The sequence below is a fragment of the Oncorhynchus kisutch genome, linkage group LG4, assembly GCF_002021735.2.
Source record: "Oncorhynchus kisutch isolate 150728-3 linkage group LG4, Okis_V2, whole genome shotgun sequence".
Taxonomy (NCBI): Eukaryota; Metazoa; Chordata; class Actinopteri; order Salmoniformes; family Salmonidae; genus Oncorhynchus; species Oncorhynchus kisutch.
In genome coordinates this window covers 52454907-52599085 of record NC_034177.2, presented here as the reverse complement: position 1 = coordinate 52599085, position 144179 = coordinate 52454907, and the positions used below count along the sequence as shown (strand labels likewise).

At 42.1% G+C, this 144179-nt stretch overlaps 4 protein-coding genes across 6 annotated transcripts; 2 read left to right on the top strand and 2 right to left on the bottom strand.

Moving 5' to 3' along the window:
* Positions 1–410: 410 nt before the first annotated feature.
* On the bottom strand, positions 411–36120 carry LOC109888732 (cAMP-dependent protein kinase type II-beta regulatory subunit-like). Its single transcript, XM_020479904.2, has 11 exons — positions 35647–36120; positions 17836–17871; positions 10255–10307; positions 9907–9999; positions 9390–9496; positions 8987–9140; positions 4522–4623; positions 4230–4304; positions 4023–4091; positions 3301–3436; positions 411–3001 (listed from the first exon to the last, which is right to left on the bottom strand). Exons 1-11 carry the CDS (start codon positions 35909–35911, stop codon positions 2865–2867), a joined length of 1227 nt encoding a protein of 408 aa, XP_020335493.1. The 5' UTR covers positions 35912–36120; the 3' UTR covers positions 411–2864.
* A 22601-nt stretch (positions 36121–58721) lies between these two features.
* LOC109889688 (endoplasmin-like) lies at positions 58722–77226 on the bottom strand. The gene is made up of 16 exons (XM_020481300.2): positions 77022–77226; positions 76274–76376; positions 75442–75583; positions 68295–68411; positions 67693–68024; positions 67359–67470; positions 66998–67108; positions 66737–66853; positions 66322–66537; positions 66079–66144; positions 65621–65890; positions 64921–65166; positions 62211–62347; positions 61944–62022; positions 59246–59479; positions 58722–59157 (listed from the first exon to the last, which is right to left on the bottom strand). Exons 1-16 carry the CDS (start codon positions 77068–77070, stop codon positions 59134–59136), a joined length of 2355 nt encoding a protein of 784 aa, XP_020336889.1. The 5' UTR covers positions 77071–77226; the 3' UTR covers positions 58722–59133.
* Positions 77227–79847: 2621 nt separating this feature from the next.
* LOC109889687 (5'-nucleotidase domain-containing protein 3) lies at positions 79848–112119 on the top strand. The gene is made up of 14 exons (XM_020481299.2): positions 79848–80399; positions 81234–81418; positions 84100–84174; positions 84880–84935; positions 85821–85911; positions 86274–86411; positions 102632–102692; positions 103087–103189; positions 103693–103794; positions 104008–104089; positions 104192–104278; positions 104418–104558; positions 109820–109884; positions 110194–112119. The coding sequence occupies exons 1-14, from the start codon at positions 80087–80089 to the stop codon at positions 110456–110458; spliced, it is 1764 nt and encodes a 587-aa protein (XP_020336888.1). The 5' UTR covers positions 79848–80086; the 3' UTR covers positions 110459–112119.
* Positions 112120–121615: 9496 nt separating this feature from the next.
* On the top strand, positions 121616–125587 carry LOC109889686 (uncharacterized). 3 transcript variants are annotated; one of them, XR_002255315.2, is made up of 4 exons: positions 121616–122539; positions 122708–122825; positions 123110–123243; positions 125156–125587. XR_002255315.2 is itself a non-coding variant. In XM_020481297.2 (3 exons), exons 1-2 carry the CDS (start codon positions 121885–121887, stop codon positions 122821–122823), a joined length of 771 nt encoding a protein of 256 aa, XP_020336886.1. In that variant the 5' UTR covers positions 121616–121884; the 3' UTR covers positions 122824–122825; positions 123110–123534. The 3 variants fall into 3 exon arrangements, 1 of the variants encoding a protein (XP_020336886.1); XR_002255314.2 differs by having other exon boundaries at positions 125142–125587; XM_020481297.2 differs by lacking the exon at positions 125156–125587 and having other exon boundaries at positions 123110–123534.
* The last annotated feature ends 18592 nt before the right edge of the window (positions 125588–144179 follow it).

The window sequence follows — 144179 nt, the reverse complement described above, 5'->3', positions numbered from 1 at the left end:
ACTGGCAGCTCCAGCCAATAATAATGGATTTCCTCAGATATATCCAGTTCCCAGTCTGTAGTGGACCGTCTTCACAAAATCAGCAGCACTGCCAGCACAAAGCGAGAGGGTAATTATACCATTAAAAATACTATTAGTAAAATACCTTCCGTATAAGCCAAGTTAGACCTAACCGAATCATGAGAAAATAAAAAGATCATTACTTGACAAATTGGAAAGAAATAATACAAAAACTGAGCAAACTGGAATGCTATTTGGCCCTAAACAGAGAGTACACAGTGGCCACTGTGACTGGCCCAAAATTAAGAAAAGCTTTGACTATGTACAGACTCAGTGGGAACAGCCTTGCTATTGAGAGAGGCTGCCATATTAGAAACACATATTTCCTTCAGTTTACACAGACCCACAAAGAATTGGAAAACAAATCACATTTTTATTAGGTGAAATACCACAGTGATCCATCACAGCAGCAATATTTGTGACCTGTTGCCACAAGAAAAGGGCAACCTGTGAATCACAAACACCATTGTAAATACAACCCATATTTATCCGTTTATTTATTTTCAGTTTTGTACTTCAACTATTTGCACATTGTTACAACACTGTACATAGCCATAATATAACATTTTAAATGTCTCTATTCCTTTGAAACTTTTGTAAATGTAATGTTACTGCTAATTTCTGATTGTTTATTTCATTTTTGTTTATTATCTGTTTCACTTGCTTTGGCAATGTAAACATATGTTTCTCATGCCAATAAAGCCCTTTGAATTGAGTTGAATTGAGAGACAGAGAGCGAGAGAGGCTGCTAATTGAGAAAGCATGGGACCATTGTGCACGTTTTCCAAAAGTTACAGGTTGTTTGCCATTTATGTAGAGGTAGACAGCAATAAATACAATATAACTATGGCTGTGTACCAAATGGAACCCTATTCCTTATATAGTGCACTACTTTGGACCAGGGCCCATAGGGCTTTGGTCAAAAGCAGTGCATTATGTAGGAAATAGGGTGTCATTTGGACACATCTTATCAATGTCCTTGAAGTCATGGCTTAAAACTGCATATTATTATGTTTCACTGGCACACGAGAACAGTTGCATTTAATAATTAATGTTGTACATTGAAAATGAGAAACACAAGGAAATAAACTAGCTCATTAAAAACAATAATGGTTCAAATACCAAATTACCGGTATGGTAACTAGTGTCTAGTGCTGCAGCTTAGAGGATTCAAGAGCTCAAAGTTGGTCAGCCAACTGTATTTATATTCTTACAAAACTATGATTATTTTGTTGTGCAAATGTATGGCATTATTAACTGTTTCTTAAAGCACACAGTGAATAATGTATTACAGTTTGTTCACAGACATGTTCAGGGAGTTGAATCACATGTTTGAGGAGACACATTTGCTATGAAAAAAGGACTATGCTTCCATAAGTAAATTTACATTCTCTGATGTAGAAAGAAGATCTCTTTTTCCCTTATTTTCTGATGACAAGATTGTTTGTTTCTTCCACCATGTTGAAACAAAGGGACCTAGTTCTGTATCCTATTAAATGCATGATCCCCCTTGCTAAAAGATACATCAACATGAGAATATCAAATTATTAACAAAAAACTCTTAACTGTGAAATGCGATAATTACTGTGATGTTATGATGACACCATCATAATCTACCAAGGATTTGAATGGCCTTTGGCACATGATGAAATATGATATCAGAATATTTGAAAGGACAATTTATATATCATCTATAACGTTATAGTGATCATTATACAAACAGTGTCAAAATGTGATAAATTCAATAAAATGCACACTTGTAGAAAATCTAAGAGGAAAAAGTTGAGGACAGAACAAATTAACATTTACATTTTGGATTTAACACGGATCTTTCTTTCAATAAAAATATTACTCCCAGACAAAATCCTTTAAAACATACCATTGTGTCGTCTAGAATCAAACGTACACATTTTGTCTTACCCTATCTAAATCACTAATGGTAACATACTGTGTTTCACATTTTCTGAACGGAAAACAATACTACTCACTGGTTTCGGCAACTTTATTTGACACCCAGCGTCATTATGTCATAACAGCTGTAACACTGTCATGACACATATTTAGACTTGTTGTGACATATATTGCATTATTTTATGGCTGGTTATGACACCTACATAAGAGTGTTAAAACCCACAAAACCTACCACACAAGGCAAAACATTCCATTACTACACCAAAGCTTACTTGTCAACAGTATGTTTATGTTATATAACATTTTATGAAATTGACCATATTAAATTATCATTGTAACTGTCCACACATTGATGTCAGACATCCCTACCCAATGCTCTGTGCTGATGACTGAGATGAATACAGGAGCAGGACAAGACACCCTTTTGACTGATGACTGACATAAGGGCATGTATGTACGTGATAGGCCTTTCTGGCGTATATGATTATGATAGTCATAATGCTTCTTCACAGGGTCATAAAGAGTATTTTCTTAGTCCGATTAAAGTGACACAGGATGGGCATAATGCTTCATTACAGTGTCATAAAGTGCACTTTCTGCAATTTTTTAAAAATATGACAGAGACAAAAAAAAAAGGAAGCTTCTTGGCAGGGAAAAAACAAAAACATTCTGATGTAGGTGTCATAACCAGCCATAAAATAACGCAATATATGTCACAACAGGTGTAACTATATGGGTCATGACAGTATTATGACCATGTTATTATGACATATGACATGTTTATGACCATGTCATAACGTGTTATGATGCTGGGTGTCAAGTAAAGTGTTATCCTGGTTTTTCACATCTTCTTCATAGTGCATCTCCCTTAGTCTTTTTTCCCTTTCTGGATTTCATAGGTTTTTTCCCTCAATGTCAGTGGTGCTATTTCCAAACAACGTGACCAGCTGATCTTCGTAATTTGCAATGTTTCTCTTCATGATGTCCATGCAGGGGCCCAGCAACCTCTCAAATGCCTGGACATCCATAACTGGTAAACACAAGAGGAGAGATGTCAGACACAGGAAGGGATAACTCTAAACAGATTACTTATATCCATTGTAGGTCCTGATCTGACAAAGATCCCCATTGACAAAGAATAACAACAGCCCATGATTGTGTTTGGAAACGTTATTAGCCCTTAAATCCTTATGTCTTCCGTCCTTGTTTCTCCAATTCCTCTCAAACCGAATTGGAGGAGACTCTAATGAGCTTTGAGAAAAATGTAGGACAAGGACGGAGGAGTATATAAGGATTTGAGACACAGCCCACAGAGTAAAGGCAGTATACCTAAACATTTAACACTTCCCACAGCAAAAGCTGAAGCAGCTCTGGGTTTGTTCGTGACCAAAGCCAGTTCTCCAAAGTACTGCCCCCTTGAGCACGTGGCTATATCGACCTCCTCATCCTCTTGGTCTTTTTTCGTCTAGAGAGAATACATAAGAGAGTAACATAAACAACATAAAATCCCACAAATGGCCTCCTGAGTGGCGCAGTGGTCTAAGGCACTGCATCGCAGTGCTAGAAGCGTCACTACAGACCCGGGTTCGATCCTGGGCTGTATCACAACCGGCCGTGATCGGGAGTCCCATAGGGCGGCGCACAATTGGCCCAGCATTGTCCGGGTTAGGGGAGGGTTTGGCCGGGGGGGGGTTTACTTGGCTTATCTCACTCTAGCGACTACTTGTGCGGGCCGGGCGCCTGCAGGTTGACCTCGGTCATCAGTTGAACGGTGTTTCCCCGACACATTGGTGCGGCTGGCTTCAGGGTTAAGTGGGCAGGTGTTAAGAAGCGCGGTTTGGTGGGTCATGTTTCGGAGGATGCATGACTCGACCTTCACCTCACGAGCCTGTTGGGGAGCTGCAGCGATGAGACACGGTCGAAATTGGGGAGAAAAAGGGGGTAAAATCCCCCACAAAAAAAAGGATTTAAAAAATATCACACAAATCCATCTGAACTAAATTTCTATGTATGACACATTCAAATCTGTAATATCTTAGACACAAACTTACCCTGCTTCTTTTCATGGTGATTCTAACTTGACCAGATTCAACTATATAAAAACAATCTGCTAGATCACCCTGCAACAGAACATACATTACAGTATTTCAAATAGCAAATAAACAATACATTAGAATGAAATAAATAATTGCAAGAAGTACAATTACCTGGCATGATCATATAGAATAGAATAGAAGAGAAGATGGAGAAAACAATACCTGAGAGATGATCTGTTCTTCATCGCTGAATGGTTTAGAAGACAGCACATCCACTACTTTCATTCTCTCTGAAAGCTGGGGATAACAGGGAAGGCAAACTTGGTTAAGACTGGTTTGCAGGGATGAGTTTGTTCTATACTTTAAAATACACATCATCTGAAAGCTGGGGATAACAGGGCACACACTAATTGGATTGCAGGGACGTGTTTGTACTAATGTGAGAAAGAAAATGCACTTTGCGTTTACAAAAACATATTCTACTGATAAAGACAGAAACACAATATATCTATACCTCTAGTGATGTAAGGAATGGAAGTGATTCAATGAACTCCTCATAAAGTCTCCTCTTCAACGCGTTGTTCTTTACAATGATCCTCCTGAATGTCAGACGATCCTGAAAATAGACACAGTTGTCAGTATATCTCTAATCATTTATAATGGTAGGATGAAAAACAACAAGTCATGTCGATGTCTGGCAATGGTGAATGATATAGTCAAGACAAACAGTCCACAATTTGGGATTGTTTTGTTCAGTGCAGTACTATTTCCACTCCTATGATTCATTTTTCCTTTTAGTCACTGTGTCCAACATAACATTTTCCAGCAGAGGGAGCTGCATCTCTAACCAATGTCAAGATTTTCCCCAAAAAGCTGTAGAAGTGTCCTATTATTATATCAAGCTATTATCATTGGTTGGTTTATCCGGATCCCCATTAGCTTTTACCGAAGCAGCAGCTATTCTTCCTGGGGTCCACACAAAAACATAAAACACGACAAATAACAAAACACCGATACACTCATAGACAAGAACGGTCTATGAGGGCGGCAGGGTAGCCTAGTGGTTAGAGTGTTGGACTAGTAACCGAAAGGTTGCAAGTTCAAATCCCCGAGCTGACAAGGTACAAGTCTGTCGTTCTGCCCCTGAACAGGCAGTTAACCCACTGTTCCTAGGCCGTCATTGAAAATAAGAATTTGTTCTTAACTGACTTGCCTGGTTAAATAAAGGTAAACATAAAGCTATAATACAACAATATACAAACAATACAGCTAAATAATAATGTATTGTGTAGATTGTGTAGATTGTGTAGATTGTGTAGATTGTGTAGATTGTGTGTTAGGGTGTGATAATGTGTGGGTGGCAGGTAGCCTAGCAGTTAAGAGCGTTGTGCCAGTAACTGATAGATTGCTGACTCGAATTCCTGAGCCAACTAGGTGAAAAATCTGTCAATGTGCACTTGAGCAAGGCCCAAGTCGCTCTGGATAAGAGAGTAAGCTAAATGACTAGAATGTTTGTTTGTGTGTGTGTCATTTCACAGTCCCTATTATGCCATGATGTTGTTTTAAACATTTTTTATGGTAATTTTGCTGTTTGGTTGAGTAATTGGAGATAGCACTGTATAATACTGTGGTGGGTGATTCTTAAATTCTTAAACCAGTTTTAATCATGGCGGTAACAAAGTGATTTAGAAAGCCATGATGCATCTGCAACAATCAGCTATCATTCTGAAGACTAAGATGCTTAGTTAATGGCACAGTGTTTCAATTTAAATATATTTAACATTTGTGTCTGAATTTTGTACATTTTCACCCCAAATTCTCATTAACGAAATGCGTCCGGATTAAATTGTCTGGTCCTTTGATACAATTTTACTTTAGAAAAACCTAACTTATTTGAATAAAACACAAAATGTTGCTATAGTTTGTCCATAAATCATAAATGTTTTATACTAGTTGAAGTTTACATTAAACTATAATATTTATTACGTAAAAACATAATATCTTTCTCATTACCGTAACATGTTTTTTGATTTGCTGTAAAAACACGAATACATTTTTTTATAGAGTTGTATTCACCCATGATGGATCATCTAGAAGAGTTGTCCTTAGATGAGCACGTTCATTTAATTTCTTCACTTATATGCGGGAATGAGGATCTTATTCTCAAACACCCTCTTTACGACGCTTGACCTTCTCATTACCGAAATGATTAAAGAGCTCAAATTGGGAAAAACTTAAGAGAACCATTACCATACCAAAATGGAGGCATGAATGGGCCTCAGTGACGTGTTCAATTGTTCGCTGACTCGTGATGGCTGTTTCCGATTACTTGCAGATTGAGCTAAATCCCTTCTCATTGCCATATCATTTTTTGTCTGTTTCGGTAATGAGAACCTTAATTTCGGTTACGATAATAAGCTAATTCTAATGTATAGTCAATGGTTGTACTGTGCTGATAACTTAGATTTTTTTACCAGGACCACTGCTTACACCTATTGTATAGATTTTTTTGTAAAACATCAGTTATTTGATTAAGTAGAAGTTGTCAAAAAATATGCGTGTATAAACCCCATTTAAATGACTTAAAGCCACAATCTGGAGTTTGTGTTTCAGCAAAGAGCAACACCCCCACTTAAAGGAGGATATCCCCTATTTTTTACATGTGTACCTGTTTGTTTTAGCATTTACCTGTACTGTTGTTTGATATCCCACATATTTTGAATATTTATAAGCATATCGTGTTATTCTATTTGCATATTGGATGCCATTAAATTTATAAATATATCTAAAATACCTTAGAACAACACATATCCATGTCTTAATATACCAATGTTACCTGTAAAGACCTTGGAGAAATGTAAAAAATCTATTTAAAAAGTAGCCTTTTAACTTTTGAAAATACATACACGTAATTACAGTATTTATACTTATGCTAAAATAAGGGGTATTTTAGTCAATTGCATTAAGATCAGTGATTTTAGTATTATACAAGTCATTTGAGATGAACAAATAATTATTATTATTTATAATAACAGATTCTTGGAAGCTCTTTGTACAAAACATGGCTTTTCCCTCACTGAGCTTTCTCAGATGTTTATCGATAGCTTAATACATACAGTGCATTCGGTAAGTATTCAGACCCCTTGACTTTTTCCACATTTTGTTACATTACAACCTTATTCTAAAATTGATCAAATAATTTTTTCCCTAATCAATCTACACAGAATACCCCATAATGACAAAGCAAAAACAGGTTTTTAGACATTTGTGCAACTGTATAAACAAATATGTATGTTATGTATCTTATTTACATAAGTATTCAGACCCTTTGCTGTGAGACTCGAAATTGAGCTCAGGTGCATCCTGTATCCATTGATCATCGTTGAGATGTTTCTAGAACTTGATTGGAGTCCACATGTGGTAACTAAATTGATTGGACATGATTTGGAAAGGCACACACCTACAGTATCTATATAAGGTCTTACTGTTGACAGTGCATGTCAGAGCAAAAACCAAGCCGTGAGTTCGAAGGAATTGTCTGTAGAGTTCCGAAACAGGTTTATGTCGAGGCACAGATCTGGGGAAGGATACCAAAAAATGTCTGCAGCATTGAAGGTCCCCAAGAACACAGTGGCCTCCATCACTCTTAAATGGAAGAAGTTAGGTACCACCAATACTCTTCCTAGAGCTGGCTGGCCACCCGGCCATACTGAGCAATCGGGGGAGAAGGGCATTGGTCCGCGAGGTGACCAAGATCCCAATTGTCACTCTGACAGAGCTTCAGAGTTCCTCTGTGGAGATGGGAGAACCTTCCAGTAGGGCAATCATCTCTGCAGCACTCTACTAATCAGGTCTTTCACTGAGGAAAGGGGAAAGGGGATACCTAGTCAGTTGTAGAACTCAAAGCCTTCAGCTGAAATGTGTATTCCGCATATGCCTTAATCGACATCCACGTCTTCGGCACCCGGGGAACAGTGGGTTAACTGCCTTGTTCAGGAGTGGCCAGACTCTTCAGTGAAAGGCAGATTACAGCCCACTTGGAGTCAAAAGTCACCTAAAGACTCAGACCATGCAAAACAAGATTCTCTGGTCTGATGAAACCAAGATTGAATTCTGGTCTGAATGCCAAGCGTCACGTCTGGAGGAAACCTGGCACCATCCCTATGGAGAAGCATGGTGGAGGCAACATCATGCTGTTTGGATGTTTTTCAACGGCAGGGACTGGGAGACTAGTCAGGGTTGAAAGAAAAATGAACAGAGAAAAGTACAGAGAGATCCTTGATGAAAACCTGCTCCAGAGCGCTCAGGACCTCAGACTGGGGTGAAGGTTCACCTTCCAACAGGACAATGACCCTAAGCACGCCGCCAAGACAACGCAGGAGTGGCCCAGCCAGATCCCGGACATGAACCCAATCAAACATCTCTGGAGAGACCTGAAAATAGCCATGCAGCGACACTCCCCATCCAACCTGACAGAGCTTGAGAGGATTTGCAGAGAAGAATGGAAGTTCGAACATTTACAGGAGTGCCAAGCTTGTAACGTAACAACCAAGAAGATTTGAGGCTGTAATCACTGCCAAAGGTGCTTCAACAAAGTACTGAGTAAAGGCTCTGAATACATATGTAAATGGATTATTTCAGTTGTTTATTTTTATTTCTAAAAACAAGTTTTTGCTTTGTCATTATGGGTATTGTGTGTAGATTGATGAGGGAAACAAATATTTAATCCATTTTAGAATAAGGCGTAACGTAACAAAATGTGGAAAAAGTCAAGGGGTCTGAATACTTTGCACCACCTTACAGGCATTTTGTCCATGTGATTGATGCAAAATTGACGACTGAGCCATGCTGACAATGACCGTTTCCCAGAAAACTGCCAGACAACTGCTACCGTATCATACAATATGTACTGTACAGTACTGTCGGTTACTGCATGTACTATGAGGAACAGTTTAGGGGGCAGAAAATAATTCACTCACCAGGCACCAGAGAGCTCCGGGCGAGGTGGCTATGATGGTAGCAGCCCTGGGGGTGTTGTACATCAGGGCCAGCTCTCCAAAGCTCCCCCGGTTATCATAGGCTCCCACAGTCTTCTCAATGCCATCAACCCTCATGCAGATATCAAATATCCCTCTGAGAGAGGGGGGAGAGAGGACGAGATTTAGAGAGAACAATTTGGATCATATAATAGTCCTTTCAAGACAAATACAGTGATTAACTGAAATTAAACTATTGCCAAATATACTATGATGTATGGGAGGAACATATGGGGAGTAACCCCGAAAGGTTGTCAGTCCAACAGTTTAACCATTACGCCAAGAAGTCCAAACGTCTTGATGAGGTTGTTAGGTGTTAAGGTTACTATAGTATGTCAGGGTTTACCTTTCTATGACATAGAAGTTATCCCCATCGTCATCTTGATCTATGATGTGCTCTCCTACCTCAAAGAACTTCTCAAACATGGCATCAAGTACTTGGGAAAATTGTTCCTGTGGTGTGAGATAACAAACAATAAATAAAAATACAGACTGAAACAGACCCGAGGAGTATATCAAACTAGCAGTCTATTCAAATAGAAAACATTGTAGGCCCTAGGCTACACATTACTCATTACACATTGCACAGCATCATACATACAGTACGTAGGATACATGAATATTTCAACTTGATTCCTCGCTACATGTTGTTACAGTACTTAAACATAATTGGCAAAACAATCCCACAGTGCATCGGGCCATGGTACAAAGCTACTGGCCCCAGGCTACACTCTGTTCTCTTTTCTGTGTATAGCGTGTGTACGTGTGCGTGTGTAATGAACCATAGCAGATAGTGAATGGAGGGAAAGGGAGACCCACTACAGTACGATGAGGGACAAAAAATATAACATTCTTCATCTTACCGGGTCCAGGTTTTTAAACAGGAGGATATCTCTGCAGGCCTCCTGTAGTCTTTGCCTCTGCTCGTCTGTTTTAGGGTGGGTCACCTGGGAAAGCTATTGTTATATGGAAAGTTATTGACGAAGATATTTTGAAACAACACGTCTTTTGTCCTTCACATCCAATTATCTGTATACTCCACACACTAATACCAATACTCATCTAGTACAACATCCTTTAGAAAACATAGCTGACATTTAGCTTGTCATCATTTTTTATCTCCAGAGAGTTCATTTCTTCAACAGTTCCTCTGTAGTCTCTGTAATAGTTTCATGTACAGTACCAATTTTTGAAATGCAGGGCCATCTTACCCTCTGCTCTTTGTCCTCCTCGTCTTCATCAGGGTTGAATGCCTCGGCACACACTGTATGATAGAAGAGGTTATTGAAAGTTAGTGTAAGACATTCACATTCACTGAAAATACAATATGCTGACCAGAAACACACATTCTGTTGAAGACATATGTTGCTTGTCAGAAAAGGTTAACAAAAAAATCTTAGAAAAGTAGAAATACAAGATTGTGCACAGAAAGGTGTCACTGTATTTAATCCATTACTGATCCTATAAGCAACTGTCTTATTCATGGTGGATTTAGAGGCTTTGTGTAAAATGATTTGATTAAACGCAACCTTGTTTTAAAGTATTGGGCCTATAACGAACTTCATCAAGATGTACGTTGTCTGTGTAAGAGATTCATTAAAGATAATACGAGGTCCATGTTCCAACAAAGGAATATATTGTAAAAATACGTGGATATCCATCTCTGAGAGATTTAGTAATCCTAATAAAGTATCACTTTTTAAACAGATCAGAGAGATAAAAAGTGAGTTAACACAACCAGAATTGAGCCAGAGTTCAGACCCTACTTGTGACTAACATAAAGCACATACTGTATTTATTATGGGGTGATAATACCTTCATTTTACACTTGAAGTTGACACAATAAAGACTTTTTGATTGAAGATGCCATAGACCTTTTTCAGAGTTTTTCACAGTTCAGCTTCTCTAATACCACACAAAAACAAAGGTACTGAGCCCAAACCTCCCCTTAAGACTTTAAAGATGGGTGGCCAGGGGGCCTCACTTTTCACCTTTCTTCTGGCATGAGTGCCCAACAGCTAGCCTGGTCAACCAGACTGAGTGCTACGATCATTGGTGAGCTTAGTGGTCAGTATCGTTGACCGGCCTAGCCAATCAGCTCCTAGATGCCTCCAGCCAACCATCCTCTTACTAACTATCCAGATAACAGCACAGTCACTCCTCTGTCTGTCCGTCTTCATCAATAACCTCAACTTCCCACACAACAGACTAGGATGGATCCTCATATCAACACGGTCCTGCTGCCGCAAGTTTCAACTCACATCATTTTGTGATTGACTTCCTTCCTGGGGTTTGTTAAAGGAAGATCGAGATGACGGTGATAATTCATCTCTATTGTAAACGAGGCTGGGTAAAATGAAACACAGTGGAGGAAGAGATCGGATTAATGGCCTCTGTGAGTGTTAATACCTACCAGTTACATTATCCAGGGGATTTTCATATCCACAACGACCAGAGACTTTACCTGTCCTACATACTCATTCTTACTCTAATGTTAAACAAAATCAAAAGAATATGATTGAATAGAACTAAAAACATTCTGTGATCTTTACTACAGAGTGGACCTAAAAAAGTCTGGAGCCTGACTACCTGTGTAACTTCAGAAAGTATCCTTGAGTAAGAGACATCTCTGTTTTGTAAGTAGACTGCTGACTAAACGAACAGTCCAGACAGAGAAGTACCGTACTGTAGAAAATTGAAGATTCCTGGTAAAGCAAGTCAATTATTGAAATGGTGGTGTGTTATAAGAACATACACTACAGTGCTGCTGACTAAATTACTGCTGATTTCAGGCTCTCTGGGACTGGGTATTTCACGGTTGAAAAGTTCAAATAGACTACAGCAGAAGCATATCCCTACAGTGGTTTGTCCTTTAAAAGTTGCAGCGTACTGCGCCACAGCTTACTTGGTGCCACAGAATTCTATGGCACGTTATTTAAGTGCCAGACACTAGTACCATTAATGCTAGTTAGTGCTAGTTTGACCACCAGAGTGCATCTTTGAGAAGCATTTGATAGCCTTCAATAAAGGCTGTACTAGAGAATTTAAAACATTTTTTTGTAAGAACATAGTATATGGGAATGATTTTAAGACATTTTTCTTAATTAATTTGATTAACATTATGGTGTTTCTATTCCAAGAAGAAGAAAAAAAATGCTCTGGAATGGAAAATATGACGCTGTACAACGTGACGGTCGGGAGTAGGCTACAGTACTTGGCTATTTTTTTAAAGAATCTTTGTGTTGTGTAGGCACGTGGGAGACCGGGGTTCAATTCCCCGACTGTCCTTGTAAATATGTATTTTTTTCTTAACTGACTTGCCTACTTAAATAAAGGTTACACTAAGAGCATACCATTTCTACACCCTAATTGTTTAATTGTATTCTACCCAATACCCAAATGGAGATTCAGTGAAAATAAAAATCACATTGATTTATCAAGACCAGTCCCCATGCTTGTCTCAGAGCAGCGCGAAATGGTGCTAAAATAGTTGTAGGCTATTGCTTTAAATCCTATTGCTTCTATCTTCAATATGCTCTTTAAATAAATAAGGCATACATCACTTTTAACAGCACATTACTCAACACTAGTGAGACTCATGTTGCCTACGGTTGGCCTACAGTATATTGAAAAATATGACGTGACTCTCCGCCGATAATTACATATAGAGGATTGGAGGATTCCAAATTAAAACCAAAAGCCACCTCATGGGTCTCCCGGTGGCGGCCGGCACTTGTATCGAACCTGCATCTGTAGCAATGCATTTTGCACTGTGGGTGCCCCCATCCACTCTGGAGACCCCATCGACAAAGTATCAAAATACAGAGAGGTGTTGGTAAAGGTCTATCATCCTGCTAATAGCCCATAATGGGCTATTATACAGTGGGGCAAAAAAGTAAGTTCAGCCGCAAGTTCTCCCACTTAAAAAGATGAGAGAGGCCTGTAATTTTCATCATAGGTACACTTCAACTATGACAGACAAAATGAGAGAAAAAATCCTGAAAATCACATTGTAGGATTTTTTTATTAATTTATTTGCAAATTATGGTGGAAAATAAGTATTTGGTCAATAACAAAAGTTTATCTCAATACTTTGTCATATACCCTTTGGATGCAACTCAGCATTCTTTGTCCTCCAAACTTGACAAGTTGAGTTTTTAACAAAAAGTTATATTTTGGTTTCATCTGACCATATGACATTCTCCCAATCTTCTTCTGGATCATCCAAATGCTCTCTAGCAAACTTCAGACGGGCCTGGACATGTACCTGCTTAAGCAGGGGGACACGTCTGGCACTGCAGGATTTATGTCCCTGGCGGCGTAGTGTGTTACTGATGGTAGGCTTTGTTACTTTGGTCCCAGCTCTCTGCAGGTCATTCACTAGGTCCCCCCGTGTTGTTCTGGGATTTTTGCTCACCGTTCTTGCGATCATTTTGACCCCACGGGGTGAGATCTTGCGTGGAGCCCCAGATCGAGGGAGATTATCAGTGGTCTTGTATGTCTTCCATTTCCTAATACAGTGCCTTGCGAAAGTATTCGGCCCCCTTGAACTTTGCGACCTTTTGCCACATTTCAGGCTTCAAACATAAAGATATAAAACTGTATTTTTTTGTGAAGAATCAACAACAAGTGGGACACAATCATGAAGTGGAACGACATTTACTGGATATTTCAAACTTTTTTAACAAATCAAAAACTGAAAAATTGGGCGTGCAAAATTATTCAGCCCCTTTACTTTCAGTGCAGCAAACTCTCTCCAGAAGTTCAGTGAGGATCTCTGAATGATCCAATGTTGACCTAAATGACTAATGATGATAAATAAAATCCACCTGTGTGTAATCAAGTCTCCGTATAAATGCACCTGCACTGTGATAGTCTCAGAGGTCCGTTAAAAGCGCAGAGAGCATCATGAAGAACAAGGAACACACCAGGCAGGTCCGAGATACTGTTGTGAAGAAGTTTAAAGCCGGAAGAGAGCAACTGTAATCTGAATAAAGGCCAAAACATTTATTTCTGTTTTTAGATGTAATAGATAATACTTTTCACTGTATTATTTGTTTTGACTTTTCTGGTGGATTAAACTGAAAGTGCAACCAATCACGGCCGGTTGTGATACAGCCAAACTAACATAGAAATACATTTGAAGATATAATTATCCCGCTACCCTCCTTCTAGGCAAGTCTATTGTCCATCTACCTGCTAATAGCCATAATGGCGGTGTACAACGTGACCGTGTGTGTTTCAAAGAGTATTATCCAGTAAGCAACAATTTGTTTACCTTCATTAGACAACTTTGTTCCAATATTTCTGTAATTCAATGATATTTACTCCCATAGTAATTCGTTATGGATCCATAACTAAATAAATATCTGCATTTTGAAAGAGTATTTTTATCATCATTTCATTAACAAAAGCATAAAGGTGTTGATGAAGAAATACTGTACTTCTGTTTTGAGTTAGAAATTAAATACTTCAGAGTACTTGTGCATCGAATACATTGCAGGTAGGGGGATGTTCACACCTACACACCTTGAAGCTTACAGAGCTAAGTGCCACAAACAAAGTTAACTACCCACACTGAAAGGATGGAAAAAGGGCTACCTAAGTATGATTCCTAATCAGAGACAACGATAGACAGCTGTCCCTGATTGAGAACCATACCCGGCCAAATCATAGAAATAAAGAAACCTAGAAAACAAAAAATAGAATGCCCACCCCACATCACACCCTGACCTAACCAAATAGAGAAATAAAACGGCTTTCTAAGGTCAGGGCGTGATATATCCCCTGTGTATTTATACCTGTGTTCTCTGTTTGTCTGTTGCCAGTTCGTCTTCTTTTTTCAAGTCAACCAGCGTTTTGTGTCTCAGCTCTGCTTTTTTCTGTCTCTCTTTTCTCGCCCTCCTGCTTTTGACCCTTGCCTGCCCTGACTCCGAGCATGCCTGCCTGACCAATCTGCCTGCCCAACCCTAAGCCTGCCTGCCAACCGGTACCGTTGCCCCACCTCTGGTTTACTGCCTGCCTTGAACTGTCTATTGCCTGCCCCTGTTGGAATATTAAACTATTGTTTATTCGACGTGGTCTGCACCTGGGTCTTACCTTCACACCTGACAGTTTACCTTCATTAGACAACTTTGTTCCAATATTTCTGTAACTCAGTGATATTTATTCCCATAGTATTGCTTTATTGAGCCAGAACTAAATAAACATCGGATTTTGAAAGAGTATTTTCATAATTATTTTATTAACGAAAGCATTAAGATGCCATTATTAGTGACATTGTTTTAGTTTGAAAGTGCAGACTGGCTCCATTATTAGTGCAACGCCCCTTAAAGTGTTGCTCTGTGCCACCCAGTGTGGTGGGGTGGCGGTCCACCCCCCCTCCCTCCCCCTTCCTCCTCCTCCCTTCCCCATGGGCTAGGTCTGTCTTCTGTGTGCAGCTCTTCGGCCCATCCAGTGCCCCCTGCCCTCGTGTCTTGAACCTTGTGTGCTTTCAGTGGATACGGGTGCCATGACCAATATGACCCATATACACTGCTCAAAAAAATAAAGGGAACACTAAAATAACACATCCTAGATCTGAATGAATGAAATATTCTTATTAAATACTTTTTTCTTTACATAGTTGAATGTGCTGACAACAAAACCACACAAAAGTTATCAATGGAAATCAAATTTATCAACCCATGGAGGTCTGGATTTGGAGTCACACTCAAAATTAAAGTGGAAAACCACACTACAGGCTGATCCAACTTTGATGTAATGTCCTTAAAACAAGTCAAAATGAGGCTCAATAGTGTGTGTGGCCTCCACGTGCCTGCATGACCTCCCTACAACGGCTGGGCATGCTCCTGACCTGGACTAAAGCATCCGCCAACTCCTGGACAGTCTGTGGTGCAACGTGGCGTTGGTGGATGGAGCGAGACATGATGTCCCAGATGTGCTCAATTGGATTCAGGTCTGGGGAACGGGCGGGCCAGTCCATAGCATCAATGCCTTCCTCTTGCAGGAACTGCTGACACACTCCAGCCACATGAGGTCTAGCATTGTCTTGCATTAGGAGGAACCCAGGGCCAACCGCATTTGGTCTCACAAGGGGTCTGAGGATCTCATCTCGGTACCTAATGGCAGTCAGGCTACCTCTGGCGAGCACATGGAGGGCTGTGCGGCCCCCCAAAGAAATGCCACCCCACACCATGACTGACCCACCGCCAAACCGGTCATGCTGGAGGATGTTGCAGGCAGCAGAACGTTCTCCACCGCGTCTCCAGACTCTGTCACCTCTGTCACATGTGCTCAGTGTGAACCTGCTTTCAGAGCACAGGGCGCAGTGGCGAATGCCAAACGTCCTGCATGGTGTTAGGCTGTAAGCACTACCCCCAGCTGTGGACGTCGGGCCCTCATACCACCCTCATGGAGTCTGTTTCGGACCGTTTGAGCAGACACATGCACATTTGTGGCTTGCTGGAGGTCATTTTGAAGGGCTCTGGCAGTGCTCCTCCTGGTCCTCCTTGCACAAAGGCGGAGGAAGCGGTCCTGCTGCTGGGTTGTTGCCCTCCTACGGCCTCCTCCACGTCTCCTGATGTACTGGCCTGTCTCCTGGTAGCGCCTCCATGCTCTGGACACTACGCTGACAGAAACAGCAAACCTTCTTGCCACAGCTCGCATTGATGTGCCATCCTGGATGAGCTGCACAACCTGAGCCACTTGTGTGGGTTGGAGACTCCGTCTCATGCTACCACTAGAGTGAAAGCACCGCCAGCATTCTAAAGTGACCAAAACATCAGCCAGGAAGCATAGGAACTGAGTCTGTGGTTATCACCTGCAGAACCACTCCTTTATTGGGGGTGTCTTGCTAATTGCCTATAATTTCCACCTGTTGTCTATTCCATTTGCACAACAGCATGTGAAATTTATTGTCAATCAGTGTTGCTTCCTAAGTGGACAGTTTTATTTCACAGAAGTGTGATTGACTTGGAGTTACATTGTGTTGTTTAAGTGTTCCCTTTATTTTTTTGAGCAGTGTATATTGTCCTGCTAATAACTGTGTTAATAATATATCTGTGAGAATATCCAAGGGGATTTTATATCATTCTAAATTAATAACAACAATAATCGCTTTGTTAAAATATATATATTTTGGAGATTATTTTGTTTTCAAATAATGTAAAATGAGTGAGAAAAAGGCCAATCTTGAACATGGGGTGAGACATTGTTACTAATTTGTAAATAAAGCCTGTTTGTTATTTATTTATGTTTTTAGAGGGAGAGAACCAAATACCTACAGTCATCTCATGGGTCTCCCAGTCGAGGCCAGCACGGGTATTGAACCAGCATCTGTTGCAACACAGCTTGCACTGCTACGCAGTGTCTTAGACCTTTGCGCCACTCAGGCACTGTACAATGTGACTGGTCGGGAAAGGGCTACAATACTACAGTAAGAGCAAAATAATCCTAACAAAATAAAATAATAAAAACCTTAGTGTAACAACAGTTTTAGTAAGTAATACTGAAGTCGTGCACAATTATCAGTTTCTATTTAGGTTTATGTCACCCATTCATTGTCAGTTAGAGACACAGTAGGACCCAAAAGCATAATCAGTGCTCCAACTCCCCCTTGCGCTGGTCTGGAGCAATGAAGTGGTGACGCAGGGTACCGTACTAAACCACAATATTACCTCTAAGTCCCGCAGCATAATAACAAACCTTTAGTGGAGCCACCACTGTACTAATAATGTTCAGGCTTTTGTTCCACCCTAACACACCAGAAACAACAAAAATAACACACTCACCTGATGCTCTTCTAATAAATCGACTCATCACAGGAGCTGAAAAAAAGTGGAAAAGCGAGGTGATCATATAGGATTATATTGGAATCGGTTGTGGTGAAACTGCCATGTCAGTTTGCGATAGTACAACAACAAATATCACTTCAAACAACGAACACTGTTTATTCCCTCAGACATCATTGCATATCATTGCACACGCGATAGAACAGCAGTGTTTCCTACGATTTTTTGAAATTACTTTTCTGGAAGCTCATCTTCTCCTTTTCCAAAACAAAACAAAAACAATAACAAATGCGCCTGGGGCGACCAGTGGCACTGTTTCACCTTTTGCAGATCTCAGCTATAAGGCCAAATCAAGAAATATTGCAGTGATACCATACATGTTCTAATTTTTTAAATCAAAGCTGGCAACTAAATGACAGGTGAAAAGGACTGGATTGTTATAACAATGTTGAACACATATGTTACCTAATGCTGAATGCATATCCCCTCTTTTTGATAACTTCATCAATATTGCCCATGTGGAGCTAACATGGCAGCCATGGAATCAGTCATAATACCTTTGGTCGAAGCCTCAATGTCCAAACTCTCTATTATAAGCACCCTTTGCTAACCGAAAACTCCCAATAAGGAAGTGATGCTGAGTCCTTTGAAGTGTGTTTTGCTTCTCTGATCAAGAATCTGTCCAATGAAAATCTAACTGTTAAAAGTTCATATTCAATCAAATGTATCTATAAAACCTTTTTACATCAGCCGATGTACAGAAACCTAGCATTTTACCCCAATATTCTGTTAACTCATACACAAATAACTCATCCTATACTTTTATTTGCAGCCAAAGCATGAATTGGAGAAAAAAAAACACTTCAAAAAGCCCACCTCAAACTTGTATCTTAATAAAACAGACTGTTTTAAAAATGCTTGATATTGCCTCATAGAGGATGGTGAGCTGGCCAATCAGCGGTCTACTCGCATTAATATTTTTAATCACCGGTATACGCCCACCATTCTATTGTTGGGGTACGCCTACATCATTCTAACACAGAAAAGCTGCATTTTAATAACACACTTAATTCACATTTTATGGAAGAAAAACCATTTCCCTCATATTGTAATTCATTATAGGTCAAATTTCATAGAAATCTGGAAACACTGGACAGTTACTTTAAATGAGAACAAAATGTAATCTTAGTGAACCACACCTACACATGAAAAATACCAGCCTTGTCTCATAGACTAGACGTAACATAGTAAATGTAAATCCGGGACACTCAAATTAGTATGACGTTTGGTATGGTTCCTAAGACAGAAGGTTACTTTTGGAAAAAACGAAAGGAAAACGAAAGGAGGGTGGTCGGTCGCAGTGGATGGGAGATGTATAATGCGAATGTCTAGCAACCCAAAGGTTGCATGTTTGAATCTCATCATGGACCATTTTAGCTAATTTAGCAACAGTCCAACGACTGACAAATTTTTTGCTACTTAGTATGTTAGCTAACCCTTCCCCTAACCCTTTAACCTTTTCACAAGTGAGTTCCACCCAGAGTGAGTTTTTTATGCGCGTCATGTCAGAATGCACACACTGTTCCAAAATGTGACAGTTCTATTTTTGTTTAATCAGACCAGAGGACATTTCTCCAAAAAGTATGCTCTTTGTCCCTATGTGCAGTTGCAAACCGTAGTCTGGCTTTTTTATGGTGTTTTTGGAGCAGTGGCTTCTTCCTTGCTGAGAGGCCTTTCAGGTTATGTCGATATAGGACTCATTTATCTGTGGGTATAGATACTTTTGTATCTGTATCCTCCAGCATCTTCACAAGGTCCTTTGCTGTTGTTCTGGGATTGATTTGCACTTTTCGCACCAAAGTACTTAATCTCTAGGAGACAGAACGCATCTCCTTCCTGAGCAGTATGACAGCTGCGTCATCCAATGGTGTTTATGCTTGCAAACTAATGTTTGTACAGATGAATGTGGTACCTTCAGGCGTTTGGAAATTCCTTGCAAGGATGAACCAGACTTGTAGAGGTCTACAATTTTTTTCCTGAGTTCTTGACTGATTTCTTTTGATTTTCCCATGATGTCAAGCAAAGAGGCAATGAGTTTGAAGGTAGGCCTTGAAATACATCCACAGGTACACCTCCAATTGATTCAAATGGTGTCAGTTAGCCTATCAGAAGCTTCTAAAGCCATGACATAATTTTCTGGAATTTTACAAGCTGTTTAAAGGCACAGTCAACTTAGTGTATGTCAACTTCTGACCCACTGGAATTGTGATACGGTGAATTATAAGTGAAATAATCTGTCTGTAAACAATTTTTGGAAAAATTACTTGTGTCATGCACAAAGTAGATGTCCTAACCGACTTGCCAAAACTATAGTTTGTTATTAAGAAATCTGTGGAGTGGTTGAAAAACGAGTTTTAATGACTCCAACCTAGGTGTATATAAACTTCGGACTTCAATTGTATAGGCCTAAGGCCAAGACATAAGAAGACTCAGTGGCAGAAACATAACAATCGGAAATCGGTTTTTGGACACCGGTTTGAACCATTTTTTATTTTTTACACCTTTATTTAACTAGGCAAGTCAGTTAAGAACACATTCTTATTTTCAATGGCGGCCTAGAAACGGTGGGTTAACTGCCTTGTTCAGGGGCAGAACGACAGATTTTTACCATGTCAGCTCGGGGATTCAATCTTGCAACCTTACAGTTAACTAGTCCAACGATCTAACCACCTGCCTCTCATTGCACTCCACGAGGAGCCTGCTTGTTACGCGAATGCAGTAAGCCAAGGTAAGTTGCTAGCTAGCATTAAACTTATCTTATAAAAAACAATCAATCAATTATAATCACTAGTTAACTACACATCGTTGATGATATTACTAGTTTATCTAGCGTGTCCTGCGTTGCATATAATCGATGCGGTGCGCATTCGTGAAAAAGTACTGTCGTTGCTCCAACTTGTACCCTAACCATAAACATCAATGCCTTTCATAAAATCAATACACAAGTATATATTTTTAAACCTGCATATTTAGTTAATATTTCCTGCTAACATGAATTTCTTTTAATTAGGTAAATTGTGTCACTTCTCTTGCAACAGAGTCAGGGTATATGCAGCAGTTTGGGATGCCTGGGTCGTTGTGAACTGTGTGAAGACTATTTCTTCCTAACAAAGACAGCCAACTTCGCCAAACGGGGGATGATTTAACAAAAGCGCATTTGCGAAAAAAGCACAGTCGTTGCACGATTGTACCTAACCATAAACACCAATGCCTTTCTTAAAATCAATACAAAGAAGTATATATTTTTAAACCTGCATATTTAGCTAAAAGAAATCCAGGTTAGCAGGCAATATTAAACAGGTGAAATTGTGTCACTTCTCTTGTGTTCATTGCACACAGAGTCAGGGTATATGCAACAGTTTGGGCCGCCTGGCTCGCTGCGAACTAGTTTGCCAGAATTTTACGTAATTATGACATAACATTGAAGGTTTGTGGTAGCAGAATCAGAATTAGTTAGTTAACATTGATAAATAACATGTTTTATTTACATAATAATGCTTATGTGAGATATTTCTCATTAGGATGTTTTCTTTTGGATAATACTGTTGGCAGTTGCATTTTCCTCTCTTCTCCCAGGGCTTAGTCCAGAGAGGAGAGGTCAGGCTTGTCTTCATATGTCAATATATCTGTTAATCCATGTGATGCTATGAAGAATATCAGAAGGGGATAGGACAGAATGGAGGCTTGTCTTCTTATGGGAATGTGTCTGTAACTATTGTATGTCCTCTCTGAGGTTGCCCTTACCTTGATCTAGTATATAACCTAAGAGGCTCACTGTCTCGGTGAGCTTGTCCAGGAGGGGGTGTATTTGAGATGGGCGTATCTAAAATTGACAATTGATATATGCCATTGGATAAGGTAATGGTTTGGTACTATGTTGTACCAAGAATGAGATAAGAACTTTGTTTAGGAGACCAAACTGAACGATAATTTATAGCTAAAGCTATCTGGCTATGGGATACTCCTCTTTCAAGTAAAAGGTTATTTGTGAACTGTTCCTGAGATCTGTGTTTCGTCATGTGAGTTGAGATGGGTGTGTCTTGGCTATAAATGATACTAAGAATTGTTTTGTAAGCACTCTCAGAGAATTCATTTCTAGACACTGAATTGATCTGAGAGTCACAGGGCTATAGTGAAGCTCATACATAATTAAAAGATGGACTTTATAATATAACTCTGACTTGTGTGTGGTTTGCTCTCTCAATGTTTAGTAATACAGGAAATTACCAAGACAGGTTGTACAGTGTAACAGCAATATTTAGACTTAGGGATGCCACCCGTTAGATAAAATACGGAACGGTTCCGTATTTCACTGAAATAATAAACGTTTTGTTTTTGAAATTATAGTTTCTGGATTCGACCATATTAATGACCAAAGGCTCGTATTTCTGTGTGTTATTATGTTATAATAAAGTCTATGATTTGATATTTGATAGAGCAGTCTGACTGAGCGGTGGTAGGCGGCAGCAGGCTCGTAAGCATTCATTCAAACAGCATTTTTGTGCGTTTTGCCAGCAGCTCTTCGCTGTGCTTCAAGCATTGAGCAGTTTATGACTTCAAGCCTATCAACTCCTGAGATTAGGCTGGTGTAACCCGGGTGCGCGCTAATAGCGTTTCAAATGTCACTCGCTCTGAGACTTGGAGTAGTTGTTCAGATTTTGCTTCAAGGGTGGCTGTTGTCGATGTGTTCCTGGTTCGAGCCCAGGTAGGGGCGAGGAGAGGGACAGAAGCTATACTGTTACACTGGCAATACTAAAGTGCCTATAAGAACATCCAATAGTCAAAGGTATATGAAATACAAATGGTATAGAGAGAAAAAGTCCTATAAATACTATATTAACTACAACCTAAAACTTCTTACCTTGGAAAATTCAAGTCTCATGTTAAAAGGAACCACCAGCTTTCATATGTTCTCATGTTCTGAGCAAGGAACTTAAACGTTAGCTTTTTTAGATGGCACTTATTGCACTTTTACTTCTTCAACACTTTGTTTTTGCATTATTTAAACCAAATTGAACATGTTTCATTATTTATTTGAGGCTAAATAGATTTTTATTGATGCATTGTATTAAGTTAAAATAAGTGTTAATTCAGTATTGTTGTAATTGACATTATTACAAATAAATACATGTAAAAAATCGGCAGATTAATCGGTATCAGGTTTTTTGGGTCCTCCAATAATCGGTATCGGTATCAGCGTTGAAAAATCATAATCGGTCAACCTCTACCACAGACAGTTGGTTCTAAAGAAAACAGGAGCTGCCTCCACTATTCAAGCACCATTTCAACATAATCTAATCACATATGCTTAGTCTGAAACACTGACTAACTAAATAAATACCAAAAACTAGTTAGTCCAATCAAAGTAATCTAATTACAGTATGATGTGGCTCTCCATGGTATTGAGTTCTGTGTGTTTGTGTGTGTGTGTACATGCGTGCAAGTAGAAAAAACATGTTGACACCCTATTTGTAGAGAAATGCCAATACCATCCTCCTCTTTCACGTTGCCTAAATGGTTTGTGACTGATACAGTACACACTTTTAGTTTTTGTTGTCCTAGGCAACCTGGCATAAAATACTTGCTCGCTAGCCTAACTTCCTTTCATGGGCAACGATACACCAGGCCAGCTAGTTAGAATCACCTTTGGAACTGATTACAGCCGTGAGTCTGAAAGAGCTTTGCACTCCGGGATTGTACCATACAGTATGTGACTCACCACCTGGATTCGGGCTTATGTAGCAAAATGTGAAATTGTGTTTTTTACATTGGATAAAAGTAGAAACTCAGAGCTACAAAATGGTATATCGTACACTGCATTTGAAGAACAATCGGAAAGTAATTCTGCTTTGAAAATTGATCAACTTGTAAACTCACTTTTGAGAAAATCGCCTTTGAATGTTTTGGTATCTAGTGAAGAACTCTTCTTTGTCTACACCCATTCAGCATCGTTCACACCCTCTTAAGCTTTAGCAACACCCATCTCTTTTCGCTCTCGGAGCGAACACTTGACGCTCTGGCCAATCATTTGTTTACCTCTGGATAACATGAAAACAGCCTAACCAGCTCCGCTGGCAACAATTTCATTACACTTTTTTGTAGACATATACAACAGGTGTTGTACACACGTCACGTAACATTAGCTAATGAGCCAACCAGCTAACATTAGCTAGTTAAACAACAATGAACAAAGAGGCCATGTTGGCAAACATTAGGCTCTAACTAGAAAAGCAAACAGCTCTGGGAAACGAATAATAATGTCCGCTAGGGAGCCAGCCAGCTAACATTAGCTAGCTGGCTAACTGTACACTTTAGCTTAAGACATATAGCTAGATGAACAATGACCCTAGCTAGGTAAACAACTATGGTTATATATGTAACCATAGTATATGTTATATACCAGCTCCAGGCTGCACATCCTCTGCATCTCCACCCCACATAAGAAAAAGGAGCAACAGCGCCGCCTCAATAATGCCCTGAGGCACTGTGCGGTCACTCGCAGTTGACGGTGCCACTTCGGGTGCAGCCGGTGGGAGTTGAACCACCGTTGAAGAGGCCGGAGATGGAGCAGGGGAATCAGCAATGAGGCTGCCGTCAGCAAGCACAACAGGCGTTGGCAGGTTAGAGCGGATACGACCCGCACCTCCCGAAAGTTATCGAGGCAAGATAGGATCGCCTGAACCCTTCTGGTGGGCAGGCATGCTCTCATGAGGACTGAGTCTAGTTCCAAGTCAATGAAGGCCACCCTCTAGGTGGGCGTCAGACGACTCTTCTTATCGTTTACAGTAATACCCAGCCTGCTGATGTGGGTAAGGAGCATGTCTCTGTCTGACAGGACCTCAGTCCTGGTCGGGGCACAAATCAGCCAATTGTCCAGGTAATTGAGGATCAACAATCCTCGGGACGTGAGAGGTGCCAGGACAGAGTCCATGCACTTTGTGAAAGTGTGGGGTGCCAAGGAGAGGCCGAATAGAAGAACCATGAATTCGTAAGCCGTCCCTTCGAAGCTAATCGGAAGTACTGCCAATGAGCTGGGTGAACAGGAACATGGAAGTATGCATCCCTCAGGTCCAGGTTCACAAACCACTGGTCCCTGGACACGGCCTTCAACACACGGGCTGGGGACAGCATGTGGAACCTCAGTACCTTCAAGTACCCATTGAGGTTGTGGAGGTCCAGAATCAGTCAAAACCCTCTGTCTCTTTTTGGGACAACAAAATAAGTGTGGTAGAACACACCTAGCCATTCTGATGTCTCGATCCTGCCAATGGCACCCTTGTCCAGGAGTGAGGAGATGTCCAGCCGCAGGGTTTGCTTCAGGGGGTTGGCCAGCGTGGTGACACGAAGACCCCTAAAGGATGGGGGCCGGCACCGGAATTGGAGTCGGTACCCCTCGAGCATTGTGGACAACACCCAGGGGGACTCCATACCCTCCTCCCACTTTGCCATTTTGAGAACGGGAGAAGTGGCCGAGGCCAGGGAAGGGTGTCTCAGGGTTTCTGCCAGGGCCCGCCTCTCCTCTGGCGCCCCGAGCACCTGGGTCCCTCAGGCACCTCAGGCGGTGACGGTTGACAGGTTGTTGTTCCACCGCACGCTGTGCCCCTCCCCGCTTTCGTCCCTTAGCATGACACGATGGGACAGGAGAGGGACCCCACCGTCATTTGGGTGCAGGTGGGTGGTGACGGTCCGTCTGCCTTGGACCCAAGCCTTGAGGAGGCGTCATGAACCGTCTCAGGGTCTCCCGGTCCCTACGAACCTTGTTGGTCTGCCTCAGAACCTCTGGGCCAAACGTCAGCACTGGGGTGATGGGGAGAGTGGCAAATGTGCTCTGGAGAGCAGCTGGCAGACGGGATTGGGCCAGCCAGAGATGGTGCCGCGAGGTAACCACCTGTGCCATGGCCCATCCATTGGCGCGAACCACATCCCTCTGGATCAGGGAAAGCTGGTGAGACACTGTTAGAATTATTATGAATAAATGAATAAACAATATCCCCATTTTAAATAGAATTGTAACTAAGTAAACGTATACTTTGTTTTATTATATCTGATTAACAATATGAGTTCATAAGGTGGGATTGTGAGACACGGACAAGGAGTAATTAAAGTTAATGAACACCATTTCAACTAGGAAGAAACTAATGGGTTGTGGACTGTGAAAACAGATAATGTCGTTAACCTATGGTTGAACCTACAGAAACTTAGCTCTGAGGTTTTTAGATAAGACAGTGAGTGCATTCCTAGGTTTTCTGTTAATTAGAACTGTCAGCTCAGTGGTGATCGATAATATTGAGGGGTCAAAAGTTACCTGGGAGTGTGTTAGAATGAACTTTTCACCTCACTTTGTCCCGGTCGAGAGGAGGGGATTCTGTTAAAGCAATGAAATGACGTCATGATCTGTATATAAACTGTTGCTCGTGGTTAGGTGGGAGCGCGCTCCGAGAATAAATTCTGTTACCTATTATTAAAAAGACTGGTCTCCATCTATTTTATGCAAACAAGAATCTTACAAATTCTCATAAAATAGATTAAGGGTTTTCAATTAATGAAAGCACATTGGCATAATTAAATTACAGTAACAGACACCTCTATCGCTTCCCGGAGGAACTCCTCTGTGCCCTCCTGCAGCCAGGGCAAGAGAGTCTGCAGGTAGGCCTGCAGCAGCATGGCCACGCTGGTAAGGTGGCCAAGAGAGCAGAGGGACCCATATGTGGCTTTCAAGTCCGGATCAAAGACTCTGGAGGGCTTCAGTCGTGGGTTCCGCCCTATAATCTCCTGGTCCGGGAGGACCAGGGCAGCTATCATGGTGTCCATGGTCGGGTACTCCCGGAGGCCGAGTGACTCTGCGTCCGCAACATAACTCCATGGTCCAGTCTCTGTTGTGAGTCGGAAGCTCCCCCTGGCAGAGGCCCAACTCTCCTGCAAGGCCTCGCAGAACTTAGCAGTGATGGGGACAGATGGAGAGTCCTTACTGTCCACCAGTTTTGATGTCCAGTGCAGTGGCTACCCGAGTGAGTAGGCTCATAATAGCCTCTGATGGCCTGTCAGCAAGGTAGCCCCACTCACGGTGGTGAACAGTGCCAGCAGCGTCCCCCAGGAACAGCCTATCCCTGGCCAACAGGGAACAGCTGTTGTCGCCATTGAAGCTATCAACCTCCTGCCGCAGGGCATGCGCCCTCCGTTCAAGGTGGTCCCAGCGGCTGACTCCTGCCCCCGTCCAAACTGGCAGCAGATGAGCTCTGCCTGCGTTGGCTCGGGCCACGCTTCCTGGGAGGGGTACTGGGCCCAGGAGAAGGACTAACAGCTCGCTGGCGCACCACTCCTGAGGGGGGAAGCTCGTCCCCAGCCTGAGCCCGAGCCTTGCCGATCCACTCGCACATGGCCTCCAATTGCGCCAGACGATGGTGTTTTGAGAACACCACACAAAACATGCATCCAGTAGGGCGCTCCAACGCACTCTCCACGTGGCTCAAACCTAGGCAGTGCATACACAAGGTATGCAGATTCTCAGGGGGGATGCCACCATCACACCTGTCACAAAGGGAAGCCATAAGCTCAGCCAAGCTAACAAGGCCACGGAGCATGGGTCCGATGCCCTGGAAGAGCTTATGTCGTGACCTGCTTGGAGGAATAGGAACCTGGTGAAGGAAAAATTACCCAGTACCTCTGCAAAAAACGGGGAAGACCCGTGTGTGAAAAGGCCACTCAATGTTGTCTTGGTAAGCAACTCCAGTGTATATTTGGCTTTGTGTTTTAGGATAATGTCCTGCTGAAAGGTGAATTTGTCTCCCAGTGTCTGTTGGAAAGCATACTAAACCAGGTTTTCCTGTTACGTCCATCATTAGTGGTAGAATGACCGGACCAAGGCGCAGCGTGGTAAGCATACTGGTAAGCATCTTTCTTTATTTGGGATGAACACCAAAAAAAAAAAAAAGACAAAACGAACGTAAAGTTCTGCAGGCTATACAGCAACTAACAAAAACAAGATCCCACAAGCTAAATGTGGGAAAAAGGGCTGCCGAAGTATGATCCCCAATCAGAGACAACGAGACAGTGCCTCTGATTGGGAACAACACTCGGCCAAAAACAAAGAAACAGAAAACATAGAATGCCCACCCAAATCACACCCTGACCTAACCAAATAGAGAAATAAAAAGTCTCTCCAAGGATTTTGCCTGTGCTTTGCTCAATTCCGTTTATTTTTATCAACCAAAAAAACTCCTTAGTACTTGCCGATGACAAGCATAACCATAACATGATGCAGCCATCATCATGCTTGAAAATATGAAGAGTGGTACTCGGTGATGTGATGTGTTGGATTTTTCCCTTTGTATTCAGGAAATTATTTTCTTTGCCACATTTTTTGCAGTTTTACTATAGTGCCTTATTGCAAAGAGGACGCAAGTTTTGGAATATTTTTTAATTCTGTACAGGCTTCCTTCTTTTCACTCTGTCATTTAGGTTAGTATTGTGGAGTAACTACAATGTTGTTGAACCATCCTCAGCTTTCTCCTATTACAGCCACTCTGTAACTGTTTTAAAGTCACCATTGGCCTCATGGTGAAATTCCTGAGTGGTTTCCTTCCTCTCTGGCAACTGAGTTAGGACGCCTGTATCTGTAGTGACTGGGTGTATTGATACATCATGCAAAGTGTAATTAATAACCTCACCACGCTCACTGTCTTATCCGGTGTCCTGAGTGAATTTATGTATGCTCTCTCTAATTCTCTCTTTCTTTCTCTCTCTCGGAGGACCTGCGCCCTAGGACCATGCCTCAGGACTACCTGGCATGATGACTTCTTGCTGTCCCCACCTGGCCGTGCTGCTGCTCCAGTTTCAACTGTACTGCCTGCGGCTATGGAATCCTGACCTGTTCACCGGATGTGCTACCTGTCCAAACCTGCTGTTTTCAACTCTCTAGAGAGAGCAGGAGCGATGGAGATACTCTTAATGATCGGCTATGAAAAGCCAACTGACATTTACTCCTGAGGTGCTGACTTGGTGCACCCTCGACAACTACTGTGATTATTATTATTTGACCATGCTGGTCATTTATGAACATTTGAACATCTTGGCCATGTTCTGTTATAATCTCCACCCGGCACAGCCAGAAGAGGACTGGCCACCCCTCATAGCCTGGTTCCTCTCTAGGTTTCCTCCTAGGTTTTGGCCTTTCTAGGGAGTTTTTCCTAGCCACCGTGCTTCTACACCTGCATTGCTTACTGTTTGGGGTTTTAGGCTGGGTTTCTGTACAGCACTTTGATATATCAGCTGATGTAAGAAGGGCTATATAAATACATTTGATTTGATTCAATGTCTGCTTTTTTTACCCATCTACCAATACTTCTTTGCGAGGCATTGGAAAAACTCCCTGGTCTTTGTGGTTGAATCTGTGTTTGAAATAAACTGCTCGACGGCGGGTCCTTACATATAGTTGTATGTATGGGGTACAGAGATGAGGTAGTCATTCAAAAATCATGTTAAACACTATTATTGCACACAGAGTTTACTCCTGAACTTATTTAGGCTGGCCATAACAAAGGTGTTGAATACTTATTGACTCAAGACATTTCAGCTTTTCATTTGTAATTCATTTGTACACAATTCTAAAAACATAATTCCACTTTGACATTATGGGGTATAGTGTTTAGGCCAGTGACACCTTTCTCTGTCCAGTTTCAATTGAAATTGTCCAACATGAACTGCACTAGCTAGCTAACTAGCTTTTATTTCACCTTTATTTAACCAGGTAGGCCAGTTGAGAACAAGTTCTCATCTACAACTGCAACCTGGCCAAGATAAAGCAAAGCAGTGCGACAAAAACAACACAAAGTTACACATAAACAAATGTACAGTCAATAACATACAGTGGGGCAAAAAAGTATTTAGTCAGCTACCAATTGTGCAAGTTCTCCCACTTAAAAAGATGAGAGAGGCCTGTAATTTTCATCATAGGTACACTTCAACTATGAGAGACAAAATGAGAAACAAAATCCAGAAAATCACATTGTAGGATTTTTTATGAATTTATTTGCAAATGATGGTGGAAAATAAGTATTTGGTCAATAACAAAAGTTTTTCTCAATACTTTGTTATATACTGTTTGTTGGCAATGACAGAGGTCAAACGTTTTCTGTAAGTCTTCACAAGGTTTTCACACACTGTTGCTGGTATTTTGGCCCATTCCTCCATGCAGATCTCCTCTAGAGCAGTGATGTTTTGGGGCTGTTGCTAGGCAACACAGACTTTCAACTCCCTCCAAAGATTTTCTATGGGGTTGAGATCTGGAGACTGGCTAGGCCACTCCAGGACCTTGAAATGCTTCTTACGATGCCACTCCTTCATTGCCCGGGTGGTGTGTTTAGGATCATTGTCATGCTGAAAGACCCAGCCACGTTTCATCTTCAATGCCCTTGCTGATGGAAGGAGGTTTTCACTCAAAATCTCACAATACATGGCCCCATTCATTCTTACATTTACACGGATCAGTCGTCCTGGTCCCTTTGGAGAAAAAAGCATGATGTTTCTACCCCCATGCTTCACAGTAGGTATGGTGTTCTTTGGATGCAACTCAGCATTCATTGTCCTCAAAACACGACGAGTTGAGTTTTTACCAAAAAGTTATATTTTGGTTTCATCTGACCATATGATATTCTCCCAATCTTCTTCTGGATCATCCAAATGCTCTCTAGCAAACTTCAGACGGGCCTGGACATGTACTGTCTTAAGCAGGGGGACATGTCTGGAGTCCCTGGCGGCGTAGTGTGTTACTGATGGTAGACTTTGTTACTTTGGTCCCAGCTCTCTGCAGGTCATTCACTAGGTCCCCCCGTGTTGTTCTGGGATTTTTGCTCACCGTTCTTGTAATCATTTTGACCCCACGGGGTGAGATCTTGCGTGGAGCCCCAGATCGAGGGAGATTATCAGTGGTCTTGTATGTCTTCCATTTCCTAATAATTGCTCCCACAGTTGATTTCTTCAAACCAAGCTGCTTACCTTTTGCAGATACAGTCTTCCCAGCCTGGTGCAGGTCTATAATTTTGTTTCTGGTGTCCTTTGACAGCTCTTTGATCTTGGCCATAGTGGAGTTTGGAGTGTGACTGTTTGAGGTTGTGGACAGGTGTCTTTTATACTGATAACAAGTTCAAACAGGTGCCATTAATACAGGTAACGAGTGGAGGACAGAGGAGCCTCTTAAAGAAGAAGTTACAGGTCTGTGAGAGCCAGAAATCTTGCTTGTTTGTAGGTGACCAAATACTTTTTTTCCACCATAATTTGCTAATTAATTAATTAAAAATCCTACAATGTGATTTTCTGGATTTTCTTTCTCATTTTGTCTGTCATAGTTGAAGTGTACCTATGATGAAAATTACAGGCCTCTCTCATCATTTTACGTGGGAGAACTTGCACAATTGGTGGCTGACTAAATACTTTTTTCCCCACTGTAAAAGAAAAATAGAAAGATCTATGTACAGTGTGTGCAAATGTAGAAGAGTAGGGAGGTAAGCAATACATAGGCCATAGAGGAGAAAATAATTACAATTTAGCATTAATACTGGAGTTATAGATGTGCAGATGATGATGTGCAAGTAGAGATACTGTGGTTAAAAAGGGGGTATGTAATAATATGGGGATGAGGTAGTTGGGTGTGCTACTTACAGATTGGCTTTGTACAGGTACAGCGGCTCTGACAGCTGATGCTTAAAGTTAGAGAGGGAGATATAAGACTCCAGCTTCAGAGATTTTTGCATCTTGTTCCAGTCATTGGCAGCATAGAACTGGATGGAAAGGCGGCCAAAGTAAGTGTTGGCTTTGGGGATGACCAGTGCAATACACCTGCTGTAGCGCGTGCTACGGGTGTTGCTATGGTGAGCAGTGAGCTAAGGCGGGGTTTACCTAGCGAAGACTTATAGATGACCTGGAGCCAGTGGGTTTGGCGATGGATATGTAGTGAGGGCCAGCCAACGAGAGCATACAAGTCACAGTGGTGGGTAGTATATGGGGCTTTGGTGATAAAACGGATGGCACTGTGATAGACTACATCCAGTTTGCTGAGTAGAGTGTTAGGGGCTATTTTGTAAATGACATCGCCAAAGTCAAGGATCGGTAGGATAGTCAGTTTTACAAGGGTATATTTAGTGCCATGAGTGAAGGAGGCTTTGTTGCGAAATAGGAAAAGGGGTTGAATACTCTAGCCGATTCTAGATTTAATTTTGGATTGAAGATACTAATGTGAGTCTGGAAGGAGAGTTTACAGACTAACCAGACACCTAGGTATTTGTAGTTATTTGCAGGTGTCCAAATAGGCAACAGTTTAGGTAACTAGCTAATTTGTACATCCAGCATTTTGTCTATAGTGAAGCTGTTACAATTACCAAACATTTGGATGAACAAATAATTTTGCATCTGCACCAGAAATATATTCGTGTGACACAGGCTTAAGAGGTGCAGGAGCTCAAGCAGTAGAAGAATTAGCTGCCGGTACTCCGCTATGGTGGGGTCCTGCCCAAGCCAAGCACTGTATACTATTATATCATGATATGCCATTTAGCAGACACTTTTTTCCAAAGCCAGAATCAAACCCACTACCATGGCATTGCAAGAGCCATGCTCTACCAACTGAGCTACAGAGGACCAGCATATATCTACTGAATTAAGTAATGATCCACTGGGCTTGATCTATTCCATTCTATTCTTGTCTGTGTTTTATCTGCAATTGTTTAATCATAGGCCTCTGGCAGCAGCCCTCTGCCTATCCTCCTAGTAGCAGCCATTAAGACTTCTTTCTCAAGCACCATAACCACTGAGGCATGCAATGCTAACCTGTCACATACACTTGTGCTTTTTCCCCCAACTACTTTGCTTTCAGACCTACAGAGGTGTATGCCAACCCCATACTGCTGCGTACAGATGTAGGATTTTAATTGTATCACTTTTTTGATGATGGAAATGTTCCTGCAAAGCAGAAAATGCAAACTTGTAGTGTATTCAAGTATAAAAAGGTTTGTAATTTCCACTATAAAATGTCAGACTTGATTTGCCCTTAAGAAAAATGTATCAACCCCTCCACAAATTGCCTACTAATTCAAATCCACATAATAATTCCCATTTCCTGTTGCTGCAGGATTATTTTCCTACTGGCTCAATCTAAGATCCTACATCTGTATTGACTTTCAAAAAAGGCTGGTCATTTACACAACCGGTCAAAAGTTTTAGATCACCTACTTATTCAAGGATTTTTCTTTATTTTTACTATTTTATACATGGTAGAACAATAGTGAAGACATCAAAACTATTAAATAACACATATGGAATCATGTAGTAACCAAAAAAGTGTTAAACAAATCAAATATTGATCTGGTTGAAAAGCCAAGAGTGTGCAAAGCTGTCATCAAGGTAAAGGGTGGCTATTTGAAGAATCCCAAATATAAAATATATTTTGATTTGTTTAACACTTTTTTATATATATTTATATTTAGAGTTAATAAAGCCGTATACAAACATGTCTCTTTTTTATTTCTTGTGTAAGGCAGCTCCAAAATGCAGGTGTTTCAGCCTAGTTCAGTGCTTTCTGTGGTGGAAGGGCAGCCAGAGGAAAATACAGAGCGTAGGGGTTGGTAATCAAATCAAATTTATTTATATAGCCCTTCGTACATCAGCTGATATCTCAAAGTGCTGTACAGAAACCCAGCCTAAAACCCCAAACAGCAAGCAATGCAGGTGTAGAAGCATCTTCTCTAGTTGCGCAGTGATTGGCTCAGTGTTCTGTCACTCACTACAGGGAGAGCTCGAACTTTCAAGCCCCCTTGGGTGCTGCCATAGATTTACATTAGAAGTGCCCATCCAAGAAGGCTCAAGTTCATTGGTCACAGATAAAATGACGTCAAATCACGTTATATCTATCGTAGCTTTGATTTGACTGATCATGTAAACGTCATACTTTCACAATCTTAGCTAACAAGCTAGACAAGCAGTTATAATCATGAATCACATCAATAATCTACTGCAAAATCCCCTTTCAATCCTTGTCATATGAAGAGAAATTATAGATAAAACTTAGCGGTGCTCATCGGCCATTGGACATGAAGATTACACAACAAGTTGGAAATCGCAAATTCAACATTGAGTGGTTTGGAAGGAATCAGAGGCTAACTGCAAGCATTGCAAAGCAATCACTATTTTGCTTCCCCTGCCTGCTATTCGGTGGAGAGGGGGTGTGGTCCAAGTCTGGGTTTAAAGGTCTCTTTTCCAAGCTTAAAAAGGATAAACATTCACACGCAACACCATGGGGCAGAAAAGGTTGAATACATTGGCCATGCTGTCAATCCAGCATGACTTCTGCCGTGTTCAACAGGGAAATCTCAGACTTCAGTGAATTCAAGACACCTGGGAACTCTGAAATAATTTGCTCCGACTGGGAAAATACGTTTTGAACAGTCATCCAACTCGGAATTCCAAGTCGGGAACTCTGGCCTCTTTCTTGAGCTCTGACCTGAAGATCACTGACGTCATGATTCAGCCTTTTTTTCAGTTTCCAGTTGTCTTGAAAGCACCATAAATGTGTGTATGTTGTATAGTAAGCTGTTAGTAGCCCATGTGCCTCACCCTAATAATTTGGTCCATTTCCCCCTCATAACTTAGCCCTAATGTTCTGACTTTGTGGTGCACATGTAGCCTGTTTCAGAGAAATGTCATCATCGAATATTGTCTGCTTATATGCCCCCTTTATTTATCCTACAGTTCTGACTTGGTGTACAGGGAGAATACTGCAAGAACGACCCATGTTCTGAATTCTGTCACTGTACATTTCGAAAGTGCTGTAACAAATAGTTATTTTGACTCTGTCCGTCTTAGCTCGCTCATTAATGTCTTAATCGAAATTACGGATTGCTTCTTATCGGCTCATCGTTCCATTATGCCATAGTTTGTATGTCTCAATTGTCAGTAGAAACCACATTTATTTAAGCAAGTCAGCAATATCAGCTATGTTTTTAAAAAGGCAGTGAATTAGGCTGAATTAACGGTGTCGCTACCAGACAAGGCTCCTTTGATAGCCAGGTGTAGCAGTGGTAAGGACTTACTCTATGGTGCTGAAAAGAAAGCTCTTTATGTAGGCCTTAGCAGTTTGTGGGCACCGTTTGTCACCGTTATAGTGCACTTAATGGATTGTTTAGCATTGTGTTGTGTAGTGGCTTTGCTGGCATGTATCTACAAAAATATATATTTTTTGCCCCACCGAGATTTACATGCTAAAATCGCCACTACTAAGGTTTATGTGATTTTCATGAGGACTGTGTACTCTATTGTTGCTCTTAACTCCCTCTATAGTAACTTGGCCTATATGCATTGTGTAAGCCAAATGATGTCAAAAGAAATTCTCAGGAATCAGGAAACAGGATCAACTGTTGGCTAGAGATCAAATGCTACACAGTTGCACAGGATGTTCATTTCGTGTCAATCAGCCTCTATCACCATGTCCATATTTGGCGAAGGACAGCCCAGACAGAATCATCATGGCATGGTGTTGTTACAATGTGGAAAACAATTTGAAAGCTCATCACACATCACTGGCTACAGTGGCTACATTTTCTAAGAGGCAAACATGTTGCAATTGTAGAATTTAATTCCATCTCATATACAATTTATTATGTTCTATTCCATTCCGATATTCCACTGGCTGAATAATATAATAGAAATTGAATACAATTTAATAGAATGGAGCTCAACATGGTTATTGTTCATATATTAGCCTACCTGTGAATTCCTCGTCGTCACTCTCCTCCTCTCCATTTTCAGAATCAATCTGCATGGCTTCCTCAATGAAATTGACCGCTTTCCCACTGGGTCTCGTGGCCGAATTTTGGTCATTGCCAAACGCGGCTCCTCTAATTTCACTGTCCTTCAGTTGGGTGAAATACTGCAAAGCGAACTCGAGCAAATCTCCCGGCTGATTCCTCAGCACTTCCACGGTAAAGCTCTGCAACAGCTCCGTCAATCCTTCAGGAATTTCTATACTCATTCCTGATGTCAAATCTATGAGAAATACGAATAAAATATCTTTGCGTATATCTTTGTGCTTCCAACAAATGAAAGAATTCTGTTCAATTCTACTCAAAACAAAATACAGATTTCTTTTTACTGAGATATGCGCTTAATTGCCCGGGGAATGTTTTATAATCCCCATGCAATGCAGAGAGTCCTTTCAATGTGCTGAATGAAAATGGCTCTGATTTTTTTGGACTCAGCATCTTCTGCTGCTTCTGGCTACACATGTGACCAAAGAAACCATGGCAACCACCATCCCAGGGATTGCGTATGAGAGCGAGCTGCAGCAATGCAATGGATGGCAAAAACTGCAGTGGCATAATGTTGGAGGCCTAATCAACTCTGCAATTGAGGGCAAAAACTGCAGTGGCATACTATTGTAGGCCTAATCAGATGACAGCCGTTGCATCAATAAATAATACAGTCAAACTTTTTCATTATGTAAATCAAAAATTTTTACTTAATATGTGTGCAACAAAAGTTCAACATTCACCAATGCCTTGTGCACACCAGTTGCATCAAAGTCCATTTATTTCAATGGGATACAATCCGCACTGCTGCGACTCATCTGCTAGACATCTGCCAGACTAGGCTGCAGTGTGTGCAGTGTATTTTTCCAATGTGTAGGTTGTATTGCCGTGCGGCAGAGATCTGTATATAATGACTAGATGCTCATGTCTCCGCCCTAACAATGTGAGTCCTCCCAAAGGCGGGAAGGCAGGTGACAAGTTTAGGTCCAAAATTAACCCATAGGAACGCTTAGGGTTTATTATGGACAGGTTTTGGCGAGAGTGAAACCTCCCGCTTCACCTCTTCCTCTCTGCGTGGGGTCTTACATGCTAACCCATTATTGCAAAATAAATTTAAACATACATGTTATTCAATTATTGCACCCACACTGCTCGTGCGCGCCAACGAGCGTATGCATTGCCAAGTGCTAAAAGAGAAGTCAGTTCTATTTGTGACACTGCATAATCCCAATAGAATGCCGTGCAAGTCCTGCCTCTCCCATCTCCTCATTGGTTTATAGAAGCAGATACACACGTGCCATCTCCTCATTGGTTATACCCACGTGGGTGATTGAAAGATGAACTTCAGTCGGTTGGTCGTGGTAATACACCTATGAAAGTTAGATGCCAATCGCCATATGAAGTCCAAAGATGAAAAAGCCTGGAAGGAGGAGAGATGATTAGAAACGATTCGGTTGACTGGTTTATGTGTGGATTAATTGTCAGACAACTCAACGTTTATATCCCAGGACAAATTAGCTAGCAACTGCAAGTTAGCTAGCTAAATTACCATAACTGTTTAATGCTTTTCGACCTTTCCCCAAATTAATATAATTGGTTCAGAGTTTGTTTTGATATTTCAACCTGCACGTGATCACGTTTGGTGTGGGGGGACAAAATCAATTTGCGCACGATTTGGGTACGGTGTAACAAACTGAAGTAGATTAACCACCCAAGAAGGTTCTTACGTGTAACTTTCAGCTATGTGTTTCTGGGATAGCAACATGATTTTTTAAATGGGATTTATTGAATATATGCAAGGGAATGGTTTTGGAAGCATAAGGACCATATCTTTCATATCAGCGAGAAATCATTTTCACAAACAAAAGGTTAAATTGATACACACCTTGATAGGGTTATTGTTCCCACATGGCCATATCTCCATGTTACAGCGCTTGTTTATGGAAGACAGGTGGAAGACAAGAGGTGACCACCTGTGCTTTTTAGTGATCTAGCATGCTCAGAATACTGGTGTGTAAGTGTAACTCGGGAAGTGTAGTTTCATGGATGGTTTTCGAGAACTAGGGGAGTATCAGCTGCTAGTCAACTATGCCTGTTTAGAGAGTGTTCTGACAGTACTTTTGACATGACCGAGGCAAGTTTGACCTCTACTTGCCAAGATAGGAGCAAGCATCGCTAGGAAGGAGACCAACTACCACAAGTCCAGCTGAAAGGCTCACAATTTATTTATTTACTTAATAGTTGGCTGCTGATTACAAAATTGCACATGGTAAATGAAACTACCAACATTGGAAGCTGAAATGTACTAGCCCATAATGAGTTTGGTATAGCCTACACTACAGCATGAAGCAATAGTTTGCCCATGGTACATGAAACGATCAATGTTGGATGCTGAAATTGAATAGCATAATGACTTTGGTATACCGGTAGCCTGTAATAGAATAGGCTACAGCATGGATGAAACAATAGTTTGTCCATGGTACATGAAATGATCAACTTTGGAAGCTGAAATTAAGTTGTGGATGAAACAATAGTTTGCCTGATTATAATTTGAGGCAATGGTGAATAGATTAGGCCTACTGTTTTAGATTGAATTAATTTTATTTTTTATTTATTTTATTTTTGCAGATTCCTGTCAACTGGGTGTATGGTATAGTGCCCTTAAACTCAACTCTGGAACTCGAAGCCAGTTCCACTGCGTTTTTTTGGACACCAGGTAGGTGCAATTAATTATCAATTAGAACAGAAAACCAGCAGGCTCTAGACCTCGTAGGGTAGAGTGGAATACTCCTGGTATAGTCTATATACTGTATATAAACGTCACAGGTGTGACTCATTTGCATGTTTAACCTAACAAGCATTTATATTGGTTAATTGCCTTGCCATGTGACTTGAGCTGCATGTATTTAAACCCATCTTTGTGTTTCTTTGGCGGCTGCCCACAGGAAGTGAATGCAGTCTGGAGGCATGGTGGAACCCAGGTTTTACCTGAGCATGTGATGGCTTCTTTTGGTAAAAGCACATGGCTAATGGAGTTTGTTTGAGCTGAAGCGAGATCGCATCCTGGGCCCCTTTTTGTTGGTGTGGTTATGTATTTTAACTAGCATGGTTTTAAGAGTAAAGAGTAAGATATAGTGCATGTTGAAAAGATTTCAGACCCCTTGAATATTTCCACATATTATTCTAAAATTGCTTAAATTGTTTCCCCCCCTCATCAATCTACACACAATACCCCACAATGACAAAGCAAAAACAGGTTTTTAGAAATGTTTGCAAATGTATAAAAAAAACTGTCACATCTACATAATTATTCAGACCCTTTACTCAGTACTTTTGTTGAAGAACCTTTGGCAGCGATTACAGCCTTGAGTCTTCTTGGGTCTGACGCTACAATCTTGGCACACCTGTATTTTGGGAGTTTCTCCCATTTTCTTCTCTGTAGATTCTCTCAAGCTCTGTCAGGTTGGATGGGGAGCGTCGCTGCACAGCTATTTTCAGGTCTCTCCAGAGATGTTCGATCGGGTTCAAGTCTGGGCTCTGGCTGGGCCACTCAAGGACATTCAGAGATTTGTCCCAAAGCCTCTCCTGCATTTTTTTGACTGTGTGCGCTTAAGGTTGTTGTCCTGTTGGAAGGTGAACCTCCACCCCAGTCTTAGGCCCTGAGTGCTCTGGAGAAGGTTTTCATAAAGGATCTCTCTGTACTTCTGCTCTGTTCAACTTTACCTCGATCCTGACTGGTCTCCCAGTCCCTGATGCTGAAAAACATCCCCACAGCATGATGCTGCCACCACCATGCTTCACCAAAGGGATGGTGCCCGGTTTCCTCCAGATGTGAAGCTTGGCATTCGGGCCAAATAGTTCAATCTTGGTTTCATCAGACCAGAGTATCGTGTTTCTCATGGTCTGAGAGTCCTTTAGGTGCCTTTTGGCAAACTCCAAGTGGGCTGTCATTTGCATTTACTGAGGAGTGGCTTCCGAACTGGTCACTCTACCATAAAGTCCTGATTGGTAGAGTGCTCTAAAGATGGTTGTCCATCTGGAAGGTTCTCCCATCTCTACAGAGGAACTCTGGAGATCTTTCAGAGTGACCTTCCGGTTCTTGGTCACCTCCCTGACCAAGGCCCTTCTCCCCCGATTGCTCAGTTTGGCTGGACGGCCAGTCTAGCAAATGTCTTAGTTTTTCCAAACTTCTTCCATTAGGCCACTGTGTTCTTGGGGACCTTCAATGCTGCCCTTCCCCAGATTTGTGCCTCGACATAAGTCTCAGAGCTCTGCAGATAATTCCTTCAACCTCATGGCTTGGTTTTTGCTCTGACGTGCACGATCAACTGTGGGACCTTATATAGACAGGTGTGTGCCTTTACAAATCATGTCAGACCAATTGAATTTACCACAGGTGGACTCAAATCATGTTGTAGAAACATCTCAAAGATGATCAATTTCGAGTCTCATAGCAAAGGGCCTGAATCGTTATGTCAAGGTATTTCTGTTTTTTATTTTTGATGAACTTGCCAACATTTCTAAAAACCCGTTTTCGCATTGTTATTGTGGGGAATTGTGCAGTCGCAAAAACTGGCTCTGAGGACTGCCACAGGAAAGGAAGACCCAGAGTTACCTATGCCACAGAGGATAAGTTCATTAGAGTTACCAGCCTCAGAAATTGCAGCCCAAATAATTGCTTCAAATAGTTCTATTAACAGACACATCTCACCATCAACTGTTCAGAGGAAACTGTGTGAATCAAGCCTTCAATGTCGAATTGCTGCAAAGAAACCACTGCTAAAGGACACCAATAAAAAGAAAAGACTTGCTTGGGCCAAGAAACACGAGCAATGGACATTAGACCGGTGGAAATTTGTCCTTTGGTCTGATGAGTCAAATTTTTACATTTTTGGTTTCAACCGCCGTGTCTTTGTGAGACGCAGAGTAGATGAACGGAGGATCTCCGCATGTGTAGTTCCAACCGTGAAGCATGGAGGAGGTATGATGGTGTGGGGGTCCTTTGCTGGTGACACAGTCAGTGATTTATTTAGAATTCAAGGCATACTTACCCAGCATGACTAACCACAGCATTCTGCAGCGATACGCCATCCCATCTGGTTTGCGCTATTAGTGGGACTATCATTTGTTATTCAACAGGACAATGACCAAACACACCTCCAGGCTGTGTAAGGGCTATTTGACCAAGGAGAGTGATGGAGTCCATCAGATGGTTTGGGATGAGTTGGACATCAGATTGAAGGAAAAGCAGCCAACAAGTGCTCAACATATGTGGGAACTCCTTCAAGGCTGTTGGAAAGCATTCCATGTGAAGCTGGTTGAGAGAATGCCAAGCGTGTGCAAAATCTGTCAAGGCAAAGGGGGGCTACTTTGAAAAATACTTTTTGGGTTATTACATGATTCCTTGTGTTATTTCAGTTTTGATGTCTTGACACCATTATTCTACAATATAGAAAATAGTACAAATAAAGAAAAACCCAGAGTAATGAGTAAGTGTGTCCAAACTTTTGACTGGTACTGTATACAGTTTAAGTTGGAAGTTTACATACACCTAAGCCAAAGTCATTTAAACTCAGTTTTTCACAATTCCTGACATTTAATCCTCATAAAAATTCCCTGTCTTAGGTCAGTTAGGATCACCACTTTATTTTAAGAATGTGAAATGTCAGAATAATAGTAGAGAGAATGACTTATTTCAGGTTTAATTTCATTCATCCCATTCCCAGTGGGTCAGAAGTTTACATACACTCAATTAGTATTTGGTTGCAATTGCCTTTAAATTGTTTAACTTGGGTCAAACATTTCAGGTAGCCTTCCACAAGCTTCCCACAATAAGTTGGGTGAATTTTGGCCCATTCCTCCTGACAGAGCTGGTATGACTGAGTCAAGTTTGTAGGCCTCCTTGCTCGCACATGCTTTTCAGTTCGGCCCACAAATGTTCTAATGGATTGAGGTCAGGGCTTTGTGATGGCCACTCCAATACCTTGACTTTGTTGTCCTTAAGCCATTTTGCCTCAATTTTGGAAGTATGCTTGGGGTCATTGTCCATTTGGACTACTCATTTTAACCCAGCTTTAACTTCTTGAGATGTCATCTATTTTGTGAAGTGCACCAGTCCCTCCTGCAGCAAAGCACCCCTACAACGTGATGCTGCCACCCCCGGACTTCACAGTTTGGATGGTGTTCTTCGGCTTGCAAGCATACCCCTTTTTTCTCCAATGATGGTCATTATGGCCAAACAGTTCTATTTTTGTTTCATCAGGCCAGAGGACATTTCTCCAAAAAGAACGATATTTGTCTCCATGTGCAGTTGCTAACCGTGGTCTGGCTTTTTTATGGAGGTTTTGGAGCAGTGGCTTCTTCCTTGCTGAGCAACCTTTCAGGTTATGTCGATATAGAACTAGTTTTTACTGTGGATATAGATACTTTTGTACCCGTTTCCTCCAGCATCTTCACAAGGTCCTTTGCTGTTGTTCTGGGATTGATTTGCACTTTTCGCACCAAAGTTCATTCATCTCTAGGAGATACAGCGTGTCTCCTTTCTGAGCGGTATGATGGCTGCGTGGTCCCATGGTGTTTATACTTGCGTACTATTGTTTGTACAGATGAACGTGGTACCTTCAGGTGTTTGGAAATTGCTCCCAAGGATGAACCAGACTTGTAGAGGTCTACAATTTTTTTCTGAGGTCTTGACTGATTTCTTTTGATTTTCCCATGATGTCAAGCAAAGAGGCACTGAGTTTGAAGGTAGGCCTTGAAATACATCTACAGGTACACCTCCAATTGACTCAAATTATGTCAGTTAGCCTATCAGAAGCTTCTAAAGCCATGACATCATTTTCTGGAATTTTCCAAGCTGTTTAAAGGCACAGTCAACTTAGTGTTTGTAAACTTCTGACCCACTGGAATTGTGATACAGTGAATTATAAGCGAAATAATCTGTCTGTAAACAATTGTTGGAAAAATTACTGTGTCATGCACAAAGTAGATGTCCTAACCGATGTGCCGAAACTCAAGTTTGTTAACAAGACATTTGTGGAGTGGTTGAGAAATTCGTTTTAATGACTCCAACCTAAGTGTATGTAAACTTACGACTTCAACTGTATATACCAGGGGTGCAACTTTGGTTTTAGAAGTTGGGGGACAATTATTCAGAGTAAATTTTTTATCCTGTTGGAAAAACACTCCAAACAGCCTACCTGACCGCTTGGAGATGCACGTATGGTCCGAAATCACAATTTAATTTCCATCCCTGCCTATACCCAATTAAATCAACACAATCCTGAGTCTCTCCAACACAGAAAAATAGCAGGCAAATCAGAAAAAATGACCCCATCACAGGCGTTGGGAGTCTGGGGGTTTCCGAAATACGATTGGTAGGCTACCTGAGAATAGTGACGCACATTATCTAAAATGACAGGTCTCATTGTTGTTTAAAACATACCTTATATGCCTCAAACCTTATTGTATGCCATTCTTTACCTGAAGGTGCTTTAATAGCTATGTGGATAGAGTTTGTAGATGTGGTTTGAATTCATATTGTTGTTAAATGAAGACCAAGGTGCAGCGTGGTAGGCATACATTTTCTTTCATTTTTAAATGTTCCACCAAAAAAAATAAACAACTAAACAAACGTAAAGCTAGGAGTGCAACACATGCAACACAAAAAGACAAAATCCCACAACAGAAGGTGGGAAAAAGGGCTGCCTAAGTATGATCCCCAATCAGAGACAACAATAGACAGCTGCCTTTGATTGGGAACCATACTCAGCCAACAAAGAAATATAAACATAGATTTCCCACCCTAGTCACACCCTGACCTACCACCCTGACCTATCAGGGCATGACATAATTTAAAGATACAATGTTGCTACATGATGACAAAGTTGGATACATAGTTGGGAATATTTCAAGGGATGTAAATTATACTGAACAACATTTTCAAAGATTTTACTGAGTTACAGTTAATGTCAAATCAATCTATTGAAAAACATTAGGCCCTATTCTATGGATTTCACTGGAACATGCTGCTGTATGTGTCGATCCAGATCATCCCAAACATGCTCAATGGGTGACATGTCTGGTGAATATGCAGGCCATGGAAGAACTGGGACATTTTCAGCTTCCAGGAATTGTGTACAGATCCTTGCGACACGGGGTCTTGCCATTATCATGCTGAAACATGTGGTGATGGCGGCGGATGAATGGCACGACAATGGGCCTCAGGATCTCGTCACGGTATCTCTGTGCATTCAAATTGCCATCGATAAAATGCAATTATGTTTGTTGTCCGTAAGTTATGCCTGTCCATACTATAACCCCACCACCACCATGGGGCACTCTGTTCACAACGTTGACATCAGCAAACCGCTCGCCACATGACACCATACACGCTGCCAGGTACAGTTGAAACAGGGATTCATCTGTGAAAACAGACTTCTCCAGCATGCCAGTGGCCATTGAAGGTGAGCACTTCCCACTGAAGTCGGTTATGGCACTGAGCTGCAGTCAGACAAAGACCCTGGTGAGGATGACTTGCACGCGGATTAACTTCCCTGATATGGTTACTGATAGTTTGTGCAGAAATTATTTTGTGGTGCAAACCCAGTTTCATCAGCTGTCCCGGTGGCTGGTCTCAGACGATCCTGCAGGTGAAGAAGCCGAATGTGAAGGTCCTGGGCTGGCGTGGTTACCCGAGGCCGGTTGGACATACTGCCAAATTCTCTGAAACGATGTTTGAGGAGGCTTATGGTAGAGAAATTAACATTAAATTCTCTGGCAACAGCTCTGGTAGACATTCCTGCGTTCAGCATGCCAATTGCACGCCCCCTCAAGACTTGAGACATTGATGGCATTGTGTTGTGACAACTGCACATTTTTAGTGGCCTTTTATTGTCTCCAGCACAAGGTGCACCTGTGTAATGATCATGCAGTTTAATCAGCTTCTTAATATGCCACACCTGTCAGGTGGATGAATTATCTTGACAAAGGAGATATGCTCACAAACGGGGATGTAAACAAATTTGTGCACAACATTTGAGAAGCTTTTTGTGCGTATGGAACATTTCTGCTGTCTTTTATTTCAGCTCATGAAACATGGGACCAACACTTTACATGTTGCGTTTATATTTGTGTTTAGTATAATGCAAATCACATCAGCTTAAAAAGGGTTAATTAACCAGTTAAACGTAATCTATGTAATACCCAAAAGTAATTATGTAATGAAAGGGCCATAAACAATAACTAGTAATGCTGCATACTCAAAAGGTTTAAATATCACCTTTCTGATAAGAGGTAGTAACTTTTGAGGACACAAACTCAAGTACACAGTACACATATGATAAAAATATGAAAATGTAAAATATTTTCTGTATTTCCTATTCAACAAAAAGCTTGAAAGGACTTGCATATTTTCTAAATATAGCATAATGAAATTATAAAATTACCGACTGTCAACTTCCTTATAACTGTAACAAATATTTGTATGTTTAGTGCTAGAGAAAATGTGCAACTCATCGCTGTGAATGTTTCAGAGCTCTAGCTTGCTTCCAGGACTCGTTAGGATATCGCCTTTCATCTCAAATCAAATTGTATTGGTCACATACACATGGTTAGCAGATGTTATTGTGAGTGTTGCGAAATGCTTGTGTTACTAGTTCTGACAGTGCAGCAATATCTAACATGTAATCAAACAATTCAACAACAAATACCTAATACATACAAAACTAAGTAAAGGAATGGAATAAGAATATATACATATAAATAAATATATCCTGTCGGGCTGTATCACCACCGTACCAGGCGGTGATACAGCCTGACAGGATGCTCTCAATTGTGCATCTGTAAAAGTTTGTCAGGGTTTTGGGTGAGAAGCCAAATTTATTCAGCCTCCTGAGGTTGAAGAGGCGCTGTTGTCTCTTCTCCACAACACTGTCTGTGTGGGTGGACCATTTCAGTTTGTACATGATGTGTATGCCAAGGAACCTGAAACTTTCCACCTTCTCCACTGCTGGACCGTCGATGTGGATATGGGGGTGCACCCTCTGCTGTTTTCTGAAGTCCATGATCATCTCCTTTGTTTTGTTGATGTTGAGTGAGAGGTTGTTTTCCTGACACCACACTTCTTCCCTGTAGGCTGACTCGTCGTTGTTGGTAATCAAGCCTACTACTGTTGTGTTGGCTGCAAACTTGATAGTTGAGTTGGAGGCGTGCATGGCCACGCAGTAATAGGTGAACAGGGAGTACAGCAGGGGGCTGAGCATGCACCCTTGTGGAGCCCCAGTGTTGAGGATCAGCAAAGTGGAGATGTTGTTTCCTAACTTCACCACCTGGGAGCGGCCTGTCAGGAATTCCAGGACCCAATTGCACAGGGCGGTGTTGAGAACCAGGGCCTCAAGCTTAATGATGAGCTTGGAGGGTACTATGATGTTGAATGCTGAACTATAGTCAATGAACAACATTCTTACATAGGTATTCCTCTTGTCCAGATGGGATAGGGCAGTGTGATGGCGATTGCATCGTCTGTGGACCTATTGGGGCGGTAAGCAAATTGAAGTGGGTCTAGGGTGACACCTAAGGTGATATGGGCGGCAGGGTAGCCTAGTGGTTAGAGCGTTGGACTAGTCACCGAAAGGTTGCAAGTTCATATCCCTGAGCTGACAAGGTACAAATCTGTCGTTCTGCCCCTGAACAGGCAGTTAACCCACTGTTCCTAGGCAGTCATTGAAAATAAGAATTTGTTCTTAACGGACTTGCCTAGTAAAATAAATAAATGATCCTTGACTAGTCTCTCAAAGCACTTCATGATAACAGAAGTGAGTGTTATGGGGCGATAATCGTTAAGTTACCTTTGCCTTCTTGGGTACAGGAACAATGGTGGCCATCTTGCTGCATGTGGGGACAGCAGACTGGGATAGGGAGAGATTGAATATGTCTGTAAACACATCAGCCAGCTGGTCTGCGCATGCTCTGAGGACGCCGTCTGGGCCGACATTCTTGCAAGGGTTAACACATTTAAATGTCTTACTCACATCGGCCACGGTGAAGGAGACCAGCGTTGAATAGTCCTTAGCAAGGGCACATCCTGGTTGAGTTTCTGCCTATAGGAAGGTAGGGGCAAAATGGAGTAGGGGTCAGATTTGCTGAACGGTGGGCGGTTTGCATAAAGTCTAGTGGAGTTCCTTGAGGGCCGTCGTGGTATCGGCTTGAGGGGGGATATACACGGCTGTGACAATAACCTAGGAGAATTCCCTTGGGAGATAATATGGTTGGCATTTGATTGAATTCTAGATCAGGTGAACAAAAGGACTTGAGTTCCTGAATGTTGTTACAATTACACAATGAGTCGTCGATCATGAAACATACACCTCCACCCTTCTTCCCGGGGAGATGTTTATTCCTGCGGCGCAACGCACAAAGAATTCAGGTGGCTGTATCGACTCCGACAGCATATCCCTGATGCCTCTCTGGAAAGCAACCCTTGCCCTAATTTCATCTATCTTGTTATCTAGAGACTGGACATTAGCGAGTAATATACTGGAAGCGGTGGGTGGTGTGCGCACCTCCGAAGTCTGAACAGAAGACCGCTCTGTCTACCTCTTCAACGGCGGTGTTGTTTTGGGTCCGCCTCTGGAATCAGTTCAAATGCCCTGGGTTGTTCGGGCAAAGGATCCGCAAAGTCGTATTCCTGGTCGTGGTGCTGGTAAGTTGACGTCGATCTGATATCGAATAGTTCTTCCTGGCTGTATGTAATAACACTTCAGATTTCGTGGGCTAACAATGTAAGGAAGAATACATAAAACTATTCTGCAAAGTTTCCTAAGGACTAGAAGCGAGGCAGCCTTCTGTTGGCTCCATTTCATATTAATCTTGTCCGTCTATGACAAAGGGTTTTGTTTTAAATCTATGAATAATGTTTGATTAATCTATCTGAATTTGCCTCTGCGTTGAAACCACTCTTTCCTGTTGCACTACGATGTAACGATTGCAGGCACTTGCTGTGATGTAGGGTTGAGCCAGGAGTTAGTTGGACAGTCGGAAGAGCGAATGAAATGGTAGGAGGGACATCCCAGCTTCAAGTGGTTTCAGATTTTATTTATTTTCTACGTCACAGTCTGACTAAATACTACTGTATCCGTTAGAACCAGGCCAATCACTCAATGCAATACATTAAGATCTACAGTCCCTCCAAGAGTTCCAAATTGTTATTACTCGTGAAACTTTTAAAAAACAACAAAGATCTAATGATCGTGCAAAACATAGAACACATAGGCACTATTACAAAAACAATATCCCAGATCGCAGGTGGGAAAAAGGACACACTAAGTATGATCCCCAATTAGAGGTAACGATAAACAGCTGCCTCTAATTGGGAACCATACACATACACCAATATAGAAATAAACTAACTAGAAATCCCCCTAGTCACGCTCTGACCTATTACACCATAGAGAACACAGAGGGCTCTCTATGGTCAGGGAAAGGGCGGGAAAGTGGTATTGTAGAGTCTGACATTAATTCTCAACTCTAACCTGAGTACTGTGTAACCAGCAATTCCCAGTGAGATTTGTTCCATTTCAAGCCGTTCAGTTATGCGTTTTGGTACCCTATCATAATAATACAAGTCATATCAGCTTAGGTGTTGATTAAGTCTTTCGGGTGTGAAAAATGGTATTGGAAAGTCTGACATCTCAACTAACCCGAGTTCTGTGTAACTAGCAATTCCCGTGGGATTTCTTCCGTTTCAAGCCGTTCAGTTATGCATTTTGGTACCCTATCATAATACAGCCTAAACAGGGTTCATTAACAATATTTGGGGTGTAACATGTTGGGAAAGGTGGTATTTGGAGAGTCTTACATGAAATCTCAACCCTAACTTGAGGGTTTTAGTACACTGTTTGACCAGTGCCCCTTCATACCATCAAGGTACAGGACTCGGTCTTTGCCAATAAGAACCAAGAGGGACTCAGCTTTGTGATGGCCTCTAGTAGACTACTGAGTGAGAAGGGCTGCGTTCTGTTGTACTAGGCCCATCTGCACCACCAACTCCCCTGATGTTCTTCCACATATACTACCCCCAATTCAGTAGTGGTATTCAGTGCGATGCACTGCTGCAGGTTTTTGTCCTCCATGACTGGGAAAGGCCCAGAATATCCTACATCCACCTCATTAGATCATAACAGGATGGATCGACAGTGATTCATATACCTGGTTTGCATCCCAACATATTGTGTTCAGCACCCTTTAAGTCTTGAGAATAAAGACAATGACCATACAATTAGGAGTCAAATGTGTGTGGGCTACTACAGTATGCCTACTGCTACCCACATTTACAGTACATGTTATTCTATCTGGACTTTGGATGAAAGGACAGTTTTAAACATACAGTGTAGTTCAGTTGGTATGAGCAAGACAAAGAATGTGTTAATAATTTTTATTTAAGACAGTTGTACTAAGGACAGTCATCAATAAAAATCATAAATAGGGGTAAAAACAGTATCAACACATTTGCCTCAATTCAAGCTGATGCAACATGTTATGATATCCTGTGCCAGAGTGTCAGTTGGCTGGGATTATACACTGCATACAGTTAACCACATATTGAAAGGGGGAATCTCCTTAGGACCTATCAATTGACCAGGAGCATCATTCTGTCCTGGGGATCAAACAAGTCAATATCAACTGCAACACTTACTAAAAATGCAAATACCAATTGTTTTGCAACATCTGTGGTGAGTAACGGCACAATCAGCAATCAGGAATTCGGTTTCACAATCATTTGGGTAAACAATGTGAAAAAAAATTATAATTGTACTGCACAACGTTAACAACCTTAACATTAAAGTTTAGTAATAAATTGTTGTGAGATCACGGTACAAATGGGTGCATTATAATTAGCCTTGTCCCAGTCATAACGGCCCATTATGGTAGGTCTATCTCCTGTTTCACGAGGCAAGTTGATGTACAAGAGATTGTGGGTGTTTGAGGATAGTAGCGTGTGGGTGGGATGGTGGTGATGGACTCAGAGTCATGGATGGCTGGAGAGAAGGAGTTCCAGAGATTTGGTGCAATACTGGAGAAGGCCCTGTCACCAAAGATCTGGAGCTTGATCCTGGAGACGGCAAGGTGGCCAACTGTTAAAATGGAGTGAGCGTGTGGGTAGTGAAGAAGGTCTGGGGGGGGTCCAGGTGGGGAAGGGCTTTGCAGGTCAGAAGGAGGATCTTGTATTCAATGCAGTGGGAGACAGGGTACCAGTGGAGTTCTCAGACGACAGGGGTGATGGTGGCAGGTAGCCTAGTGGTTAGAGCACTGGGCCAGTAACCTGAAGGTCACTAGTAATAATAATAATAATAATAATAATAATAATCCCGAGCCAACAAAGTGAAAAATCTGTCTATGTGCCATTGAGCAATTAGGATTAAGGTCGCCATTGATAATGGCAGTCCCTGGCTGTGACCCCACTCTTCGAGGGTGTCTCAGAGAGTTTGATATGCAAAAAAACATTTCCAATTCACACATGTATCAATAAACACTTGTAGATGTGTGAAATAGGATAAATAATATAAGCACCCACCAAATTATGATTCTGTGCTGTCAGGAATTAGTGCGGATGCAGAGTTCTGAACCATTTGGAACTTATGGAGAGAGCTAGAGTTGATGCCGGAGAGTAATGAGTTACAGTAGTGGAGTTGGGAGGAGATGAATGTACAGACAGTTTTCTGAAACAATTTTTCCTTCAACTGTCCTCTTTTTATGTCAGATGGTTCAGCACCATCCTCAGAATTGCTTTCATTTTTTTGTGTAATTCTCATATCTAGATAAGGCTTAAAATACAGGATAAAGTCTTGCTGTCACATAACGCAAAACACAGGGCCCTAATTATAAATAGTACAGTGGGGCAAAAAAGTATTTAGTCACCCACCAATTGTGCAAGTTCTCCCACGTAAAAAGATGAGAGAGGCCTGTAATTTTCATCAGAGGTACACTTCAACTATGATGGACAAAATTAGAAAATCACATTGTAGGATTTTTTATGAATTTATTTGCAAATTGTGGTGGAAAATAAGTATTTGGTCATCTACAAACAAGCAAGATTTCTGGCTCTCACAGACCTGTAACTTCTTCTTTAAGAGGCTCCTCTGTCCTCCACTCGTTATCTGTATTAACGGCACCTGTTTGAACTTGTTATCAGTATAAAAAGACACCTGTCCACAACCTCAAACAGTCACACTCCAAACTCCACTATGGCCAAGACCAAAGAGCTGTCAAAGGACACCAGAAACAAAATTGTAGACCTGCACCAGGCTGGGAAGACTGAATCTGCAATAGGTAAGCAGCTTGGTTTGAAGAAATCAACTGTGGGAGCAATTATTAGGAAATGGAAGACATACAAAACCACTAATAATCTCCCTCGATCTGTTTAACAAAGTATTGAGATAAACTTTTGTTATTGACCAAATACTTATTTTCCACCATCATTTGCAAATAAATTCAATAAAAATCATACGTGATTTTCTGGATTTTTCTTTCTCATTTTGTCTGTCATAGTTGAAGTGTACCTATGATGAAAATTACAGGCCTCTCATCTTTTTAAGTGGGAGAACTTGCACAATTGGTGGCTGACTAAATACATGTTTGCCCTATGTGGCAGATTGTCAGTGTGCTGCTGTTAAACTGAGGTTATAGGTTTGTGATTCCTTCAGCCACATCTTGTCTGACTCACGTGTAACCGACTGCGTGCCCTTGAGACGCGCTATCCACAGCTGCTTGGCCAGGTCGTCCGACAGGCTCTGCACCTTGCCAAAGTAACTTAGAATGAGGTTCATGCTGTGTGTGTTCTTACAGTCTATGCGGTACTGGTCGTACAGGAGGTCTGCCACCATCTGAAGTATTGCGCAGGAAGGGAGGATGAATATTAATACACAAATACATTGTTACTGTACAGCAGGCCTCTCCAACCCTGTTCCAGAAGAACTAACCCTGCTCCAATCCAAGTTTCAATTTAACTGATTTAGCTTATCAACCAGCAAATCATTTGAAATCCGGTGAGAGATTAAGGTTGGAAGGAAAACCTACAGGTCCGTAGGTATCCAGGAACAGGGTTGAAGAGCCCTGCTGTACAGTGCCACATCAAATTGCAATGCAAGCCAACAATAATAATTTAAAAAATGCTTTACAGCAAAAGCACAACATATGATTATGTTGGGTCATTGCCAAGTCAAAAAAACACAGCCATTTTTCCAGCCAAAGATAGGAGTCACAAAAAGCAGAAATGTAGATAAATTACATTTTTTGGTACGCCTTCCCCAGATCTGTGCCTCGACAAAATCCTGTCTAAGGAACTCCACGGACAATTCTTTCGACCTAATGGCTTGGTTTTTCCTCTGTAAGGAACTGTCAAATGTAGTACCTTATACAGACAGGTGTGCCTTTCCAAATATTGTCCAATCAATTGAATTTCAGACAAGTGGACTCCAAATCAAGTTGTATAAACAAAGGATTTTCAATGGAAACAGGATGCACCTGATCTCAATTTCTAGTCTCATAGCAAAGAAGTTTGAATACTCATTCAAGGGTTTTTCTTTATTTTTGTACTATTTTCTACACTGTAGAATAATAGTGAAGATATCAACTATGAAATAACAATTGTAACACACAAAAAAAAGTGTTGAACAAATCAAAATACATTTTATATCTGAGATTCTTCAAAGTAGCCACCCTTTGTCTTGATTACAGCTTTACACACACTTGGCATTCTCTCAACCAGCTTCATGAGGAATGCTTTTCCAACAGTCTTGAAGGAGTTCGCACATGTTAATTGTTTACTCCATGTGTAACTCTTTGTTGTCTGCTCACACTGCTATGCTTTATCTTGGCCAGGTCGCAGTTGCAAATGAGAACTTGTTCTCAACTAGCCTACCTGGTTAAATAAAGGTGAAATAAAAAAAATAAAAAAATAAAAAACATATGCTGAGCACTCATTGGCTGCTTTTCCTTCACATTATGTTCAAAGTCATCCCAAACCATCTCAATTGGGTTGAGGCCGGGTGATTGTGGAGGCCAGGTCATCTGATGCAGCACTTTCCTTGGTCAAATAATCCTTACACAGCATGGAGGTGTGTTTTGGGTCATTGACCTGTTGAAAAACAAATTACCGTCCCACTAAGCGATTCTAAATAAAAATCAGTGTCCACCAGCAAAGCACCCCCACACCTCACCCTCCATGCTTCATGGTGGGAACCACACATGCAGAGATCAACAATTCACCTACTCTGTGTCTCACAAAGACACAGCGGTTGGAACCAAAATTCTCAGATTTGGACTCATCAGACCAAAGGACAGCAATTCAACCATGAAGGCCTGATTCATGCAGTCTCCTCTGAACAGTTGATGTTGAGATGTGTCTGTTACTTGAACTCTGAAACATTTGGGTTGCAATCTGAGGTCCAGTTAACTCTAATGAACTTATCCTCTGCAGCAGAGGTAACTCTGGGTCTTCTTTTCCTGTGGCGGTCTTCATGAGAGCCAGTTTCATCATAGCACTTGGTTTTTGCACTTCAAGAACCTTTCAAAGTGCTTGACATTTTCCAGATGAGCCAGACACAGGCCCAAAACAAGTTAAGCTACTACAGTATCCAGTTGAGCACTTTGGATTGCAAAACTAAAAGATTAGTGACGCACCAATGACATTTCTGGCCGATACCGATACTGATCACCGATATTTAAAATTTTAGCGGCCTTAAGCATTCTAGTACAGTTAAATAGTTAAAACATGCACGCAGTGGTCTAAAATCAAATCAAACTTCATTTGTTGTATTCGCCGCATGTGACAAGTGTAGACCTTACCGTGAAATGCTTATTTTACAAGGCTTAACCAACAATGCAGTTTAAGAAGAGTTAAGGAAATATTCACCAAATAAAATAGTAACACAAGGCTATGTACAAGGGTACCGGTACCGAGTCAGTGTGTGGGGGGGGTACAGGTTAGTTGAGGTAATTAGTACATGTAGGTAGGGGTGAAGTGACAATGCATAAATAAACAGAGAGCAGCAGCAGTGTACAAAACAAATGGAGGGGGGAGTCAATGTAAATAGTTCAGTGGCCATTTGATTAATTGTTTATTCACTATTAATTCTTGGTTGTGTGATTGACTGATGAGTGATATTCCGAGGGGACCTCGTGCTCCTGAGTGGAGCAGCGGTCTAAGGCACTGCATCTCAGTGCAAGAGGCGTCAGTATAGTCCCTGGTTCAAATCCAGGCTGTATCACATCCGGCTCTGATTTGGGAGTCCCGTAGGGCGGCACACAATTCGCCCTGCGTCGTCCGGGTTTGGCCATCATTGCAAATAGAACAAATTCTTAACTGACTTGCCTAGTTAAATAAAGGTTACACACACTAACCAAAACATTATTTTGTTGGTATTTACACATCCCCATTACCAGCAAAAAACAACCTATCAAACCCTATTTCCTTCACTTACTTCCTGTGCTGTTTCGTTGTTCAGTCATTTCATTCTCAACAAGGATTCATCATACATGTCAAGCAGTGTCAAGCAGTGAAGTTTCAGCTGTCTGTCCATGGCCTCTCTTCCTCTGTGCGCACTGTCACTGTGTCCATTTCCATCTTGTCCAGCTGTGTATGTAACATTTAAAATAAACCCTGATTGTCTGCATCGAAGAAGCGGTCCTTGTACATAGCATCGAGCATGGTGGCAACACAGTAAAGAGAGAATGCCACCGAATTGCTTGTTCACAGCCTGTGTGGACAGTTTTGTTGAGCAGGTGTTTCAATGCCATGACAGAGGGTATCACGTCTGCTACAGGCGCAGTTGATGAGCATATTTCTCAGGTCAGTTGTTCGAATGGAGCTAGCGTGATCAATGTTTCAAACATGTTCTCAAATGCCGTTGAATTGGCAGCAGTATGACAACCAGCACATTCATGAGCATGCAATACGACTTTCCTCAGTACGAATTCTGCACTGTGCTGTCAGACTCCGCATGCTCATGAGGCTGATATTGCTGGTCCCAATGTCAGTTGTGAAGCTAATAGCAGTGATGCTATGACTAACTACGGAAAGGGCAACAACTGAAAAATAGCGCACTTGGTAGCGTGTTCAAGCAGTCGGTGAAAGCCAACATCACCCACAACAGAGAACGGTTGTTCGTCAAGGGCAATTATTAATGGATTTCGCCTTTGAGTTGTCTCGCTGAAATTCTTACTCTTTCAAATGACTGCTCAACTTGTTGACTGCTCGATCTACATAGCAGAAATGGTAGGCTAGATTTGGAATGCTGTGTTGCACGTGTAGCGCAAAATTTTACATGGCGTCATTACATCATGTACCTTTGTTATATTAGGTATGCACGGTAGCTTAGACATCGATTTGGCACATCGTCGTTAAACTAGACATCGGGCTGGTGCAGAGGTTGGCATTTCTAGCTAATGTCGGCCGATTCCGATATTTTTCACCGATGTATCTCTTTGAGGGATGCATGATATAACACAAAAGATAGACCGCAACAGAAGAGTAGATGGAGAGACACCAAACAAGAAGCCGAGACAGCAACAGAAGGGTAGGCCATGATTGAGAGAGGCACACCAGACACAGGGGGATACCTAGTCATTTGCACAACTGAACACATTAAACCGAAATGAGTCTTCCGCATTTAACCCAAGCCCTGTGAATCAGAAAGGTGCGAGGCCCACCTTACTCAACATCCATGACACCGGGGGTTGTTGTTGAGGGTTAACTGCCTTGCTCAAGGGCAGATTTTTCCATCTAGCTGGTTCGGTAATTCGAAACAGCAACCTTTTAGTTATTGGCCCAATACCCTTAACCACTAGGCTACCTGCAGATGGAGACACAAAAAGCTTCTGTTGTGCACAAATTTGTATACATCCCTATTAGTGAGCATTTCTCCTATTCCAAGATAATCCATCAGCCTGACAGGTGTGGCATATCAAGAAGCTGATTAAACAGCATGCACATTACACAGGTGCACCTTGTGCTGGGGACAATAAAAGGCCACTAAAATGTGCCTTTGTCACAACACAATGCCACAGATGTCTCAAGTTGAGGGAGCGTGCCATTGGCATGCTGACTGCAGGAATGTTCACCAGATCTGTTGCCAGAATTTCTCTACCGACATTTTAGAGAATTTAGCAGTACGTCCAACCAGCCTCAACCGCAGACCACGTGTCAACATTGAACAGAGTGCCTATGGTGGCGGTATGGGCAGACAACCCACAAACAAACAAATATTTTATTGATTGCAATTTGAATGCACAGAGATCCTGTGACGAGATCCTGAGGCCCATTGGGCGTGCCATTCACCTCATGTTTGACCATAATGCACGGCCCCATGACGCAATGATCTGTACACAATTCCTGGAAACTAAAAAACGTCCCAGTTCTTCTATGGCCAGACATGTCACCCATTGAGCACGTTTGGGATGCTCTGGATCGACGTGTATGACAGCGCGTTCCAGTCGATATCCAGCAACTTCGCATAGCCATTGAAGAGGAGTGGAACAACATTCAGCCTGATCAACTTCATGCGAAGGAGATGTGTCGTGCTGCATGAAGCAAATGGTGGTCACACCGGATACTGACTGGTACTGATTCACGGCCCTACCTTTCTTATTTAAGTACCAACAGATGCATATCTGGACTCATGTGAAATCCATAGATTAGGGTCTAACGAATTCATTTAAATTGACTGATTTCCTTATACCAACTCAGTAAAATCTTCAAAATTGTTGCATTTATATTTTTGTTCAGTATAATTAAAGTCAGAATGGATTCATTTTGAATGAAGCAGCTGCCTGTTAGCTGTCGAGAGTCAGTGGAGTAGCTAGCTAGATAGGTTGTGCTAACAAGCAAACTGGTAGTATGAAACATTCAGAAACTTTGACCAATAATGATGCAGAAAAATTTATCCACGCTTGTGTTACTTCTAGGGTAGACTACTGCAATGCTCTACTTTCCGGCTACCCGGATAAAGCACTAAATAAACTTCAGTTAGTGCTAAATACGGCTGCTAGAATCTTGATTAGAACCAAAAAATTTGATCATATTACTCCAGTGCTAGCCTCCCTACACTGGCTTCCTGTCAAGGCAAGGGCTGATTTCCAACATTCAAAGCATTACATGGGCTTGCTCCTACCCATCTCTCTGATTTGGTCCTGCCGTACATACCTACACGTACGCTACGGTCACAAGACGCAGGCCTCCTAATTGTCCCTAGAATTTCTAAGCAAACAGCTGGAGGCAGGGCTTTCTCCTATAGAGCTCCATTTTTATGGAATGGTCTGCCTACCCATGTAAGAGACGCAAACTCGGTCTCAACCTTTAAGTCTTTACTGAAGACTCATCTCTTCAGTGGGTCATATGATTGAGTGTAGTCTGGCCCAGGAGTGTGAAGGTGAACGGAAAGGCTCTGGAGCAATGAACCGCCCTTGCTGTCTCTGCCTGGCCGGTTCCCCTCTTTCCACTGGGATTCTCTGCTTCTAACCCTATTACAGGGGCTGAGTCACTGGCTTACTGGTGCTCTTTCATGTCGTCCCTAGGAGGGGTGCGCCACTTGAGTGATTTGAGTCACTGATGTGATCTTCCTGTCTGGGTTGGCACCCCCCCTTGGGTTGTGCCGTGGCAGATCTTTGTGGGCTATACTCAGCCTTGTCTCAGGATGGTAAGTTGGTGGTTGAAGATATCCCTCTAGTGGTGTGGGGGCTGTGCTTTGGCAAAGTGGGTGGGGTTATATCCTTCCTGTTTGGCCCTGTCCGGGGGTATCATAGGATGGGGCCACAGTGTCTCCTGACCCCTCCTGTCTCAGCCTCCAGTATTTATGCTGCAGTAGTTTGTGTCGGAGGGCTAGGGTCAGTTTGTTATATCTGGAGTACTTCTCCCGTCTTATCCGGTGAGAATTTAAGTGTGCTCTCTAATTCTCTCTTTCGGAGGACCTGAGCCGTAGGACCATGCCTCAGGACTACCTGGCATGATGACTCCTTGCTGTCCCCAGGCCACCGGCCGTGCTGCTGCTCCAGTTTCAACTGTTCTGCCTGCGGCTATGGAATCCTGACCTGTTCACCGGACGTGCTACCTGTCCCAGACCTATTATTTGACCATGCTGGTCATTTATGAACATTTGAACATCTTGGCCATGTTCTGTTATAATCTCCACCCGGCCCAGCCAGAAGAGGACTGGCCACCCCTCATAGCCTGGTTCCTCTAGGTTTCGGCCTTTCTAGGGAGTTTTTCCTAGCCAATGTGCTTCAACACCTGCATTGCTTGCTGTTTGGGGTTTTAGGCTGTGTTTCTGTACAGCACTTTGAGATATCAGCTGATGTACAAAGGGCTATATAAATGAATTTGATTTGAAGTGAATTAGATTTCTTCATCTTGCGAGATAGCTAAGCTTGGTAAAGCACTTAGTGTTGTGTGCATTGTGCTGCACTTTCTACCCCATTTGTTTCAAATGAAATATACCGAAGTGACTTTTTCATAGCAGTTTAGGAGACTGAGGTTAAGGTTAGGAGAAATGATCTAACCTGCTATGAAAATCCCTTTGTGACAAGCCTCCCCCCCCCGCCTCATTAGCTAGCGAACTAATGAGCAGGTGCACATTATGAAACTGAACCTAAAAGAAAGTTCCTTCAAGCGCAAAACTCAATCCCTAGATGTAAATGGTCAAGAGTATAGCCTATTCTTATTGCCAGATCTGTTTTCCGTGTCAGCCACTGCATGTGCTTCTTAAAGAGTTAAATAAATCAAAATAGAGGGCCTCCCGAGTGGTGCTGTGGTCTAAGGCTGTTGGGGAAGCTATTCTTAAGAGCCGTCACTACAGATCCAGGTTCGATCCCGGGCTGTATCACAACCGACTAATCGGGAGTCCCATTGGGAGGCGCACAATTGGTCCAGCGTCGTCTGGGTTAGGGGAGGGTTTGGCCAGGGTAGGCCGTCATTGTAAATAAGAATTTGTCGTCAACTACCTAGTTCACTTTTGTTTTTAAACAAAATATAAAGAGTCACTCTTTTCCCAATAAATATTTATTTAATGGGATCAAGTGACAGTATCGATCACATCTTTCATCTTTTCCAAAGACAGCTCAGTGAAATATTAACAAATTTACAATCATGAGGAATGTAACAAAACAAAACCAAACCCTTATAAAAAAAATCCGATCAGGACCTTCCCGAGTGAGTCAAAGGTAGCCAATGGCCATCAATGTCTTGACTTAGCCGATCTGGGACCTGGTTAGTCTTCACTGACCGTTGGTGTTCTTGGCTATCCAGACTGAATCACACGGTTTCACTGTCGTAATGACTAATTTATAGATAATGGAGTCTGAATTTCAAGGCTAGGACTTGGTTGGCCATGGGTGGTCTTGGTTGTGGCTCAGCTCCAGGATAGGTCCATCATGACACCCACACTCATTTAATGCTTTATAATTCATCTTTATCTGTTACCTGTATGGGAAAGAGGAAGGAAAAGTTAGTAACAGGACTTAATGTGTGGATACTGGCCTAAACATAGTTGCTGTACTTAGAAACATACCACTTCATCCTCATCTTGAATTTCCTCTTCTTCCTCAGCCTCTGCCGCCTCTTCAGGCTCCTCCTCTGGCTCCTCAACCTGTTCGTTGAGATCTACGTTCATACTGAGCCGCAGCATGCGTTCAATCCTGTCTCCATAGGCCTTGGTGTCTTGAAGCTGGTAGCCTGAACGCAATGTGGCCGTCTCAAACAACACCATGGCCAGGTCTGAGGCAGTCTGGTCCTCGGCATCAGTCTATGGGGCGAGGAATACAAATAAGTTATATTTACAGTTTGAGTCATTTAGTAGCAGTGTTGGGGAAGCTATTCTTAAGAGTTTACCAAGCTACCAATTACTTCACACTGAAAGTTTAGCTTAACTAAAGCGAACCTTAAAAGTAAACTATTTAACTGAAATTCTCTTTGAAAATAAAAGCAGTTTACTACATCCAAACGACTTAATTAAACCATCATATGTTGATCGGAAATGTCAAGACTACAAATGGTCACTTTGGGGTCATATGTTAACAGAACGTGTAACAACCTAAACACCAAAAACAAATGGACTAAGTGAGAATTAGGCAGGGCCCGGTTTCCCAGATAGTGATGGAACTTAGGCTCACAAGTGTTTTAAAGATTAATCGTTCCTACAACGGCCCGAAGACGTAACATGCGTTACACAAAACACCACACAGATAGTGACTTTTCTAAGTGAGTCATTGGAGCATGTGTCGATGCTGATAGGTTCGGAAAAAAAGGGAGCGCTGCCCTCCGATCCGCTTTCTCCATTCAAATCTTACCTTTACATTATTTCACAATACTGATGAGGGATCAGCTCCTAGAGAACTACCACTAGTAAAGTGGCTTATTATAATACTTAATTTTAATAAATGCACTTAATCCCCGATTTGGCACATGTTCAGCTACACATGGAATATATTGGAGACAAATTACAGACATAGCCCACAAGTAGCAAAATAGAACATGAAATGCATTCCAATATGACTGAAATAGGCCTATATTCTAGCGTTCATATTTTAATTCAGCCATCTCAGTTAATTTGAAGAATCTTTTTATAGGTTGGTTGTAATTAAGACATTGACAACTTTGTTTTCTTGTCAATTTTGTTCTGAAGTTAAGCAGTCAGAGACATAGTATCACATGGTTTATGTTTGATTACGGGCATTTTCAAGAACGTTAATTACGATGATTTTGGGAAACAGCTCTGAGATTCAACGATGCTACTACGAAGGTTCTAACGACCAACTTAGCCTTAAATATGCTTTTGGGAAACTGGGCCCGGGTTTGATGCCGGAAAAAAGGAAATAGCCTACTTCACAACTTTTTTAGCAGTTTGTAGTTTGCTACACTGTTACATGGAGAAAAAAAATGAACTACTGAAAACACTACCTAGATATTAATTCTGTTCAACTACCGCCAAGCTACTGCAAAATTAAGTTAAATTACATGTAGTTCACTACTCCAACACTATTAGCAGACACTTGTCTAGGGTGACATCCAGTTAGTGTATTAAACAAAAAAACAGTAATACCTGCCCACAGATCAGACTGACAGCAACATTCACCATTTCAGTTGTCAGTGTCTATCAGTGAGCTCCAAAAGTATTGGGAGAGTGACACGTAATGGAAGGATAAAATTTGGTTAAAGTGCAGACTCCGCTTTAAATTGGAGGCCATCCATATCGGTTGAACCATTTAGAAATTACAGTACTTTTTGAACCTAGTCACCATTTTAGGAGACCAAAAAGTATTGGGACAATTTTACTTGTGTATTAAAGTAGTAGACCATGTAGTATTTGGTCCCATAGGCATAGCACACAATGACAATATCAACCTTGTGAGTACAAATTTGTTGGATGCTTTTTGTTTTTTCAGATTGTGCCCAAATATAAATTAATGGTTAATAATGTATTGTGTCATTTTGTACTCACTTATTGTAAAGAATATATGTTTCTAAACACTTCTACATTAATGTTGATGCTACTATGATTATGGAAAATCCTGAATGAGTGAGTGCGACGCACAAAAACTACTCCATTACAAAAACGTTATCCTCCCCCGTTATTGTAATGGTGAGATGTTAGCATTTCTTTGGGCTTATGATGTATTTAACTTTCTCACCTCATTCACGATTCAGTCAGGATTATCCGTAATCATGGTAGCATCCACATTAATATAGAAGTGTTTAGAAACATCCTATTCACAATAGAAGTGACTCCAAAATGAATACATTTACCATTCACTTCTAATCGGGCACAAAATAAAACAAAAACACATTTGTAGAGTCACAAGCTTAATGTAGTCATTGCATGTTATGAACATGGGACCAAATACTGAACTTTAATCCACACAAGTGACATTGTTCCAATACTTTTGGTCCCCTAAAATGGAGAGGGGGGCAATTATGTACAAAAAATACCCTCAGATGAATACTGACAGTCTGCACTTTAACCTCAGTCATAACATAATTTCAAATCCAAAGTGCTGAAGTACAAAGTCAACACAAAAAAAGGGTACTGTCCCAATACCTTTGGTGCGCTGTATAGTGGATCAATAATATTGTGTTATATTACAGACATCACTCAACTGATGAGATGAGGAACTTTCTCTGGCTTGGACCACATTGGCACCACTCAATAATCAGGTTGAGATGGGAGTATTATGAACACAGCTTCACATGGTTGTGTATGTGATACTTACAGAAATGCGTTTCAGCATTTCCTTGATGAGAGGGTGCTTTGGGTTGATTTCTAATGTTTTCTTCTGGCTTGCATAATAACTGGAAATACAAAGCAGAACACAATATAAAAGGAAGAGATCAAGAAGTGTCACAAAACAAAGGGTGGTATTATGAAGTGAGATCCAGGTTTGCCTCAAATATTCATGCAAGTCTCCCATTGACAGATTGAGCTTTTGTGTAACATCAACACTTCAGAATGCTACCTGAAGTGCATAGTGATCACTCACTTTGTGGAGATGTCTTTTCCTGTCTGGTAGGCCTGTGCCTTCATGATCCTCTCCATGTTACCAGACCAGCCGTACTGGCTGGCTACCAGGGCACAGGGAGACTTGGTCAGCCTCTGGGACAGGATAGCCTTCTCAATCTACAGAAAAAATAAAATTGGCAAATAAGAAAAGGTTTCCCACAATATATGACAAGTAGCCTAGTGGTTAGAGCGTTGGGCCAGTAACCAAAAAGTTGCTAGAGCGAATCCCCGAGCTGACAAGGTACAAATCTGTCCTCCCACTGAAGGCAGTTAACCCACTGTTCCTAGGCAGTCATTGTAAATAGGAATTTGTACTTAAGACTTGCCTAGTTAAAAAATATAAAATTAAACATTTTTCCCAAAACATTTAGGGTCGGATTCACCGTTGAGCATGTTTTTAATCATGACAAGGGCTGTTGGTGACCATATCACTGCCACACTGGCAAAAGCAGGTAAAAAGAAAAAAGAAATACCTTCACATAAGTATTCAGACCCTTGGCTATGAGACTCAAAATTGAGCTCAGGTGCATCCTGTTTCCATTGATCCTTGAGATGTGTCTTCACCTTGGAGTCTAACTGTGGTAAATGCAATTGCTTGGACATGATTTGGAAATGCACACCTGTCTATTTTAAAAAGGTCCTACAGTTGGCAGTGCATGTCAGAGCAAAAACCAAGCAATGAAGTCGAAGCAATTGTCCGTAGAGCGCCGAGACAAGATTGTGTCAGATCACAAATATGGGGAACGGTAGCAATACATTTCTGCAGCATTGAAGGTCCCCAAGAACAGTGTCCTGCATTCTTAAATGGAAGAAGTTTGGAACCACCAAAACGCCTAGAGCTGGCCGCCCAGCCAAACTGAGAAATCGGGGGAGAAGGGGAACATTATGTCAATGTAATATTTCTGTTTTTTTTATTTTTATAAATAAGCAACATTGTCTTAACCTGTTTTTGCTTTGTCATTATGGGGTATTGAGTGTAGGTTGAGGAAAAAAAACAATGAATACATTTTAGAATAACGCTGTAACCTAACAAAATGTGTAAGTCACGGGGTCTGAATACTTTCCCTAGGCACTAACTGCAGTAAAATCCCATGTGACCGTTGAGTCACAGTAATGTATTTTTATGCACTCTGGACATCATTTGGTAGTACCCAACCTGCTAACGACCATCCTGTCCTTATGGCCTGGTACTTCGGGCTCTATCGTCCTAACTACCGACGTCAATGCTAATGAAAAATCTAAATGTCTATCCACAAGTCAGAATGTATAGCCTTAGGGGCTGCTGTTGGTTCATTGTGCAGGGCGGCTTATGGAGTTACACAAAAATGTGTGAATTTGAATAACCTAGCAATTGTGCATTTTTTTTTATTTTCAGTAAGGATGTATCGATCCTGTGCAGGTGTTGTTACACGTGGTCTGCCACTGCGAGAAAGATCAGCTATCCGTCCTGTCTCCCTGTAGCGCTGTTTTAGGCGTCTCACAGTATGGACAAGGCAATTTATTGCCCTAGCCACAACTGCAGTCCTCATGCCTCCTTGCAGCATACCTAAGGCACATACACACAGATGAGCAGGGACCCTGGGCATCTGTCTTCTGGTGTTTTTCAGAGTCAGTAGAAAGGCCTCTTTTAGTGTCCCACGTTTTCATAACTGTGACCTTAATTGCCTACCGTCTGTAAGCTGTTAGTGTCTTAACCGTTCCACAGGTGCATGTTCATTCATTGTTCATGGTTCATTGAACAAGCATGGGAAACCGTGTTTAAACCCTTTACAATGAAGATCTGTGAAGTTATTTGGATTTTTACGAATTCTCTTTGATAGACAGGGTCCTGAAAAAGGGAAGTTTATGTTCATTTAATTTTCCAAATTAAGCACTGGGTAGCTACAACAGGGTTAGAGAGCCCATGGCATACAGTTTGAGCAGTTTGGAGGGCATGCTCTACAAACAGTTGTTGATGCATGGAGTGAAAGTGTTTTTATTTCTCAGATGTCTACCCGGCATCATTGAAACACACCGGCGGGAAAGCGTGCAGCCTCCATTCGCATGCATATGGCCATTCTAAATCTAAACTAATTTGACATAATATTGAGGACAAAATTAAATTGAGATCAATCTGATTGGTGAAAAGGTGATCACTAATGAGAACAGCTGTGCAGCCTGAGGCTGATTAAGTTTGTATCATTCACAACTCAATTCACCGAATAACTGAATCTAGCCTATAGGACCCATTTCAAATGATCACTTTTCCACTCAACATAGCCACTTCATATGCACACTCCACAGGAGGCTGCTGAGGGAAGAACAGCTCAATGTCTGGAATGGAGTGAATTGAATGGTATCAAAAGCATGTATTTATGGAACGATTGATACCATTCTATTTATTCCATTCCAGCCATTACATTCCAGCCATTACTCCCCACTTAAGGTACCACTGGTCACATGCACTCCGGAATGTGAAACATATCCGCTATTCCGCTAAGTTTAATTATGTGTGGAGGCCTGGAGATGCTAAACGTGTTTATTAGAAGGTAAATTACCGTGAGATCGGCACTCTTTTGCATGACAACCGGCTGACAAAATGTCATGACTGCCACAGCCCTAATCATGACTAAACATTCTGGGGGAAAAAAATAATAATAATAATAAGTTGTCTGAAGTCTGGTCTTTCACATTCATTATCTGCACGTTACCTTGTCCTTGAGGGCGCTGTCCTTCATCCAGGTGGTGAGGGGTTCGTACTCCTTCTCCAGGACCTCCCTGGTCTCCTTGGCCTTGTCGCTCTCGTCAAACTTAATGCCCTCCTTGGCCACATTCTGGAAGCGCTTACCGTCGAACTCTGGCAAGGCCTGGACACAGTACTCATCTACTGGCTCTGTCAGGTAGATTACCTCATAACCCTTCTTCAACAGACTCTCTACAAAGGGAGAAGACTCAGCCTGGGGGAGAGGACATTCCACAAGGGAAGACGAGGGTTAGGAACATTAACCTTGACTATATTACTCCTTACAGAGCTGCAAACAAAGGGCCAAGGGGAAGGAGTAGTGAGCGAATTGGGACCAGCTGAGAGTGGTTGATTCTGATTTTCGGGGACGTGACTTTCTTCCTTACCTTGACCTCGGTTGAAAATATCAGAATTCAAGGTAAGGGAGGAAAAGTCAAGGGAAAAGTTAGAGGATAGTGTTTTAATTCATCCAGTTTATGGTCCACCCTCTACCCACTTGCTTGTAGCTGGTTCTGGCCTTGAAGTACAGCTGGCACCTGTTCACCTTCATCTGTTATACATACCATTACATCAGAGTCACCTATACCTACAGTACCTCCAAGTACAAAAACCTGTAATTTGGCTCTATACTATACAGAGGGGAGTGTTCAAAGTCAAACTCTACCCACCTCCCTACGGCTGGTTCCGGCCATGAAGTAGATCTTGTCCTGCTTGTCCCTCATCCTCTCTACGTACTGCTCCAGGCTGGCCAGCACCGTGTCGCTGTTGGAGGTCTGAAAACGCAGCAGTTTGGCCAGACGAGTCCTGTTGGAGTGGTCCTCGATCACACCCAGTTTAATGTTGGTGCCAAACTCCTTCCAGAACTTCTCATTGTACTGCTCCTCTGCAATCTTCTTTATCATGTCCAGGGTCTTACGCACCAGCTTCTTACGGATGACCTGGATGGAGGGGAAACGTAAGGGAGGAAGGGGCTTTAATTATGAAGCTCACATCATTCACTACATTGGTTAATGATAAGTAATTATGTTCAAATCATCATCTTCTGTAAGCACCAAAGAGAAGAGATCTGACCGAAACCTGTCAGTTAACAGTCTGAACTTGCTTATTTGAGATTAGAGAGGCTCACCTTGAGCAACTTGTGCTGCTGCAGGGTTTCTCTTGACACATTCAGTGGCAGATCATCAGAGTCCACCTAACCAAACAATCACATTATCATAAATCAGAAAAACTGAAGTATTAAATGAACTATCATTCAAATGTATAGCAGGGTCAAGTACATTTCTATTCAGGCAATTCAGATCGTAAACTAACGTTTTCAATTTCCTTTATTGATCCAAGCCTGCATAGCCCTAGAAGCTACGTCACTCACCACTCCCCTGACAAAGTTCAGGTATTTGGGCATCATGTCATTGAAATCATCAGTGATGAAGACTCTACGGACAAAGAGCTTGATGAAGTCGTTCTTCTTGGTTCCATACTCGTCGAACATGCCCCTGGGGGCAGCAACGGGGACAAACAGGATGGACTTGAAGGTGACCTCACCTTCGGCTGTGAAGTGGATGTGGGAGAGGGGCTCATCTGTGTCCTGGAGGGAAGACTGAAATCAATACAATTCGAACACCAATCAAATGTATTGATTTATAAAGCCCTTTTTATATCAGCAGTTGTCAATGATTTACAGTAAACTAAGACAAGACACCAAAGAGAAAAAAATAAAAAGGCACATTAGCTAAGAAAAACCCCATGGAAGGAAGAAATGTCAAAAGGAGGTACAGACTGCATACCTTAGAGAAAGTCTTGTAGAAGGCTTTGTACTCATCCTCCTCTACTTCTTTGGCTGGTCTCGTCCAGATAGGCTTGACGTCGTTCATCAGCTCCCAGTCCCACACAGTCTTCTCAACCTGGACGAAAGGAATGAAGTTGCTTGGGTACTTAAAAAGTCACTTATCAAAATCAAGTTGATGGCTTAGGTGTGCTAGTATTGGAATGGATCAAATAAACTGAAGGAGTTTTGGGAAACAAAATAAAAACGAATTTGTTTTAACCTTCTTGGGCTTGTCTTCCTCTTCCTCCACCTCTACCTCTACCTCTACCTCATCCTCAGTGTTATCTTTCTCCACCTCGGTGTCCTCGATGGGCTCCTCAACAGTCTCTGTCTGGGTAGGGAACATGGCAAAATGTTATTTCTACAGCTCACTGCTATAAACACACCATGGGTTGTGCCATTGACAACGAACTATGACGCCCTCAATTGTCTCAAATCCATCCTCTCCATCTGCAATGATCTGAAAACCGACCACTTGAAAGCCAGTCTAATGATGAGCAACTACCAACATAATGTTTCTAATCAGTGCAGATGAGAGGACAGGAGACAATGTACAGTAAATGATAGTTCCACTCCTATACCTTGCTGGCCCAGATGTAGATGGGGAAGTTGATGAACTGTGAGTATTTCTTGACCAGGTTCTTGATGGTTTCCAGCTCCAGGTAGTCTGTAGCCTCCTCCTTCATCACCAACCTGGAAGAGTAAAACAAATGCGAAATGCAAGGCTTTGTACATTGGATTTCATTGTGGGATTTTGTCCCGTGTCATCTCATCTTTCAATGCTACATAAGTAGTTCATTGAAATCATGGCAACAATATGAATACCATCACCTAGTATTCAAAACTTAAATACTTGGAGCACTGCCAGATGGGCGGGATATTCACTTTTGGGAGTATGCCATTGGAGGCACTTACGTGATGGTGGTGCCCCTGCCGAGCGTATCCCCGCGAGGGTCCTCAATGACAGAAAACTCATTGGAGTCAGACTCCCAGATGTGCTGTGTGCTGTTGTTGTGCTTTGAAGACACGATCACCTTGTCGGCAACCAGGAAGGTAGAGTAAAAGCCCACGCCGAACTGGCCAATAAGCTCAGAGGTGGACTGGCCCTCGGTTTCAATCTCCGTCATCTTGTTGAGGAACTCGCTGGTGCCCGACTTGGCGATGGTACCCAGGTTCTTGACCAAGTCCTCTTTGGTCATGCCGATGCCCGTGTCAGTGATGTGGAGCATGTTCTTCTCTTTGTCCATCTGGGGAGGAAAAAAAAAAATCAGAAAAAAGCTCAAGCTCAGAAGTCTTACGAGTATTTATCTTATGATTTCCATGTCTTGTGGAATGGATCAGTCAAAAACATCTACAAAGTTATGGTGTTAGGCTCTTCCTCAATTCAGCTTTACTTGATTCCTTGCATCCGCTCCTAACAGTCTCAAAACCCCAAACCCACTGGAAAAGGTCTGAAAGGAGGAACTTTGGACATTCTCCAGTACTGTGAGATTGAACCTGTGAGGACCATGAAACACCTTGATCTTGATGGTGAGCTCCTCATTGGCTGCCAGTGCATCCTCGTTGGTTAGAGACATCATTCTGATCTTATCCAGAGCATCAGAGGCATTGGATATCAACTCCCTCAAGAAGATCTACAACACACAGGAGTAAAGGATGATTATGGTTGACTTATACCCATTTGCCACCTTGGTTTGATTAAATCCACAATCTGTATTTAGGGACCGCTCTTTCAAAAGGATAGCCTACACAGTTCATATCAGGCAGGTGTGCAATTAGCAATAAGCATTATTCTGTAGGCTTACTGATGTAGCATAGTGGTTAGGCCAGTGGCTCCCAAACTAGGGCTTGGGTCACCTGAAGTATTAATCATTGTAATGTGGTTAAATTCAGCCAGAGAGCACCCTTAGATCATGGGAAAAGGCTACACTTGAATCATTCCCAAGGTGAATGGCTAAACCCACACACTAATTGCAGAGACTTTGATATTACCGGCCGTAGTTGATTAGGGATGGTCATATGACCTTTGTTCCAAGTACTGACAATTTTTTTGGAGGACTACAAAATAAACTTATATAAGCCATTTTTAGAAAAGCAACATTTCACTACATGCCAACAATGCCTAATTTATCATAACAATTACAGATAACGAATCCTAATTGCCTGAAACTAATATCAACTGGTAATATTGTGAAACAGCAGTGTACCACTTGTAGAAGCCTATGGTTGTGCAATGGCATGGCCTTGTTTTGTAGATTTAACAGACAATCCGCTCTTATTTCCCCGAGATCACATCCAAGACACATTTTTGGTTTAAAAAAAAGTATAGATTAAAATAGGTCAGATTAGACCGAAGTGATTCACATCTCATGTCAAGAACAGTTATTCAAAGAGTAACCATTTGAAACAGGGCTCAATTTGAAAGTTGAAAGAAATCCCATGGTTACAAACCAAAATCGGTCTTTCCAATATACAGACGATCGATTAGGTTAATTAAGCCTGTTCTGAATTTTCTAAATGGATTAACAATTCTACATTGAACACTATGGGGATGAATTATGACCAGGACATCTGTTTGGTGATTAGGCCTAGGCTTAATGATTCTGATGAAAAATACTGTTTTTATCAAACTAATGTTTCAGCATATTTTCAGTGTGGAACTGGTCTGTCTAGTAGGGGGTAATAGCCTAGGTTAACCAATTTGAAAATGCCACTAGTAGTTCGCAAAGTAGGGTCGCCACTAACATTAACGTAAACTCATACAACGCCTTGGTCCGTACAATTGCCCTTATTTTAGCGCCCCAAAAATGTAATACTTCCAGATCAACTTTAATGTCAATACCATTGTAAAGCACAATTTCTTCCCTTTCCAAAAGATTAAATTACATGACCTAAACACTGCCCGTTTCTGCATAATTCAAGCAGGCAATGAGCCCCGTCGGGTCTTAATTATTATTATTTTTTTTAAATGGCAGGTGGGGAAGCGAAACTAATGCGTGATAGTGAGAAGGAGAGATGTCGTGTGGGAAAATGGCTTTTTCACACGATCTGTCCAACTTATCACCTTGCCTCTAAAATGTAAATAAAACACCATAAAGAGTTTATATAATGTGTCATTTACATACCGATTTGAAGGTTTGTGTCGAATTTGAGTCGGGTTCTTAGGGCGGTGCTAAAGTGATCTTAGAAGTAAACAGCGGCTTTGAGAATGATGATCGCATTGCAATGATGAAAAAAAAATGACTAGGTATCCCCCCCTTACCCGTCACTGTCCATTTCTTGTTTTTAAAGGATGAGAGAAGTGCTACACCTGGTGGAAAGAGTTTGTGAGACAGAAAAAGTTGCTTTATGCATGCTGTACGTTACAACATGACACGTCCAGATGTAAAGGAGGGTCGTTTTTTTTCAACCTTTCTCCAATACTATAGAGCCATCACCATGTCGATCAACGCTTGAATAGAAACCTAGTTCACACCCCTGATTTTGAAGTCAACAGTCGCTAGTCCGATTAGTTCTTTGTAGCCTCGTTTGAATGTCACGGTTACGCACATTTGTACGGAATGGGGTGAGTTTACGTTAGTTACCACAGCCATGAAGTCATAAACCCTGTCCATCTCTACAATTATGCTTTTTAAAACCACAGTGTTAAGGTTAAGACCAAAAAGCAATTTTTTGCATTTATTAATTTTTGTTGGCTGTGGTAATGATTGACAACCACAAAGTAGCCCAATACCTCAATCACACCGACAGTCATTGACTGTTTGAATACCCACACTAACATACAGTATACTATATACTTAATGAGAATAAACTACATACTGTTAATTCTTTAGTATACTGTAAACAAACGGTATCGTTTCAGTTGAGCATACGAGAGCGTCGCCTGTCTACGGGAGTTGATGCTGTTCGCATAACAAATGACTTGCTAAACATTTGACAATTTCAAGTGTGTACGTAAAGTCAATCTGTAGTGCTAGAGCGAGTTCTGTGCATTCGTAAATCCAGAGCGTTTAGCTCTGAGCGTTCAGAGCGCACACTGGAGCGCCCCTGGCCGAGGAGTAGGGTTGAGCAGAGCATTTAACTGCAGTCAAGCACCCAAGCTAACTGGCTAACGTTGGCTAGCTACTTCCAGACACAATGAGAGAACACTGACCATTTTACACAATCTAGCAGAACTGGTTAGGCTGTTTTCATGTTATCCAGAGCGTTGGTGACTTACTGTGCTACTGGCAACAATGACGCTTTTTTTGCTGACGTTTACTGACACCAGCCATATTCAGAGTAGATGCTCTGAAACCGTAGTAGATATCTAGAATTAACAATGTCCATTGAAACGCACAACGACGATACCACTTGTGAATAATCAAGTCAATAGAAATTGGTTAGTTCATATACTGCCTGGCAAGTTGATATATTAGTATCCATCTAACAGTAGGTAACTAGCTAACATACCTGTACATACTGCTGTAGTGCTATGCGGTTCATAAGGATAGCGTAGCTATCAAATTGTCAGCCAACATAACAATGTAACATTTGAAAAGTCATTTATTACATTGTGCAACATTTGTCCTTAGTCAATAAATTTTTAGTCGCTCTCAAACTTTAGCAGCATATTTCCTGTCATTTTCTGAATGTTTCTGAAAACATTGTGAAGCCACCACCATTTTCTGAAGATTTGCATTATGGGCCCTAAAAGTACAGATAGTGTCCCCTGTGTGTATAATTCGTATTTAGTACGACATCTGGGAACCTTTGGCATACTAACTACATCCATACTTTGACCAATGTGCATACTAAAATCAACAAAAAAGAAGCGTCCTCTGTCAGCAGCGTTTATTTTCAGCAAACTTAACATGTGCAAATATTTGTATGAACATAACAAGATTCAACAATTGGAGACAAACTGAACAAGTTACAGACGTGTGACTAACAAACAGAATGTGAACCTGAACAAAGGGGGGGGGGTCAAAATCAAAAGTCCGTATCTGGTGTGGTCACCAGCTGCATTAAGTACTGCAATGAACCTCATGGACTGCACTAGATTTGCCCTCTCTTGCTGTGAGATGGTGGAAGAGTGGGGTAACAAGGCACCTGCAAGTTCCCGGACATTTCTGAGGGGAATGGCCCTTGCCCTCACCCTCCGAGCCAACAGGTCCCAGACGTGCTCAATGGGATTGAGATCCGGGATCCAGGGTCATGTCAGGATGAGCCTGCAGGAAGGGTATCACATCAAGGAGGAGGATGTCTTCTGTAACGCACAGCATTGAGATTGCCTGCAATGACATTGCCTGCAATGACAAGCTCAGTCCGATGATGTAGTGACACCGCCCCAGACCATGACGGACCCTCTACCTCGTTCCAGAGTACAGGCCTCGGTGTTAAGCTCATTCCTTTGACGATAAACGCGAATCCAACCATCACCACTGGTGAGACAAAACCACGACTAATCAGTTTAGAGCACTTTCTGCCAGTCCTGTTTGGTCGAGCGACGGTGGGTTTGTGCCTGTAGGCGACATTGTTGCCGGTGATTTCTGGTGAGGACCTGCCTTACAACAGGCCTACAGGCTATTGCGGAGTCTGAGCACTGGAGGGAGGGATTGTGCGTTCCTGGTGTAACTCGGGCAGTTGTTGTCATCCTGTACGTGTCCCGCAGGTGTGATGTTCGGATGTACCGATCTAGTGCAGGTGTTGTTACACGTGGTCTGCCACTGCAAGGGTAATCAGCCGTTCGTCCTGTCTCCCTGTAGCGCGGTTTTAGGCGTCTCACAGTATGGACATCGCAATTTATTGCCCTAGCCACAACTGTAGTCCTCATGCCTCCTTGCAGCATACCTAAGGCACATTCACACAGATGAGCAGGGACCCTGGGCATCTTTCTTTTGGTGTTTTTCAGTCAGTAGAAATGCATATGTTGGATTTATCAAGCGCATACATCAAACTATGCGTAGACCGCTTGACAAAAATGTTAGCAGAAGGTGAATGTTGAACTTTGTTGCACCCTTATACTATTTTGCGCATGACACTACCAGTGTGATCTAGGCCGATGAAGTCATGCGGCAAAATAGTGTGCAGTATCTGGATATGCGCAAGAGTGCTTCTGGTGTACCAAAATGCAATGACACCGTTGGTGTGATCGAGGCGTGAGGATAATTACGCAATTCCAAAACTGTAGTTCATTGTTGGAACACATTTCCCAACTTCAGGCAACCAGCATTTAGAATGTGATAAAACTGCAAGACATGTCGCTTGTGAAGCCCATCAGTTAAATACCTTTACAGGCATTCATTTCTGTAGGCTCACGGCACAGTGTAGAGGGAGGGGTTGGAACACAATTGAGTGTAAAGGAATTTAGGGAGCAGAACTGTGATGCTTGGCTTGTTTTATTTTTTGTTGTGTCCTGCAAATGCACACATTGAACACTAGAGTCAAAAAAAATTAACGTGGTCTTCAACACAACGGACCAAATAGTTACAGTATTTAGTTGAAGATCGTTCGAGTACTCATGGCCTACGATTGATATGGTGAAAACAATGTTCCGGGCAGTCACATCAATACCTTTGTCAGATAACACAAACGAATAATTGACACTATAGCTACCAATCATGATGATAATGACTTAAGACTCAAACTCCATCTTGTGCATGACAGATGGATGTTAGCTGTGAGGGCCGATACGCCCATGCATTGACTTTTGTTAGCTACATTTCGGGGGATGCTATTCACAAGGACATATTTTTCCGTCTCATGATTCCAGAGCATGAAACTGCACATGGGATGTTCAGTGTGCGGTGTCACTATATTGACAGAAAGCAGATTCCAATGGGGGCGGTGTTGCGGTCTATATTCAGAATCACATTCCTGTAAAGCTTAAGAGGGGGATCTCATTAAATACTGTTGAAGTAATATGGCTACAGGTTCATCTGCCTCTGCCCATTCTTGTGAGAAGCTGCTATAGACCACCAAGTTCTATAACAGTCAGTATCTGGATTCCATGGGATTCTGCACAGATGGGGCTCCATTGATCACGGGGGCAGTGGGTCGGCCTCTGCACTCTAGTTATTAACGCGTCTTCCCCTGCAAGCCTTGTATGATACACCCACTGAGCTACTATAATGGATACAATGAGACCAAATGGCAGCAATAGAGCAGAAATCAGATGACGCAGGTAACTTGGATTGTAAATTACATTTCGCACGCTTGTCATGCATCAAACTATGTGGAGATATTTGAGCAGAACATGACAATATTCTATTTCCCACCAAAGCTTGGTGGTTAGCGAGGGGGAATGTTGGAAGGATTTTTGGAATTGACTAATGAAAAAAAGAGAAAAAAAAAGTATCCTTGCTGATGTAACAGGCATTGCAGGAACTCAACACAAGCATGTAGAGCAATACAAGAGATGAGTGACAACCTGCAAAATCCATTTGATTGTGATCATGGCTTGTTGATGTGCAAGTTCGATTTCACCTATAGCTGATCAGCAGTCATGTGACCAAATGTTGCAGACAACTTGTCACTATGGAGGAGTTTTGGTTCTTGACTCAAAAGGGAATACTGTGCCATCTCCCTCTGAGCATTAAAACGCATGGTATGCTGATTCAGTGCTCTTCTCTGCATGAAAAACAAATGCGTCCAGATTGGATGTGACAGGAGAGATGAGGTGCGCACTGTCGACCGCTGACTTAGAGACGCTCCGACGCAACATGCATCAGGCACACCCATCTTAGTGGTTGTGAGATTTGTCTTATGTCAGACTAATTTGCAATTGACCATCATAGACCCACATTAAAAAGTATGTGGAGTTAAGAATCCAAATCCAAAATACTGTTAGAATGTTTGACTACCATAGCCCCAATTATGTAATTTTCCATCACATGGTTGTCGTCTTGATAATTTACACATCAAAATGAGATTGTGGGACAAAATAGTTGGGGAACCCCTGGGTTAGGCTACAGATGGCTGAAACATGGGGTTGCACATCTGCATTTGTTTAGGCTACCCCAATGGGCTAATCATTAGCTTGAAGTGTAGCGGCAAAACCATAATTTTTATTTGGGGCGGCAGGGTAGCCTAGTGGCTAGAGCGTGTGACTAGTAACCCGAAGGTTGCGAGTTCAAACTCCCGAGCTGAAAAGGTACAAATCTGTCGTTCTGCCCCTGAACAGGTAGTTAACCCACTGTTCCTAGGCAGTCATTGAAAATAAGAATTTGTTCTTAACTGACTTGCCTGGTTAAATAAAAGTAAAATAAAAAAATAAAAACTTCGATACCAATATCATAACACCAGTGAAAATATGCCTTAAGTCAAATATACAGCACTGTTACTGTATAAGACACTCAACTCTCCATCTGGAGATCTAGGTTACTGGTGTGCAGGCTTTTGATCCAGCTTAAGATCTTGTTGAACAGCTGATTTGTAGAATCTGATGTGTTAAGAGCAGGGCTGGAACAAAAGGGTGGAGTGCACACCCAGTGCCTGACAGAGCTCCAGACTAAACTTTCCCCCGTGCAGTTGGAGGATTACCAGAATCAGGAGGGAATAATCAGGAAGGGAACCCTTCCAATTTTAGGGATGTTTCCATTATCTTTCAAGTCTACTTCAGGATAAAGACTGTTCCCCAGCATGTTAGTGCGTGAGTGTTTGTCCCCAGCCACCACCACTCACCTCCTTGTTCTTGTAGAGTGAGTTGATGATAAGCTTCATCATGCGGTTGACCTCTGCCTGGAAGACATGCTTCTCAGATTTCTCTCTGATCTCTTTTATCTGAGCTGCGTTCAGCCCGTCCAGCTGGATAGACTCCTCCTCCCTGGAGGAGGAGCAGAAAATTAGTGATATTGAAAGGATTAAGCACTTAAGTCAATGACCACTCATCACATTTCTGTTCCCTAGACAATGCTTTAAACATTGCTGACAATAATTTGATTTAATGAAGGGCTGATTCACAGTCAGCAATGTAGACCATGGGCATGACTCCTGGAGAGGGTGCGTCAAGCACCAGGGGTATTTTTTTTAAAATGTATCCTTTATTTACCTAGGAAAGTCAGTTAAGAAGAAATTCTTATTTACAATGACGGCTGACCCCAGCTAAACCTTCAACTAACCCAAATGACACAGGTCCAATTGTGCACCGCCCTATAGGACTCCCGATCACAGCCGGTTGTGATACAGCCCAGGATCAATCCCGGGTCTGTAGTGACACCTCTAGCACTGAGATGCAGTGCCTTAGAACACTGAGACACTCAGGGCCTTCCGAGGCCTAGTCCAAAAGGTCATGGCATAGTGACATGTCGAAGTGTAAGGTGTCATTTTCTGTCATCTGTTCAAATACTGTACACAGATCAATGTTGAGTTCATTAGGGCACAAAACAGAAAAAGTTGTAAAGCATCCACTTGTCAGTTTTCTTTCTTTTGGTGCCTAATGAATACAACCCAGCTGTGAGATGCTATGACCTCCCCTATGAATCTAGTTCCTCTCAAGTTTCTTCCTCTGACCTACCTCTGCACCACCTCATCATCTGTTTTGGAACCATCTCTGCTTTTTCCCAGATCATCTTCAACAGTCCCATCAATGTCAAGTCCATCTTCTGCTCTCACAGATGCTGCAATTAGAACAGATTTAGTTAGGAAAATACTTAAGTGAATGGACTTATGTGAAGGGCCACCTATTCAGAGGCTGAATGTGTATCTAGTTACCTGTATCTATCTAGTTAGCTGGATTGAAACATAATTGCATACAATCTATGTAGGGGGTGGGGGGGTAATTGCACTTAATACATCAGATTAAAAATATTAATTAATGGGCTATAACTAAAACAGCTTTATTATTTAGATGAATTTCCTGTATTCTGGTTAGAACAAACTAGAACAAACTAGGATGAGCAAGCCAAGACTAGCAGCAAAGAAATACTGTAATCCGTGTAGGGCTATGGGGTTACTAGCTAATCAACAATAAAGCTAGGAAAAAGAACGATGTTTGCTTGTACCTGTAAGGAGACTTTCAGAAACACGTGTGAAGTGAACAAATCTCCTTGAATCAATTCCAATTAATAAAACGTTAATTCATACAAATAAAAAGCCCAATGATATCCATATCTAGGTAACTATTCGTTTGAATTGCAAGCTTGCATTTTAGCTAGCCAGCCATCTAGTTTACCTGGCTACAAATGAAGGAACTCGAGTTCAAGAGCTAGATAGCTCATGGGGAGGAATACCGTTAATAATACAACATATCCTCAGATACTCACCGAAAGCTAAATGTGCACAGAGCAGCCCAATCAACCAAACCCGCTTCATTTTGTGAAATATGATTGAATGAAGCCCAGCTCTTGAGACAAAAGCTGGGATCAACACAATCAACGATGCCTTGAAAAGGAAGAATAACAAACTCTCACTCCCACAAACAGCGCTCCACTTAATACATAACGGACCAATCACAGGACACCACGCACAAACCTCAGCCAATAGCAGCAGGACATTTCACTATCTACAGCACATTTTCTCCCAATAAATGTCTTCATGTACAATTTAACACGTGTCTTGTAACCATGAGCAAAATAATTATTTTAGCGCTTCTAGTTGAGACAGCAAAGATTATTGCTCAACAGACAATGTCTACGCATGTTACTCAATCAGTGGTTGTAGATTATAAATTGTATTGTAATGATAATTATTGATCAATGTTCTATTTATTTACTATAATGATGTTTTGTTCACTTAGAGAAGCTCATAGCCTACCAGACATTCATAATGCAAAACATAAGAAACATTTATTCACGCAATAAAGAAAAGCAGAGCGATAGGATATTTTAGGGACATAAATCTATGCATGTGCAGGAGGCATGAGCAGACATGTAATCCACGGTCAACTCAGTAGCATCTAGGTTTCTGGGATAACCTGAAATATTTTATATGATTAATGGATAGATAATTGTATCTGCAGTAGACTGTCCGTTATCTGCAGCTTCAACAACCAACCACAAGGCGGTGGTCAGGAATATTTTGTATTAAGTGGTGATAATGCTGTGTGTTTGTGTGTGTGTGTGTGTGTAGCTTATTTTGCAGAACATGAGCTGTATATATCCCTTCAATTACAATCTCAGAATTTTCTGCATGTCATGCTGTGGTCAATATTGTAGAAAACTGAAAATTGGTTAAATAGCTCTTACACAGCCTGGAGGTGTGTTGGGTCATTATCCTGTTGAAAAACAAATTCTGGTTATTCTAAGGGCAAACCAGATGTGATGGCGTATCGCTGCAGAATGATGTGGTAGCCATGCTGGTTAAGTGTGCCTTGAATTCTAAATAAATCACTGACAGTGTCACCAGCAGAGCATCCCCACACCATTACAAATCCTCCTCCATGCTTCACGGGGGGAACTACACATGCGGAGGTCATCCATACACCTACGCTGTGTCTCACAAAGACACAGCAGTTGGAACCCCCAAAAATTGGACTTATCAAGGACAGATTTCCACCGGTCTAATGTCAATTGCTTTGTGTTTCTTGGCCCAAGCAAGTCTCTTCTTATTGGTGTCCTTTAGTAGTGGTTTCTTTGCAGCAATTTGACCATGAAGGCCTGATTCACACAGTCTCCACTAAACAGTGGATGTTGAGATATGTATGTTACTTGAACTCTGTGAAGCATTTATTTGGGCTGCAATTTCTGAGTCTAATAACTCTTCAGCAGATGTAACTCTGGGTCATCCTTTCCTGAGGCGGTCCTCAATGGGAGCCAGTTTCATCATAGCGCTTGATGGTTTTTGCGACTGCACTTTTCAGTATTGACTGAACTTCATGTCTGAAAGTAATGATGGACTGTCATTTCTCTTTGATTATTTGAGCTGTTCTTGCCATAATATGGACTTGGTATTTTACCAAATAGGGCTATCTTCTGTCTACCACCCTTACCTTGTCACAACACAACTGATTGGCTCAAACACATTAAGAAGGAAAGAAATTCCACAAATTCATTTTTACAAGACACACCTGTTAATTGCTATTCATTCCAGGTGACTACTTCATGAAGCTGTTTGAGAGAATGTCAAGCGTGTGCAAAGCTGTCATCAAGGCAAATTTGAAGAATCTCAAATATAAAATATATTTGGATGTGTTTAACACTTTTTTGGTTACTACATGATTCTATATGTGTTATTTCATAGTTTTGATGTATTCACTATTATTCTACCATGTAGAAAATAGTACGAATAAAGAAAAACCCTGGAATGAGTAGGATCGTCCAAACTTTTGACTGGTACTGTACGTCTCGTGTCTGAGCCGTTGAATTGCAACTCCGCTTTGTCTCTTTACTGACGTTTTGCATGTTTGATTGCCTTATGGAGGGAATAACTACACTGTTTGTAGTCAACCGTATTCCCAGTCACCTTGCCATGGTTAAATGCGGTGGTTCGCTGTGATGCCCCTCAGCCTGCAGTGAATGTCATTAATCAGAGGTATCCTGAGATACTAATAGTAAAGAAGGTAGACTTTGTTGCGTTTATTGCGCAAATTATAAATTAAACTGGACAAACTAAAACTTTATTTTTTTAAATAATAGAAATCATTGTGAAGGTGGCCAAAATATTTTGGGATCTTCAGGACTTCACGGAGGAAACGTTACAGGGAATAATGAATTAAGAGTTTCCCCCCTCTCAGGTTCCTGAGCCTGTGTTGGTATCTGAGTAGACATTTGAATCTTCTTCAAGGAGGAAAGCTTTAATTTTTGTTCCTCCTTCCCCTTCCCCTATTATTCCTGTATTAAAGTTTATCCGTTGTCACCCCATCCAATAGGTGGCGGCACGCACCTCTAACGTTTGTTTGCAAAACGCTATAATACTTTTTAAGAAGAAGACGAAGAATAAGAAGGTCTGTCAGTTTGAGTGTTGACCATAGAGAATGATAGAAGCCTCTAAATGGCCAAAAAGCGCTATTGAGGGCATTCACCATTTTCACGTAGTCAACTGGGCGGTACTTCCAACTTCATTGGCTGATACCTCCTGGTGACCCTGTTGGAATAATGTCCTGGGTCATCAGGAGGTATCAGCCAATCGTGAAGAAGAAACTTTACTACTCACCATGGAGACAGCCTCAAGGCTCTGCCCATGCCATCGCAGATGCTATAATGACACAGATTCAAAACTTAGTCCTCTATCTATATCTACGGTGTTGTGAGTCGAACCAAGGAAGTGACGTTGCCACGGAAGAGCATGGACCGATTCGTTTTCTGTATTTACAGAAGAGTGCTCTAACCGAGTGCATTTACAGAGCCCAGGACCTACACGCTGGTTACTGACAAACCGAAGGCGACTAGTCATGACGCCGTTGTCACTGTACTTGTGTAGTCTGTTAAAAAAGAACAAGTTGTTAATTTGCTACAACTACTTACATACGCACGGAACACCACTTCACCTCGTCGATCGGGCGGCGCGGAAGACTCGACTCGCTCGGTTATTGGATATGAATTTCCGTGCAGTGTTCCGTGGTAGGGTCACTGGGAAGGTTTTGGCGCAACAATCCGGTGCCAAAAACTATAGGGAGGCTACTATGTGTACCAGTTCCGCAAGTGGCCAGGATATGACCAACTGGTTGTGGTCTATTTACAACGAAACCAAAAAACAGACTGAAGGTAGGGCATGCATTTGTTTAATTCAATGAAAACAAGTGTGGTTTAGGATGCAAAACAATATTGTCCAATAACTCATTACTCTGTAGCATATTCCTTTGAAAGACTCGGTGTAACATTCACTTAGCTAGCTGCTGTACCAGGGGTGTCATGTCAATAATAAGTACTTATTGTATGCCAGTTATTGTACCAGTTAAAAACGGGTACCTATTATTGTAGCTACCACTTACAAGTATTTATTATTGTACCAGAGACACTGGACATTTCACCTGCTGGTGACCACTGTCAATGGCACAATGTCAAAGGCATCCTGAACTGTTGTTGACTGACTGAATGGACATAGACTGTGACACTGGCATGTTGTTTTACACTGTGATTGCTTGCTCTCCCTCCCGTAGTCTCTGGAATACAGGCTTTTGAGACCCAGCAAATGGGCAGTGGACTCATCATGTCCAACATAGAAGGGGCCAGGGGTCACCAAGCTCTTGAAAACCCTTCTCTGTATGTTGGGTTTTTAGCAGTTACATTCACCCACATTTGGCTCCATGTGAACTACATTTCCAACTATGTGTTTTAAAGTTTAGAAAAGTAAATGATTATCACTTTCAACCCGGTTTTGCACAGATCCACAAGCTGTGTGCCACCGGTTGACTAACTACACCTCCCCAGTTACGCATACACACACAGGTGTTTGGAGCACACTATATAGTGCAGGTGGCCGCCTATGTCTTCCGTCTGTCTTCCGTAAACAAGCGATGTAACAGGGAGATGTGGCCATATGGGGACACTAACCCTAACCATATAAATGTCTTCACCCTATTATTCCTTCTATTTTAGCCTTGATCCCAGTGATATCTAAGAACAGTGTGAACCCCAACACTATCTTTGCCAATAATGAGATGAGTCTGCACGATATAGAGATATATGGGTTTGACTATGACTACACCCTGGCTTTCTACTCCAGACACCTCCACACCCTCATCTTCAACATCGCACGGGACATCCTCATCCAGGAGCATAGGGTACGTAGTCTGTTCCTCCAGTCTAGGCTGAACTCAGATCTGTAGCAGAGGGATCTTTCATGTGACAGGGATGCAGAGGAACAGTAGCCTGATCCCGGATCTGTTAATGCTCTCTTGACAACACTTATGTTAATTGTCATACCAAGTTTGTGCCATATTGCCGATTGCTCACTGGGGCCAAGGTTGGCTTGACAATGAATGGCAAGATAGCACAAACTGATCTGGGACCAGAGTCTGTTCCTCTAGCATGGTGTCCCAGATATGTTTGTGCTGTCTTATCAGTAGGACTTGGCAAGACAGCAGATACAAAATAGCCAAATGTTATGGTCATTGTCATGCCAAATCTATTTGTGCTGTGTAGCCATCTCCTACAGTCATTGTCATGCCAAACTGCCACTGGCATGACAATAACCATATGTGACTTGTTTCAGGAAACTAGGCATATGGCGCGCGTCACTACTTCGCAGGAGAGACATTTGAATGAGTTTTTTGGCAGAAATGCCGTTCGAACATGTGAACTTTCATGTGCCTTAATAACAAACATGTATGCCTTCTGTAAATACGAATTAATTGTTAAATTACGACCCTAGTTGGTTTAGCCACAGAAAAAGGGAGCAACCTTCCCACTAGCCATGATTGGCTGATATAACGAGTGGCCTGGACATGCCTGCCATGTAGCACCCTTCTGTCTATTTGAGCTGGTCATGTGTAGGTAATCCTGTCTAACGTGGCTTTTAAAAACATATATTGCACAGTAGAACTGCATAAGTGTTGATCTCCACTTTCTGGAGGACCGAGTTTTGAAATCAGTGGAATTAGAGTATGATAGCTAAGGAGATTAAAAAAATGCCTGTCTCTGGATTACATCTTCAAACTAAGGGCAACCATGGCATCTGTGGCAGAGAGGGAAGTGTCCATCCATGTATATGGATAAGATAGTCTAGCTGGCTACATTTTCAGCTATTACACGTTTCTAAATTTGTCAGTGGTTTTCATTTCAAGTTAGTTAGCTAGCTGGCTGGCTGGCTCGCTAGCTAACGTATATGATCTGTGTAGCAATAGTATTTGTATCTCAGAGCCATTTGCTTTGCTAGTTATAGACTGTTAGCTAGCTAGCTAACATTGAACCTGGTTGGTTAGCTACCTGCAGATTCATGCAGGGTAGTAACGTCATGATTTGGAATTATGGTTCATTGTTTAGCTAGCTAGCAGCATGTCTTAACAAAAGACTCCGCTATGCAAGTAGAAAGGGGCGGCAGGGTAGCCTAGTGGTTAGAGTGTTGGGCTAGTAACTGGAAGGTTGCAAGTTCAAATCCCCGAGCTGACAAGGTACAAATCTGTCGTTCTGCCTCTGAACAGGCAGTTAACCCACTGTTCCTAGGCCGTCATTGAAAATAAGAATTTGTTCTTAACTGACTTGCCTAGTTAAATAAAGGTAAAATAAAAATAAATAAATGTTAATGATGTCACTGCAACAACTGTTGATAGACTTAGCCAGAGTGAATTTACCAGATATCTACTCCAATTTCAGAGCACTCTCATCTGAGTGTACCAGAGCACAGAATAACTGACGAATATACGAACGCTTACCACCCTTTGAATATGGCCGGTGTCAGTAAACGTTGGCAAAAAAGCTTAAATTGTTGCTTAAATTGTTTCCAGCAGCACAGTTGCAGTCACCAACGCTCTGGATAGCATAAAAACCGCCTAACGAGCTCTGCTAGGGCGAGTTAAATGGTCAGTGAGCTCTTCTCTTATTTGTGTCTGGAAGTAGCTAGCCAACATTAGCCAGTTAGCTTGGGTGCTTGACTGCTGTTAGGACAGAACGCTCAGATCAACCCTTAAAGAGATGGGTGGGGCTAAAGCTTAAGCGGGTGTGAACAATGCTGAATGGGTGTAGACAAAGAAGACCTCTCCTGTAGGTGTACCAAAACATTCAAAGGACATTTTCTCAAAAGTGAGGTTATAAGTTTATCAACTTTCAAAGCAGAATTACCTTTCCATTGTTCCTCATCTGTAGTGTATGATATACCATTGTGTAGCTCTGAGTCTCTACTTTTATCCAATGTAAAAAAAAAAAAAAACACTTTCATATTTTGCCACATAAGACTGAATTGAGCCGGTTGGTCACATATGAGTTGGTAAGAAGACAGAAACAGCTCTTCTAGTCCTTGGCATGCCAGATCATAGGAGTTTACAAGACAGTATTAACAAATCTGACCAGGTTTCTTTTTCTCTGCTTTTCCTCTGCTCTTTCATGTGATGATGAAATCTGCTCCAGATACATAATCATAGAAACAGAAAGCTATTTTATTAGGCTATGTAATTCTGTTGTACTTGACAGACCACAGTCAGGCCGCGTCTTGTTCGTAACCGTGACAATTCTCCCCCTCCATTTGATTCAACACTCACAATTTTTCTTCCATAGTGAGATATTCTATTTGGTGTCAGTGTCACCCTATTCAAGTTGACAAATAATTTTTTCGTAGTCGTGGGAAATTCTCTGGAGTCTCTTGCCTTTCAATTCCTTTCAAGGTCTTCTATGATGAGTTTTTCTTCAATGATTGAATGACACTGACGTTAACTTTTTCAGTAGACTCTGCACACTTCTCAATTAGTTGATATGAGACATTTGTGTTCCACTCAAAGCTCGGATAACATCTATTTTCCTTCCTCTTTAGTACCCCGAGGGCCTGCGTGAGTACGAGTACATCCCAAACTTTGTTGTCAGGGGACTGCACTATGATGTCCAAAAGGTGAGCATGGTTGATATGTATAATGGGCAACTGGGCATTTTTATACATGACTCTGGTGGGATGTTAATTACTTAACTCACGGACCAGACCTGTGTGGAAGCACCTGTTTTCAATATGTACTATATATAAACAAAGGTATGTGGACAACCTTTTCAAATGAGTGGATTCAGCTATTTTCAGCCACACATGTTGCTGGCAGGTGTATAAAAGTGAGCACATAGCCATGCAATCTCCATAGACACACATTGGCAGTAGAATGGCCTTACTGAATAGCTCAGTGACTTTCAACATAGGATGCCATCTTTCCAAAGATGCTGTTACTGTTATTGAAACGTCTAGGAGCAACAACCGCTCAGCCAGTGAACTGGAAGGCCACACAAGTTCACAGAGTGGGGCAGCCGAGTGCTGAAGCGCATAAATTGTCTGTCCTCGAATGCAACACTCACTACCAAGTTCCAAACTATCTGGAAGCAACATCAGCACAATGACTGTTCGTCGGGAGCTTCATGAAATGGGTTTCCATGGCCGAGCAGTGCCACACAAGCCTAAGATCACCATGCGCAATGCCAAGCATATCCTTTCTTTTTCCAGTTATCTGTAGCTGTTATAAGGCTTTATATCACTTCTTGTGTGAATATTACATTTCTGATTGGCTGACAAGTGCCAATCTTTTTCTAATTTGTGTTAATCAATTATTTGTTCCAGGCATTACTGATGAAGATAGATGCCTTTCACTACATCCAGTTGGGAACAGTATACAGGTATGTACTATCACAGTTTACAATCAATCCCTTTACATTCAACACTCTTTTGGATTTAAACATATGGATGGAGTGGCATATTGGAAGTGTATGATAGTACAAACTTAACATTTTTTATTTTACCAGGTAGGCCAGTTGAGAACAAGTTCTCATTTACAACTGCGACCTGGCCAAGATAAAGCAAAGCAGTGCGACAAAAAACAACACAGAGTTACACATGGGATAAGCAAAAGTACAGTCAGTAACACTATAGAAAAATATATATACAGTGTGTGCAAATGGAGTAAGGAGATAAGGCAATAAATAGGCCATAGTAGCGAAGTAATAACAATTAAGCAAATGAACACTGGAGGGATTGATGTGCAAGTAGAAATACTAGTGTGCGAAAGAGCAAAAAAGTAAATAAAAACAATATGGGGATGAGGTAGGTAGTTGGATGGGATACTTACAGATGGGCTATGTACAGCTGCAGCGATTGGTAAGCTGCTCAGATAGCTGATGCTTAAAGTTAGTGAGGGAGATATGTCTCCAACTTCAGCCAATCATTTTTCATTTTATTTTTTGCAATTTGTTCCAGTCATTGGCAGCAGAGAACTGGAAGGAAAGGCGGTCAAAGGAGAAGTTTGCATTGGGGATGACCAGTGAGATATACCTGTTACGGCTGGGTGTTATGGTGACCAGTGAGCTGAGATAAGGAGGGGCTTTACCTAGCAAAGACTTATAGATTACCTGGAACCAGTGGGTCTGGCGACGAATATGTAGCGGGTGTATTTGGCACCATGAGTGAAGGATGCTTTGTTGCGAAACAAGAAGCCGAATTCTAGATTTGATTTTGCATTGGAGATGCTTAATATGAGTCTGGAAGTGTTCTCTTGTCACATGTAGGGGTCTTCACCCGGTGCCAGACAAGGAGGTGATTGCCATGTACGACGGCTGCCACGTTCCTCTGGAGAATATGAGTGACTTTTATGGCAAGGTAGGGCTCATCTCCTCTACCCTTCTACATTCACTATATACAGATCAGCCTAATTTACCGTGATAAACTTACCCTTTTACATTTCGCAGCAAGGCCACACTGTTTATCCCAGTCACTGTGGTCATGAACTTTTTTCACCACTACGATACTGTAGTATTATGTTTATACCCTGTGGAGCCCAATTATAGGTAATCAGTGAACCCAGAAGCAAATCTTACATGTGCTTGCTAACTATTTACAAAATGTACTTCTGTGGGCAGAGGTTAGGGATACACTTCTGTTTTGCATATCCTAGTAACACCTCACTTTACTAATGTCTTGTCCTATCTGATCTTTAATAATCTCCCCTCTATCCTCCACAGAGTTCCCATGGCCACACTATGAAACAGTTCATGGATATCTTCTCCCTTCCAGAGATGAACCTACTGTGCTGTGTTAATGACTACTTTATGAAGCACAACATCGACTACGAGCCTGTCCACCTCTACAAAGACGTCAAGGTAAAGAGACCAGAACAGTGGTGTTCCAAAGACACCTTCTTTGGACTGGAACTGCAGCCGATGGGGGAAACCTCATAAGGAGAGGCAGTTTCCCAAATACAGGTTAAGCATAGTTCTTGACTAGTTAGAATCATGTTCAATAGAGAATCTCCTTTCAAATTGGCTTGTAGACCAATTACTGTTCAAAAAGGTTTTAATGAAATAAAGATCAGAAAATGGTCTGAAATGTTACCTGATGGTGGAGCTCTAAACATGCGCAAATTCCCATAGGAATTTTAAGTGCAGAGCTTCTGCCTTCATTTTTCATCTTACAGGAATGATATACTACTGTACATGTGTGGAGCAAGCGGAAGGCTCTACCTATCCTTTGATGTAAATAACCCCTGTTTGATTCCCAGGTCGTCCACTAGATAGCAGTTGCATTTGGTTTGGGTAGTCAGTCACTGTGCCAAAAACGGCAGAACGGATCTTCAAGCCGACATCTTAAAATGACCGTAGCAATCAGGGCTTTGAAGCTATAGTTATTTAAAATAAGACACAGGCAGATGAGGGAATTTCTTACTTCTTGTCCCATTCAAGGATTTGTATGACATTGCCAGCAGTAAGATTTGAGTTCGATTTCCAAAAGACAAGAACTGTAGCTTTTCAAATGATATCACTTTTCTATTTTCTGGTACCAGGTCCAAAACAACCACTCAGAGTTGAATAGGTTAAAACAGCTACAGAGTTCAATGGCTGTGAAGGAAGAAAACTGAGGATGGATCAACATTGTAGTTACTCCACAATTATGACTTAAATGACAGTGTGAAAAGAATATTACACATATCCCTAAACAAGTCACTAAAGTAATACTGCAAATAAACATGGGGCTCCTGAGTGGCGCAGCAGTCTAAGGCACTGCATCTCAGAACAAGAAGTCGAATCTAGGCTGTATCACACCGGCCATGATTGTGAGTCCCATAGGTGCGGTGCACAATTAGCCCAGCGTCGTCCGGGTTTGGCCGGGGTAGGCCGTCATTGTAAATAAGAATTTGTTCTTAACTGACTTGCCTAGTTAAATAAAATAAAATAAACACTTTTTGGCTTAAACACAAAGCCTTAATTATGTTTGGGTCAAATACAACACATAACTGAGTAACTATCTCCATATTTTCAAGCATGGTGGTGGATGCATCATGGTTTTGATATTTTATTTATTTATTTCACCTTTATTTAACCAGGTAGGCAAGTTGAGAACAAGTTCTCATTTACAATTGCGACCTGGCCAAGATATAGCAAAGCAGTTCAACACATACAACAACAGAGTTACACATGGAGTAAAACAAACATACAGTAGAAAAATAAGTCTATATACAATGTGAGCAAATGAGGTGAGATAAGGGAGGTAAAGGCCATGGTGGCGAAGTAAATACAATATAGCAAGCAAAACACTGGAATGGTAGATTTGCAGTGGAAGAAGGTGCAAAGTAGAGAGAAATAATGGGGTGCAAAGGAGCAAAATAAATACAGTAGGGGAAGAGGTAGGTGTTTGGGCTAAATTAAAGATGGGCTATGTACAGGTGCAGTAATCTGTGAGCTGCTCTGACAGCTGGTGCTTAAAGCTAGTGAGGGAGATAAGTGTTTCCAGTTTCAGAGATTTGTGTAGTTCGTTCCAGTCATTGGCAGTAGAGAACTGAAAGGAGAGGCTTGTTATGCTTGTAATCGTTAAGGACTAGGGAGTTTTCAGGATTAAAAAAAACTAAATGGAGCCCAGCACAGGCAAATCCTAGAGGAAACTGAGATTTTGCGGAAAAAGATCAGGGTACCTTGTGAGGATCAGGCGACAAGTGGCTAATCTGCCTTTGCCTTCCATCCTGCTAGCTAACGTTCAATCGCTGGAAAATAAATGGGACGAACTGAAAGCACGTATATCCTACCAACGGGACATGAACTATAATATCTTATGTTTCACAGAGTCATGGCTGACTCTTAAAGACTACAAAGGGAGCTAAACAACTTGTATGCTCGCTTCGAGGCAAGTAACACTGAAAACATGCATGAGAGCATCGGTTGTTCCGGACGACTGTGTGAACACACTCTCCGCAGCTGATGTGAGTAAGACCTTTAAACAGGTCAACATTTCTCAAGGCCGCAGCGCCAGACGGATTACCAGGATGTGTACTCCGAGCATGCACTGACTAACTGGCAAGTGTCTTTACTGACATTTTCAACCTCTCCCTGTCCGAGTCTGTAATACCAATGTGTTTCAAGCAGACCACCATAGTCCCTGTGCCCAATAACTCTTAAGGTAACCTGCCTAAATGACTACTGACCCATAGCACTCACATCTGTAGCCATGAAAGCCATGCTTTGAAAGGCTGGTCATGGCCCACATCAACACCATTATCCCAGAAACCCTAGACCCACTCCAATTTGTATAGCATCCCAACCGATCCACAGATGATGCAATCTCTATTGCACTTCACACTGCCCTTTCACACCCGGACAAAAGGAACACCTATGTGAGAATGCTATTCAGCTCAGCGTTCAACACCATAGTTAAACACCATAGTGCCCTCAAAGCTCATCACTAAGCTAAGGACCCTGGGACTTAACACCTCCATCTGCAACCGGATCCTGGATGTCCTGAAGGGCTGCCCCCAGGTGGTAAGGGTAGGCAACAACACATCCGCCACGCTGATCCTCAACACGGGGGCCCCTCATGGGTGCATTCTCAGTCCCCTCCTGTACTCCCTGTTCACTCATGACTGCATGGCCAGGGATGACACCAACACCATCATTGTTTGCTGATAACATAACAGTGGTAGGCCTGATCACCGACAACAATGAAACAGCCTATAGGGAGGAGGGTCAGAGACCTGACCATGTGGTGCCAGGACAACAACCTCCCCCTGATTGTGGACTACAGGAAAAGGAGGACCAAGCACGCTTCCTGTAGTGGAGCAGGTTGAGAGCTTCAAGTTCTTTGGTGTCCACATCACCAACAAACTAACATGGTCCAAGCACACCAAGACAGTCGTGAAGAGGGCACGACAAAACCTGTTCTCCCACAGGAGACTGAAAAGATTTGGCATGGGTCCTCAGATCCTCAATGTTTTACGGCTGCACCAGACTATTTGCATTGTCCCCCCCCCCCTCTATGTTGCTGCTGCTACTCTGTTATTATCTATGCGTAGTCACTTTAATAACTCTACCTGTACATATTACGTCGATACCGGTGCCCACTGTATATAGCCCGCAATTGTTATTTACTGCTGCTCTTTAATTATTTGTTATTCTAATCTCTTTTTTTTTTGGGGGGGGGGGTATTTTCTTAACTGCATTGTTGGTTAAGGGCTTGTAAGTAAGCATTTCACTGTAAGGTCTACACCTGTTGTATGCGGCACGTGAGACAAAGTTTGATTTGATTGTCTGCTTTCCACCAGACACTTGGAAATGAATTCACCTTTCAGCAGGACAATAACCTAAAACACAAGTCCAAATCTACACTGAAGTTGCTTACCAAGAAGACAGTGAATGTTCCTGTGTCTTGAGTACAGTTTTGACTTAAATCTGCTTGAAAATCTATGGCAAGACCTGCAAATGGTTGTCTAGCAATGTGCAACTAATGTGACAGAATTTAAAAAAAATTAAAATAATAATTGGCAAATCCAGGTGTTAGATTTGACTTATCCAGAAATACTCACAGCTGTAATCACTGCCACAGATGCTCTACAAGGTTTTGACTCAGGGGTGTGAATACTTATACTACCAGTCAAAAGTTTGGATACACCTACTCGTTCCAGGTTTTTATTTCCTTATTTTTAATATTTTCTATATTGTAGAATAATAGTGAAGACATCAAAACTATAAAATAACACACATGGAATCATGTTGTAACCAAAAGTGTTAAAGAAATTAAAATATATTTGAGATTCTTCAAAGTAGCCACGCTTTGCCTTGATGACAGCTTTGCACACTCTTGTCATTCTCTCAACCAGCTTCATGATGTAGTCACCTGGAATGCATTTCAATTCACAGGTGTGCCTTGTTAATTTGTGGAATTTCTTTCCTTAATGCCAGTTGTGTTGTGACATTGTAGGGGTGGTAGACAGAAGATAGCCCTATTTGGTGAAAGACCAAGTCCATATTATGGCAAGAACAGCTCAACTAAGCAAAGAGAAACAACAGTGCATCATTACTTTAAGACATGAAGGTCAGTCAATACGGAACATTTCAAGAACTTTGAAAGTTTCTTCAAGTGCAATCGCAAAAATCATCAAGCGCTATGATAAAACTGGCTCTCATGAGGACCGCCACAGGAAAGGAAGATCCAGAGTTACCACAGGCACACCTCACCATCAACTGTTCAGGGGAGCCTGTGTGAATCAGACCTTAATGGTCAAATTGCTGCAAAGAAACCACTATTAAAGGACAGCAATAATAAGAAACTTGCTTGGGCCAAGAAACACAAGCAATGGACAATTAGACCGGTGGTAGTCCAAGTTTGCGATTTTTGGTTCCGACTGCCGTGTTTTTGTGAGACGCAGAGTAGGTGAACGATTTATCTCTGCGTGTGTAGTTCCCACTGTGAAGCATGGAGGAGGATTTGTGACTGTGTGGGGGTGTTTTGCTGTTGACGCAAGCAGTAAAATTTGATTTAAAAAACAGATGAGAACTTTATTGAACAGTGGGGACTGTGAAGCAACAGAAACATTGGCACAGACACATGCATACACACACACACACACACACAATAACATGCACACTATACAGTGGGGCAAAAAAGTATTTAGTCAGCCACCAATTGTGCAAGTTCTCCCACTTAAAAAGATGAGGCTTGTAATTTTCATCATAGGTACACTTCAACTATGACAGACAAAATTAGAGAAAAAAATCCAGAAAATCACATTGTAGGATTTTTAATGAATTTATTTGCAAATTATGGTGGAAAATAATTATTTGGTCACCTACAAACAAGCAAGATTTCTGGCTCTCACAGACCTGTAACTTCTTCTTTAAGAGGCTCCTCTCTCCTCCACTCATTACCTGTATTAATGGCACCTGTTTAAACTTATCAGTATAAATGACACCTGTCCACAACCTCAAACAGTCACACTCCAAACTCCACTATGGCCAAGACCAAAGAGCTGTCAAAGGACACCAGAAACAAAATTGTAGACCTGCACCAGGCTGGGAAGACTGAATCTGCAATAGGTAAGCAGCTTGGTTTGAAGAAATCAACTGTGGGTGCAATTATTCGGAAATAGAAGACATACAAGACCACTGATAATCTCCCTCGATCTGGGGCTCCACGCAAGATCTCACCCCGTGGGGTCAAAATGATCACAAGGACGGTGAGCAGAAATCCCAGAACCACACGGGGGGACCTAGTGAATGACCTGCAGAGAGCTGGGACCAAAGTAACAAAGCCTACCATCAGTAACACACTACGCCGCCAGGGACTCAAATCTTGCAGTGCCAGACGTGTTCCCCTGCTGAAGCCAGTACATGTCCAGGCTCGTCTGAAGTTTGCTAGAGAGCATTTGGATGATCCAGAAGAAGATTGGGAGAATGTCATATGGTCAGATGAAACCGTTTTTGGAGGACAAAGAATGCTTTGGGGCTGTTTTTCTGCAAGGGGACCAGGACGACTGATCCGTGTAAAGGAAAGAATGAATGGGGCCATGTATAGTGAGATTTTGAGTGAAAACCATCAGCAAGGGCATTGAAGATGAAACGTGGCTTTGTCTTTCAGCATGACAATGATCCCAAACACACCACCCGGGCAACGAAGGAGTGGCTTCGTAAGAAGCATTTCAAGGTCCTGGAGTGGCCTAGCCAGTCTCCCGATCTCAACCCCATAGAAAATCTTTGGAGGGAGTTGAAAGTCCATGTTGCACAGCAAGAGCCCCAAAACATCACTGCTCTAGAGGAGATCTGCACGGAGGAATGGGCCAAAATACCAGCAACAGTGTGTGAAAACCTTGTGAAGACTTACAGAAAACGATGACCTCTGTTATATACCCTTTGTTGGCAATGACAAAGTATTGAGATCAACTTTTGTTATTGAACAAATACTTATTTTCCAACATAATTTGCAAATAAATTCATAGAAAATCCTACAATGTGATTTTTCTGGATTTTTTTCTCTCATTTTGTCTGTCATAGTTGAAGTGTACCTATGAAGAAAATTACAAGCCTAATCTTTTTAAGTGGGAGAACTTGCACAATTGGTGGCTGACTAAATACTTTTTTGCCCCAGTGTATATACATATGGATTTAGTACTGTAGATACAGTTGAGGTCTGCACCAATTTACACCACCAGTTTACATTCACCTTAGCCAATTACATTTAAACTCTTTTTATATATATATTTTTTTACAATTCCTGACATTTAATCCTAGTTAAAATTCCCTGTCTTAGGTCAGTTAGGGTCACCACTTTATTTTAAGAATGTGAAATGTCAGAATAATAATAGAGAGAATTATTTATTTAAGCTTTTATTTATTTCATCCCATTCCCAATGGGTCAGAAGTTTACATACACTCAATTAATATTTGGTAGCATTGCTTTTAAATTGTTTAACTTGGGTCAAAATGTTTGGGGTAGCCTTCCACAAGCTTCCCACAATACGTTGGGTGAATTTTGGCCCATTCCTCCTGGCAGAGTTGGTGTAACTGTGTCAGGTTTGTAGGACTCCTTGCTCGCACATGCTTTTTCAGTTCTGTTCACAAATTCTCTATGGGATTGAGGTCAGGGCTTTGTGATGGACACTCCAATACCTTGACTTCGTTGTCCTTAAGCCATTTTGCCTCAATTTTGGAAGTATGCTTGGGATCATTGTCCATTTGGAAGACCCATTTGTGACCAAGCTTTAACTTCCTGACTGATGTCTTGAGATATTGCTTCAATATATCCACATAATTGTTCTTCCTCATGAAGCCATCTATTTTGAGAAGTACACCAGTCCCTCCTGCAGCAAAGCACCCCCACAACATGATGCTGAAACCCCTGTGCTTCACGGTTGGGATGGTGTTCTTCAGCTTGCAAGCCTCTACCTTTTCCCTCTCAAAATAACAGTGGTCATTATGGCCAAACAGTTCTATTTTTGTTCCATCAGACCAGAGGACATTTCTCCAAAAAGTACGAGCTTTGTCCCCATGTGCTGTTGCAAACCGTAGTCTGGCTTTTTTGGGGTGGTTTTGGAGCAGTGGCTTCTTCCTTGCTGAGCTACCTTTCAGGTTATGTCGATTATAGGACCTGTTTTACTATGGATATAGATACTTTTGTACCTGTTTCCTCCAGCATCTTCCCAAGGTCCTTTGCTGTTGTTCTGCGATTGATTCGCACTTTTCGCACCAAAGTACGTTCATCTCTAGGAGACAGAACGCGTCTGATAGCTGCGTGGTCCCATGGTGTTTATACTTGCGTACTATTGTTTGTACAGATGAATGTGGTACCTTCAAGCTTTTGGAAATTGCTCCCAAGGATGAACCAGAATTTTGGAGGTCTTATATATTTTTTTTTAGGTCTTAGCTGATTTCTTTAGATTTTCCCATGATGTCAAGCAAAGAGGCACTGAGTTTGAAGGTAGGCCTTGAAATACATCCACAGGTACACCTCCAATTGACTCAAATAATGTAACTTAGTCTAACAGAAGCTTCTAATGCAATGGCATAATTTTCTGGAATTTTCCAAGCTGTTTAAAGGTACAGGCAACTTAGTGTATGTAAACTTCTGACCCACTGGAATTGTGATATAGTGGATTAATAAGGAAATAATCTCTGTAAACAATTTGTTGGAAACATTACTTGTGTTATCTCTCTCTTTTGATGACGTCTGTAACCGATCACTGCCTCATTGCCTGCATCCGTAATGGGTCAGCGGTCAAACAACCTCCACTCATCACTGTCAAACGCTCCCTGAAACACTTCAGCGAGCAGGCCTTTCTAATCGACCTGGCCGGGGTATCCTGGAAGGATATTGATCTCATCCCGTCAGTAGAGGATGTCTGGTTTTTAAAAATAAAAAAAATGCCTTCCTAACATCTTAAATAAGCATGCCCCATTCAAGAAATTTAGAACCAGGAACAGATATAGCCCTTGGTTCTCCTCAGACCTGACTTCCCTTAACCAACACAAAAACATCCAATGGCGTTCTGCATTAGCATCGAACAGCCCCCGTGATATGCAGCTTTTCAGGGAAGCTAGAAACCAATATACACAGGCAGTTAGAAAAGCCAAGGCTAGCTTTTTCAAGCAGAAATTTGCTTCCTGCAACACAAACTCAAAGAAGTTCTGGGACACTAAAGTCCATGGAGAATAAGAACACCTCCCAGCTGCCCACTGTACTGAAGATAGGAAACACTGTCACCACTGATAAATCCACTATAATTGAGAATTTCAATAAGCATTTCTTACGGCTGGCCATGCTTTCCACCTGGCTACCCCTACCCCGGTCAACAGCACTGCACCTCCCACAGCAACTCGCCCAAACCTTCCCCATTTCTCCTTCTCCCAAATCCAGTCAGCTGATGTTCTGAAAGAGCTGCAAAATCTGGACCCCTACAAATCAGCCTGGCTAGACAATCTGGACAATCACTTCTCAAATGATTGCCTCGCCTGGTTCACCAACTACTTCTCTGATAGAGTTCAGTGTGTCAAATTGGAGGGTCTGTTGTCTGGACCTCTGGCAGTCTCTATGGGGGTGCCACAGGGTTCAATTCTTGGACCGACTCTCTTCTCTGTATACATCAATGATGTCGCTCTTGCTGCTGGTGATTCTCTGATCCACCTCTACGCAGACGACACCATTCTGTATACTTCTGTCCCTTCTTTGGACACTGTGTTAACAACCCTCCAGGCAAACTTCAATGCCATACAACTCCGTGGCCTCCAATTGCTCTTAAATACAAGTAAAACTAAATGCATACTCTTCAACCGATCGCTACCTGCCCGCCTGTCCAACATCACTACTCTGGACGGCTCTGACGTAGAATACGTGGACAACTACAAATACCTAGGTGTCTTGTTAGACTGTAAACTCTCCTTCCAGATCCACATCAAACATCTCCAATCCAAAGTTAAATCTAGAATTGGCTTCCTATTTCACAACAAAGCATCCTTCACTCATGCTGCCAAACATACCCTTGTAAAACTGACCATCCTACCAATCCTCGACTTTGGCGACGTCATTTACAAAATAGCCTCCAATACCCTACTCAACAAATTGGATGCAGTCTATCACAGTGCCATCCGTCTTGTCACCAAAGCCCCATATACTACCCACCACTGCAACCTGTACGCTCTCGTTGGCTGGGCCTCGCTTCATACTCGTCGCCAAACCCACTGGCTCCATGTCATCTACAAGACCCTGCTAGGTAAAGTCCCTCCTTATCTCAGCTCGCTGGTCACCATAGCATCACTCACCTGTAGCACGCGCTCCAGCAGGTATATCTCTCTGGTCACCCCCAAAACCAATTCTTTATTTGGCCGCCTCCCCTGAGGGTATGTAAACTTCCTACTTCAATTGTATGTGGTAGTGGTGGAGTAGGGGGCTTGAGGGCACACAGTGTGTTGTGAATGTGTTGTAATGTTTTTGAAATTGTATAAACTGCCTTAATTTCGCTGTACCCCAGGAAGAGTAGCTGCTGCTTTGGCAACAGCTAAGGGGGATCTATAATAAATACACTCTCTGGGATTTATTTTGGAATTCAATGCACATTTAATGAGCATGGCTACCACAGCTTTCTGCAGCAAAATGCCATCCAATTTGGTTTGCACTTAGTGGGACTATCCTGGCTGTGTAAGGGATATTTGATGGGCGGCCAGCCCTTGGAAGTGCCTCGTGATGTATACTCCATCTGTTACCAGTCCTCGACTAGTCTCCCCCTGGTGGCTGACCTGCTGTACGCCACAAGTGTGAAAGGACGCTCGCTATAATGGTGCCGGAGGGGGTGGCTGCCGTTTTACGTGCTCCTAACCAACTGTGCTATTTTGTTAGTTTTTTTGTGTTGTTTGTAACTTATTTTGTACATAATGTTGCTGCTACCGTCTCTTAATTACCGAAAAGAGCTTCTGGGCATCAGAACAGTGATTACTCACCTCGAACTGGACAAAGAAAACAAGAAAATACTCATCCAGAAGCGGTGCTCCAAATGGCCGGGGATTTTCATGCAGGCAAACTTAAATCCGTTTTACCTCATTTCTACCAGCATGTCACGTGCAACCAGAGTAACGAAATCTCTATACCACCTTTACTCCACACAGGTGGAGGTGGATTCCCTGATCCACCTCTACGCAGACGACACCATTCTATATACTTTCGGCCCTTCTTTGGACACTGTGCTATCTAACCTCCAAACAAGCTTCAATGCCATACAACACTCCTTCCGTGGCCTCCAACTGCTCTTAAACGCTAGTAAAACCAAATGCATGCTTTTCAACCGGTCGCTGCCTGCACCCGCATGCCCGACTAGCATCACCACCCTGGATGGTTCCGACCTAGAATATGTGGACGTCTATAAGTACCTAGGTGTCTGGCTAGACTGCAAACTCTCCTTCCAGACTCATATCAAACATCTCCAATCGAAAATCAAATCAAGAGTCGGCTTTCTATTCCGCAACAAAGCCTCCTTCACTCACGTCGCCAAGCTTACCCTAGTAAAACTGACTATCCTACCGATCCTCGACTTCGGCGATGTCATCTACAAAATGGCTTCCAACACTCTACTCAGCAAACTGGATGCAGTTTATCACAGTGCCATCCGTTTTGTCACTAAAGCACCTTATACCACCCACCACTGCGACTTGTATGCTCTAGTCGGCTGGCCCTCGCTACATATTCGTCGCCAGACCCACTGGCTCCAGGTCATCTACAAGTCCATGCTAGGTAAAGCTCCGCCTTATCTCAGCTCACTGGTCACGATGGCAACACCCATCCGTAGCACGTGCTCCAGCAGGTGTATCTCACTGATCATCCCTAAAGCCAACACCTCATTCGGCCGCCTTTCGTTCCAGTACTCTGCTGCCTGTGACTGGAACGAATTGCAAAAATCGCTGAAGTTGGAGACTTTTATCTCCCTCACCAACTTCAAACATCAGCTATCTGAGCAGCTAACCGATCGCTGCAGCTGTACATAGTCTATTGGTAAATAGCCCACCCTTCTTCACCTACCTCATCCCCATACTGTTTTTATTTATTTACTTTTCTGCTCTTTTGCACACCAATATCTCTACCTGTACATGACCATCTGATCATTCATCACTCCAGTGTTAATCTGCAAAATTGTAATTATTTGCCTACCTCCTCATGCCTTTTGCACACATTGTATATAGACTCCCCCTTTGTTTTCTACTGTGTTATTGACTTGTTAATTGTTTACTCCATGTGTAACTCTTTGTTGTCTGCTCACACTGCTATGCTTTATCTTGGCCAGGTCGCAGTTCCAAATGAGAACTTGTTCTCAACTAGCCTACCTTGTTAAATAAAGGTTCAATTTAAAAAATAAATAAAATAAAATAAAATAGAGACGCATACAAAGCTCTCCCTTGCCCTCCATTTAGAAAATCTGATCATAATTCTATCCTCCTGATTCCTGCTTACAAGCAAAAACTAAAGCAGGAAGTACCAGTGACTCGCTCAATACGGAAGCAGATGAAGCAGATGCTAGGCAACAAGACTGTTTTGCAATCACAAACAGGAATGCGTTCTGGGATTCATCCAATGGCATTGAGGAGTACACCACCTCAGTCACCGGCTTCATCAACAAGTGCATCAATGACATCGCCCCCACATTGACCGTACGAACATATCCCAACCAGAAGCCATGGATTACAGGCAACATCTGCATCGACCTAAAAACAAGAGCTGCCACTTTCAAGTAGCGGGACACTAATCCGGACACTTATAAGAAATTCCGATACGCCCTCAGACGAACCATCAAACAGGCATTGCGTCAAAACAGGATTAAGATTGAATCCTACTACACCGGCTCTGACGCTCGTCGGGTGTGGCAGGGCTTGAAAACTATTACGGACTACGAAGGGAAACCCAGGCGCGAGCTGTCCAGTGACGCGAGCCTACCAGATGAGCTAAATGCCTTTTTATGCTCGCTTCGAGGCAAGCAACACTGAAGCATGCATGAGAGCACCAGCTGTTCCGGACGACTGTGTGATCACACTCTCCATAGCCGATGTGAGCAAAACCTTTAAACAGGTCAACATTCACAAAGCCGCAGGGCCAGATGGATTACCAGGACATGTACTCAAAGCATGTGCGGACCAACTGGCAAGTGTCTTCACTGACATTTTCAACCTCTCCCTGACTGAGTCTGTAATACCAACATATTTCAAGCAGACCACCAATGTCCCTGTGCCTAAGGAAGCAAAGGTAACCTGCCTAAATCCACTGCTCAAAAAAACACTAAAATAACACATCCTAGATCTGAATGAATGAAATATTCTTATTAAATACTTTTTTCTTTACATAGTTGAATGTGCTGACAACAAAATCACACAAAAAGGATCAATCAAAATCAAATTTATCAACCCATGGAGGTCTGGATTTAGAATCACACTCAAAATTACAGTGTAAAACCACACTACAGGCTGATCCAACTTTGATGTAATGTCCTTAAAACAAGTCAAAATGAGGCTCAGTAGTGTGTGTGGCCTCCACGTGCCTGTATGACCTCCCTACAATGCCTGGGCATGCTCCTGGTGAGGTGGCGGATGGTCTCCTGAGGGATCTCCTCCCAGACCTGGACTAAAGCATCCGCCAACTCCTGGACAGTCTGTGGTGCAACGTGGCGTTGGTGGATGGAGCGAGACATAATGTCCCAGATGTGCTCAATTGGATTCAGGTCTGGGGAACGGGCGGGCCAGTCCATAGCATCAATGCCTTCCTCTTGCAGGAACTGCTGACACACTCCAGCCACATGAGGTCTAGCATTGTCTTGCATTAGGAGGAACCCAGGGCCAACCGCACCAGCATATGGTCTCACAAGGGGTCTGAGGATCTCATCTCGGTACCTAATGGCAGTCAGGCTACCTCTGGCGAACACATGGAGGGCTGTGCGGCCCCCCAAAGAAATGCCACCCCACACCATGACTGACCCACCGCCAAACCGGTCATGCTGGAGGATGTTGCAGGCAGCAGAACGTTCTCCACAGCGTCTCCAGACTGTCACTTCTGTCACACGTGCTCAGTGTGAACCTGCTTTCATCTGTGAAGAGCACAGGGCACCAGTGGCGAATTTGCCAATCTTGGTGTTCTCTGGCAAATGCCAAACGTCCTGCATGGTGTTGGGCTGTAAGCACAACCCCCACCTGTGGACGTCGGGCCCTCATACCACCCTCATGGAGTATGTTTCTGACCGTTTGAGCAGACACTTGCACATTTGTGGCCTGCTAGAGGTCATTTTGCAGGGCTCTGGCAGTGCTCCTCCTGCTCCTCCTTGCACAAAGGCGGAGGTAGCGGTCCTGCTGTTGGGTTGTTGCCCTCCTACGGCCTCCTCCACGTCTCCTGATGTACTGGCCTGTCTCCTGGTAGCGCCTCCATGCTCTGGACAATGTGCTGACAGACACAGCAAACCTTCTTGCCACAGCTCGCATTGATGAGCCATCCTGGATGAGCTGCACAACCTGAGCCACTTGTGTGGGTTGTAGACTCCGTCTCATGCTACCACTAGAGTGAAAGCACCGCCAGCATTCAAAAGTGACCAAAACATCAGCCAGGAAGCATAGGAACTGAGAAGTGGTCTGTGGTCACCACCTGCAGAACCACTCCTTTATTGGGGGTGTTTTGCTAATTGCCTATAATTTCCACCTGTTGTCTATTCCATTTGCACAACAGCATGTGAAATGTATTGTCAATCAGTGTTGCTTCCTAAGTGGACAGTTTGATTTCACAGAAGTGTGATTGAATTGGAGTTACATTGTGTTGTTTAAGTGTTCCCTTTTTTTTGAGCAGTGTATTTACGTCGGTAGCCATGAAGTGCTTTGAAAGGCTGGTCATGGCTCACATAAACGCCATCATCCCGGAAACCCTAGACCCACTCCAATTCACGTTCCGCCCCAACAGATCCACAGACAACGCAATCTCAGTTGCACTGCACACTGCCCTTTGCCACAAAAGGAACACCTATGTGAGAATGCTGTTTATTGTCTACAGGTCAGCGTTTCCACAACGTTGTGCCCACAAAGCTCATCACTAAGCTAAGGACCCTGGGACTAAACACCTCCCTCTGCAACTGCATCCTGGACTTCCTGACAGGCCACATCCAGGTGGTAAGGGTAGGCAACAACATCTGCCACGCTAATCCTGAACACTGGGGCCCCTCATGTACTCCCTGTTCACCCATGACTGCGTGGCCAAACACGACTCCCAAGACCATCGTTAAGTTTGCTGACCACACAACAGTGGTATGCCTGATCACCGACAATGATGAGACAGCCTACAGGGAGGAGGTCAGAGACCTGGCAGTGTGGTGCCAGGACATCAACCTCTCCCTCAATGTGAGCAAGACAAAGGCTGATTGTGATCTACAGGAAAAGGTGGGCCGAACAGGCCCCCATTCTCATTGAAGGGTTTGTAGTGGAGAGGGTGAAGAGTTTCAAGTTCCTTGGTGTCCACATCACCAACGAACTATCTTGGCCCAAACGCACCAAGACAGTTGTGAAGAGAGCACGACAACACCTTTTCCCCCTCAGGAGACTGAAACAATTTACGTGGGTCCCCAGATCCTCAAAGTTCTGCAGCTGCACCATCAAGACCATCCTGACCGGTTGCATCACTGCCTGGTATGGCAACTCCTCGGCATCTGACCGTAAGGCGCTACAGAGTGTAGTGCCAAGCTTCCTGCCATTCAGGACCTACATTCTAGTTTCCTTTAGTCAAAAAACTTGTGCTCTACAGCCCCCGGCCCAATAGTGCGCATGTGCATTTCCAGTTAGGTGTAGTAACCTAACACAGCTGTAATACATTACTGTTTAGTAACAGCATAGTAACTAATATAAACAGCTGAAGATCACAAATACTACAACAGCTTCTACCACCTAGCCATAAGACTGCTGAACAATTTATCGAATGGCCACCCAGACTATTTACATTGACACCCCTTCCCCATATGAGTTTTTTCACTGCTACTACGCGCTGTCTATTATCGGTGCATAGTCACTTTACCCATACCTACATTTAAAAATGACCTCGATTAACCTGTATCCCCGCACAAATTGTTAACAGAATTACCCAGAATTAACAAAAAGACTGCAACTGAATTAGTAGGCACAAACCACAGTTTGGTCACCTGTTACTAGCCTCCCTTCCACTGGCATACTGTTATGTTCATCTCAATGTTTTGTTTCGCTTTCTGTCACATGGTGGTCAAAGCAAGAGTGTGAAAACAGTCTGGACAACCCCTCCCTCTCTCTCTTCTCCCTCTCCAGTTAATGTCACTTTTCCCGGCTCTTACTGACACCAACCCATGAGCCCCTTTTAAATTCCATTTACTCTAATCAGCCCTCTCAGCCACTGAGCACTGACTGACACCAGACGTCCGTTGAAAAGTAGTTGAAATTTTGTCCAGATCTGAACCAGTCAATGTTTCACATGTTTATACACCACAGTAAAGAAAAGTAAAGTAGTTTAGTACAGTAGAGCACACTATAATTTACTGTACTGAACTATACTCTACTGTGCTATACTGTACTGAACTCTACTTTACTGTGCTGTATGTACTGTGATGTCCAAACTTGTGAAACATAGATGTCTATGATTAGTACAGGTATGGTCCAGCCCAGAGCAACCAAATTTGGTCTTGTTTGGGTGCGGAGCTCATTAGAATAATACCCAAACATGCAAAAGAGGATATGACATTTTTCTACCTTTGTGTACCTATTCAGGATATATCACCATGAAGAGAATGATATGCATTTCTGTATTGTACAGATCAGGGACCCATGATGTCATTCTGTTACCGGGTGTTAATCCACTTCTCTTACTGTAGCTCAATAATCAAAATAGATTTTTGGTCACATAAACTGCAGGAGATTTTACCATCATTCTGTTACCAAACTTTCCATCTGCACTGTTCTTTGAGTAAATGTGTTGTATGGTTTGTTTAACTTTATTTCTGTCCCTCTCACTGTTTGTAAAGTGCTGTATTTTGTGAAAAAGATTCCTCCTGCCACAAAATACTACCATTGTGTAACATCTCATCCTCTCTCTGTGTTGACAGGCAGCGATAGGAGATGTCCATGTGAAGGGTATTATGTATCGAGCGGTGGAGGCAGATATGGGTAAGGATAACAACGATCTCTGCGTTGTTCTCTAAAATAGTTACTTTATGATCATTGGAAAGAGGGGAGTGTATGCTCTGATTGGGGCAACGCAGTCTGTTATGTTATATGTGGTATCTTTACAAATTATCTCAGGTCTTTGTGCTACTGTATATGAATGTCTGTGAGAATGTGAGGAGAGTTCTACATCAAGTTCATTGCCATTGCTCGTATCTTCAAGGAGATTACTATGAAATAGTATTATTGTAGTTCCTAGAAAGAATGTATTTTCTGTAGACAATAGCAATTGTCTGACAGTGTAGCTCAGTTTTACTGTATTTTCACTACCCCCCTATATCTTTCTCTCCCTTTCTTTTCTCTCTCTCACTCTCTCTCTCTCTCTCTCTCTCTGTAGAGAACTATATTTCCTATGGGGAACAGACTCACGCTGTGTTGAAGAAGCTCTATGAGGATGGCAAGAAGATGTTCCTCATCACCAACAGCCCCTTTGACTTTGTGTGAGTGTCAACTGTCAACCTGTGTTCAGGCATCTTGTGGTCCTGTGTGGCTCAGTCGGTAATACTTTGGCACTAGCAAACGGCAGTGTTGTGGGTTCAAGTTCTGAAGATATCACATACAATACAAAAAAAATTATCACTGTACTGTAAGTTACTCTGAGATTTCCGTCAGTACTGAGCTAGGCTTTACAACCACAACATTTGTTAGATTCACGGGGAGGCTTGACCCAAATCCACTGGTCTAAATCAAAGAGCTTCCATCACCTACTCATGTCATGGTTACAGGAATGTTAGCTACATTCTTGTTACCTACATTCAGTCCTCACTGTGATGAAATGGCAACGGCTTGAAACAAGACTGATTTAAAAAATGGAACAAACGGTTGATGAACTACCCTCATGAGTGTGCAGATATGTTTGATACTGGCAGAGTGTGCTGTGTGTTCTATATTCTGTTGTGTACTGTGTGAATTCTAATATAACATCTAATATGTGAATTCCCAGGGACCGGGGAATGAACTACATCGTGGGGAAGGACTGGAGAGATTTGTTTGATATTGTCATTGTGCAGGCCGACAAACCAGGCTTCTTCAACGACAGGAGGAAGTAAGTATTGGAACTATATCAAAACCTTTAAAACTTCTGTTATGTCCCTTTTGGTCTCCACAGGGTACCTACATAAAGACCTCATTAGACATTCATAAGCAGTACATAAGCGTTCCATAAATGCTTATGTCAACAACCGCAAGTTGAAGTCCTCATGAAAGTAAGTACTCTTCAAATAAAGTGTTAGCGTTTTTCTTCCTCTGTCCATCCTAGGCCCTTCAGACGAGTAACAGATAAAGGCGTGCTGCATTGGGACAGGATTCACAAGCTGGAGAAGGGGAAGATCTACAAACAGGTACAGGACACTTCAATTTAGCTATTGAATGTGAGTTTAAACTCCTTTGTGGGGTCTGGAATTATTGCATTTTTCTTTGATATAGGTATGTGTTTGTTTCAGGGAAACCTATATGAGTTCCTGAGACTCACTGGTTGGAGGGGGTCCAAGGTGCTGTACTTTGGAGATCACATTTACAGTGACCTGGCTGTAAGTGCAACAACAATTTGTAAATGCTTTAGCTACAACAAGCAGTCATTCAAAGTGACAACATTTCCACATACAGTACAAATACAATGTACGTCATAAAAGTAACTGGTTATTTGCGGTGTTATGCGTCTCCCTGTAGGACCTGACTCTGAAGCACGGCTGGAGGACAGGAGCCATCATCCCAGAGCTGAGGAAGGAGATCAAGATCATGAACACTGAGCAATACGTCCACCTGATGACCTGGCTACAGGGCCTGACTGGACTCATAGAGCACATGCAGGTAGGTGGGGGGGGGGAGGTGTGTGTGTGTGTGTGTGTGTGTGTGTGTGTGTGTGTTGAATACTGAGTACGTCCACCTAATGACCTGGCTACAGTTACTTTTGGATTACTTTTGCCTTACAATATCCCCCCCCCCCCCCCCCCCCCCCCCAGAGGAAGTTGGGGCCACTATATCAACATAGTTTTCTGTCCAATAGATGAAAATGCACATTTAGGTTCCACCTGCAAAGAATGACGAGGGCTGCTTATACATATTCACGAATGTGGGAATTTCCACATGGAGTTGGTAAACATCAACAAATAGGGCACTGACAGTTGTCAGTGTAGCTAGCTAGCATGCTAACCTTTTCTGGCAAGCTAGCTATCTTGCTAACCTTATCTCCCTAGCTAATATTATGTTTGTTTTTTTACTACGCCATGTTCAAAAGATTAGCCAGCTGGCCCCATGGCTGGTCCTGGAGCTGAATCTGTCATAAGCATTGATTTAGGCCATCCCTGGCGAAGTTCACCCTATCTTTTTCCAAGATGGCGTAGCAGTGCAGACGTGGTTTGTCGTCCTCGCATGTAATTTTTGTATTTTTCGTCTTTCTTTTTTTATATATTTCAATTCATTTTCAATCTCCTTTCCATTTATTAAATATACCTTCCGGTAACCCGCCTCACCTAATGTGATCTGGATCCGCTATTATCTTTAGACCTTATAGCCAGAACCACCATCAGAAGCTAACCAGCTAATTAGCTACTAGCTATTTAGTCATTGTCAGCCACTGCTAGCGGCCTTTACCTTCTGCACAGACACCAGCTGTTTTTTAGCCTGGATAATACTTGCCAGCCTGCCAGTATTGGACTGTTCTCTCCACTACAACGCCGGATTCCTGCCGTAAACCCTGGACCATTACTCCTGATGATCACCGCTAGCTAGCTGCCACCAAGTGACCCAGCCCCGACGCTAGCCCTGAGCCAGGTCCACCTCCCAACCAACTCAGTGATCACTCGGCTACACAGCTGATGCCTCCCGGACTCTACCCCAACACAGCTAGAATCCACTACTCCACCGGATCCTTGCCGTAAGCTCTAGACCTTTGCATCGGATCATCGCTGCTAGCTAGCTGCTTCCGAGTGGCTATAGTGGCTAACGCCCCTGCCCTGAAGCTAGCACCAGTTAGCCGTGAGCCAGGCAATGACTACAACTACAATACCTCTCTCACCATCTGGCCTGGACCCTTTGTGGACACGGCGCCCCGCCATACCACCACGACTGGTCTGCCGATGTAATTCCATCCGCTGTGCCCTCAACCGGCCTTTGCCGGACGTCAGAGCAGATGCTTCTACTTACCCCAGCCTGCTAACTTTAAGCCCTCGTGCTAGCGTAGTAACGACTTCCCTGCGGCTTCCCTGTTCCATCTATTGCTGTTCACTGGACCCTATGATCACCGGGCTACATAGCTGATGCCTGCTGGACTGTTCATTAATCACGGTACTCCATTTTGTTTATTTTTTGTTTATCTGTCGGCCCCAGCGTCAAACTCAGGCCCTGTGTGTAGTTAACCGAACTTCCCTGCCCATTCATCGCCATTTTACCTGTTGTTGTTGTCTTAGCTGATTAGCTGTTGTTGTCTTACCCGTTGTCGTCTTAGCTAGCTCTCCCAATCAGCACCTGTGATTGCTTTTTGCCTCGCTTTATGTCTCTCTCAAATGTCAATATGTCTTGTATACTGTTGTTTAGGATAGTTACCATTGTTTTAGTTTACTGCAGAGCCCCTAGTCCCACTCAACATACAACAGATAACTCCTTTGTCCCACCTCCCACACATGCTGTGACCTCACCCAGCATAACTAGCATGTCCAAAGATGCAACCTCTCTTATCATCACTCAGTGCCTGGGTTTACCTCCACTGTACCTGCACCCCACCATACCCATGTCTGCGCATTATGCCTTGAATCTATTCTACCACGCCCAGAAATCTGCTCCTTTTATTCTCTGTCCCCAACGCACTAGATGACCAGTTTTGATAGCCTTTATCCGTACCCTGATCCTACTCCTCCTCTGTTCCTCGGGTGATGTGGAGGTTAACCCAGGCCCTGTGTGTCCACAGGCACTCTCATTTGCTGACTTCTGTAACCGAAAAATACTTGGTTTCATGCATGTTAACATCACAAGCCTCCTTCCTAAGTTTGTTTTACTCACTGCTTTAGCACACTCCACCAACCCTGATGTCCTTGCTGTGTCTGAATCCTGGAAGGCCACCAAAATTTCGGAGATTTCCATCCCCAACTATAACATTTTCTGTAAAGATAGAACTGACAAAGGGGGAGGAGTTAGCCTGCAAAGTTCTGTCATACTTTCCAGGTCTATTTTCAAACAGTTTGACCTTGTAATTTTAAAAATGAATCTCTCCAGAAATAAGTCTCTCACTGTTGCCGCCTGTTATAGACCCCCCTCAGCTCCCAGCTGTGCCCTGGACACCATATGTGAATTGATTGCCCCCCCCATCTATCTTCAGAGATCGTTCTGTTAGGTGACCTAAACTGGGATATGCTTAACACCCTGGCAGTCCTACAATCAGGTTCTCAGCGATCACTGCCTCGTTGCCTGCATCCGCTATGGGTCCCCGGTCAAACGACCACCCCAAACGCTCCCTAAAACACATCTACAAGCAGGCCTTTCTAATTGACCTGGCCCGGGTATCCTGGATGGATATTGACCTCATCCCGTCAGTTGAGGATGCCTGGTCGTTCTTTAAAACGTATTTCCTCACCATCTTAAATAAGCATGCCCCTTTCAAAAAATGTAGAACTAAGAACAGATATAGACCTTGGTTCATTCCCGACCTGACTGCACTTGACCAGCACAAAAACATCCTGTGGCGGACTGCACTAGCATCGAATAGTCCCCGCGATATGCAACTTTTCAGGGAAGTTAGGAACCAATGTACGCAGGCAGTTAGGAAATCAAAGGCTAGCTTTTTCAAACAGTCTTGCATCCTATAGCTCTAACTCCAAAAAGTTTTGGGACACTGTAAGGTCCATGGAGAATAAGAGCACCTCCTCCCAGCTGTCCACTGCACTGAGGCTAGGTAAGACTGTCACCACCGATAAATCCACGATAATCAAGAATTTCAATAAGCATTTCTCTATGGCTGGCCATGCTTTCCTCCTGGCTACCCCAACCCCGGCCAACAGCTCTGCACCCCCCGCAGCTACTTTTCCGCCGCCATTGTTGCAACCCCTATTACCAGTCTGTTCAACCTCTCTTTCGTATCATCTGAGATCCCTAAAGATTGGAAAGCTGCCGTGGTCATCCCCCTCTTCAAAGGGGGTGACACTCTAGACCCAAATTGTTATAGGCCTATATCCATCCTGCCCTGCCTTTTCCAAAGTCTTCGAAAGCCAAGTTAATAAACATCACTGACCATTTCGAATCCCACTGTACCTTCCCCGCTGTGCAATCTGGTTTCTTAGCCGGTCACGGGTGCACCTCAGCCACACTCAAGGTACTAAACGATATCATAACCGCCATCGATAAAAGACAGTACTGTCCAGCCATCTTTATCGACCTGGCCAAGGCTTTCGACTATGTCAATCACCATATTCTTATCACAGACTCCACAGCCTCGGTTTCTCAAATGCCTGCCTCGCCTGGTTCAACAACTACTTCTCAGACAGAGCTCAGTGTATCAAATCGGAGGGCCTGTTGTCTGGACTTCTGACAGTCTCTATGGGGGTACCACAGGGTTCAATTCTCGGGCCAACTTTTTTTTAATGTATATATCAACGATGTCGCTCTTGCTGCGGGTGATTTCCTGATCCACCTCTATGCAGACAACACCATTCTCTATACATCTGGCCCTTCTTTGGACACTATGTTAACTAACCTCCAAACGCGCTTCAATGCTATACAACACTCCTTCCGTGGCCTCCAACTGCTCTAAAATGCTAGTAAAACCAAATATATGCTTTCCAACCGTTCACTGCCTGCACTCGCCCGCCTGACTAGCATCACTACTCTGGACGGTTCTGACTTAGAATATGTGGACAACTACAAATACCTAGGTGTCTGGCTGGACTGTAAACTCTCCTTCCAGACTCATATCAAACATCTCCAATCCAAAATTGAATCTAGAATTGGCTTCCTATTTCGCAACAAAGCCTCCTTCACTCACGCCACCAAACATACCCTTGTAAAACTGACTATCCTACCGATCCTCGACTTTGGCGATGTCATTTACAAAATAGCTTCCAATAATCTACTCAGAAAACTAGATGCAGTCTATCACAGTGCCATCTGTTTTGTCACCAAAGCCCCTTATACCACCCACCACTGCGACCTGTATGCTCTAGTTGGCTGGCCCTCGCTACATATTTGTCGCCAGACCCACTGGCTCTATGTCATCTATAATTCTATGCTAGGTAAAGCTCTGCCTTATCTCAGCTCACTGATCACCATAACAACACCCACCTGTAGCAGGTATATCTCACTGGTCATCTCCAAAGCCAACACCTCTTTTGGCCTCCTTTCCTTCCAGTTCTCTGCTGCCACGAATTGCAAAAATCGCTGAGACTTATATTTCCCTCACTAACTTTAAACATCAGCTGTCTGAGCAGCTAACCGATCGCTGCAGCTCTACATAGCCCATCTGTAAATAGCCCACCCAATCTTCCTACCTTATCCACATATTGTTTATTTACTTTTCTGCTCTTTTGCACACCAGTATTTCTACTTGCACATCATCATCTGCTCATCTATCACGCCAGTGTTCATTTGCTAAATTGTAATTACTTCGCTACTATGGCTTATTTATTGCCTTACCTCCTCACACCATTTGCACCCCCCCCCCCCCCCATTGTGTTATTGACTGTACGCTTGTTTATTCCATGTGTAACTCTGTGTTGTTGTCTGTGTCGCACTGCTTTGCTTTATCTTGGCCAGGTCGCAGTTGTAAATGAGAACTTGTTCTCAACTAGTTTACCTGGTTAAATAAAGGTACAATTATTTGTTTTTAATTTAAAATATCTTTGACTTTTTGTATTTTTTCACAAACATCCTTTCTGAATTCAAAAGTAATCCAATAATTAATAATCTCGTTTTTTAAAAAGTATCTATAATCTGATTACAATATTTTTGCTGATAATGCACTGATTACACTTAGTTTGTAATCAGTTACTCCCCAACCCTGTCCCTACTTCACAGCTCCACAGATATGTATTCTCAGTATGTATGTAAACAGTTACACAGTATGTCTTCTTCTCCCTCCGTTCCAGGTCCACAGAGACCCAGCGTCGCAATCTGTTGTCCAGGAATGGATCAAAGAGAGAGAAGCCATGAGGTACCATGGGGAATTACTTTTAATGTGCATGAGCCTTTCAAGAATCTCAAGAGAAGCATTATGTCATTTGTAATGAGTCCTCTTGTTTGTTCAAAGTCTAGAAGTTATGCTATAGATATTTTGATAATACTTTCTTTGAAAGGCACCTTCAGTACATAAGGAATTCATAACACATTTATAATCTACATAAGAATTCCATATGAATGTAGCTACCCTTCAAATAAAGTCTTACCGATATTTTCCTTGACATGCAATGCAAATGAGCACTGTCACTTGATAACATATCTTACTTGTTTCATCATACAACAGATCGCAGACTAAGGACATCTTCAACAGCCAGTTTGGGAGTCTCTTTCGAACGTACCACAACCCCACCTACTTCTCCCGCCGCTTGTCTCGTTTCGCTGACATCTACATGGCCTCCCTCAGCTGTCTGCTGAACTATGACTTCCAGCACACCTTCTTCCCGCGCCGGACCCCCCTGCAGCACGAGTCACCCTTCTGGCCCGAACAGACCAGCGCCGGAGCCCTGAAGATGCCCTTCATACCCCACAGGACCACGACTGAAGAGTAGAGGGAGGTAGGGTTTCAGTGTAACACCCCATCCGGACCTGCTCAAAGTAGAGGGGGACGGGTTTCATTGCGACACACTCCGCCCGGACCTGTTCTGGACACAGAGCTCTCTGTGGGCCCTATTCAGAGTTGAGATTAGTGTGCACAACGCAGTTTTGCACCGATCATTCATTCGTGTAAATTGGAGACTGGCACAAAATTGTAAGTTAAGTGCGTTGTCTTCAAGTCAGAATACTGTCCTGAGATGGGTTCTGGACATGGCTGACTTGGACTTCAACTGTTCATTACATATTTAGGGCATGTGGACTGTAACCTAAAGGCCATTCACTAGATACTGTACATAATCCATCTCATATGCTGGCTTTTTCACAATAACTTGAATATTGCTGCTCTTCTTTAAAATCATGTCACGACATCTCACTATTACACATGTAGGTTTCATCTATAAAGATTTAGGACGTTAGATAATATACAGTAAGTATATACCCTCTTTAATAGTTCTGCAATGTTTCAATGCAATTCTATTATCATTAAGAGAACCACTAACAGTAGAGTTGCTTAGTATACCAAACACAAAGTATTAAGTTTGATGAATGTGCTTGACAGACATACAGTATGTAGCCAAATGGACATTTACTTAGATCAGCAAACTTTCACTTTCATCCAAACAAGGTCAAAATATGTCATTGTGATCTCTAATTTCTTAGTAAGTATGTGTGGGTGTGAGAGAGAGCGCAAGAGATTGTCCGTATAATTGTCCGTACAGAGTGAATAGCGTTTATTTTATAGCAGTCTTGAAAGATGTCGGGCCAAGACATGATATGTGCATTATCTGTAACATTCATGGTAATCATATATTTATGTAAATGTATGATATGCACTTGTATAGTTAGTTACCTGTGTATTAAGATGCTCTTGGCCTTTTTAACTATATACAGTATCTGTAAAAAGTTGGTTATAAAGGGGTAATAAGGGATGACCACCTAAAGCAGGTGGTCTCTGAACCTGTAAGCACAGAGAAACACAGACTCCTGATATTATCTAGCACAGGAGTTTTGTGTGATGTTGAATTGTTTGAAATGATGACTTGACATTTTCAAAGACATGCCTTACGCGTCTGTCACTAGAACTGCACTGTAGATCATATATTAGTGATGCTTTAGTTTAGAATATATTATTCCCTGGTAATAAGGGAGATAGGCCTACCCTAAAATCATATTTTTCACAAAGGCTTTATTGTTATTAGTAGTTCTTACTAGTTCAGGTACTAGCCACATTAATAGCACTCAGACACAACTGACATAACTGTCAGTTTATTTTTCATAGAAAAGGGTAATATGCTGTATTTCATTGACAAATGTATGTTTCATCGTCCAGTGTTGCGTGGCTATCTTTTTTGTTTGTTTTCTTAAACATTGTGCTTTAAAAAGTATAAAATGTAAAAGTGTGTTCAAATAATTTACTTTGCATTAAAATGTTCAGATATTAGATTTATTTGTTTTTGGGGGAAACGAACAAGAAAATGACATTGTTTATGATCATCGATGAGGCTTAATGTTTTAGAAATCTATTGTTTGATATATACAGTGTGGTCTGAAATGATTGACATCCTTGATAAAGATGAGTAAAAATGACTTCATAAAATAAGTTATTAAATTCAAATACTGAGCTATACTGAACAAAAATATACATGCAACAATTTCAAAGATTTACTGAGTTACATAAGGAAATCCGTCAATTGAAATAAATTCCTTAGGACCTAATCCATGGATTTCACATGACTGGGAAAACAGTTGGTCTCATAACTTTTTAAAAAATGTAGGGGCTTGGATCAGAAAACCAGTCAGTATCTGGAGTGACCACCATTTGCCTCATGCAGCGCAACACATTTCCTTCGCAATGAGTTGATCAGGCTGTTGATTGTGGCCTGTGTAATGTTGTCCCACTCCTCTTCAATGGCTGTGCGGAGTTTGTGGATACTGTCGGGAAATGGAACACGCTGTCATACACGTCGATCCTGAGTATCCCAAACATGCTCAATGGGTGACATGTCTGAGTATGTAGGCCAGAACTGGGACATTTTCAGCTTCCAGGAATTGTGTACAGATCCTTGTGACATGGGGCCGTGCATCATCTTGCTGTAACGTGGTGATGGTGGCGGATGAAGGGCACAATGGGCCTCAGGATCTCATCACGGTATCTTTGAGCATTTGAATTGCCATCGATAAAATGCAATTGTGCTTGTTGTCTATAGCTTGGGGCATTCTGTTCACAATGTTGACATCAGCACACAGCTTGCCCACACGACGCCATACACATGGTCTGTGGTTGTGAGGCCGGTTGGAGGTTCTGGCAAATTCTCTAAAATGACATTGGAGGTGGGTTATGGTAGAGAAATGAAAATTTAATTATCTGGCAACAGCTCTGGTGGACATTCCTGCAGTCAGCAATGCAATTGCACCTGTGTAATGATCATGCTGTTTAATCCACTTCTTGATTTGCCACATCTGTCAGGTGGATGGATTATCTTGGCAAAGGAGAAACGCTCACTAACGGATGTAAACAAATTTGTGTACAAAATTTGAGAGAAATAAGCGTTTTGTGTTTATGGAAAATTTCTGGGATCTTTAATTTAAGCTCATGAAACAAACACTTTATATGTTGTTGTTTTTGTGTATATTGTATGATAAAAACAATTCCTCAGAAAGATTTTGTTTATCAAGTTAAACATTCTCTCAAAGGTAGGGGTCAAAATTATTAAGACCCCTGTTTTCAATACCTTTTTAATACCTCACCTTGCGAGGATAATGACACTGAGCCTTTTTCTAAAATGTTTAATGAGTTGGAAAACACATTTGGACAGATCTTAGACCATTCCTCCATACAGAATCCTTCCAGATCATAGATATCTGTTGTCTGCGCTGATGGAGTACCCTCTTCAGTTTAAACCACAGGTTTTCAATTGGTTTCAAGTCTGGCGAGTTATAGGAAAATGTTGATTTTTGTGTCCAATGAACCATTTCTTTGTGGATTTTGAGGTTCAGTTCAGAGTCCAGTTCAGAGTCTAGGAGGTACAGTGCATGCAGGCTCGAGGTCAGGGCACGCAGAATGGTCAGGCAGGCAGGTACAGAGTCCAGAAAACAGGCAAGGGTCAAAACCGGGAGGACTAGTAAAAGAGAATAGAAAAGGCAGGAGCACGGGAAAAACACGCTGGTTGACTTGGAACATACAAGACTAACTGGCACAGAGAGACAGGAAACACAGGGATAAATACACCAGGTATAACAAGCGGAGACAAGGTGGAGACAATAACAAGGACAGGTGAAACTGATCAGGGTTTTACACAACCAGGTTTTTGGCTAAAATATCCTGGTACTGGATAAAGTTCATGATGCCTTTGACCTTAACTGGGGCCCCAGGACAAGTGGAAGCAAACTATTCCCATAAAATCATCCACCACCATATTTTACAGTAGGTATGGGGTTCTTTTCTGCTCGTGCATTCTCATTTCGACACCAAACCCACCACTGGAGTGTGGCCCAAGAGCTCTATTTTCATGTCATGGCCCCAAGTTAATTCTCAATGTGAATTTACTGTGCCTTCAGACAGTTTTCACACCCCTTGACTTTTTCTACATTTTGTTGTGTTACAGCCTGAATTTAAAATGAATTACATTGAGATTTTTTGTCACTGGCCTAGAATTATTAAGTAAGCATTTTGCACCAAACATAACACTTTGTATTCAGGACAAAAAGTGAATTGCTGTGACACATCTTTTGCAGTATTACTTTCGTGCCTTGTTGCACACAGGACGCATGTTTTGGAATATATTACTCTGTACAGGCATATTCATTTTCACTCCGTCATTTAGATTAGTATTGTGGAGTAACTAAATGTTGTTGATCCATCCTCTGTTTTCGCCTATTACAGCTATTAAACATTAAAACATGGAGTAACCAAAAAAAGTGTAAAACAAATCTAAATATTTTATATTTGAGATTCTTCAAATAGCCACCCTCTGCCCTGATGACAGATTTGAACACTCCTGGCGTTCTCTCAACCAGCTTCATGTGTTAGTCACCTGGAATTCATTTCAATTAACAGGTGTGCCTTGTTAAAGGTTTGTGGAATTTCTTTCCTTCTTAAAATGTCTTTGAGACGATCAGTTGTGTTGTGACAAGGTAGGAGTGGTATACAGAATATAGCCCTATTTGGTAAAAGACCAAGTCCATATTATGGTAAGTTCATATACAGGTCTTGAAAATGCAAGTTTAATTTGATCGACTTAACTCAATGTGTTGAATTAGGTTCATGGGGGTTTATTCAGATCTTTGTAGTTTTGTGGTTGTGAATCCAGGGCCCATATTCATAAAACATCTCAGAGTAGGAGTGCTGATCTAGGATCATTTTTGCCTGTTAGATCATATTGCTGTATCAATTGAGCCTGGGGATGAGGTCAAGTACATAGACAAGGTTTAGCTCTGTAGTCTATATAGTTCAGGAACCTAGGAGGGAAAGCAACTGTGTTCTACTGTATGCTCACAAGTATGTGAATGATGGTAGCACTGTCCTGTTTCTCTTCATCTAGCTGAATAGAAGCTCCACTGTGGAGCTCCAGGAGAACAAGTTTTAAAACCTTTTTGTCGTAGAAAATGAAACATTTGTGTTTCTTATTGGACAATTCCATGTAGTTACTCCCATTTTCAGTCTGTTTTCTTCCGGTAGATACCTAATGAACACAACCCTGTTGTGCGGTGTTGTCGTCTTCTTTTTTGTCTTTCTATTCCTCTCCTTCCTCCTCTTCCCCCAGCTGAACCGTAGTGTGGAGTTGCAAGGAGGGCATCCCAGCCTAGAGGAGAATGAATGGCGGTGAGGATGGTACTGGCCATGATCGGGGCCTTCTTTTTCTGCTGGCTTCCCTACACGGCCCTGTCTGTGGTGGTGGACTCAGAGCTCCACATCCCTCCACTGTTGGCTTTCATGCCTTTGTACTTCGCCAAGCCCAGTCCTGTCAACAACCCTATCATCTATTTCCTAAGTAACAAGCAGATATGTGTAGGAGTGCCAGAATAAAGTGAGGACACAGCACATCAATTGAGTTTGTAGATTATTGAAGGAGACTGCTAAATCAGGTCATTGTGGTCATAATTCAATTAGGATACAGATTTACATTAAAATGTTGGTTATTAAGTAGATTACACTCGTATCAAGAGAAACTTGGTATGTCTTGTGTATTGAAGAGTATGAATTGTCTTATAGTTCTTTACCACAATTCTGTATGTAGTTTCTAACAGTTGGTGTCTGTCTGTACTCCCTGTAGTTCCGCGATGCCACTCTAGAGGTCCTCTCCTGTGGGCTCTACATCGCTCATGACCTGGCAACCGACACCCTCACCATGCACTCAATGACCCTGATAAGCACCGTCGGCACAATCCTCTCTCCTTTGTCTCCTCCATCACTCCACCGGAAATAGAAACAGGCACCTTAGAAGTATCACGTTGGTCTGGGTACATCTGAGTCCCGGCCCCATCAAGGAGAGGAGAGAATAGCTTCCTCCTCATCCTCAGGCCACTTAGTTGTCCCGGTACAAGTCCACTTCAGTCAGTATCAGCAAGACCTCAAGCCACATAAAGTAGTCCCAACCCTGCAATTCCACATCAGTCATCAGCCAAGGCCGCCTCCTCAGTGCCACCAACATTGGAATGACTAAAGGACTAAGTCTTACAGTAAGTGTACAGTGAAAATCTAACTTTTAAAAGTTCATATTCTGTTAACTGATACCCAAAAATGTGGTTGACCCATCCCATACTCATGTGGCCAAAGCATAAATTGTGGAGAAAAAACACTTTTTTTTAAAACACACCTCAATCTTGTATCATAAACATTTCAAAAATCAGCATGAATATTTTTTATGAACGATATATGCCCACACCATTTCAACACAGAAAAACTGCTTTTTAACATAGTTAATTACCATTGTTTGGAAGGAAAACAATTTCACACATAGAAAATGGGATCGTGAATTATGTTTGGTGTAAATTCCTCTTTGAAAATTATTTTTGTTCCTACAGATGTAGGAGCTTAATTTGACCTACAGTTCCAGTCAAAAGTTTGGATACACCTACTCATTCAATGGTTTTTCTTAATTTTTAAAAATGTTTTACATTGTAGAATAACAGTGAAGACATCAAAACTATGAAATAACACATTTGGAATCATGTAGTAAAGTAGCCACTCTTGGCATTCTCAACCAGCTTCATGAGGTAGTCACATGGAATGCATTTCAATTAACAGGTGTGCATTGTTAAAAGTTAATTGTGGAAGTTCTTTAACTTCTTATGGCTGGGGGGGGTAGTATTGAGTAGCTTGGATGAATAAGGTGCCCAGAGTAAATTGCCTGCTACTCAGGCCCAGAAGCTAATATATGCATATTACAGTGGATTTGGATAGAAAACAGTCTGAAGTTTCTAAAACTGTTTGAATGTCTGTGAGTATAACACAACTCATATGGCAGGCAAAAACCTGAGATAAAATCCAACCAGGAAGTGGGAAATCTGAGGTTTGTAGGTTTAAGTCTTTGGCTATCCAATAAACAGTGTCAAATTTGGTCCGATTGCACTTCCTAAGGCTTTCACTAGATGTCAACAGTCTTTAGAACCTTGTTTCAGACTTCTACTGTGAAGGGGGAGTGAATAAGAGCTGTTTGACTAAGAGGTCTGGCAGAATGTCATGAGCTAAATCATGCGTGTAGCCGTGAGAGCGAGCTCTGTTCCTTTTCATTTTCTAAAGACAAAAGAATTGTCCGGTTGGATTATTATTGAAGATTTATGATAAAAACATCCTAAAGATTGATTCTATACATCGTTTGACATTTTTCTACGAACTGTAATGGAACTTTTCGTCTGGACTAAGTGCCTGCGCCTCTTGAATTTGTGAACTAAATGCGCGAACAAAAAGGAGGTATTTGGACATAAATGATGGACTTTATCGAACAAAACAAACATTTATTGTGGAACTGGGATTCCTGGGAGTGCATTCCGATGAAGATCATCAAAGGTAAGTGAATATTTTTTATGCTATTTCTGACTCTGACGACTCCACAACATGGTGGGTATCTGTATGGCTTGTTTTGGTGCCTGAGTGCTGTACTCAGATTATTGCATGGTGTGCTTTTTCCGTAAAGCTTTTTTGAAATCTGACACAGCGGTTGCATTAAGGAGAAGTATATATATTTAATTCCATGCATAACACTTGTATTTTCATCAACATTTATGATGAGAGGCCTCCCGGGTGGCGCAGCGGTTAAGGGCGCAGCGTCAGCTGTGACACCAGAGACCCAGGTTCTGTCGTAACCGGCCGCGACCGGGAGGTCCGTGGGGCGACGCACAATTGGCCTAGCGTCATCCGGGTTAGGGAGGGTTTGGTCGGTAGGGATATCCTTGTCTCATCTCGCACCAGCGACTCCTGTGGCGGGCCAGGCGCAGTGCTCGCTAACCAAGGTTGCCAGGTTCACGGTGTTTCCTCCGACACATTGGTGCGGCTGGCTTCTGGGTTGGATGCACGCTGTGTTAAATCGACATCCACAGCACCTCCGCTTCGAGGTGTTTTTGCCATTCATGCTCTCCCCATTGAGTAGAATATATCCCGGTGACATCTAGATGTCTAACAATATTAGTTATTTATTGTGTAGGTTGCTATCCTACTTGAAATACTGTGTAATCCTGTGAGGGGAAAATTCACCACACTACTAGTTTCCACTGCCGACACTGTGTTCGGCTACAGTTGACCAGTGGAACTGCACCTTAGGTCGGCAGGCACTTCGATAAAATGTGTGACCCGATTCAGGAAACAAGGCGTGTTGCAAGTCACGACTTCACAGGAGAGCTGTTTGAACATAACATGTTTATCAAAATGCGTTTTTTGGCAGAAATGCCTTCTCGAACATGTGCACTTTCATGTGCCTTATTATCAAACGTGTATGCCATCTGTAAATACGAATAAAATTATTCAATTATGAGCCTAGTTGGTTTAGCTACAGAAAAAGAGAGCAAACCTTCCAGCTAGCCATAATTGGCTGAGATAATGAGTGGGCTGGACATGCCATATAGCACTCGTCTGTTTACTGGAGCTGGTCAGTATGTCTAGGTAATCGTTTAAAAAAATGTTTTATTGCATAGTAAAACTGCATAAACCTAATGTCAAGTTAAAGTGTACTGTTAGCTAGCTAACGTTAGCTGTCTGGCTCGCTAGCTAATGTTATGTGTATGCTCTCCACTTTCTGGAGGAATGAGTTTTGAAATCAGTGGAATTCGAGTATGATAGCTAAGGAGATGGAGAAAACACCAGTCTGGATTATATCGTCAAACTAAGGGTGTCAGACAGGAAACCTGTACAACCATGATGTATAATTGTAAAATAGTCTAACTAGCTACATTTTCAGATATTACACGTTTCTAATTAAGACAGAAAGTGGTTTCATTTCAAGTGTACTGTTAGCGAATGTTAGCTTGGTCGCTAGCTAACGTTATGTGTATGATCTAATTCTCTGTATCTCAGACGCATTTGCTTGACTAGTTATAGCCATAGAACTTGGTTGGTTAGCTACCTGCAGATTCATGCAGGGTAGTAACGTCATGAGTTGTGATTATGGTCCATTGTTTAGCTTGCTAGCTAGCTACATGTCTTAACAAAAGACTCCACTCTAATTTTGACAAAGTATTTTCATTCAAGTTAGTGTACTGTTAGCTAGCTAACTGGCTCGCTAACCAACATTACATCATGCATTGGGATTCATTGTTTATCTAGCTACATTCAAATGTTGCTACATAAGACAGAATCCAGGTGGTGAGTCACATGTGGTGCACTGGTCATTCACATCAGCTTTAGCGGCTCGCGAGTACTGCCCACAACACGGTTTAAGTGTAAAAGGAGGGCCTGTCAATCCGAAAAAATATGGGTCATTTTTTGAACTGCTAGAAACAAGCCATATTCTCTGTAGTAGTGGTGGAAATATAATGGTCACGGATCTGCGCTCAGTGTATTCTCTATGACACCCAGTCTGCGATACAGTCTATAATCACTATTCTCTCATTATGTTTTTCTAGGTCGCACAGCTAGATATCTATGAGCAATTTAGAGCAGACCAAAATGCCTTTTGTCAACTTGAGCTAGCTTGCTAGTTTTCAAACATTAGCCAGCTATCTAGCTAAGTTAGCTAAGGAAACATGCAGTAATTCAATGTTGGCTAGCAATAAGTATGCTTATAAACAAGGCACAGTAACTACCCAGCAGCTGGTGAAAATATTATTCCACTTCACAGCCACTTCAAGAAGATATTTACTAAAATAGTCTGAACTTCATGAGGTTGGCGCCTGAAACTGGTAAATAGGCATAAGCTATTACTGTAAAGAAATATAGTATGTTAGAGTAATTTTTACAGGAGGCTTCCAAATTACAGTATTTTTCAGGATTTTACCCATAATGAAGTGCAATCTAGAACATAAATGCTGTAAAACACATGTATGGTATTATACTGTGCATCCTAGTGTTTTTGTCACGCCCTGATCTGTTTCACCTGTCCGTGTGATTGTCTCCACCCCCTCCAGGTGTCGCTTATTTTCCCCAGTGTATTTATCCCTGTGTTTCCTGTCTCTCTGTGCCAATTTGTCTTGTATGTTTCCAAGTCAACCAGCGGTTTTTCCGTTCTCCTGCTTTTTGCATTCTCCTTTTCTAATCATCCCGGTTTTGACCCTTGACTGTTTCTGGACTTTGTACCCACCTGCCTGACCATTCTGCATGCCTTGACCACGAGCCTGTCTGCCACTCTGTACCACCTGGACTATGATCTGGTATTGACCTTTTTGCCTGTCCACGACCATTCTCTTGCCGACCTCTTTGGATGAATAAACATTGTTTATTGTTGTTTACTCCAACCATCTGCCTCCTGTGTCTGCATTTGGGTCTCGCCTTGTGCTTTGATAGTTTGTGTTGAAATGGCAGAAAAGTTTTACAGTGTAGTACATCTTTATTCCGTTAGGTTTGCTGACTACAATTGAAATGGCCTTTTAAATGAGTCTCCAATATAGGATGAACGCCATTATCACGTATTCAATGTAAGTAGGTCTGGAGGGGTGCATTTTCAAAATTTAACCATAAAGATGCTTCCAATCCATTACATAGATAGTGGAGTAGTAGTACTACATTAATCCACTGAGGTTGCCAACAAATGATTTGAAACTATTTAATTGTCACTTAAGGCGGTTTGGGATTTGTGGTATATGGCCAATATGTATGTGTATTTTCAAAATGGTACATATTTGAAACAATGTTAAACTTTCAATAAGTCTCCAATATGGGATATGTATAATTTATGGAATATGAGATGAAACGCTGTAATTACTTGTATTGGCAATCTATTTGAATTAGTTATTCAATTAAAAGCATGACCATTCCAAAATTATACATCATATTTGGCAACAGGTTATCGAATCATGACTATATTAATCACAAAATATTATTTTATTCAGATCTGTGCCCTTATAAAGTGCTTAGATGTTGCTTTGCTGCAAGTCTGTATTTCTGACATGTTTCATGAGATCCCAAATGCAATAAGTGATGTGGAATCTAAATCACTGAATAGGGTCTAACCGAACTACTGCATGGGGAGGCATATGTCTCTGCTTGTGATGCGTGTTGCTACCGAAACAAAAACAGCGTTAATAAAGTCAATACAATTTGTTTCACTTTTTGAATGAAGTTACTGGTTATGAACATATAAAATCACCCTCACACAATTCACTGGCAACACTACATATGTTTAGAAGAGGTTCGTCGATAGGAGCGTCTATCCCTGTCAAGCATATTCCGCGCGATACCATATGTACACTCCATGTGCGCACGCAAATTCTACAGTGCAGATTGCTTGACCGCAGGCGTTAAGACTAAAACCCGTTATAAATTGCCTTGTCATTTCAATCATAGCCCACCATTCACTCACTCACTCAGCAACAGCAGGTCACAGTGAAATATCACATTTAAGAGAAATGCGATGGTGGCCGCAGGAGCAATTTTTAGGTAGCTCTAAAACCCGCAACCCTGGACCATAACACTTTCCACAGTAGCCCAATGCTAGAAAACGGTCGACATGGCAACCCTGAACTGTGGACAAGCAGAAGGGCAATCATGAGGTAGCAACAGTTTCACATCGACTTTGGAAATGCATTCAGTCAATTCCCAATACTGACACCCCAGGCACAAATCTTCCTGGCCCCTGTCCAAATATTCGTACCAGCCAATGGACATGGGTTATGGATTCTTAGAAAGCGTTGGACGTAAACGAACCAATGGTCGAGCGATCTCGCTAGATGAACCGACAACCTCTTGATGGGCCTTTAAATACGGTGTGACGCTCTACTCGGGTACATTTAAATGAGAACCGTGTGGCGCTACTCCATAGAAACAAGAGGGCAAACGCAACCCAAACTATTTAAGGACACTCTAAATCCTGGGATTTATTTACACCTCTTGTTGAATTTGGGGAAAACAATGTTAAACGTCCTGCTATTAAGCAGCGCCATGGAGAGGTTGTCCACACCAATGACCTTTCCTCTCCACGCACCTACGGGCGTCTGTCGTAATCTTTTTGGGACGGTGGATCACGACAAACTGAACCGGGATATGAAATCCAAGATGCGGGAGATTTCGTATAGGGACCAGCAGAAATGGAACTTTAATTTCGAGGCCGAAGTGCCACTGTCTGGGGACTATGTGTGGGAGGAAACCCCGGTGGATACGAGCCCTGTTTCCTACCAAGATTCTGTACAGGTCGGGATGGCTAGGAGTGTTGTAACACCGGTCAATGTGAAGCCAGACGTTGACGTTATCCTACTGGACTCCTCTTCTCAGGATGTATCGCCTCATTGTGATGACCGCTTGACCAACTCCAAAAGTAACACTCCATGCCTCACCGAAGTCAACCCGGAGAACTGCGCAGTGAAGCTGAACTCGGGGAAGCCTACTCGCAAACAAGTCCCGTGTGTTCGATGCAAAATAACTACTACTACGACAATGGCACTTGCTACAGGTAGGCCTAAATATCTGTAGGCTAAACCCAGTGTGTTTTACGCATTGATGCTGAATCTCGAGATATATTTGGGTAAGTGACGTAGTTATTTTCCTGTGTTGTCCGGTCAGTGGGCTAATATTTGGCCACGCAATGAGTTCTTGGATTTAAGTGTTACTTTTTCCCCAGACTTCTACGTGAAACGAAAACGGATGACGACCGAAACGAAGCTAAATGAGAGCACTTGCCACCATTCTTCGTCTCAATGTCATGTAGAACAAACTCAACGCAAGAGAATTCGTTGAAGGTATGTAGCTATAGTTTATAGTTCAATATGGCTACAAGAACACTGCCCGTTTTACATATGGACACAATAGTTACTTGCGCATACGCTGTGGGGTTATTTTATTCCCGATAAACATTAGAAGGGAAAGCAAAACTAAAAACACTGTTACACACTTTAACTTTAACACACTTTAACTAACAACTCAGAATATATTTTGAGAGATCTGATACTTGATTTGTCATTCATGTCTATACAATTTTGGTTTTCAGTTAACAAACACTTTTTTTGTGTGTTAATATTTCCAGGCGTTTGAACAATCCTTTCCCCTATAACCCTACCTTCCAACTTGAAGACAAGACTGAAAACAAGGGAAGGAGAACACTCCTGCTCGACCATTCATTGGCTTGGTGTGTCTGAGTGGACCTACAGTATATAGAAGGTAGCCGACACTCCATGGGGTCTCAAGATTGAATGGTTTGCAGAAAGACTCATGTAGCATTCATGGTTGCTTTGCATACAGCCACTTGACAGTGTTAAATGTGCAATCCTAAACTATTTTAAATTGTCCACACTGGCCAAAGTGTTCAGCTTTATAAATACAGATTTCTGTTAAGTATATCAGGGTTGTTTAAATATAGGCTATATTTTAAGACTATTCTAACTTATTATTTATTTATATATTTGCAAATACCTTTTTGATTTAGCCTAAGGGCAGCCTTTTATTTTATTTACAATTTTTTTCCCGGTTTTGTTTTGCAACCATGTAGCTTTTATAGTATACTTAAAGTAGATTTCATTGTGCTTCTGAGATAAAAATAAAAAAATTGCCCTGAATTTCTGTTCAGCAAAAGATGAAAATAAAATATTTTTGTTGAAATGTAACAATTTCGTTTATGTCACCTCAGAATATTTTACGGGAAGGGTCAGTTTTAGAGTGTGAATTTTCCCACCTGTTTGTAAAGTGGTAACAAATGTTTACAGCCGTGTAGACACTCCTTCCATAGCCTACGTCACCTCATAGCTGCATCTGTTGGAACCAGACACAAGAAACACAATTTGTGCCGCCCGCTCTGTTTTGCCATCAAATAGCCTACCCCTTTCCCTACGATGAAAATTCAGAGCATTTCTGATTACAAACTCATCTGGCAAGAGAATCATGGACATTAAATCAAGCAAGCATAGACTATTAACGATACAATTGTATCTAAATACAAAGCCCCGCAGCCTAATAATGTTCCTCATATAACATCCTTCAAGGTCAACTTTGTTATTGCTGGATGCAACAAAAAAGTTGTCCTTGGTTTTTGAAGAAATAACTAGAATAAGAAAGATGAGAAGTACAAGCTTAGTTGGATTGCATTGGGATGGTGCATTCACATATGCAGCCATGGGCAGCATGGCAGCTGCGGGATATAGTCAAATTTAAAGGCCCTTTTGCTTCTAAAGAACGGCAGCAGCTGCCTTTGGAACCTGCATTGTCCACACGGGCACTCCCACTTTCACCCGCACTCAACAACTTGTCTAAAGAACCTCTCAACCACACGATTTACTCCAACGTGCCACACCACCTCGGCCGTGGAGGCTACCTACCCGAATAAGAGAGAAATAAGAAAAAAAATACTAGTCTTTAATTGTCCTGGTCCATTGAAACAAACCATTCAGTTTGTCATACTTACAAGTTTACCCTTAATTGAAAGAAAGCCACGCACTCGGCATGCTAGAATGCAGACAAAGCCCCTATCAGTGGCTTAGCCAATAGTTTGAAAATGTGAAGACTTTTGATGGCAAGAATGACTTTGCCAGCTCCAAGCACACACACGTGTACCTCGGACGGCCTTGTTCCAATTTCCAACACAAAGAGCTCCCCATCTCCATTCTTTCCTTTTTGTTGCCATATGGCAAATCCATGTACACATAGCCAAGACAAATTCATTCAGCCACAATGTCAAGCATTGGAGAACAAAATTAATGTTTCCCTCTTCATACAAACATCTGAACAAAATAATATTTAAACTATGGTGATTTCCAGCTAATTACAGCCCATATGTCCACAGGGAGCAGCGGGGTTGTTCAATAAATTTTTACATTCTCAATACTTTACATGTTGAAGATGACAGATGTTCACATGTAACTTTAATGAAGTTCCATTCCCTTTGGCCTGTCTAATGCTCCTTCAGTCTTCCAGGCCTTTAACTAAGTGTTTTGGGGCATGCTGGGACGGGGCGTTGTGGTTTATTTAAACAACATTTTGGTGTATTCTGCTGACCGCGCCCAGCATTGGTCAGGTCTGTGCCTGGAAGACTGTTGGAGCATCATCTATATGTTAAAATTATTTAGATTTTTTTTTCCAGCGGCCCATGCCCTTTATGGGCCACCTCATATTCATGGAGGGAGTGGAGATGGAGGAGCAACACGTCAGCGCAGTCAGGTCATGGCCCATCCTCAACTCAGTGAAAGCAGTCCAGCGATTCCTGGGGTTCACCCGTGGCTTCAGCACTGTGGTTGCGCTTCTTACCTCCATGCTGAGAGGAGGTCCCCAGAGGCTTCATTGGACGGCGGAGGCGGAGAGGACGTTCGAGGCGCTGAAGGCAAGCCTCACCACTGCTCCGGTGCTGGCACATCCCGACCCCTCACTTCCCTTCATCATCGAGGTGGATGCCTCCGAAGTAGGAGTCGGGGCAGAGCTGTCCCAGCGCACCGGATCCCTTCTTCGACAGTTTATTATGTTTAATACATTTGCAAACATTTACTTTCTTTGTCATTGTGTGTAGATTGAACTGGGGGGGGTCAAGGGGTCTGAATACTTTCCAAATGCACTGTACACATTAAAGTGATACTTTTTGCAATGCCCTTTATCTACTTGCCCAGAGTCAGATGTGGATTTGCATCGAACCTTTAACTAGGCAAGTCATTTAAGAACAAATTCTTATTTACAATGACTGCCTACACCGTCATTGTGAAGTTAGTAGTAATTTTGTGATCCAAAGCTAACTAGCATTAGCACAATAACTGGAGGTCTAGCATGCTACTAGCTAAATTCCTGCTTGGGAAATTGCTCTTTGCTAAAAAGGTAACTGTTACCCAGAAATGATTTGATACTGAGATAAAAATGGCTGCATTGGACCTGTAAGCATATAAGTGCTCTATAGAATTACAAACCTATAGCACTAACCATGGCCTGTAGGGAGATAAATTCAATCAACAGGAAGAAAAAAAAACGAAAGGAATTGTGTGGTAGCCCATATGGGACTGGCCATCTCCCTAAAACATAACTACCCAATTTATATTACCATATATACATATTCAAGGCACTCTAGCCCCACAAGGAAGCAGCCCCAGTGTCAATGACACTGCAATATATTGGTCCATAGGCAATATAATAACAAAGTCCAATGTTCAACAATAATAGTAGTATTGAGGGGTTGTCCTCATTGTCTTATACTGAGGGCAGCATCATAGCCATGGGCTAGGTTGCGTGATTGTGCATGGATAGAATACTCTACCTGAATATTGAGCCAGTCAAGTTGGGGTTAGCCTACATCTTGTCGGCTTGTCCCCTTGTTTGTTGGGCTTGATGTGCTTCGAAAAGAAGCGTTGAGCCTCCTTGGCAGTGGAAAACAAGTGTGTTGTATTCTGGAAGGTCAAGATTCGTTTTTCAGGTTGGATGAAGCGGCATCTCCGGTTTAGCTTGCGTAGTGGGGATCTCGCCTTGTTGTAGGTTGCCCTCTGTTTTAGCAGTTTGGCACTCAGGCCTGGGTAGATGCTGGTTTCATTTTGATGAAGTATTCCTCTTTTATATGAAAATACAATGACACTCATTTCACAAAATGCATGCTTTGTCAGGTGTTGCAAAGATAAAGATGAATTCTACACCCTTATCAGTAAGTATCTGAGGTTATACTGGCCTCTGTCATGTCTACATCCAGTTGTGGTGACTAAAGGACTAGTCATGTGCTGGGTGTTTGGGTAATTGTCACTTATATTGTAATTTCTCAGAATAGTGTGTCTTTCTCTGTTCTGAACATTCAACCAGAAATGTAGTGGAGCATAAACCACGTTAGTAGTAATGACATTACATGTTTGTTATTAGCTGTTACAAATGCTTATGACATCTGTCACACTTTTGTGCATTGCCAATGTAACGGAGACAATGAATAGTGTGTTATAACTCAGAGAGGCTTTCAGCTGTAGTGATCCACAATACCACGTCCATTATAGTTGATCACTACGGTCTGCTGCACTCCGCTACCATTGCTACCAGGTTCTAAACTGGCCTCCGTCACTCCATTATGCACATCAGTGACTGCCTTGCTGGCTGAACTTGTAACACCAGGCTGAGGAGGAATGTATGATTATCAAAGGGGTTGGTTCTTCTTGAGCGGTCCATGCACCAGACCGTGTGTGTGTGTTCAGGGTTGGGTAGGTTGCTTTCTAAATGTAATCCGTTACAGTCAATAGTTACCGGTCAAATTGTAATCAGTAACTTTTGGATTAACCAAACTCAGTAACATAATCTGATACTTTCAGTTACATTTAGATTTCATTCCCCTTAGGAGGTACAGGTTAGAGTTTTTGTCATGAATCTAGTTCCGGAGGCAGCTCTGCAGAGTGGTTAGTAGCTGACACAGCCACAAAGTCATAAAATCTGATTGTGAACTTAACCACACTGCGAATCCTAATGTCTAGCCTTAAATTAAATAAATTACCAAGCCAATTTTGACTTTGCAGCTGGCCCATCTAGCAGAAATGTCTCAGTTCTGCCTCAAGGATAAGACTCATCCCAATAAACGTCAACCTGCTTAAGGCATTAGAAGACGGCAAATTAAAATTACCAATGGCACAACTTCCATTGCAGGATAAATCAATGTTAGTTTACTTTATGGGTTGCTTATCTAGGCTTCTTCTAACCCATTGCTTCTACTACAGATAATACGATTAGGCTATCTTCACATATTTTTTTTTTTTTAAAGTCCGATTTCCAGTCATTCCAATTAATACCCCTTGATCTTCAAAATTGTTTTGCCTGAAACAAACCCAAAAAACAAACGATTAGCCTACTCTGTTGATTTTTTTGTCATGTCACATTGTATAAATGATTATAATCATTTAAAACCCTGTCTATAGACAGGCACAGGAATACAAATTAGGGGGTTTTAAATACTCCACCCAAATACAACATGCCATGAAAAAGTACGGGGACGAAGCCCAAAACAAACATGTATAGAAAAAACCCAAACAAATGAGTGAATAAACACTACACAGGATGAGACCATGAATAACGAGTGCACAATACGTGCAGCATGAAAGTCGAAACAAAACACAGGTACTCACAAGACCAACGGACATGGGAACAATAACCGACAAGACAATGGTGAACAGAGGGCACCTATATACAATTACTAATCAGGGGAATTGGAATCAGGTGTGCGTAATGAGACTGCACGGAATAAGGAGCAGTACAGGGGGAATCCGTGACATGTCATAGAGGACTGATTGCGCTCATTGCTTCAAATTGAAAAATAAATGCTGCTCTCGGATTATCATGCTTTGAGCACTACCGAAAAAGTGCTATTTGCAGGTGAAAAATGTGTGCCATATGCTACATTTGCTACAGGCCTATTGTTTAAGTTTTTGTTGGTGACACTGATATCTCAATCATTTGCAGTTTAAGTCTATCAAAAGTGTGTGAATTTGAGACCTACAAAAAAAAAATTATCAGCACGAATTACACCACCATTCAAAGGTTTGGGGTCACATAGAAATGTGGAAAACAAGGACATTTCTATGAGCTGCAAAAGGAATAGGAAATAGACATTAACAAGGTTATAAATAATGATTTTTAATTGAAATAATAATTGTGTCCTTCAAACTTTGCTTTCGTCAAAGAATCCTCCATTTGCAGCAATTACAGCCTTGGAGACCTTGGCGTTCTAGTTGTGAATTTGTTGAAGTAATCTGAAGAGATTTCACCCCATGCTTCCTGAAGCACCTCCCACAAATTGGATTGGCTTGATGGGCACTTCTTACGTTACCATAGGTTCAAGCTGCTCCCACAACAGGGTTGAGATCCGGTGACTGTGCTGGCCACTCCATTATAGACAGAATACCAGCTAACTGCTTCTTCCCTAAATAGTTAATGCATAGTTTGGAGCTGTGCTTTGGGTCATTGTCCTGTTGTAGGAGGAAAATGGCTCCAATGATGCGCCGTCCACAGGGTATGGCAGGGTGTTGCAAAATGGAGTGATAGACTTCCTTCTTCAAGATCCCTTTTACCCTGTACAAATCTACCACTTTACAATCACCAGAGCACCCCCAGACCATCACATTGCCTCCACCATGCTTGACAGATGGCGTCAAGCTCACCTCCAGCATCTTAGAATTTTTTCTGCGTCTCACAAATGTTCTTCTTTTTGATCCGAACACCTCAAACTTAGATTTGTCTGTCCATAACACTTTTTTTCCAATCTACATCTGTCCAGTGTCTGTGTTCTTTTGCCCATCTTAATCTTTTATTTTTATTGGCCAGTCTGAAAAGGCCTTTTCTTTGCAACTCTGCCTAGAAGGCCAGCATCCCGGAGTCACCTCTTCAATGTTGATGTTGACGTGTTTTGTGGGTATTATTCAATGAAGCTGCCAGTTGAGGACTTGTGAGGCGTTTGTTTCTCAAACTAGACACCAATGTACTTGTCCTCTTGCTCAGTTGTGCACTGGGGCCTCCCACTCCTTCTATTCTGGTTAGGGCCAGTCTGTGCTGTTCTGTGAAGGGAGTAGTACACCGCGTTGTACGAGATATTCAGGTCCTTGGCAATTTCTGCAATGGAATAGCCTTCATTTCTCAGAACAAGAATAGACTGAGTTTCTGGTCATTTTGAGCCTGTAATCGAACCCACAAATGCCAATACTCCAGATACTCAATTAATCTAAAGAAGTTCAGTTGTATTGCTTCTTTAATCTGCACAACAGTTTTCAGCTGTGCTAACATAATTGCAAAAGGGTTTTCTAAGGATTAGCCTTTTAAAATTGGATTAGCTAACACAACGTGCCATTGGAACACAGGAGTGATGTTTGCTGATAATGGGCCTCTGTAGATATTCCATTAAAAATCATAACTACAATAGTCATTTACAACTATAGCAATGTCTACACTGTATTTCTGATCAATTTGATATTTGAATGGACAAAAAATAGCTTTCTTTCAAAATAAGGACATTTCTAAGTGACCACAAACTTTTGAACGGTAGTGTAGATTCAGCAATTTATGGTCATAAATTAAATTTGTTTTTAACAGTATGAAGCAGAATAGCACGGGGGAGTTTAAAAGGGGGGAACTCCATCAAACTTTTATTCCATACACTATGTGTCACGTTCTGACCTTTTATTTCCTTTGTTTTGTCATTATTTAGTATGGTCAGGGCGTGAGTTGGGGTGGGCAGTCTGTTTGTTTTTCTATGATTTGGGTATTTCTATGTTTCGGCCTAGTATGGTTCTCAATCAGAGGCAGGTGTCATTAGTTGTCTCTGATTGAGAATCATACTTAAGTAGCCTGGGTTGCACTGTTTGTTTGTGGGTGATTGTCTATGTTGATGGCTTGTTTCAGCGCAGCTCGCATTAGCGTCACGGTTGTTATTTTGTTTACTGTTTTTGTATAGTGTTTCAGTGTTTTCTTTATTAAAATTCATGATGAACACATATCACGCCGCATTTTGGTCCTCCGATCCTTCTCGCCTCTCCTCTTCAGATGAAGAGGAGGACGACCGTGACTCTATGCAGCTTTTGCTAGAGTGCATTTTTCGCTGGCAAAAAAATTACCCAAATTGCAGTGTCAAACATGTGACTGAATGAGCCTTGGTGTTCATTTACACTCGTGTGAGAAGGCAACGCATACCAGACGCAGGTTCTAAGTTAGTGTACAGAGAGAAAGTGTGTGACTGTGGGTGTGTCCACTGATGGAATGAGGTGAAATACCTTGCATGCCAGACTCCCATCTGGCTTCCTGTGATGGAAAAAGGGCATGAAAAAGTAGAGGGAAGAAATGCAAGCCTTAATGCGCAGCATAATGGAAAGTCAAGCTGGGGCTGTTGGAGGCAGGCCAGCGTTGTAGTGTGGAAGCATGTTACAAGTGTTTGTGGACTAAGAAACTATCCCCTTCAGAACTTCCCAAACGTAGCCTCCCATTACTTTGGCTTGGAAGCCCAATCAGTCAATCGATCAATAATTTATTATTTGTGCAGCCTTTTCTTGCCATCAATTTGTCACAAACAAAGAACCTGAACTTGAAGCCCTAAAAGCCAAGCCCTGGGTGATGGTGAGAAAGAAGAACTACCTCGAGGAGATTGAGAAGAACCAGACACTACAAGGGAACCTATCCTCCTCACTCTGGCTGTCATTATTAGTCCGTTTTTTCTTTAATCATTTTTGTCTGTTTTGTTATTTTGTCTCACCATCATCATTTTCTCTGTGGATTCAGGGAGAGGTAGTGTAACACCAGAAAAGTAATGGTCCCAACAGAGAGCCTAATTAAAGAGGATTGGGGGATCCGAGGATTCTTTATCCATTTTCACAAAATGATGAGATGCTGTATGTACAAGTGCGTGTCTAGGAGCTCTACCAAAAGAATGATGTTTAACAATAAAGCACACATTTTTAAAAGCAGTAGTGTAACCTAATGGGCATGAGAATTAAAATCAGAGATAGTCAAATGCTACAGACAACCCAAAGACTTGTACAGTGTTTTCTAATTGTTATCTATTCTACTGTGTAGTAGAGTGCAGTTAACAGATTTACAGTTACAGTAAATGGTTGATTTGGTGGAATGTGTTTGCATCAGTGGTTTTAGCTAAAAAAAATGACTTTGGGCCTTTCATTAACCCCCAGGGTTGGGTTTGGTTAGCTGCAAGGGTGGGGCCAGGCATTGTATTTCAACACCTCTGAGTTTCTGAAGCCGTGGCAAAATCTTTCTGAAAAAAAGATGGGAGGCAGTATAATAGTGGTAATGGGTAGAATGTGTCTCCAATTAGCCCTGTTGTTTGGCCTTCCCCTCTAGAGTTTGCCCCACTTTATCTATGCAGGGGAGTAGTCAGCTGACGGTATAGGCCCCAGCTCCCCTCAATACACTACCTCCCTGGGTCTGCTCTTGCTGAGTGTGCACATGTGCCTGTTCAGTATGTGTACATTCTACATGCTTGAGCGCTTGCACATGTGCGCTTGCATGCCTGCGTCAGTGCATGCATGCGTGCATGTTTTTTATGTGTGCACGCGCAGGCACAATATTTGTGATTCCAGGAGCCCATTCATTATTTCTGTTGGCTGTGTGACTTTGGAGGTGTCCTTTAGCAGTAGCTAATATTTTAATGGCTGGGACTTGCAGCCTGGGGGACCTAGTGGGCATGGCTTTCTGTCCCAGGGGCCACTGAGGATCTGTTGAGGGCTCGCTCTGGTCCCATCTGGAGAGCATGGTCATTCATAGGCCACAACACAGTAGAAGTCACTTTACTACACAAGAGGCAAAAGAGGCATTTACTATAGACAGACAATGAAAGACACAATAGAAAATATAGGACTATGAAAAACAAAAACATAAACAAACAGAATAACAATGTGTGGATATTAATGTACAGTTGGAGTCGGAAGTGTACATACACCTTAGCCAAATACATTTAAACTCAGTTTTTCACAATTCCTGGCATTTAATCCTAGTAAAAATCCTGTTTTAGGTCAGTTAAGATCAGCACTTCATTTTAAGAATGTGAAATGTCAAAATAATAGTAGCGAGAATGATTTATTTCAGCTTTTATTGCTTTCATCACATTCCCCGTGGGTCAGAAGTTTACATACACTCAATTAGTATTTGGTAGCATTGCCTTTAAATTGTTTCTCGTAGCCTTCCACAAGCTTCCCACAATAAGTTGGGTGAATTTTGGCCCATTCCTCCTGACAGAGCTGGTGTAACGGAGTCAGGTTTGTAGGCCTCCTTGCTCGAGCATGCTTTTTCAGTTCTGCCCACAAATCTTCTATAGGATTGAGGTCAGGGCTTTGTGATGGCCACTCCAATACCTTGACTTTGTTGTCCTTAAGCCATAACTTTGGAAGCATGCTTGGGGTCATTGTCTATTTGGAACAACCATTTGTGACCAAGCATTAACTTCCTGACTGATGTCTTGAGATGTTGCTTCAATATATCCACATAATTTTCCTGACTCATGATGTCATCTGTTTTGTGAAGAGCACCAGTCCCTCCTGCAGCAAAGCACCCCCACAACATGATGCTGCCACCCTCGTGCTTCACGGTTGGGATGGTGTTCTTCGGCTTGCAAGCCTCCCCCTTTTCCCTCCAAACATAATGATGGTCATTATGGCCAAACAGTTCTATTTTTGTTTCATCAGACCAGAGGACATTTCTCCAAAAAGTATGATCCTTGTCCCCATGTGCAGTTGCAAACTGTAGTCTGGCTTTTTTATGGCAGTTTTGGAGCAGTGGCTTCTTCCTTGCTGAGCGGCTTTTCGGGTTATGTCGATATAGGACTCGGTTTACTGTGGATATAGATACATTTGTACCTGTTTCCTCCAGCATCTTCACAAGGTCCTTTGCTGTTGTTCTGGGATTGATTTTCACTTTTCGCACCAAAGTACGTTCCTCTCTAGGAGACAAAATACTTCTCCTTCCTGAGAGGTATGATGGCTGCATGGTCCCATGGTGTTTATACTTGCGTACTATTGTTTGTACAGAAGAATGTGGTACCTTCAGGCATTTGGAAATTGCTCCCAAAGATGAATCAGACTTGTGGAGGTCTACAATTTTTTCTTAATGGGTGCATGATTATTAGTAACTGGAATAAGTAATTTCGGAAATGGGTCAAGTGCAGCATCTGGTTGCTCCTCATTACACACCACAGACCAGCAAATATTGTCAACATCATCAACATATGAATCACTACCAAACTTCTTGTATGACCTATATTAGGCCCAGTCTTTTCTCTCTTTACAGCTGTATTAGAAACATGTGTTTTGCTGCTTCAGCCTTGAGATGTGCACCAGCCATGGAAAAAGAGGATTGTGCCAGAAATGCCTGTATAGTTTTTCAATTTTATGATTTCAAGATGGATTTCTCAGTCCTTGGTTTCTTCAATCGGTTGTTGTGTGTGTGTGTGTGTTTGTGTGTGTCTGTGTGCATGCGTGCGTGCGTAGGTGTGGAAATGTTTATTAGCTACACCACCCCGTTCACAAGTGGATCGCTCCTACAGACAGTGAGTTACATGGCTGTAGCTTGCTATATGAAGCAGGCAGACAGGCATCAAGGCATTCAGTTACTGTTTAGTTGAACGTTAGACCTAAACGACTTTGAGCGTGGTATGACCGTTGGTGCCAGTTGTGCCGGATCCAGTATCTCGGAAACGGCCACCCTCCTGGGCTTTTCACGCACGACAGTGTCTATGGTTCACTGAGAATGGTGCAACAAACAAAGAACATCCAGTCAGCGGCAGTCCTGTGGGCGAAAACAGCTCGTTGATGAGAGAGGATGAAGGAGAATGCCATGATACATGCAAACTAAAAGGCGGACCACAAACAGACATAACAGTAGTATGCAGAACGGTATCTCGGAATGCACAACTCATTAGTCGCTACAGAGGGTACTGCGTACGACCCAGTACATCACTGGGGCCAAGCTTCCAGCCATCCAGTACCTCTATACTAGGCGGTGTCAGAGTAAAGCCCAAAAAATTGTCAGAGACTCCAGTCACCCAAGTCATAGACTGTTTTCTCTGCTACCGCACGGCAAGCTACCCCACCTCCATGTGTTTTGTACACTGCTGCTACTCACTGTTTATTATCTGTGCATATTCGCTTCACCCCTACCTACATGTATAAATTACCTCGACTAAGCTGTACCCCCACACATTGACTCGGTACCGGTACCCCCTGTATACAGCCACGTAATTGTTATTTTATTAGGTTACTTGTTATCATTTTTTACTTTAGTTGATTTGGTAAATATTTTCAGATTTTTTTTTTTTACTTCACTGTTGTTGTTTTTTGTTTATTTAACTAGGCAAGGTAGTTAAGGGCAAATTCTTATTTAAAATTACAGCCTACCAAAAGGCCTCCTGCGGGGACGGGCTGGGATAAAAAAATATATATTTTAAATATATATAAATATAGGACTGTCGTGTCTTTGGCTATGCCGGATTAAGTGATATGACATGCTATTCTATAAAATCCTTTCTCCGTAATTAATATTACCTGACTGAGCTAATTATGTAAATGTAATTAACTAGAGAGTCGGGGCACCACGAAATAATATTTATAGAGCTGTTATTTTCTGAATAAACTCTTAAAGACCTAGTAATATTTTACATCAATAGCAGTCAATATTAATCGTCACCTTAATTCAGTCTCATCTGAAAGTTGTAAATTCTTGGTTATCTTCTCGAACCCTGGCTAACAAGTTGAATCGGCAATACAAAATTGGGTTTAATTATTTATTTACTAAATACCTAACTAATCCCACATAATTACATATACAAAGAATGAATCATACATTGATTACAAATTATGTCATAAAGGAAAACGTCCCTAGCGGGCAGAACAGATATGACAGCTGGTTACACAAAAGAAAAGGGTCTGGGTTTGAGTGAAAGAGCGGGAAGACTGAGGGACAAAGGGAGAAGCTGTGCTATCGTAAATACAGTATCTTATGCATTCTAAATTACTGCCCATTTGGAAAAGGAAAATGCAATAAATATTTACTCTCAACTGCGCTTCGGTAGGTTGGTGGAAGGTCGTGTTGCCAAACCGAGTCCTTTGTCCTTTGACAAGAATGTCTCTGGTGGTCAATTGGATACGTTGTAGTAACGTCGTTGGGATACTCTGTCTGTTATTTCCTAGCCTGCTTTTGCAGCTGCTGTTGCTAACTCAACGGCTAGGAGGTATCACTTCTGTAGTGAATAAGAGTTCAAAGTTCATACCATTCGCAACCAAAGCTCACGCTGAGGTTGGTTTAGTTCTGTAGTTGACATGTTAGTCCTTTTAACACAGAGGCTGCAGACCTCACGTACTTGGAACAGGAGGTTATATTGTTGTCAACGCTTTATATAGGAAGGGAGAGCAGGGCGTGTTTGAAAAGTTTTACAAACCATGTCCCTTCACAGGGGAGGGCCACTGATTGAGCAGAGCCCTAACCTTGTGAAAACCCAAATCTCTCATTTGGAAGCTAAAGTTACATTTAATCTCTTCACCAACAATTTTATATTCAAACATTTAAATTGAACAAAAATTCCATGTGAATCCGATAACTACAATGTGCAGACTTTCCACTGTAGAGTTTATGTCATCTTATCATTGATGAGAATGTCTCAGATGACAACCGAACTGACATCATATTCATTAAGTACCACCGCATATGTTCAATTGGTCGGATTACCAGAATATAGTTAATTTCCCCCCAACTTCTGATGTTTCCAGAATCTCTATGTTAACCAAGGGGTATTCATATTTCACATCAGTATGGTAGAGAGAGGAAAAAGGGGGGAATAGGTATTTATGACTGTCATAAACCTACCCCCAGGCCAACGTCATGAGAGGACAAAACACACCACGACAAGAGAGACAACACAACACTACATAAAGAGAGACCTAAGACAACAAAGCAAGGCAACAACACAACATGACAACAACATGGTAGCAACACAACATGGTAGCAGCACAAAACATGGTACAAACATTATTGGGCACAGACAACAGCACAAAGGGCAAGAAGGTAGAGACAACACAGCACGCAAAGCAGCCACAACTGTCAGTAAGAGTGTCCATGATTGAGTCTTGAATGAAGAGATTGAGATAAAACTGTCCAGTTTGAGTGCTTGTTGCAGCTCGTTCCAGTCGCTATCTGCAGCGAACTGAAAAGACGAGCGCCCCAGGGATGTGTGTGCTTTGGGGAACTTTAACGGAATGTGACTGGCAGAATGGGTGTTATATGTGGAGGATGAGGGCTGCAGTAGATATCTCAGATAGGGGGAGTGAGGCCTAAGAGGGTTTTATAAATAAGCATCAACCAGTGGGTCTTGCAATGGGTATGACCAGTTTACAGAGGAGTATAGAGTGCAGTGATGTGTCCTATAAGGAGGATTAGTGGCAAATCTGATGGCTGAATGGTAAAGAACATCTAGCCGCTCAACAGCACCCTTACCTGCTGATCTATAACCCATCTCCATAATCTAGCATGGTTAGGAGGGTCATCTGAATCAGGGTAAGTTTGGCAGCTGGGGTGAAAGAGGAGCGATTACTATAGAGGAAACCAAGTCTAGATTTAACTTTAGCCTGCAGCTTTGATATGTGCTGAGAGAAGGACAGTGTACCGTCTAGACATACTCCCAAGTACTTGTATGAGGTGACTAACTCAAAATCTAAACCCTCAGAGGTAGTAATCACACCTGTGGGGAGAGGGGCATTCTTCTTACTAAACCACATGACCTTTGTTTTGGAGGTGTTCAGAACAAAGTTAAGGGCAGAGAAAGCTTGTTGAACACTAAAAAACCATTGTTGTAGAGCGTTTAACACAAAATCTGGGGAGGGGCCAGCTAAGTTTAAGACTGTATCATCTGCATATAAATGGATGAGAGAGCTTCCTACTGCCTGAGCTGATGTAAATTGAGAAGAGCGTGGGGCCTAGGATCGAGCCTTGCGGTACTCCCTTGGTGACAGGCAGTGGCTGAGACAGCAGATTTTCTGACTTTATACTCTGGACTCTTTGAGAGAGGTAGTAAGTAGACCATGCCAAAGACCCCTCAGAGACACCAATACTCCTTAGCCGGCCCACAAGAATGGAATGGTCTACCATATCAAAAGCTTGGGCCAAGTCAATAAAAATAGTGGAATCCAGATTGCATACCAGAGAGAATACTATAGACATCAAGAAAGCAAGTCAGTTGATTATTGACAAGTTTTTCCAACACTTTTGATAAACAGGGCAAATTAGAAATAGGCCTAAACAGTTAGGATCAGCTTGATCTCCCCCTTTAAATAAAGGACGAACTGTGGCTGCCTTCAATGGGAACCTCCCCAGCAATGGGAACCTCCCCAGAAAGGAGAGATACGGGTTAAAAAGGTCAGTTAAGGGCTTGTAAGTAAGTATTTCACAGTACGGTCTACACTTGTTGTATTCAGCGCATGTATTGATTTGATTGAACGCCACACCATATCTGAACATTGTTGCTGACCAAACCTAATAGAGCATCTTTGGGATAGGCTTGAATGGGCTGTTCGCGGCATGAATTTACTGCAACAACTTAGTGGTGCCATCACGTCAGCATGGACCAACATCCCTCTGGAATGTTTCTGACACCTTGTAGAATCTATGGCCCTGAAGAATTCAGACTGCTCTGGAGGCAAAGGGGGGTCCAACCCGGTACTAGATAGGTGTACCTAATAAACTGTCCAGTGAGTGTAGTTCAGGAGTTATTCGGATTAAGGGGGTCATCTACTTTAAAATCTTCTTAGGGCTAGGCGTCCCCTAGCAGGACAACTTCCCGTGAAAATGGAGGGCACGCAATTCAAATAAATAATCATAACTATGGATATTAAATATTTAGGTACATACAAGTGTCTTATATCGGTTGAAAGCTTAAATTCTTGTTAATCTAACTGCACTGTCCAATTTACAGTAGGCTTTACAGCGAAGCATGCGATTGTTTGAGGACGGCGCCCCACAATAAAATATTTTTCCACCAGCACAGGTTTCATGAATTCACAAATATGATTAAATATTCACCTACTTTTTGTAAATCTTCCTCTGATTTGTCATCCAAAGGGGTCCTGCTATAACATGTAGTGTTGTTTTGTTAGATAAAATCCTTCTTTATATCCCAAAAAGTCTGTTTAGTTGGCGCCATCGAAGAATTCCTGGTTGGTTTTTCTTTGGATTTGTAACGGTTGTCTTCCTCTGACGAGGAGGAGTAGTAGGAAGGATCGGAGGACCTTCTGGGTCTGAGTAACAGGCAGTTTACTTTGGGTACGTCAATCATCCGAAATTCCGAACAAAAACCAGTCTCCAAAAGAGGTGCTGAAGTAGCGACATGCTGGATAAGGCCTAAAAAAAAATTTGTGCCATGAGCATGAAGATTTCTCCCGTCATGCTGAACTAGCGACATGCTGGAAAGGGCCTAAAAAAAGATTTACGGCCATGTACATGAAAAACTGCTGAAAAATATGTTTCAATTTCGTAACTCCGAAACGGTGTCTCTCGTCAAACTGAACTAGCAACATGCTGGATAGGGACTAAAAATGATTTTCTGCCATGTGCATGAAAAACTGCTGACAAATATAGTTCAATTTCGTAACCCAGGAACGGTGTCTCCCGCCATGATGAACTAGCAAGTACAGTGCATAAAAAATGTAATTTCGGCTATGTGAGTGGAAAACTGCTCAAAAATATGTTTCAAATTCTTAACCCAGAAATGGTGTCTCCCGTTATGCTGAACTAGCGGGATGCTGGATGGTGCGTAAAATGTAATTTTCGGCCCTGTGCATGAAAAACTACTCAAAAATATGTTTCAAATTCGTAACCCAGAAACGATGTTTACCGTCATGCTGAAGGGCCTAAAAGATTTTCATCCAAGTGCATGAAAAATAGCTAAAAATTATGATTCAAATTCTTAACCCAGAACTGGTTTCTCAAGTAATGCTGAACTAGCGACATGCTGTATAGGGCCTAAAAATATATTTTCGGCCATGTTCATGAAAAACTGCTGGAAAATGTTTCAATTTCGTAACCCAGAAACGGTGTCTCCTGTCATGCTGAAATGAATTTACTTGCAAATTATGGTGGAAAATAAGCATTTGGTCAATAACAAAAGTTTATCTCAATACTTTGTTATATACCCTTTGTTGGCAATGACAGAGGTCAAACGGTTTTTGTAAGTCTTCACAAGGTTTTCACACACGGTTGCTGGTATTTTGGCCCATTCCTCCATGCAGATCTCCTCTAGATCAGTAATGTTTTGGGGCTGTTGCTGGGCAACATGGACTTTCAACTTCCTCCAAAGATTTTCTATGGGGTTGAGATCTGGAGACTGGCTAGGCCACTCCAGGACCTTGAAATGCTTCTTACGAAGCCACTCCTTCGTTGCCCGGGCGGTGTGTTTGGGATCATTGTCATGCTGAAAGACCCAGTCACGTTTCATCTTCAATGCTCTTGCTGATGGAAGGAGGTTTTCACTCAAAATCTCACGATACATGGCCCCATGCATTCTTTCCTTTACACGGATCAGTCGTCCTGGTCCCTTTGCAGAAAAACAGCCCCAAAGCATGATGTTTCCACCCCCATGCTTCACAGTAGGTATGGTGTTCTTTGGATGCAACTCAGCATTCTTTGTCCTCCAAACACGATGAGTTGAGTTTTGACCAAAAGTTATATTTTGGTTTCATCTGACCATATGACATTCTCCCAATCTTCTTCTGGATCATCCAAATGCTCTCTAGCAAACTTCAGACGGGCCTGGACATGTACTGGTTTAAGCAGGGGGACACGTCTGGCACTGCAGGATTTGAGTCCCTGGCGGTGTAGTGTGTTACTGATGGTAGGCTTTGTTACTTTGGTCCCAGCTCTCTGCAGGTCATTCACTAGGTCCTCCCGTGTGGTTATGGGATTTTTGCTCACCGTTCTTGTGATCATTTTGAGCCCACGGGGTGAGATCTTGCGTGGAGCCCCAGATCGAGGGAGATTATCAGTGGTCTTGCATGTCTTCTATTTCCTAATAATTGTTCCCACAGTTGATTTCTTCAAACCAAGCTGCTTACCTATTGCAGATGCAGTCTTCCCAACCTGGTGCAGGTCTACAATTTTGTTTCTGGTGTCCTTTGACAGCTCTTTGGTCTTGGCCATAGTGGAGTTTGGAGTGTGACTGTTTGAGGTTGTGGACAGGTGTCTTTTATACTGATAACAAGTTCAAACAGGTGCCATTAATACAGGTAATGAGTGGAGGACAGAGGAGCCTCTTAAAGAAGAAGTTACAGGTCTGTGAGAGCCAGAAATCGTGCTTATTTGTAGGTGACCAAATACTTATTTTCCACCATAATTTGCAAATAAATTCATTAAAAATCCTACAATGTGATTTTCTGGATTTTTTTTCTCATTTTGTCTGTCATAGTTGAAGTGTACCTATGATGAAAATTACAGGCCTCTCATCTTTTTAAGTCGGAGAACTTGCACAATTGGTTGCTGACTAAATACTTTTTTGCCCCCCTGCACAGTGGGGAGAACAAGTATTTGAAACACTGCCGATTTTGCAGGTTTTCCTAATTACAAAGCATGTAGAGTTCTGTAACTTTTCAACTGTGAGAGACGGAATCTAAAACAAAAATCCAGAAAATCACATTGTATGATTTTTAAGTAATTAATTAGCATTTTATTGCATGACATAAGTATTTGATCACCTACCAACCAGTAAGAATTCCGGCTCTCACAGACCTGTTAGTTTTTCTTTAAGAAACCCTCCTGTTCTCCGCTCATTACCTGTATTAACTGCACCTGTTTGAACTCGTTACCTGTATAAAAGACACCTGTCCACACACTCAATCAAACAGACTCTAACCTCTCCACAATGGCCAAGACCAGAGAGCTGTGTAAGGACATTAGGGATAAAATTGTAGACCTGCACAAGGCTGGGATTGGCTTCAGGACAATAGGCAAGCAGCTTGGTGAGAAGGCAACAACTGTTGGCGCAATTATTAGAAAATGGAAGAAGTTCAAGATGACGGTCAATCACCCTCGGTCTGGGGCTCCATGCAAGATCTCACCTTGTGGGGCATCAATGATCATGAGGAAGGTGAGGGATCAGCCCAGAACTACACGGCAGGACCTGGTCAATGACCTGAAGAGAGCTGGGACCACAGTCTCAAAGAAAACCATTAGTAACACACTACCCCGCTATGGGTTAAAATCCTGCAGCGCACGCAAGGTCCCCCTGCTCAAGCCAGCGCATGTCCAGGCCCGTCTGAAGTTTGCTAATGACCATCTGGATGATCCAGAGGAGGAATGGAGGAGGAATGGGAGAAGGTCATGTGGTCTGATGAGACAAAAATATAGCTTTTTGGTCTAAACTCTACTTGCCGTGTTTGGAGGAAGAAGAAGGATGAGTACAACCCCAAGAACACCATCCCAACCGTGAAGCATGGAGGTGGAAACATCATTCTCTGGGGATGCTTTTCTGCAAAGGGGACAGGACGACTGCACCGTATTGAGGGGAGGATGGATGGGGCCATGTATCGCGAGATCTTGGCCAACAACCTCCTTCCTTCAGTAAGAGTATTGAAGATGGGTCGTGGCTGGGTATTCCTGCATGACAACGACCCGAAACACACAGCCAGGGCAACTAAGGAGTGGCTCCGTAAGAAGCATCTCAAGGTCCCGGAGTGGCCAAGCCAGTCTCCAGACATGAACCCTCCCTCTTTGGAGGGAGCTGAAAATCCCTATTGCCCAGCGACAGCCCCGAAACCTGAAGGATCTGGAGAAGGTCTGTATGGAGGACTGGGCCAAAATCCCTGCTGCAGTGTGTGCAAACCTGGTCAAAAACTACAGGAAACGTATGATCTCTGTAATTGCAAACAAAGGTTTCTGTACCAAATATTAAGTTCTGCTTTTCTGATGTATCAAATACTTACGTCATGCAATAACATGAAAGTGAATTACTTAAAAATCATACAATGTGATTTTCTGGATTTTTGTTTTAGATTCAGTCTCTCACAGTTGAAGTGTACCTATGATACAAATTACAGACGTCTACATGTAAGTAGGAAAATCTGGAAAATCAGCAGTGTATTAAATACTTGTTCTCCCCACTGTATATTGGGTAAAAAATAATAATAAATATGGCATAATAATAATAAATCGCACAATTTATTTATTATTATTATGCCGTATTTTTTATTTTTTTACCCTATCAAGGCAGGGTCCCCCAGTCACCCACGTGGGTCCCCTACCTCCTCTCCTCCCTCCATCTGATGATTAGCAGAGCAGCAGCAGGCAGCAGCAGGCTGCCTACACTCATTGAGCGCAGGCTCCTGAGTCTTATATTTATTTCCTTCATATTTTTCAATTTTTTTCTGCCTCTTTGGCCCCCGACGGGCCTGTGCCTATGCCAACTCTTGTCCTGTTAGCCATATCACTGTTAGCTAAATGTTTTCAATATGTGCGCGCCGTTCAAACCTAGAAGGTTCGACATATGTATATCATTTTTTAATGTTGTAGGAGTAAGTCAACTAATACTGTGGTGTGTATTATTGTCTGTCCCAGAAATAAAAAGATTGAATGAGCTCCAGTGCAATCATGTCCGTGCCTGCTGATGGGTTACGTAAGCACAGGCAAAATCCTAGAGGAAAACCTCAATCAGTCTCCTTTCCAACAGACACTGAGAGATTAATTCACATTTCAGCAGGACAATAACCCTAAATCTACACTAGAGTTGCTTATCAAGACTACATTGAATGTTCCTGAGTTTCCTATTTACAATTTTGACTTAAAGATGCAGAAATCGCTCTTGCATTTCCTGGTTGGTAATATTCTAATAGATTGCCTAAATTTGAAGTTGTTCACAATTATCAGTTTCTATTTAGGCTTATGTCACCCATTCAATGTCAGTTAGAGACACAGTAGGACCCAAAAGCATAATCAGTGCTCTAACTCCCCCTTGCGCTGGTCTGGAGCAATGAAGTGGTGACGCAGAGCACCATACTGAACCACAAACGACCTCTAAGGCCCATGGCGTAAGCTCGCAACTTTTATCCACCGTATAACTCATATTTCTATGTGAATTTGGTCGTTCGCCCAAAATGTACACAATACAGCTTTAAATCTGCTTTAAAATCTATTGCAATCCTTGATCATTGCTGGACAGCCATTTTCAACAACCAACTTGACAGGGCTTGAAGAATTTTAAAAAGAATGCTGGGCAAATATTGCACAATCCATGTGTGCAAAAGCTCTTAGAGACTTACCCCAAAAGACTCAGAGCTGTAATTGCTGCATAAGGTGTTTCTAAAACACAGTATATTGACTCAGAGGATGAATACTTATCTAATCAAGATAAACGGAATATCTTGCCCTCAGAACAGCCTCAATTTGTCTGAGCATGGACTTTACAAGGTGTCAAAAATGTTCCACAGGGATGCTGGCCCATGTTGACTCCAATGCTCTCCACAGTTGTGTCAAGTTGGCTGGATGTCCTTTGGGTGGTGGACCATTCTTGATACACACTGGAAACTGTTGAGCTTGAAAACCCCAGCAGCGTTGCAGTTCTTGACACAAACCGGTGCGCCTGGCACCTACTTTTTTCTTTTGTCTTCCCCATTCACCCTCTGAACATACAAAATCTCAATTGTCTCAAG

Bases quoted from the DNA above. Each gene is read 5' to 3' on its own strand.
- LOC109888732 (XM_020479904.2), bottom strand. From the start codon at position 35,911: ATGAGTATAGAAATTCCTGAAGGATTGACGGAGCTGTTGCAGAGCTTT. The intron at 4,092-4,229 runs GTATTGTTTTCT...GTTCTGTTGCAG, and splicing joins AAGAACAGATCATCTCTCAG to GGTGATCTAGCAGATTGTTT. The intron at 3,002-3,300 runs GTATACTGCCTT...TGTGTTTACCAG, and splicing joins GGGAAGTGTTAAATGTTTAG to TTATGGATGTCCAGGCATTT.
- LOC109889688 (XM_020481300.2), bottom strand. From the start codon at position 77,070: ATGAAGCGGGTTTGGTTGATTGGGCTGCTCTGTGCACATTTAGCTTTC. The intron at 67,109-67,358 runs GTATAGGAGTGG...TTCCCTACCCAG, and splicing joins TCTACATCTGGGCCAGCAAG to ACAGAGACTGTTGAGGAGCC. The intron at 66,854-66,997 runs GTTAAAACAAAT...CCTTTCGTCCAG, and splicing joins AGGAAGACAAGCCCAAGAAG to GTTGAGAAGACTGTGTGGGA.
- LOC109889687 (XM_020481299.2), top strand. From the start codon at position 80,087: ATGACGCCGTTGTCACTGTACTTGTGTAGTCTGTTAAAAAAGAACAAG. The intron at 84,936-85,820 runs GTATGTACTATC...TGTCACATGTAG, and splicing joins CAGTTGGGAACAGTATACAG to GGGTCTTCACCCGGTGCCAG. The intron at 104,559-109,819 runs GTAGGTGGGGGG...CCTCCGTTCCAG, and splicing joins GACTCATAGAGCACATGCAG to GTCCACAGAGACCCAGCGTC.
- LOC109889686 (XM_020481297.2), top strand. From the start codon at position 121,885: ATGAGAACCGTGTGGCGCTACTCCATAGAAACAAGAGGGCAAACGCAA. The intron at 122,540-122,707 runs GTAGGCCTAAAT...CTTTTTCCCCAG, and splicing joins GACAATGGCACTTGCTACAG to ACTTCTACGTGAAACGAAAA.